This window comes from Pipistrellus hanaki, assembly GCF_964339955.1.
Source record: "Pipistrellus hanaki genome assembly, chromosome: 4".
NCBI lineage: Eukaryota > Metazoa > Chordata > Mammalia > Chiroptera > Vespertilionidae > Pipistrellus > Pipistrellus hanaki.
Genome location: NC_140506.1, coordinates 98,310,379 through 98,452,624, shown reverse-complemented (window position 1 = coordinate 98,452,624; position 142,246 = coordinate 98,310,379). Strand labels below are relative to the sequence as shown.

General features: G+C 50.8%; 2 protein-coding genes and 1 pseudogene across 10 annotated transcripts; 1 reads left to right on the top strand and 2 right to left on the bottom strand.

Annotated features, from left to right (window-relative positions):
* The first annotated feature begins 9,434 nt into the window (after window positions 1-9,434).
* Window positions 9,435-40,441, top strand: SLC5A11 (solute carrier family 5 member 11). Its single transcript, XM_084882802.1, has 16 exons — window positions 9,435-9,537; window positions 11,669-11,822; window positions 14,009-14,080; window positions 19,006-19,110; window positions 20,099-20,158; window positions 22,838-22,942; window positions 24,250-24,355; window positions 26,262-26,342; window positions 28,452-28,657; window positions 33,843-33,978; window positions 35,982-36,089; window positions 36,340-36,490; window positions 38,223-38,391; window positions 38,705-38,920; window positions 39,353-39,506; window positions 40,164-40,441. Exons 2-16 carry the CDS (start codon window positions 11,670-11,672, stop codon window positions 40,373-40,375), a joined length of 2,034 nt encoding a protein of 677 aa, XP_084738928.1. The 5' UTR covers window positions 9,435-9,537; window position 11,669; the 3' UTR covers window positions 40,376-40,441.
* Window positions 40,442-43,319: 2,878 nt separating this feature from the next.
* ARHGAP17 (Rho GTPase activating protein 17) lies at window positions 43,320-126,851 on the bottom strand. 8 transcript variants are annotated; one of them, XR_014794933.1, is made up of 23 exons: window positions 126,639-126,851; window positions 88,893-88,932; window positions 84,816-84,920; window positions 80,407-80,480; window positions 80,117-80,228; window positions 79,619-79,695; window positions 77,766-77,877; window positions 74,185-74,253; window positions 73,949-74,030; window positions 69,946-70,073; window positions 69,063-69,174; window positions 68,356-68,437; window positions 66,216-66,296; window positions 64,344-64,457; window positions 62,276-62,367; window positions 60,103-60,259; window positions 58,417-58,650; window positions 56,377-56,558; window positions 51,280-51,861; window positions 50,245-50,292; window positions 48,425-48,473; window positions 47,489-47,525; window positions 43,320-44,047 (listed from the first exon to the last, which is right to left on the bottom strand). XR_014794933.1 is itself a non-coding variant. In XM_084882711.1 (21 exons), the coding sequence occupies exons 1-20, from the start codon at window positions 126,689-126,691 to the stop codon at window positions 50,246-50,248; spliced, it is 2,535 nt and encodes an 844-aa protein (XP_084738837.1). In that variant the 5' UTR covers window positions 126,692-126,851; the 3' UTR covers window positions 43,320-44,047; window position 50,245. The 8 variants fall into 8 exon arrangements, 6 of the variants coding, with proteins under 6 accessions (XP_084738837.1, XP_084738838.1, XP_084738836.1 ...); XR_014794934.1 differs by lacking the exon at window positions 50,245-50,292; XM_084882711.1 differs by lacking the exons at window positions 47,489-47,525; window positions 48,425-48,473.
* Window positions 126,852-127,386: 535 nt separating this feature from the next.
* On the bottom strand, window positions 127,387-128,979 carry LOC311621771 (F-actin-capping protein subunit beta-like; annotated as a pseudogene). Its single transcript has 3 exons — window positions 128,959-128,979; window positions 128,160-128,845; window positions 127,387-127,446 (listed from the first exon to the last, which is right to left on the bottom strand). The product of its transcript is annotated as an F-actin-capping protein subunit beta-like (transcript).
* Window positions 128,980-142,246: the final 13,267 nt, after the last annotated feature.

Here is a 142,246-nt window from a genome sequence, read left to right as displayed (position 1 = left end):
CCGTCTTTCTGTCTCCGAACCCCCCCTCCCCACCGTCCTTCTGTCTCCGAACCCCCCCTCCCCACCATCCCTCTGTCTCCGAACCCCCCTCCTCCCCACCATCCTTCTGTCTCCGAACCCCTCCTCCCCACCGTCCTGTCTCTGAGCCGCTCGTGCACACGGGCTTCCCGGCCTGTGCCTAATGGACTGGTGATTCTCTCCCGTTAACTGACGTGCAGAGCTCACACACCAGCCTGGAGGCCGTGAGGGAGGGCTCCGCCCCCCACAGTGACAGGCGGGGGGGGGGGGGAGACGGGCCTCTTTGGAGGAGGCACAGCCTGGACCCCCCCCCCCCCCCACCACTACCATGCAGGAGCGGCGGAAGCTGCTCAGACCACAGCCCTCGGGCCTGCGCAGGGCTGGCCACGTCGCTGGAACACACACCTCCTCGCCCCCGGGTGCTCTCACTGATCTTCCCAACAGCCTGACTGACGGGCAGGGACGAGGCAGAGAGGCGAAGTGACTGCCAAGCTGCCCACTCAGCCCTGGGGAGTCAGCTGGAGCCACAGGCCGCTGGCCTCGCTGCGACATCGGCCGGCCCAGGCCAGGCCTCCCCCCGGAGCCCGGCTGCTCCCCCTGCTCTCCCTGACAGTCCTCCAGGGGGCCCCTCCGACGCCCCGGTGCAGGGCCCTGAGAGGGGGCGGATTCGCTGGGGGAGTCCTTGTTCCCGGCGGGTGCTCTGCACTGACCCGCTGCTCCGGGTCCGGGCGCTCCGAGCCCACCTGCCGCCGGGCCTGGCCAGACCCCTGAGGGCCGGCAGCCCGGGCGCCCGGAGAGCTGGGCCTCACAGACAGACACAGCGCACAGTGTCCTCATTTCAAAGCCGGAGCCACGCGTGTTAGTGACGTCCTCACGGAAACCACCCCTGGCCCGAGGACTTCTGCAGAGTGACTCCTCCTGCGATCTGCCAACGGCCCTGGCGGCCGGTTTCTGCCTCAGCTCTGCCCCCCCCCGGGCCACGCAGCCCCCGTGCCCCCCCCCGGGCCACGCAGCCCCCGTGCCCCCCCCCGGGCCACGCAGCCCCCGTGCCCCCCGTGCCACGCAGCACCCGTTCCCCCCCCCCGGGCCACGCAGCCCCCGTTCCCCCCCCCGGGCCACGCAGCCCCTGTGAGGGGGCCCACAGCTGGGAGCGGACAGGCGGGTGAGGACGGGTCCCCTCCTGGTTCCTCCATCTGCCTGAGGCCGCTTGGGGGCGGCGGGGGGGCACCTGGGTCTGTGAGCCCCGCTCCTCCAGGAGCAGGAAGCAAAGAACCCCAAAGGGCGCAGAGAGGCGGTCGCCCGCTGACGGCAGAGGAGGAGGCTGAGCGCCGGGCGGCGGGGCTCCCTCCCGAGGCTCCTGGTCCTGCACCTGCGACTGCGGGCTCCGTCCGCTGCCCCCGAGCGCGCAGCCCCCCCCCCCCCCCCAGTGCACACAGGCTCAGCCTCAGAGACGCTCTCCGCTCGGACCGGTTTGTCAGGAAAGGAGCAGGTGCGGAACAAGGCGCGGGGGAAGGGGCGGGCTCATGGCCCTCTGGGGGTGCCCCCTCCCGGGCTCACCAGTCTGGGAGCCTCAGAAGCCCCCTTTCCAGGGTTAACGGAGGCTTCGCGGTCCTGAGGGACCGCCAGTGAGTCCCTGGCCCTGCGCACGGCCTCAGCCCAGCCCGGAATCGCGCGTCCCCTCGAGGGGGGTCCACCGTCCCCTCGTCCCCTCGGCCTCACACAGCTTGTGGGGGTCCCCCCTAAAGCAGCACCGCGGTCCCCGGCCCCCCGCCCCGTCAGCACTCCGGAGCCTCCCGCACCCGGGACCCTGCCCAGCTGCCCCTACGGACCTGCGAGCGGCCTGGGGAGCCTGAGCGGAGCACCCGGAGTTTCCCTTAGCCTCCTACTGGCCAGGCCTCTTCCTGGCGGCTCCCGCCCTCTGCTCGGAGAGAGAAACATCTGAGAGTGGAACCCTGGGTTGCTGGGCCGCTGGGCCGGGGTGTTAACTTTGAGAGAAGCTTCCAAACGGCCCCCAGCGCTTCCTCCTGCCCTTTGCAGCAGCAGGAGGGGCCAGGGCCGGCGATCCAGAGGCCTCGGAGGTCACAGGCCGGTGCGGCGGCGTATCTGGTCCTCAGGTGCTAACCACGAGGCACTGCACACACTGCTGGACTTCCCGTTTTTCTAGAACGAGCAGTCTCTGGCCTGGGGCCCGTGCTCCCCGGTTTGGAGCTGAGTGGTGGCTGTCCCTGCAGCTGGGACACGTGCTCCCAGCCGGCCACAGCCTGCCTGCCTCACCGGCTGGCCTCCTGTTGGCACCGGGCCTGGGGACACACCCATCGCCCCTGGGCCCCGGACTCAGGACCAGAGCCAGGCTGCGGACCCATTCTGCGGCCTTCCTGGGATCGTGCCTCTGGAGGCAGATCGCAGTGTCAGGCCGTCTGTCCCGCTTCTGTCCATCTGTGCGGCCCATTCTCCCTCCCCGTCCCGGGCAGGCCACTCCCCTGCAGGCCCCCACTCGAGCTGGTGTCAGTTTCATGGCCAGGCTTTGTGCAACCGGCCGCCCTCGTCCGGTGGACACAGCTCCGGTTCAAATCCTGGCCCTGCCGCTTACTGGCCTGGAGCCTGTGGGCGAGTTTTCTCATCGGTGAACTGGGGGTAATAGCACGCTCTGTCTTCCAGGGTGAGCCCTGGACAGAACCTGCGGTCTGCCACGGGCCTGAGACCCTCCGTGCCAGGCCTGCAGCCCAGGCCCAGGCTCAGGCTGTGGCCAGGACTCTGCTCTGGCCGTGGCTGCCTGTGCCACGTGTGCCTGCTGCGGCCACATCTTCAGAGGATGGCACATGGAGGGACATCTGCTGTTTTTCCGTCTTGGATGCTCTGAGTGCCCCGCAAAAGCCTTCCTCTGCCCCGCCTGTCCTGGAGTCTTGGGAAGCACGGGCCGGCCGTGGCCTGGCCACCCTGACAGTTGCTCCGGACTCCGGACGCCCGTCTGCACCGCCTTGGTCTGGGGAGCACAGGACGGGGCTGAACAAAGACGGTCACTGTCACGGCCGCAGAGGCCGGCTGCTCTCCTGGGCCTCCTCTGTCCCCTGCCTCCCCGCCAGCACGGCCCCACCCCCAGCTGCCCTGAGCCCGCCCGTCCCGGAAAGGAGGCGGGCCGGGCCGTGGGAGGGGGTGAGTGAAGCTGGGTGGTGCCTGGTAGGGTCGCCGGAGGAGGAACGCACGAGGCCCAACGTGGTAAAGAATTATAAGTGCATTAGGGCACCGAGACAGGAGGGCTGAGCCCCAGGGGTGGGGCCAGCGGCTTTAACGGACTCTAGGGGGGCTTTTCAGGTGGGGGTCCGGGCGGTCTGGCCTGGAAAGGTCCGGAGGGGAGAGAGAATTGTGGTCTCAGCACTGGGATGTGGTCTCAGCAAGTGGGATGCGGTCGGAGCGAAAGGGGGTGTCGGTTGTGAGTGTCTGACGGCCAGTTCCCAGGGGAGGAGGGATGGATCCAATGATCTGATCAGACCCACGAGGGCCCTTCAGGTGAGGGCCAGGAGGCTGAGGCAGAGCTTGGGGCCTGTCGCCTTCCCGCAGGGCTGGGCCCAGCTCCCCCGTCCCAGAAAGATCATTCTCTTTCCCTAATCTCAGCTGCACTGGAATTTGGAATTTGACCTGCAAGAAAGTCCAGCAGCCGAGGCGGGGCGGGAGGGAGGCCGACCCTGCCCTCCCCAGCTCGGCTGCAGGGAGAGGAGCCCCGGCCCCACCTCACTGCCGGCGCTGCCTCCGAAGCCGCCAGGCCCCAGAGCAGGGGCCGCACCAGAGGAAGGTAAGGCCCCCCCCTCCCCCCATGCTCATTTTGCAAACGGGACAGGGCCCAGAGAGGCAGGAACCCTGCTGCTGAGAGGCCCCGGGCTCGCAGCTCCTCCCCTCAGAGACGGCTCCTCGCCAGCAGGCAGATGTGCTTGGAGGTGGGCACAGCCAGCGGCGCCGGCGGTGGGCCCTTCTCCCACGGCCCGCACTGGCCAGCCCTGAGCCGCAGGTCTGGAGGACACGGGGAGGGCCAGAAGGACAGGGGGCGATCTACGTAACAAGAAGCCCGTGGCTCCTGCAGCGCAGCTGCTGTTGCCTGCAAGCGGAAGGGGTTTCCACCGGCACCTGCTGGGCACGGGTGGCGGGCGGGTCCTGGCCCGGTGCAACGGGCACAGGCACCCTGTGAGGCACGGCCCGCGAATCACAGCGGGAGCCGAGCGCCTTTAAGAAACGGGCCGAGGGCAGAGCGGCTTCGCTGGGACTCACCCGTGACAGCTAACCCGGACACCAGGCTCCAGTGGCTCTCTGGGGGTTCTGGGGGGTGTCCGGGGTCACGATGGGCCAGGGCACGTGGCCAGGCTCTAAAAGCCCCGTGCTGTCGTCTCACAAGCGTTTCCTGAGCGCTGCTGTTAGAGCAAAACTCAGACTCACTGAGACCTCCTGCGGTCTCATCGGCTCCGTCCAGGGGCTGGGGGTGGGGCCGCCCCTCCGGCCGCCAGGTGGGTGCTTCGAGGGGAGGTTTACTTGGAGACCGAGGCCGGGGCGGAGAGGTGAACGATCGGGTTACTTCAGGCCTGGGAAGGCGAGTGGCCTCAGTAGTGCTGACCAGGAATTAATTCCAGGCGGTTCTCAGTTCCGCTCCGGAGAGGCTGGGCCGGCGTGCAGGCGGGCGCTGCTCGGTGTGGAGACGGCTGAGCCCCAGGGACCCACTGAGCTGTTTCTCCTTCTCTCGCCGCTTTGGCGCAGCGGGGACGGCTGTGATAGAGTCGTGCACTCGCCATGCTTGCCTCAGTGGTCATGAGGAGTCATGCTTGCTGTCAGGAGAGATGACTTAAGGGCCACACTCAGATTGAGGCCAAGAGAAGGCTCTTTGGGGTGAATCTGAAGGGTGAGTAGGAGTTCATCAAGCCAAGCGTGTAGGGAACAGCACGTCAGGCGGAGGGAACGGAACAGCAAAGACCCTGAGGTATGAAATGCTGCTCAGGGGGGGAAAGAGGGCCCGTGTGAGAGGGCAGGGCCTCAGCAGAGCAGGCACAGGGTGCTCCGAGCAGGGGAGTGATCTGATCTGGCCTGATGGAGGTTCCGTGTGAGGGTGGACTGGGAGCAGAGTGGGACCAGGAAGGCGCGACGGGAGGTTCCTGCTCGAGCAGCTTAGACAGAAATGAGAGAAGCCGAGGGGGGCGAGTGGATGGATCGGCTGTTCCTCGGAGTGGAACAGGACGCAGGAAGAGTCAAGGACTGTGGGACCGGGACAGGGAAGCAGGCTGCGGGCCTGGGAAGCGGTAGGAGAAGTGGCGCTCGGTGGGATGGGAGGAGAAGCGCCAACAGGCTGGTGTCCAGCTCGGACAGCTCAGTCTGCAGTGCCGGCTGCACCCCCTGAGATGCCACGTTGGCCTTTGGATGGAAGGCGTGGGGCTCCCCAGGTGCTCTGTGACTGCTGGTCTCCCCGGGATTCCTGAGATGAGATCATCTCCGGAGGGACAAGGAGGTGGAGCAGAGAGCATGGGTGACCTCCTGCTGGCTGGCTGGGGACAGCTGCCGCGCCCTGCCCCGCCCATGCCCTTCCCAACGGGCCGGGACAGGGTGGCCTCCGCTCCAACCCAGAGTCCCCAGGATCGTCCCCCCTTCCTTTGTCTGAGGACCAGTCGCCGAGGAGCCCAGAACACCCACTGCTCAGGCTGGCAGAGTACTCCAGGCCCTCCCTCTGCAGTCCCAGGCCCAGCCGCAGCTCCACCCCCCAGAATGGACCGCCCCGGCTAGGCTGCCTCCCTTGCTGGGCATCCCAGACACAAGGTGGTCACCAGCCAGGCGGTGGAGAGGGCAGCCACCTCCACTGGGCACAGGGGATGCTGCAGGGTGAGTGGACTTCCGCCAGGGTCCGCGCACAGGCCGGGCAGCAGCTCAGTGGGAGGCCGGGTTGGAGCCCTGCTTCAGAGCTTCCGGTGACCTTGGCCCAGGCCCGGCTGTGTCCCTGTATCTGTTCCCAGAGGCCGCAGACCTGACCTCTCAGGGGTGCTGTGTGCTTCAAAGGAGACACACACAGCTGGGGGCCGAGTCTTCCTGACCTCTCTGACGTCCATGCTCTTTTTCTAAATGGTTTTATAAGAAGGACAGGGACAGATCAAGTACTTGGACCTAATCATCTTATCTAATAAGGAGGGAATATGCTAATTGACTGCCACGCCCTCAAAGATGGCAGCACCCACAGCCACAAGATGGCAGCGCCCAGTCCCCTCAGCCCCGCTGGGGCGGCAGGCATGTGGCACAGCCGAGCCCGCCCCCCGGCAGTTCCGGCCGCTCTGCATGCCTGCCTCCGGAGTCCCCCAGTCCCCTCAGTCCCCCAGCCCCCCAGGGCTGGCTTGAGGCACAGGCAAGCCTCAGATGGTGGCTGCCCAGCCTCTCAGGGTTTCCCGAGGCTCAGGTAACCAGGGCTGGCTGAGGCTCAGGTAACCAGGGCCAGCTGAGGCTTGCGCTGCCGGCAGTGGCAGCAGCAGAGGTGTGATGGGCGCTTTGCCTTCCCCTGGTGGCGGGGTCACCTCCTGCCCCTGAGGGCTCCCGGTCTGTGAGAGGGGGCAGGCCAGGCTGAGGGACACCCCCCTCCAGGCCTCTAGTGTTATATAATGAGCTTTCAGCAAACCTGTGACACACATAGGATTTTTAGACCATTCATAGATGGGGAAACAGCCTGCGAGTTGTTGGTTCATGATCTCAGAGCGAATACGAGTAAGAGGCAGAGGCAGGACCTGAAGGGGCAGGGCCACTCGCACCTCATCACACTGCCCCGACAGCCATTCCGGGAGAGTGCTGGCCTGAAGTTGGACCTTGTGGTTCGATGGCCACTGTCCCTGCTCAGTGCAGGCCGTCCGAGGCTCTCGTCTCTCTCTGACCCATTTCTGTCCCTGCCTTGGGGTTTATGCCCCTCGGCAGCTGTGCCATGTCCTACCAAACACTGCACGCTGCTGTGTCTCTGAATACATTGAGTACACAGGCGGTTTTATGCTGTAAATCTTGTTCGTTTCTTTTACTTTTGTTATGAAATGTTTCAGAGGCACAAGTTATAAAGGATAGTAAACCCCACAGTGGACACTACACAGGCGTGAATGCTGCCCAGGCCCCGCCCCCTGCCCATGCGGCCGGCTGTGGAAAATTCCCACATCTGCGATGGGGATTATGTAACCGCCGAGGGAAGAGGGTGAGTGGCCCGCAGCTCCCTTTTGTTCTTTGGCCCATCGGTGGCCCAAAGGGAGGGTGTTCTTGCAAACAAAGCCATTGTTATGGAGCCTGTTCTGCAGGACTTGGCCCTCCCATCCCAGGAGCACCCCTGGCAGAACCTGAAGCAGGAGCCCACCCCAGAGCCCCCGCCCCAGTGTGCCCACCCCAGTGTGCCCGCCTGGGGCTGTACGAGGGGCAGAGGCCCTGGTGTCATTGCATCGAGTGGGTCTGGCCACACGTGTAGCCCTGGGCCAGGTCTGCCTTGCTCACCACCTGTCCTCCATGCCTAGCACAGAGCCTGGCACACAGCTGGTGCCTAATGAGTGTTTGTTCACTGAGTCCCCAGGGCTTAGCATGGAGCCTGGCACACAGTGGTGCCTAATGAGTGCTTATGGAAAAGACACAGAGAGAGGGAGCCAAGCACTGCAGGAGCGGAGAGAAGGAGGGAGGGGCCGGAGGGACAAAAGAGACAGACCCGCCGGCATTGGCTGATGTAACGAGCTTCAGCTGGAGGCCCACACCTGCCGCACTGTGGCCTCCAACACGTGGCACTGCAGGCCCGGGCCCAGCTCACGGTCACCTCTTGGGGCCTCGTTTCCCGCCTGCAGGGTGGAGGTGCCATGTGCTCGCTCATGGCTGGCGAGGAGGAGGAGGAGTTGAGAGCACACGTGTGCCAGGTGTTGGATGGCAAGGCCATGGATTTGCTGGGAGCAGGCACTTTGCAGGCGCTCCTGGGAGCTTGCGGCCAGGGCAGAGCATGGGGCTCCGGGGTTTCTCTGGTCTGTGCTCCTATCCCCACGTGGGAGGCAGCCCCACCTCCTGGGACTCAGGAAGGGCCCAGAGCCACCAGCCTCCCCAGCAATGAGTAACTTGTTTATCTGCCCCGCCCCTCCCGGTGCCTGGCAGGCCTTCCGGAGGGGCTGGGGGAGGGGCTGTGGACCGGGAGGGCTGCCCTCCTCACCCTCCCTCCCATTTAGACCTGCTGGCTTCTAGAACGATCTATCTCAAGCCCCAATGAAGCTGATTCCTAAGCCCCTTGTCCTCAGTTCTCCTCGTTGGGAGCAGCAGGTGGACAGTTTGGGAATGCAGGGTCTGAATGCAGGCTCTGAAGACAGGCCCGGATCTGAGGCTGAGCCCCGGGAGCCTCCTCCCAGCCTCAGGGGAGGAGTTCAAAGCCACCCTTGGGGAGGGCCGGGAACTCAAAGATCCCTGAGCCCCCTCAGCTGTTTCTCTGAGGGAACCCAGCCAGGTGCAGCCTGGCGCTGGGTCTTCGGGGGACGCGGGCTGTCAGCGCTATGGCCTGTGTGTGTGTGTGCGGGGGGCGGGGGTGGGGGGCGGGGTGTAGAGGCCAGGGCAGCTGCGAGCATCCTCAGTGCCAGCGCGGAGCACAGCTACCCGGTCCCACGGGCAATAGCGGTGAAGATCAGCAGCGACAAGGACAGGAAACCCCTGCCCAGCAGCCGGCTGCCCTGTTCGCAGCTCCGATCAGGAGCAGGAAACTGCTCCCGGGTCTCCCGTCGCCTTCCCTGCCCTGCGTCACCCGCAGTGACCACAGACCCTCCTGCTTCTAGTCAGGCCTCCCCCTGACCACGCCGCTTCCGGCCCCAGATCCTCCGGTGGAGGCCCCGGCTCAGCCGGGTGCAGTGGCCGGGGCTGCTCCGGCAGAGGCGGGGTGAACGTTTGTGGGACACCCCTTGGTTGTCAGGTGATTTGGGACACTGCTGGCTTCCGTGCACGGAGGCCAGAGAAGGAGCTGCCTGGCGGCCCTCCTGGCGGCCCATCAGACATCCGGTGGCGAGGCTGCTTAGGCCTCTGAGCTGGAGCCCCATCTGGCTTATGCAGTGCTGTCTGTGGGGCATTTTCAATGCAGAAATGTCCACGCCGTCTCAGATCTGTTTCCGGGGCTCTCTCTGCCTTACGCGAGGAGCACGACACTCGTGGCACTGGCTTGGACTTCCCCGTGATGTTTGCAATCGCAAAGCGCGTTCACACATTTAAACATTTGGGGAGACGGCTCTGGTCGTGCTTGTAGACTCGCTCTTCATCCCGCGCTTCTGGAGGACAAGGCTTCTGCGTCTCCTCTCTCTTCAGAGGCCCTGTCCCACATTTGAAAGCACCGACCGCCCGTTGCGTCTTCTGGGGGTGTCAGAGCAGTTTCCGGCGGAAGCAGCATTATTCTGTCATAAACCGTCCTTTTATTTCTCAGACAAGTTTCTCCGAGTCCTCTGGCCCCTCCTGGCAAGTGGTTTGCACCCAAGGCAAGTGTGAGAGTCCTGGACGCTCCGACCTACAGCCAGCCAGTCGGAAGCACAGGTGATGACCTGGACGTGTGTGTGGGGGTGGAGTGGGGGATGGGGGACAGTTTTGTAGATCCAAACCCTTAACCTTAATCCTGTGGGTCTCAGAGCCGTTTTTAAGGGCTAATACAAAATACTTGCTATAAAAACGGGTATGAAAGGATGAGCCCACTGACTTTCTATTTTCCTGTAAATGACACCAAAGGGCTATATAGGTGGTGTCTGACCAGCCTCACTGCCCCCTCCCCTCCCACATAACACTCAGGCAAGCTCCACTCAGGCAAGCGTCCGATGGTTCTTTGAACGGGTCCTGCTCCTCACCACTCACTGTCTGCGGGTGCTGTGGGCTCAGCCCCGAAAGCTCCCCAGCCCTCACCCCTCCCACCCCACCCTGTCCACACAGGACCACCCATTCATCCATCAAAACCCAGGGCAGGTGCTGCATCCCATGGAAAAGCAGGCGTCCTGCCTCCCTCCCTCCACCGTGTGGAGAACAGTGACAGCGCCACGAGGTGCTGAGCACAGCCGTGCAAGCTCCGGGCTCACACATCACAGGCTCATGGCAACCTGGGGATTGGAGTTTAGCGGCTCTGAGAGCCAGGCAGTCATCATTTGCCCGTGACCCACTCACTCACAAGAGCGTTAGGAAGCCAACCACTGGAACAGCTGGTTCGGCTCAGTATTTACAAGTAAGCTGGAAAACTCAGGTTTAGCTTCCCGCGTGGTCGGGTCCCAGGCTGTGCTGCTGGAAGGAAGGAGGGTACATGGGGGCAGGGTCATGGGCCTCGCCCTCGCCCTCGCACCCTCCCTGTACCTACGATCAGAAATGAATAAATTATTTTTAAATAAATAAAAACAGCACAAGTTTATGACCTTATAGTTCTGAAAGTCATGCATTCCCAGTGGGTCTTAAAGGGCCAGACTCCTGTGTGTGCTTTTTCAGCGTCTAGCTGCTGTCCTTGGCTCCAGCTCTATTACTGCACCTTTAAGACCAGCAGCATTGGGCCATGTCCTCCCTGCCCCGTCCTCTCTGACCTCCTCCCCCACGGGGAAGGACCGTGGCTGCAGTCCCTCTCAGAGCATTAGGACACGCTCCCTATTGAAAGGAGAGCTGGTTACCACCTTAATTTCATCTGCAAACCCCATGGCCTTTGTCATGTGACTTATTTTTGTTCATTTTCACCAGAGGACATTTTTCCTAATGATTTTTAGAGAGTGGGAGGGAAGGGGAGGGACATAGAAAGAGAAACATTGATGTGAGAGAGACACTTGATTGGTTGCCTCTTACACGAGCCCGGCCCAGGGCCCAGGGAGAGCCTGCCACCGAGGTACATGTCTTTGAGTGGAATCAAACCCGAGACCCTTGAGTCCTCAGGCTGATGCTCTAACCACTGAGAAAAACAGGCTATGGCCTTTGCCATGTACCTTAACACATTCACAGGTTCAGGGGACTGGGATATAAAGACCTCTGAGGAGACATGATTCTGCCTACCACTTGACAGTGCAGTGCATTGTGAAACAGCTCAGAACAGTGATTCAACACAACAACCTCAGCTCTCCCGCTGAGCTCTGTTCCCTTGGGCAACTTCCCTGCCTTCTCTGGGCCTCAGTTTTGCCATCTGGAAAACGGTAGAACAAAGTGCCCACTTGGCAGATTCGTAAACACTTAGAATAAGGCCTGGCATGCAGTAGGTGTTACATAGGCACTTGCTAAATATATACAATTTTATTGGAACAAGTTTGTAGTGTCTGGCCAAGCGTCTGGCGCCATTGTTGGCCAGGCCTTGACCTGGCTTCCGGTACCTGGGAATCAGAAACCGACTCAGGCATCTGTTTTTCTGTCATTCCTGTCCTGTTTGTTAAGTGGCAGCGGTGGGGAAATCATCTGTACTATTTAAATTGTTTATCCTCCTTTATATTTTGCCGAGTGTGTGATTAAATTGGTGGAAATTAACTATGGATTTGATAAAACTTCACTGTAAACATTTGCTGGGTGAATGAGTGAAGGGCTGGATGGATGAATCTACCCTCAGCTTTCTCTCCTCACACTTCCCTCCACGTGATGGCCGCTCTGGGCTGTCCTACGGAGGCTGGTGAGCTGAGAATGGTGCTGGGCTCCGGGTCTGACGGCATGTGCCCTCCCACAGGATGGAAAGTGTGTTCAGCACCACGGAGAGCGGCCCCGGCAGCCCTGGGCCCACGCCAGATCCCCTGGAGGCCTTTCCCCAGAGGAGCCTGGAGGCCGGCGACATCGCGGTGCTGGCTCTGTACTTCCTCTTCGTCCTGGCCGTGGGACTGTGGGTAAGCCAGCCTGGGGCGGCAGGGAGGGAAGAAACCACAGTCACAACTTTACCTTTTAAAAATGCACTGGAGTTGACTCTGGGTCAGGTGTGAAGTTAGGCACTTCACTTACGTCATCTCATGTAATATGCACAGGTCCTAATGAAGAAGGTGCTGGTACCATGCCCATCTCATAGGGGTGGAAACTGAGGCTCGGAGAACTTCAGTTTCTTATTCTGTTGGGAAGTTAGGAGATCGGGAGTTAAAATCCACATCTTCACTTTGAAGCCCATGCTCTTTTTCTAAAGGGAGTTTTTCTTCAGTCACATGATTCAAAAATAAAAACAACTTTAAAATGAGATACAGTGCCAAGTCTCAGGACTCTCCTTCCCTCCACGGGTAACCACTGTCATTGTTCCTGTAGTAAATTAGTGTAGTCTCTCATGGCTTCTTTATGCAAAATTCAAATAAATATTGTGTACATTTTCCTCCTTTAAAAATAGAAGGCAGCCCTAGCTGGTTTGGCTCAATGGACAGAGCCTTGGCCTGTGCTCCGAAGGGTCCCGGGTTCAATTCTGGTCAAGGGCAGTACCTTGATTGCAGGCTCCTCCCGGCCCAGGCCCTGGTACAGGAGGCAACCGATCGATATGTTTCTCTCACATCGACATTTCTCTCTGTCTTGCCCTCTCTCGTCCACTCTCTCTAAAACTCAATGGAAAAATCTCCTCAGGTGAGGATTAAAAGAAAAAGGTCCATATTTGTCCCATTTCTAGATTTCTGTCTTCAAACTTGCCAACTCTCTCTTCCATCTGATCTGCTCTGTTTTCAGTTGTTCTAATGAATTGTTTATCTCATTTATTGAGTTCTTCAGAACTTTTGATTGTTTTTTTTTCTTGGAAGCTCTTTATTTCTCTTTCAATTTTAAATGTTAGCTTTGCTTGGTAGAGTAATCAAGGTCGTAGGTCCTTGCTTTTCATCACTTTGAATATTCTGTGCCAATCTCCTCTGGCCTGCAAATTTTCTGACACTTATGGGAGTTCCCTTATAGGTAACCAGCTGTCTTTCTCTTGCTGCTTTTAAGATTCTCTCTTTTGGTATTTTAATTATGATGTGTCTGGGCATGGGCCTCTTTGGGTTCACCTCTGTGTTCTCTGGACTTGTATGTCTATTCCTTCACCAGGTTAGGGAGAGTTTCAGCCATTATTTCTTCACAAAGGTCCTTGATCCCTTGCTCTCTCTCTTATCCTTCTGGTACCCCTATGATGTAGATGTTGTTATGCTTTATGTTGGCACAAAGCTCTCTTAAACTGTTCTTTTTTTTTCTTTCTTTTTTTCTTCTTGCTACTCTGATAGGGTGTGTTTTTTTGCTACCTTGTCTTCCAAATTACTTATTTGATCCTCTGCTTCAACCAGCCAACTGTTTATTCTTTCCAGTGTGTTATTACTATTACTGTTATAGGCACAGAGGGGGAGTCTCACTTTGCCACAATACTGACATCATTCTATAGTCTATTTTCATAGGAAGGTTATTCATTCAAGGAATGAAAAGATACCATATCATGCCATCTTCCATCCAGTAAGAATCCTCTCACCAACATTCACACCCAGAAGCTCAGAGAAGTTAAACAACTTACTCAATATCACACAAACTACTCAATGGTCAAAATGTCTGTATTAAATACCATCAATGCTGGGAAGCTTACTTCTAAAGATGGTTTTATGGGCCAGCTAAAAACATGGACTCCAAAATCAAGCTGAGCCAGGCTTGAATTCCTGTCCCTTCTGCTCTCTAGAAATGTGTTACTAGATAACTGACTTCAATTCTGAGCCTCAGTTCCTTACCAAATCCCAACCTCATGGGAGTTAATAAGAATTAAAATGGAGATAATGCTTTGAAATGCTATACACGTGCTAACACAGAATAAATGATACACATTAGGAGCTATCATAGATAAGCCATGGGTATAAAACTCAAATGCCTGAGGATCAGTAGGTTACTATGAATGGGTGAAGCAGGCACTACTAGGGGCTGTAGTGACCTAAAGAGTTTGTCTCCTCTAAAAGTATTCAAGTTAAAATCTTCTTTATGACCATGGGTCAAACAAAATCTGTTGGATGTTTAAATGTGGCCCATTGGACTCACTCTTTCATCTTCAGCCCGGGGACGCCTCTGTTTGTCCTTCTTCCCCTCCCCTTCTTTGTTTCAGTCCACAGTGAAGACCAAGAGAGACACGGTGAAAGGCTACTTCCTCGCTGGAGGGGACATGCTGTGGTGGCCGGTGAGTGAATTTGGTTCAGTTGAAGTCCCTTCTCAAAGAATTTTCAGTGCTGATGTTCTGTCAGGCCTTTGCCTTTTCAGGACTCTTCAGTTACACATTGTGTGGAAGTGCCAGTATAAACTAGCTCCAACCAAAATTTGTTTAACCAAAAAAGAATTGGTCAGCTCACCTGAGGAAAAAAATCTAGAGTTCCAGTTTTGGCTGAGTACAGGGGCTCAAGTGATATCATTAGGGCCTGGTTTTCCCCTCTATTTATTCTTTATATTTCTATATATCTATCATCTAATCTATCTATCTATCTATCTATCTATATCTATCTATATCTATCTATCTATATCTATCTATCTATCTATCTATCTATCTATCTATCTATCTATCTCTACCTACCTACCTACCCACCTATCATCTCTCCTTCTGGATGGGTGCTATTCCCAAACAGACTCGACTTCATGTCAACAAGATGGTGGATGCTGCTGCAGACCTTCCATCTGCCTAAGTTCCAGCCCAGCATGGGACAAGCATCTGCTTCCATGGGAGTCTCCCTGGAAAACATCTCATTTCTGATTATGGCTCATGCCCATCCGCTGCCAGTAACTGTGGCCAGTGTGGTTTGATGTGCTTACTGGCTCAAGCCTGGGCCACACACTCAATGCCTGAGCATATATGATGAGAAACGAGAGGGACTAAAGCCTTCAGGAGATTTGGATGGTATGTTATTTTCAAGTAGATCTAAGGTCATTGTCAAACACACGTGCACACACAAACTCACATCACCCATACACATCACACATATAGACAAGCCTCTACTTAGTAGACCCAGGGAGGGTGATCAGGAATAATACTTTTATGTATGATCCTAAAACAAGGGTTAACCTTTTGAACTAAGAAGAGGGAGAATTTCCCCCATTTGCAGTAAGTTTAAAAAAAAAATGCAGAGTTTAAGATGCAGAGAGAGAATAGGTGTCTGGCCTCTGATCAGAATAGGATTGGAGCTCCTTTAAAACCCATTCCTCGGAGAATCCAAGATGGCTGCTCGGGTAGGCACCTAGCCGCAGCTGCACGCAACAATTTCAATAAAATACAACTAAAATATAAAATGGACATTACCCAGAACTACAGGAAAGTCAACTGACTGGAAATTCTACAACGAGAAGCAAGGAGAAAACCAGAAGGAAGCGCGGAGGAGCTGTAAAAGCCTAAGGTACGGAGACACGCGGCGCGCGCGGAGAGGACGGAGCCGGAGAGGAGGGAGGCCGAGTGCCTGGCTGGCGTTCCCTAGCGGGAAGGAGATAAACACTCCGACTGTGCTGGGCCCCCAACTGCTCTGAACCCCCGTTCTAGGCCAGACCCCGGGGACTCAGGCTCATCCAGAGGGAACTGGGCTGTAAGGCGGAACCCGGGGAAGCGGCGAAAGGAGGTCCCAGAGGCGCGCACACAGCTCGCAGAGAAGGGCCAGCCGGCTGTGCCGTAGGACTGCCCTGGCGGGAAGGAGACAGGCTCCAGACTGCTCTGAACGCCATCTCCAACTCCACTTCCAACTGAACTGAACCCCAGTTTCGGGCCCATTGCGGGAGAGCTTACACTGTTTGGTAGCAGGCGAAAATCGAGGGCACCTTTCTCTCAGAGGTGCTTGCAACAAGTACTGAAGGACCCTGAGTCTCAGGAGTCGCATAGGGCGGGGCTGACGGAAGCCAAGGCTGTAGGCTCCACCCTTAAACCCCGCCCCATCAGGAAAGCTGCCTGCGAAAATGCCTAAACCAAATAGATCACAAACGAAAGAAATGGAGGACAAAAAGCTACTGGATATAGAGTTCAAAACCACACTTATAAGGTTTTTCAAGAGACTCCTAGAAAAGGCCGATAAAATAAATGAGACCTATGAGGATATGAAAAGGACTCAACAAGAAATGATAAGGGATCAACAAGAAATAAAGAATACATTGTCTGAAATAAAAAATATTCTACAGAGTCCTAAAAACAGAAAGGAAGATCGCAAGAATCAAGTCAAAGATTTGGAACATAAAGAGCCAGAAGACACTCCTCTGCAGAAGCTAGAAGGCAAGAGAATCCAGAAAATTGAAGATAATGTAAGAAACCTCTGGGACAACTTCAAACGATCCAACATCAGAATCATGGGGGTCCCAGAAGATGAGAGAGAGCAAGATATCAAAAACATACTGAAAGAAATAGTGACAGAAAACTTCCCCCACCTGGGGAAAGAATTGGACTTACAAGTCCAGGAAGCACACAGAACTCCAAATAAGAGGAATCCAAAGAGGACCACACCAAGACAAATCATAATTAAGATTCCAAGAGCAAAGGACAAAGAGAGAATATTAAAAGCAGCAAGAGCTAAGCAGGTGGTTACCTATAAAGGAGCACCTATACGATTGTCAGCTGATTTCTCAACAGAAACCATGCAGGCCAGACGGGAATGGCAAGAAATATTCAAGGTGATGAATAGCAAGAACCTACAGCCAAAAATACTCTACCCAGCAAAGCTATCACTCAGAATCGAAGGTCAGATAAAGAGCTTCACTAATAAAAAAAAGCTAAAGGAGTTCATCACCACCAAACCAGAATTATATGAATTGCTGAAGGGGGTTCTTTCAGAAGAGAAAGTAAATAAAGATAAAAATTATGAACAACAAATATGTAACTATCAACAAGGGAATCTAAAAACCAAGGAAATTAAAAAAAAAAATCTGATGAACAATATTAACTGTTGAATATAATAGAATCAGAGGTATGGAAGGGGAGTGAACTAATGATACTTGGGGAAAAGGGGAGAGGGGAATGTGGGAAGAGACTGAACATAGACTGTGCACCTATGGATGAGGACAATGGGGAGTGGGGAAAGGACAGAGGGTGGGGTGGGAAGGGGGGGGGAAGGAACACTTGTAATAATATGAACAATAAAAATTTATTTAAAAAAAAAATTAAATAAATAAATAAATAAATAAATATAAAAAAATAAATAAAAATAAAATAAAATACCACAAAGCAAAAAAAAAATAAATAAATAAAAAATAAAAAAAATAAATAAAACCCATTCCTCATAGAGTTGCGGGTATTTTCCTCTTCCTGAAGTTCCCTGGGAGACCCCATTTGCAAGAGCAGCATTTTCCCCAAGACATTTATCAAAAACAATCAGTGGCAACTGTTTAACATTGCAACTGTCTGAGGCAGCAGTTTCGTTGGGGCATACAGTGGACTAATCAAGGCACTTAAAGGGGAAGCCGGAGAATGAGACTGTCCTGGAGTGTTCTGAGAAGCTCTGACACAGTCCTGGGAATACAGAAGGCCATGTGACAGCCAGGGCTGTGCACATGCTCAGAAAGGAACTGAGAAGGTCCTAAGCGCTCATCTCTGGCTCACTTGAAGCTCTGCATGAACAGAAATGAAAACTAGGACAGAAATATCCAGGTTGAGAGTAGAAAGCATACCCTGACATGCACACAAAGTTTTTTGGCAACGCCTGGGAAAGTTATTTGCTTTAGATATGTAAGAAAATCTCTGCCTAGTTACTAACTGGCCACTAAACTAATGGACACATCACAAAGAATGCAGACTTGAAAGAATTCATTCCAGAAAGTCTATAAACAAACAAACAGTAGCAACAACAAAAAATTGCTAAAACAACTCAGGGGAATGAGGAACAATCAAATTTCTAGAGTTGCCACGTGATGTTACATTAAATGTTATGTTTAACAAAAATTATGAGTCCTGCAAAAAAAAATAAGAAAGTATGATCTATATACAGAAAGAAAAGCAGTCCATAGAAAGTTGGACTTACTGACTAAAGACACTAATCCTTCACAAACACTTTTTAAATCAAAGAAGGACTGAAAAATTGGGAACACAGTCTGTGTTCATGGATTTGAAGACTTAGTATTGTTAAGATGGTAATATTTCCCAAACTGCTTGAGAGATTCACCATTCCAGCTGCCTTTTGTTGTTGCAGAAATTGACAAGCAAGTCCGAAAATTTAGGTGGAAATGTAAAGACCCGAAATAGCCAAAACAACCTGGAAAAAGAACAAAGTGAGAGGATTCGTGTCTCCTGATTTCAATATTTACTACAAAACGACAACAATCAGGAAGAAATGTGGTAGTGGCAGAAGGATAGAGCAATAGAATAGAACTGGATGAAAACCAGAAAATCAACAGGAGCCCAGGAGCCTCTCAGACAGTCTGTCTTCTCTCCCTCTTAAACCCTCCCATCCGCCTCCCCCCTGCCCCAGTCCCCATTTATACTCTATTCCCATCTTCACCTCCATCCCTCTGGCTCTTGCTCAGTGCCCACCTGATCATGCCTCTGCCATACCCCTTCCCTCAGCAGAGTGGCAATGATGAGCACATAACTAAACATGCCCCCATCCCCGCTCCCCCCCCCCCCCCCCGGATCACACACGCTCAGTCTAAGGGACCAGTTCCAGATTCCCAGGAGAGAGACTGTCACCAGCCAGCCTGGTGCCCAGGCCTATCTGGTCCAATCAACGGAGACCAGGGATGGGGTCACCAAGTCCAGTCCCGGCCACTTAGAGTTCGACCCGAGGCCGGCTCTCTGCTGTGCTCCTCTGGAAGCAGAGCTGGGATAACACAGGCCTCCTGGTCCTCATGGGGAGCACTTCCTGCAACACCTGGCATCCTCAGCCAGGGATGCGTGCTGTGCGCACAGCCCCGGGAGGCACAACCACACGCAGGCAGCATAGGTCCGCGTGCTCACTGTGCTAACTTACGGGAAGTGGAGGAAGAGTCCTGGGGAAGGAGGAAAAGGTGCCAGATACTCTGGGGAGAGCCCTGCCTTCTGCCCTCTCCTCTGTCCTCTCTAGAGCGGAGGGGGATGGGGGAAGAGAGGAATAGGGGGAGGGGGAAGGTTCCCAGACCTTGTCTCCCGCTTATAACCTGTCCGTCTCCCCACAGGTGGGTGCGTCCTTGTTTGCCAGCAACATAGGAAGTGGACACTTCGTAGGCCTGGCCGGGTCGGGCGCCGCGGCGGGCATCTCCGTGGCTGCCTATGAGTTCAGTGTGAGTACTTTCCGCGGAGCCGGCAGTCCCTCTCGGCCTAGCGTCCTGGGTAGCTCCTGGGCGGCTGTGTGCAGCCTGCACCTTTAACCAGAGCGGTGCCTTCTGCGACATGAACGGGAAGCATCAGGCACCCTGGCCCGCAAAGGTCAGCCTGCCTGCCGGCTGGCCTGGGCCCCCTGTGTGCTGAGGGGGAGCCGTGCGGGGAGCGCGAGGCGGCTGCCTGGTGGCCGGATGCCCGGGGCCGTCACAAAGCCTGTGTGGCCCAGTGGCCGTGGCTGCGGCCGCATTGCCACCCACAGACGCCAGGCACGGGCGCTCTCCTGTGTAGCGGGCTCCAGGTGATGTGCGGAGGCGGTGCCCTCACCGGTGACCTTCACCTTCACACTGAGTCACCTTGAGTGGTACTCTGTGCTCGGGCTCCTTGTTCCGTGGGGTTCAAGGACAGCCTAGAGCCGGCTGCCCCGTGGCATCCTGGCTGCATGGCTTGCCAGCTGTGTGACCCGGGCAAGCCTTAACCTTCGGAGCCTCGGAGCCTCGGGTACAAAATGGGGACAATCACAGCCCCTGCCGCATGGACGCTGGGAGGATGGGGTTAGTGCTTGTAAAAGGGGCGGGTGGGGGGCTGGGTATAGGAAGGGCCATAAGCATCAGCTCAGCCATTTCCTTGTGACCCCCCCTGAGGAATGGGGCTCTCCTAGCGGCCCCTCCTCTTCGGCGCCCGTGCTCCGCGGAGGGGCGGGCGTGCACCTGGATGAAGGAGAAGGCATGAGGTTCAGGGGACACTGTGCTGGCCAACGTTGCTGCCTCCATTTGTCCCACGTCATCCCCACTCCCATTTACACATGGAAGTATGACGCCAGGGAGGGTGAGCCACTCAGCCAGGAAGAGCCGGACGGACGGGAGGCCGAGCAGACAGGTCCCGGGAGGGGGGCGGGAACCCTGGCACCTGGCGGCCGAGCTCACTCCGTGCCCTCCGTGTGCTCCGCAGGGCATCTTCTCTGTGCTGACGCTGGCCTGGATCTTCCTCCCCATCTACATCGCAGGCCAGGTGAGTCCGGCCCCGGGCCCAGGGCACAGGAGGAGGAGGCCTGCACTCCCTCCCTCCCCAGCGCCCTCCCTCTGCACAGGGACGCCCGCTGGGCGGTGCCTGAGCGGCCCCAGTTGGAGGGGGTGATGTGCTGGTGACACAGCTAGGAGCCTGGTCCTCAGGGAGTCTCTGAATGTTCACGGCATAGCACGTTATCCTTTAAACCTAAGAAAAATCCAGTCCAGTGACTTCTTTCTTTGCATGCAAAACTACAATAGTTGAGTAATTTCTGACTGACATGAAATATTATAATTTTTGTTACCAAATAATGCTGCTTTAGGATTTTGAAAAAACAGATTTTGGAGTTTTGGACACTCTTTCTTTTCTTTCTTTTAAAAAAAATATATTTTATTGATTTTTTTACAGAGAGGAAGAGAGAGGGATAGAGAGTAAGATGAGAGAGAAACATCGATCAGTTGCCTCCTGCACACCCCTACTGGGGATGTGCCTGCAACCAAGGTACATGCCCTTGACAGGTATCGAACCTGGGACCTTTCAGTCCGCAGGCCAACGCTCTATCCACTGAGCCAAAATGGTTTCGGCTTTGGACATTATTTCTGATCTTATTGATGCCTTTCTGTCTCTTTCACTGTTTCTGTCTTAGATGTTTAACACACACACAATATCATAGAGTTGTCCATAAAGCAATAGTTGATCTTCACCTTCTATTATGAAAAGTTTGTAAATACACAAAGTAGAAAGAGCTGCTTACTGATGAGACAAATCGTTTGAAAATGTGCCGGAAGCAGTGTGATCTGTGGAAAGGGCAGTCCTCTGGGCACACATGGTCCCAGTGGAGACAACAGGAGCCTGAATGAGAGGCCGTTGGTGGCTGGGCCTGTGCCCGGCTCCTCCCAGCCAGAGTGTCTGGGTGCCGCTCCGGGCGGATCTGCGGGCGCCAGGCCAAAGCTTTAGGAGGCGCTCACTGAGCACCAGCCGTGGGAAGGCGTCAGGACTGGAGAGGCAGCTAGTTCCCAGGCAGGTGGCCAGGCGTCCTCCGCTGCCGGCTGCCGTGCTCTGTGGCAGCAGACGAGGGGGCCACCTGCCGAGTGAGGAAGGAGCTCTGTGGCTGGAGGCTGAGGCCGGGCCTGTTAGTCACCCCCTGGTAGGTGAGCTGCAGCCAGAGGGTGGGTGCACGCACCATCACCGCTCCGTCCTTGTCCCTCCTGCAAGAACAGCTGTCAGCTTGAGGTCCCAGAGGCTAAACGTGACATTTTCAACACTAAGTCGGGGGTTACAGAGGGGAAGAGGAGGTGGACAGGCATGCCAAACCCCAAGAACAGTGCTGCCCCCCAGATGGTGCTCAGCAACATGGCTCAGCCCCTGGGGTGTCCCGCGTGGCTCCGGCCTCCCCCCAGGCATGCGGAGCCTCCCTCGGTGGTGCCTCTGGGCAAAGGGGTCCTCTGATGCCCGTCGCTCTGGAGATCTCGTGGTTTGCTGTCAGAACCCCCAGGTGTTCATGGGGACCTGGCTGAAGGTCACACAGAGCACCTTCCCCAAAGGCCAGCGACACTGAACACCATGGCGAGTGAGTTCCTTTCCTGGTCGGTCAGCTGTTGGGTGAACCCGGGGGCAGCTCACGCTGGTGCCCGCAGGCCTTCAACCCCTGACCAGTGCTTCGCTGACACTCTTTCCTTTTTTCTTAAAGAAAGAATGAGCCGGTTCTGAGCGCAGGGTCTTTGCTGTGCAACAGCAAGTTGCCAGAAAAGAAGAGAAACCAAACAAATTATTATATTATGCATGCGTTTATTTTTGCTGGCTCCCGTACATTTTGAATTGATTTTCCATTTACAGTGCTGATTTGAAATTTTCTTTGTAGATCAATTTATTTAAATAAAAATGTGAGTTGATTGAAAGGGAAACATCTATACTAATAAAAGGGTAATATGCTAATTAACTGGGTTGACCAGCCATCTTTCAGATGTCCGCTCTCCTTCCAGACAAAGCCATGGTGGTAGGGGCTGAGGCAGAGGCAGTTAGGGGCGATCAGGCAGTCAGGGGTGGGCAGTTTGGGGTGAGATTAGGCCTGCAGGGGAGGGCAGATGGAGTCCAGGTCAGACCAGCAGGGAAGGGCAGTTAGGGGTGATTGGGCAGGCAAGCAGAGATAGGGCAATCAGGCAGGCAGGCAGAGAGGTTAGGGGCGATCAGGCTGGCAGGGGGGCAAAGTAGGGGTGATCAGGCAGGCAGGCAGGTGAGTGGTTAGGAGCCAGTCATCCAGATTGTGAGAGGGATGTCTGACTGCCCATGGGATCTGGCCTAAACCGGCAGTCTGACATCCCCTGAGGGGTCCCAGATTGGAGAGGGTGCAGGCTGGGCTGAGGAACCTCCATGCACGAAATTTGTGCACCGGGCCTCTAATTATTAATAATAGAGATGGCAAAAATTTGGATGGGGTACACAGATGCCTCACATTTGGGAAATAAAGTTGGCTACATGTTCCTGCACAGAACCCCAATTCCTCCACTCACCTCTTTGCTTCCATTTTCTCCTCCCTTCTGAGTCCCCCACTGTGACTCCCAAGACCATGTGTGTGCAGCATTTGGGCGGGGGTGGGGGGGGGTGTGGTGGTGAAGGGGGGAGGTGAAGGGCTGGTGCCCTGAGGCCATGGCCAGGTGGGTGGAAGCTGAGCTCTGGCCCCAGGTCACCACGATGCCAGAATACCTCAGGAAACGCTTCGGCGGCAACAGGATCCCCACCCTCCTGGCTGTGCTCTACCTGTTCATCTACATCTTCACCAAGATCTCGGTAAGGTGGGGACCTGGGGGGAGATTGTGGCGGCCCCTGCTGGGTGTCTCCGCCTGAACTTTCTTCTTCCCTCGGGCAAGCTTCAGGGCGACGAGAGGACGTGGGGTGGGGTAGGTGAGCACGGGCAGAGGGTGTCAGGAGAAAAGGTGGGGGAGGACCTCCCCAGCTCCGGCCAAAGCTGCCTTGGCAGCACCTCGGGGCGCAGCGGGGCGACGGGACTTCGATCTTCTCCTGAGATAGACCGTGATCAGCAGAGATCAGCGGTGCTGATGGCCTTGGGCCTGCCCGCCCAGCCCGTGGATGGGCAGAGCTCCTGGAAAGTGGCCAAGAGCGGGGCATGTGCCGCTCAGCCAGCCTGGCTCACGCTGACTCTCCCAGCTGGAGCGGGGACAGCTTGTCCTGTGTGAGGGTGAGCGGGCTGAGGACGCCATTCCGTCCGAACAGTAACGGGCTCCAGCCCGGAAGCCTCCACAGGGGAAGTTATGTCGGAGGAGGATCTGGACAGGGGGATTCACACGCCAAAGCTGGGAGGTGTGGGTGAACAAGACTTGTTCCCAAGGACCCAGAGGACTGGGACCAGGAGGCAAGCGAAGGAAGTGAAGCCAGGCAGCAGGCAAATCGGCGGGCCTGGCATGAAACTAGCTCATTCAAGACCCTGTGGGCCTGGAACCACCGAAGGGCCTTACTGGGGGATGGATGAGGTGACCACGCCCGCATGTGAGTGAACGCACTGTGAGGACGGGTGTACGAAGACCAAGGCAGAAACGGGACCCCGAGGAGGTTGTTGTATTAGCCCAGGGAAGGGGCCTCAAATGTAATTGTCCACAAGGCTCCAGTCTGACCCCAAATCTGGAAGGAGATGGGTGAAGAAATAACAACGTGTGATTCCTCTGTGTTTGCCTGAATCCAGGCTGGTGGAACCTCTGCTTCACACATCTCTCCATCCATCCATTCACTCACCCACACATCCACCCATCCTCCCATTCATCCATCCATCCATCCATCCACCCACACATCTGTTCACCCACACATCCATCCACACATCCATCCTCCCATCCATCCATCCATCCATCCATCCACACATACATTCACCCACACATCCATCCACACATCCATCCTCCCATCCATCCATCCACCCACACATCCATTCACCCACACATCCATCCACACATCCATCCTCCCATCCATCCATCCACCCACACATTCACCCACACATCCATCCATTCACCCACACATCCATCCACCCACACATCCATCCACACATCCATCCTCCCATCCATCCATCCATTCACTTTATGTTTCTACAGGTGGACATGTATGCAGGCGCCATCTTTATTCAGCAGTCTTTGAAACTGGATCTGTACATAGCCATAGTTGGGCTGTTGGCCATCACAGCTCTATACACGATTGCAGGTATGATGGAATAAGGGGTGATGCTGGGAGGGGTGGTGGGCAGGGACTGTGCCACCCCATCTTTTCCCAGCCCATCTTCTAGTCTTCTACTGTATTCAGACCATTTATCCATTAAACTCCACTTCACCCCCAGATACCATGATTGCTCTTGGCTGTAGTCCTAAGGAAGGAGGTTGCCCGATAAGAGAGAGGATTGTAAAATGCAGCACAGCTGCATCAAGCACTTTCCATTCACTCAAGGCCCATTTATTGAGGACGTACAGGTGCTGAGCCTGTGTCTTCACACGCACTGAACAAGGCCGGGCCACAGCCCGCTTTATGCCGGAGCCCGAGGCGGGGCAGCCTCATCTTTGCCCCTCAGACTTCCTTCCTAGACCCACTGGACTCTGACTGGCCTGGAGTTGGTAGTATCTGGTTTTGAATCCTCCCCTCTCTGCCTCTTATTGGGGTAATCGACTTATTCTGTTGTATGTACTAGTGAACAGCACCTCCCGCAGGGCAGACATCGTGCTGGGAGGAGGGTGAAGCAGCGCACAGATAGACAGAGCCTTTGCCCTAGCCGGGAAGGGAGACGTGAATAGGAAACCAGTACACAACGTCCGGTGTGTTGCCCTAACGAACAGGCGCCCAGCAGGAAAGTCAGCGGGTGAGCTGGGAGTGGGGAGGGCTTCTTCATGGAGCGCTGAGCTGAGGCGACAGTTGAACCAGAATTAAGTGAGGATGGAAGGAGCCATGGGGAGGGAGGACAGGCGCAGGGTTCTGACATGAGAGCACGTTTGCCTGTCTGAGGGACAGCAAGGGTGATAAGAAGTGGCTGAGGCTGAGCAAGTGCAGGTCCAAGCTGTGCCCGCCCACAGGCAAGGCAGCGACGCAGAATGAGCCTTGAGGGCTGTGTGCATGGGACACAGCGGGGGCCCCAGCAGAGAAGCCACCAACTCAAATGAAGGCCTCTGCTGCCGGAGAGCTCGGCTGAGGGTCAGCAGAGGAGCATGTGCCTGAGCCCAGGGGAGGGGCAGGGCCGGCCACGGGCGCAGTTCATCTCCTGTCTCCTTGTGGGGGGGTCTGTCTCCCCATTGGGCTGTCAGCTGTGGGGCCCGGCAGCCTGCTGTTTGTCTGCCTCTGTGTCCTGCTGCGTAGAACTAGGTGGGGCTCACAAGATGTCAGCGGTGACCGGATAAAATACTGAGCCCAGTGCCTGGCACATGGTACATGCCCCTAAATCTTGGCATGGAAACGATGGTGGGTTCAGTGTTCTCACCACGCTCCAGCCAGTGAGCCACATGGCAGGGCAGCAGGCACGGGGGCCAGGAGCCAGCAGGTCTCTCCCCCTCGGGGCAGGGCCTGTTGGCGAGGGAGGCGAGTCCCAGAGAACACCACGCCCGGCCTGGGCTTTTATTGCCCAGTGACCTTGCCCACGAGTACATGTGTGTGCCAGACAAGGAAGGAGGGAGTGATAGGGAGTGAAAGGGAAAGACTGCCCTGCCCAGAGCTATTACAAGCATTGTGTTGGTGGCAAAACCAAGATTCTTCTGAGACCAGCCACCATGACCCTGGTCGGGAAGCCTGTTAGGGCTCTGAAGACCGCGCATTCTTTTTCTCATGTTAAAAGCAAAGGCATTCAGAGCGTGGACCACCACTTCCGTGTCACTTGGAAACTGCTGTGTACGGACACTGGCAAACTTAGGGCCTTAAAACAATGGTGATCGTTGCCAGCAAAGTGGAAGTGCAAACGGGAATGTGTGGGGCGGGGGTAGGGGGGTGGGGGGGGAGGGGGGCATCTTTGCAGAGCTAACATGGAGCCATCGTGGCCGCTGGATGGCGACCCGTCAGGTTCCCTCGGTGAGAGTGACTCCTCTCCGCCAGGGTGCCCGCCCTCACTCAGTCCCCGCCCGCCCTCCCTCCCCAGGTGGCCTGGCTGCTGTGATCTACACGGATGCTCTGCAGACTGTGATCATGCTCGTGGGAGCATTCACCCTGATGGGCTACAGTAAGTGGGGTCCCTAGCCACTTGGGGGGAGGCCAGCACTCTCTCAGCAGGGACATCTTCCCTCAGCACTGGGGTCGGCACACCCAGCTGTCAGAGGTCCTGCTGGAGGCAGGTGGCTTAGCAGAAAGAGAACTGTGCTCATCATGAGCACCTGCTGGTTTTATTTAAGTAAAAACTAATAGTGCACCTATATCAATATGGGTGAGTGATTAAATAATAAATAAATAAATAAATAAATAAACAAACAAATAAATAAATAAATGAAAGGGGTATTTTTTCATCATTTCACTCTTAGCCTACCTATGTCTTTATATTCTAAGCAGGTTCCTTGCAGACATCATATACCAGTAGTTGCTTTTTAAATCTAATCTGACAATCTCCACCTTGTGTGTCTTCAGGTTAGTTCCATTCATGTCATTATTGACAGGGTTGCTTAAAATCTACTACCGGCCAGTTGTTTACTTGTTCCATTTGTCCTCTGGCTCCATTTTTCTTCTTTTTAATCCAAGGATATCATTTTGGTTTGCTTTGTTCCATTTTTTTCATTTGTGACATGGTTCTTTATCTCTGCATTTTGGCTGTTCCCCTGTGTTTATTTCTGTGTATTGGGTAGAGCTACTGTGTCTCCTGGAATTGGAAGAGTGGCCTTGTGTGCTAGGTGTCCTGTAACGCCCAGTGGCTCAGCCTCCCCAGTCACCTGAGCTGGGTACTCTAGGTGTGCCCCCTGTTGTAGTTGAGCCTTGATTGCTGTTGGTGTCACTGGGAGGAATGGACCTCCAGGCCAATTGGCTGTGAGGACCAGCTGTGTCTACAGTGGGAGAGCTGCTGTGCAGGAAACACCCCATCGGAGCAGGACTTGCTTCAATGGGGCTTTGGTGCTCACTGAGTCTGCCCCCTGAGTTTGTCGCTTGTGTGTGTGTGGAGTTGCTATCTGCCTTGGTCTGACACTGTCCACCGGGTGCACTGGCTCTAGGGCCTCCCTGGGGGTGCAGTCAGCCACCGTGTGGGGCCACCCGGCAGAGCTACTGAAGTACACATGTTGCTTATTATCAATTATTGACAACACCCACCACCACCACTACCACAGAATAACTTTCAGGGAAATCAAACTTGACAATTTATCAGCACAGTAATTCTTCCCCAGTAGCCATTCCTACCCAAGTGGTAGCACCAATCTCCCGTCTTCCATAAAAAAATAAAAAATAAAAAGCCTTCCAATATGCAATCTGGTGGGAGCCACGTTATTTTGAGGTAACCCTGAACCCTCCCAATTAATGAAAAGCAGCAGATTCGACATGACAGTACTTGGTTCTCTTTAGAGCCGCTCACGCTTATACAGACTCGGTGCCTTGTGGGTAGTGTCTCGACCTGCCAGCCGCATCTGTGAGGTTGGCACCACGTGGCCCCACTAACAGATGAGGAAGCAGCCTCAGAGGCGGAGCCACTAGCTCCAGGTCACAAGTCTGTGCTCCACTCTTGCAACTGAGAGGCGCTGAGAAGTTCCGAGGGGAAAGAATGCTTCCTTAAAGCAAGGTTGCTGAGCCTGGGGCTTGTGAGCAGAATTCAGGGCGTCTGTGAACCTTGGATGGGAAAAACACACACCTCTATTTGATGAATCTATCATTGAAATTTTGCATTTTTCAATTATAAATGGAGGCAAGAAACCATGGCAATATTAGCCATATCCGCCTTTGATACCCTAGATGTTCTTATCCAGGTGTTCTTACAATTGATGCTGATGCATTGAAATCCTGTTTGTGCTCAAGGCGACTTTGAAGCAAAATTGTTATCAGCCCTCCTGCTAGGTTTTTACTACTTCATGGGCAAATAAATAAACTACTAGCTTATAGTAGTTTTTACGGTTTGAGGGTTGCCTTTTCTGCATTTGATTTCCTTTGCAAGCCTGCACATTTTGTGTTATGCATTTAACAATATTATTCTGAAAAGCAACCCATACTCGCTCCCAAAGGCGTTTAGAAAAAGAGGCTGAGACCTTGAGGTGCTGACTTCCCTTGGTAGCTGTCCTCTGAGTGGGGTTTCCCTGTCCCCAAACCCTGCTCCTGCTGGGGTCGCTCTGAGCCCCTGGCGAGCGCTGCCTCTGGTGTGCAGGTTTCGCTGCGGTCGGAGGGCTGGAGGGCCTGGCGGAGAAGTACTTCCTGGCCCTGGCCGCCAACCGGACGGAGAACAGCAGCTGCGGGCTGCCCCGGGAAGACGCCTTCCACATCTTCCGAGACCCGCTGACCTCCGACCTCCCGTGGCCCGGGATCCTCTTTGGAATGACCATGCCGTCCCTCTGGTACTGGTGCACGGACCAGGTACGGGCCTCGCCCTCAGCGCTGTCCTCAGCCTCCTCCGCACTGTCCTCTCGTCTGCCCCTCTCCCCCGCCATCCTTGATCACGCCTCCCTTCTACTGCTCTACACGCTATCTTCTGGCTCTGCTCACATGATGGCCTCGTCTGTTCCTCCCTGCTGGCTGCCTGGGACGGTCCGGCGAGCCAGGGAGAGAAAAGCTTCTCAGGGAGGCTAACACTGGGGCAGGGAATTGTTTGTTCAACACTCAGTGGGCGTCATCTAAGCACCAGGCACTTAGACATCACCAGCCAACACGCCGCAGGCTCTCGGAGCCCATGGAGGGACAGGCAGACGGTAAGCGAGTGATGCGCACGTCACAGGTGGTGAGTGGCATTAACAGGAGCAGAGCAGGGTCCGCGGGCTGAGCATCACTCTTCAGGAGGTCACGCTTCCATTCCGGTCAGGGCACAGGCCCAGGTGCGGGTTTAATCCCCAGGGTGGGGCGTGCAGGAGGCAGCCGATCAATGATTCCCTTTCATCACTGATGTTTCTATTTCTCTCTCTCTCCCTTCTTCTCTGAAATCAATGAAAGTATATATTCTTTAAAAAGCAGAGCAGGGACAGAAGGCTGGGTGTGGGTGAGGAGGGAGATCTGCCTGGGTGAGCTGAGCAGAGGCTGCAGGGAGGAGAGCAGGGCTCCACAGGCTGGGGCGGGAGGAGGTTGGCAGCAGAGGGCACCACAGAGGGCACAGCCGGGCACAGCTGTCAGGCACACACAGCTGGTGTGCGAACACACGGAGGAAAGCCAAGACCACATTGTGTACCACGCACGACTGAAGAGGAAAGGGCACAGGCTGCTTCTCGCACCCACTTGGATGCGCACGAAGGCCCTCCGGTGGGCGAGCCTAACCCAGGAAAGCACAGACATGTGGGCAGAGGGTCCAGACCTGGAAAAGCACAGACATGTGGGCAGAGGGCCCTGACCCAGAAAGCACAGACATGTGGGCAGAGGGTCCTGACCCGGAAAAGCACAGACATGTGGGCAGAGGGCCCTGACCCGGAAAAGCACAGACATGTGGGCAGAGGCGTCTGCGCAGCCACTTTCTCAGGCCTCAAACCCAGGGACTCTGTTGCCGGTTGAAATGTTTTGTTTTCTGTTACATCGACATCAGACCCCAGTACCGTTTAGAGTAGGGGTGTCGAACTCAATCAGAGAAGGGGCCAAAATCTAAAATCCAGCCTAAATCAAGGGCGGAATGGTTTACTGAACAGTCATAAACTGACAATGTCATAAACTGACAGCTGAGTGCAGTGATGACAGCGCGGTGCGAGCCACATTGCAAGGCCTGGCGGGCTGGATTTGGCCCGCGGGCCTTGTGTTTGACACATGTGGTTTAGAGGCTAAATCGCATGGTTGGAGCTGGGGCAGTTTAAGGACGGGAGGCCCTGCTGAGAATGCAGCACAGTCACGCCCGGCTGACCTCCGCGTGAGAGCTGAGCCCACCGCAGCCCGCCGGTGCAGTGCCGCACGCGGCCCCTTTAAGCGGGCTTCCCGAGAGCAGACCCCGAGCCGGGTGCGGCAGCTAACCGTGGGACAGATGAAGTGGGGCTCCCGGAAGTTTGAAAGGGGAGCGTGAGGAGCCGGTCACAGTGCCTGTGCTGCAGGGACAGTGAATGCAGAGCCACTATGAACACTTAGGTGTTACACGGGTTATGGTGCCGCTTGGGTGATGGCTCTGCTCACTTCCACCAGCCTCACCCGCTTCCTGCGAGTCCTCAGGCGTGTGCGCTGCACGCCAGTGTGTACCCCCAGCCACGCCGGCCGCCCTGCTTTGTTCAAGAATCGGAGGCTGATCGAAAGGGCTCCGCCTCCTTCCGAGTGAGTGCCGGGGAGGGCGAGGGGCAGAGACCGGGCCGGAGCCAGGCCCACGATGATGCCGACGGCGCGGTGACTGCACAGCTGCTGTTGAGCGGGGTCAGCAGAGCCCAAAGCCTGGGTCGCTGTGCGACGCCTGGGCCAGCACAGCGTTAGGCTCGTGGGGGAGCAGAGGACAGGCCAGGCGACAGCCATTGCTCAGGACTGCGACCAGCGCGGTCCAGATGGCCCGGGCAGACGTGGAGAAGGCGACTAGCGACGGCTGGACAGGAGTAACAACGCTACTGGCTTATGGACCCTGCACCATCTGCCCACGCGGAGCACTGCCAGCCTGGAGGCTGCGGCCAGGGACACCTCCCGGCGGTGGGTTCTGAGCAGCGCAGCTGCCTGGACACGTGCTCAGCTGTCTCTTAAATTCACAGCTGGAGGCTCTACTTCGAGGATTTGCCCCAGTCCCAGCTCCTCCCTAGAAACGGCTGCTTCCATAGCAGACTGCCCTTAGCTGCGGTGGCCGGGCCGGGACTGCGGCTGCTCCTACGCCCCGGAGCGGGAAGAAGCCCCTGCAGGTGCCGCACCCTCTCGTTTCACACCCGTTCCCAGGGCCTGCGCTCCGGGCCTGCGCTCCGGGCCTGCGCTCCGGGGGCTCGGAGTCCTGAGAAACAACAGCAACAGCGACACCAACTTCTAAACTACCGGGCTCCAGAGGGAGGACACGCAGCAGCCCCCGAACGGGAGCAGTTCTGGGGTGGGGGGGGGGTGATCAAACTGGAATGAGCTCCGGGAGAAGTGGGACACCCGCTAGCTCATGGAGCACAGACTGCAGGCGCTGAAGCGGCTCCAGGAACCTGGCTCGGTCCAGTTCCCTGACCGTTGCCTTCCTTTCCTTTGCTGATCCTCACCCAAGGATATTTTCTATCGATTTTTTTGGAGAGAGTGGAGCGGAAGGAGGAAGGGGAGAGAGAGAGAGAGAGAGAAACATCGATGGGAGAGAGACACATCGATTGGTTGCCTCCCACCTGTGTCCTGACGGGGCCGGGGATCAAGCAACTGAGGTACCTGCCCTTGACCAGGAATCAAACCCATGACCTGGCACGCTGACGGCTGAGCCACACTGGCCAGTGCACCATCCTCTTCCTCCCTCACCGCTGACTTCACCGTCTCCCACCGCGGCCAGCGGGAAGTCCAAGCCCAGCGCTGTGGTGCGGCTCTGACGGGCCAGCGCGGGCGGGGGCGGCCCGGGGCCCGGGATGACGGCAGCTGTGTGACGAGGACATGGGTTTCAGAGGAAGGGGTGGGACAGTAGGAAGTCTCCCACCCTGATGTCCACTATAAAGCCAAGGACAACGGCACAGTTCCCTCCTGCGTGTCCACAGTTCACTCACCTGCGCAGAGAGGCTGGTACCCGCCAGGCCTCTGCCTTCCCGGATGCTCCAGGACCAGCGCCTGCGGGAGCGGAGAGAAAGCTCTGAGCCCGCGGCTGCCCTCTGGAGCTGGAGGGGGACTGAGGGGACCAGGCTCCTCGGCAGAAAACGCTCTGGGGAGAGCCAGGCCCTGTGAGGAGCAGGGAGTCTTTGAGGAGGCGCCAGACAAGCCGTAGACACACAGTGTGCCACAGCCACGAGCCCAGACATCCAATCCTGTCAGCAGCCCTCGCCGGTCCCTCCCTTAACTCCTCCTCCACCCAGCCCTGCGCTGCGCTCTCTCCGTCCTCCTACCTGCTCGTGGCTTCCCGCCCCGTTCTGTGGGCCCCTCCGCCTCCAGGACAGAGGCCACTCAGGAAGAGCAGCCATTCACCTGCCGGCATCCCCCACGCCCGCCGCCTGCTTCGGCCACGGCCGGTGAGCTGTTCCCGCGTCCGCGCTGCGGGTGCCTGGCTGTCCACCTGCTGTCCAAGCTCCGCCTCCCTTCTCTCCTGGGACCTGACTGAACGCCAACAGCATGACCATGACAACAGCCCCGTGGTCTCTGCGAAGACTGCTGAGCACCGCAGGGCAAGCTGCTGTGGCCCCATTCGGCAGATGGAAGACTGAGGGCTCCCGGAGACCCGGGGGTGGGGGGGTCCACACGAGTCTGTCTGCGCTTCTAACCTCTCCATTCATTTGCTCCGACTCACCAACTGGGTGGTCTTCATTCTGGGTTCATCCAGACCCTCCCCAGCTGCATGCCCTCCGCCTGTCGCCAAGCCACTGCCATGGCCGCTCCCGACAGGCCTCCCCCTTGCCCCCCAGAGAGGGAGGCCTGTGCCCGCAGGTGCGGGGGCGGAGGGGGCAGGTGTGCCGGGGCCGGGCGGCTGAGCTGGAGCTGGAGGGCGCTGCTCCCGTGTCCATTCCTCTGGGTCCTTTCCCGGCCAGGGGCTGGTGACTGACGCAGGGCACTGACGCTGTCCCTGTGGGGCCTGAGTTACAGAAGCAGGTCCTCAGTCTGGTGGCCGCTGTGACCAGGGCTGGCTGACGGGTGTCCGGGGCACAGGCGCCTGCCCTGGGGGCCGCAGGCTCAGGCGGTGCCGTGGTTACGGGGTGGACATTGACCTCGGTTATGCTGACGTTTTCTGGCAGTTATGTGACGGGGTCCACGGCCTGGACTCAGTTTCCCCCAAAGAGAGTGCGTGTCTGCACGGTGGAGCCTGAAGCAGGCGGGGTGTGGTGGGTGGGGGCAGATCCACTCAGGATTCTTGGCAGATGTGGTGAGGGTCTTGGTTGTCTGCAGGGAAAAGACAGTTTAGTCTTTATTTCCTTTAACTTACCTGATGGAGAGGTGGGTAACGTCAACAGTAACAATGACTATATGCCGAGCAGACCCTATTCTAAATGGCTAGACTTCCTTGAATTGTCGGAACAGTTCCAATATTCTCCCCATTTTATAGATTGGGAAACTGAGGCAGGAGAGGTGAAAGTGTTTGCCCACGACCACAGGCAGAGAAGGGGGAGAGGTACTCGAACCCCAGCTATCCGTTTGCAATTGGCACCGCTGGACTGAGGGCTCCCATGGTGCCATGGGAACGGCTCCTCCGTCCTCAGCCCTCAGCCTCCTCCCTCCGCTAACTCTGGTCTCAGCGGGGCTGCGGGCGGGGCTGCGGGCGGAGGGGCCTGCTTGGGGGAAGGTCCGGAGCTGTGACTGGCCTGCGGGGGGCGTAGGCGGCCAGGGGTGAGGGCTCCATGGAGAGCTCTACGGGCAGGTCCAAGCCCAGGAGAAGGAGCGGGAGGGCAGGGGGGTCCTGGTTGCCCACTGACCCCAGGGGCTGCGGGGAGGAGAGGCGGAGCCAGGCTGAGCGCACTGCGCTGCGAGGAGGCGCCGCGGGGGGAAGGCCACCAGCCCAGTCCCCCTCTTCCAGGTGATCGTCCAGCGGAGTCTGGCGGCCAAGAACCTGTCCCACGCCAAAGCGGGCTCGCTGATGGCCGCCTACCTGAAGGTGCTGCCCCTCTTCCTCATGGTCTTCCCGGGCATGGCCAGCCGCGTCCTCTTCCCAGGTGAGAGGCCGCGGGGGGGAGGCCGCGGGGGGGGAGGGAGGCCGCGGGGGGGGGGAGGGAGGCCGCGGGGGGGAGGCCGCGGGGGGGGGGAGGCCGCGGGAGGGGAGGCCGCAGGAGGGAGGCCGCAGGAGGGAGGCCGCGGGAGGGGAGGCGGGGGGGGGGGAGGCCGCGGGAGGGGAGGCCGCAGGAGGGAGGCCGCAGGAGGGAGGCCGCGGGAGGGGAGGCGGGGGGAGGGGAGGCCGCGGGAGGGGAGGCGGGGGGGGGGGGAGGCCGCGGGAGGGGAGGCCGCGGGAGGGGAGGCCGCGGGGGGAGGGAGGCCGCGGGGGGGAGGCCGCGGGGGGGGGGGAGGCCGCGGGAGGGGAGGCTGAGGGGAGGGGAGGCCGCGGGGGGGAGGCGGGGGGGGGGGGGAGGCCGCGGGAGGGGAGGCCGCGGGAGGGGAGGCGGGGGGGGGGGGGGAGGCCGCGGGAGGGGAGGCCGCGGGAGGGGAGGCGGGGGGAGGGGAGGCCGAGGAGGGGAGTGGAAGATGAGACAGAGGCCAGTGACCAGGACACAGGCTTTCTTAGAGAAGACCCTGCGGGCTGCCTCCCAGAGGAAGAGAGAGCACGTGTGCAGGGGTGAGGGCCTTCTGAGGGGAGGAAAGGGAAGGAAGGGGCTTCGGGCACTTCGCACGCGCGGACTGGTGGTTCACATGAGGGTTTAGGGCCTTAGGAATCGGGCTTAGGGTTTCTGGCCGGTGCTGATCGGTGGTTCAGTGCACAGTCCACATAAGGGCCTGGTCAGGCGCTCAGGAATGTCCGGCTGCAGGGGGAGTTCACGCCATTCTCCGTCCATCCCCGGGGGGAAGGGAGGGTCTGTCAGAGGCCCCGGGAGGAGAGCCGTGGGGCTGTCTCGGGCCTGTGAAGTGTCCGGAACCTCTACCGGCCCGCTAAGAGCCGTGGCTGGAGGCCCTTCCTGGTGGTGCCGGTGTCTGCCCGGCACTGGCGGGCTCTCCCCACCTCCCAGCGCGGGCACCGCCGAGGGCACCCGGCGAGCGGGAGCCACCGGGGCCTGCACAAACGGGCTGAGCTGGGGTCTGAGGCGGCCCTGCGGCCTCATCGGAGAGCCCGGCCCTCACCTCCTGTCCCCTCCTGTCCGAGCCGAGCCCCTCCCTCACCTCCTGTCCGAGCCGGGGAGGGGGCTGCGGCCCGATGGAACCCTCTGGGAACCTCCCTTAGCAAGAACCCGGGCCTGCAGTGTGTGTGTGTGTGTGTGTGTGTGTGTGTGTGTTGGGGTGTGTGTTGGGGTGTGTGTGTGTGTCGGTGTGTGTGTCGGTGTGTGTGTGTGTGTGTGTGTGTGTGTGTTGGTGGGTGGGCAGGTGCCAGTTTGGAACTTAGTTCCCAACAGGCGCCTTTCTCTCCATGCAGCCTCCACAGCGGCAGCCCTGCCTCAGCACACTCGTCCCTCCAGGGAAGGCGGGGGGCTGCCTGGGGACCAGTTCTGAGGGTGTCAGGGGGAGCTGGTGTGAGTGCCGTGGGGGCTGCCCTCGGCCTGGAGTGCTGGGGGTGCATGTGAGCACGCCGCCCAGGGAAGCACAGCACCCAGAGGGGCAGGACGAGGGGTGAGAGGTCAGAGCCGGCCAGCTGGTGTGCATGGGTCAGTGAGAAACAGCTGCTGACCTACCGGAGCTCCTGGGAAGATGGGGAGAGAAAGTTAAAACACATTTCCACGCGTCCGGCGATGGCGCTCTCCTTGGCACTGGGAGCGCAGGCGCTGTGGGGCCCCGGTGCGGCCGCTGTGCTGGGACCTGAGCCCCGTGGGGGCAGCACTGCCCGCGGCCTGTCAGACCTGCGCCTGCCGGGGCTCCCGGCCATCCTCACCGGAGCCTCGGTCACTGTCCCAACTCCCGGATGAGGAAGCCGAGGCTCAGGCAGGGAGGCAGGAGGGCTGTGCTTGCAAAGCATGTCACGGAGCCAGGAGCTCACGCACCTCCTCCTCCTCCCGGCGCCCTGGCCGTCTCCTCCCAGACCAAGTGGCCTGTGCCGACCCCGAGATCTGCCAGAAGGTCTGCGGCAACCCCTCGGGCTGCTCCGACATCGCGTACCCCAAGCTCGTGCTGGAGCTGCTGCCCACCGGTAACGCCCCTCCCAGCCCCGGAGCCCGGGGGAGGGCACGGGCCGGCCTGCTCGGAGGGAGGGACACGGGGTGGTGGTGGGTGGTGGGAGGGACTGAGCCCCAGAGCCAGGCCCCGATGAAGCCCCCACCCCCCTTCCGCACGGCCCCACCGGAGCGCTGCCTCCTCGGTGAGCCCTGGGCCGGGTCAGAGCGAAGGCAGGGCAGTGAGCGGGGAAGCCCGAGGCCCACAGACCTCCCTTCTGCCCCCAGGGCTCCGAGGGCTCATGATTGCTGTGATGGTGGCCGCGCTCATGTCCTCCCTCACCTCCATCTTTAACAGTGCCAGCACCATCTTCACCATGGACCTCTGGAACCGCCTGCGGCCTCGGGCGTCCGAGAGGGAGCTCATGATTGTGGGCAGGTGAGCTTTTGGGGGGGGGGGGAGGGGGGGGCAGGCCAGGGAGGGAGCTGCCGGTCCTGGGAGGAGCAAGCTGAGCCCACCAGGGGCCACGTCCAGCCAGCAATCACCCAGCTTCAGCCTCCGCTGATGGTGAAACGAGGCACATTAGGACCTCTTCATTCATTCATTCATTCATTCAAAGTGATGTTCGCTCTGGCAGGTAGTTCAGGGGCTAGAGCATTGATCCACACATAGACTGAAGGGTCTCAAGTTTAATTCCTGCTCAAGGGCTCAGATCTGGGTGCAGGTTTGATCCCCACCCCAGTCAGGGCATGGTGATATTCTCTCTCTCTCTCTCTCTCTCTCTCTCTCTCTTCCCCTTCCCCTTCCCCCTTCCACTCTTATGGGAAAAAAATATCCTCAAGTGAGGATTAACAAAAATAACAGATGTTCAATGAGCAGCTACTATGTGCCAGATGCTGGACATAAAGCAACAAAAAGAAACAGCTCGGCTCTGTGTTCATGGAGCAGGTGAAGGCTAAGTAGCCAGGCGATGCAACTCCAACAGTACTATGACTGGGAGCCAGGAGACCGAGGGTTCAGAGGGGTCCCCAGCCTGGCCTGGGACCTGAGGGTGAAAAGCAATGAGCCAGGTAAAGGGAGGCGGGTCCTGGTTGTTCTATGAGGGAGAGGGGTTAGGTTTTTCTACCAAGCCTTCCGAAAGTCCTAAAGACTGATGGAAACAGAAGTGACAGGAATGAATAGCATGCAAATTTTATGTAAAATACATGTAAATAAGCACCGTGGGGGTGTGTGTGGGGAGGTGCATCCTGAGAGCTGGCTCAGCCTCAGGCTGGGGAGAGCTCCTCGGTCTGACACCGAAAGCATGGCTGTGCCGAAGCCGGTGTGGCTCAGCGGTAGAGCGTTGGTCTGCGGAATGAAAGGTCCCAGGTTTGATTCCGGTCAAGGGCATGTACCTTGGTTGCGGGCACATCCCCGGTAGGGGGTGTGCAAGAGGCAGCTGGTCGATGTTTCTCTCTCATCGACGTTTTTAGTTCTCTATCCCTCTCTCCTCCTCCCTGTAAAAAATCAATAAAAAAATAAAATAAAATAAAAAGCATGGCTGTAAGAGAAAACGGTGCAAGCAAGCACAGACCGGGAGGAAATACCTGCACACCATGTCTGATAAGGATTGTAATGCAGGATAACTACCAGACAGGGCTGTCACCTAGGAAACCCAGCGTGACACCACATGCTACATGGAAAACACAGGCTGGAGGCAGGGACATGGGACGTGCGTGCAGGTCACAAGGCCAAGGGCTCAGCATTCACCAGTTTGGCAGTTTGTTAAACAGATGAACATACACTCACACACACCCCAGCGACGGCAGTCCTGGAGATGGGACAGAGTCCGCACGGAGACCTGTCCAGTGTCCTCACGGGGCTTCTGTGAGGAATGGGTGTGCGATGAGGGGAGAACTCCGAAGGCCTGCGCGCGCAGGGAGCCTCTGCCCAGGCGCAGGCCACAGGGCCTTTTCCGTGACGTGTCCGAAGGGCTACCTGCTTGCTTCCTCCGCCCCCTCTCCCACAAGCATGACCTGCACACGCGGGGCTCTCTGCTCGGTGCATGTCCTGGAATGTGACTGTGGTGCCGGCTGCGGGAGTGACTGGATTGCAGCCGCCTCCTAAGGCTATGAAATGGAGAGCCGTGCGGGGAGGCGGGCGGCACTGACGGGGCCTCCGCCCGCTCCAGGCTGTTTGTGCTGCTGCTGGTGCTGGTGTCCATCCTGTGGATCCCGGTGATCCAGGCCAGCCAGGGCGGCCAGCTCTTCATCTACATCCAGTCCATCAGCTCCTACCTGCAGCCGCCCGTGGCCGTGGTCTTCATCATGGGCTGCTTCTGGCGGCGGAGCACCGAGAAGGTGGGTGGCCCGCTGGGCGAGGCCCAGGCCGCCCGCGGAGGGAGAGGGCCTGGAGCGGGGACCTGGGGGGTCGGGACTGGGGTGTCGCTGGGGGGATGAGTTCTGTGGAGGAAGAAACGGGGAGGGTGCTACCTGTCCGTCAAAAACCAGCGGGTTGTGTTCGGATGGACTTGGCGGTGAGCGGGAAGCGGATGGGCAGCGTGTGGAGGGCAGAGGCAGGTCCCTGGAGGCGCGTGGGGGCCCTGCGCTGAGGTCTGAGGCCCGAGCAGCCCCCGCAGCCCAGGGCACTCAGCGGCCTCGCTCTGGTTCGCAGGGCGCCTTTGCCGGGCTGACCGTGGGCCTGCTCCTGGGCCTGGTCCGGCTGGTCCTGGACTTCGCGTACCCGCAGCCGCAGTGTCACCAGCCCGACGAGCGCCCCGCGGTGGTGAAGGACGTGCACTACCTCTACCTCTCCACCATCCTGTCCGCTGTCACCCTGGTCACCATGTCCGCCGTGAGCTGGCTCACGGAGCCGCCCTCCGCGGAGAGGGTACATGGGGTTTCCGGACCCGCGGAGACAGGGGGGGCCCGCCCTTTCCCGCCCTTTCCCGCTGCTTCTATCGGCCCGTGACGGCGGGCAGCTCTGGGGGTTACCATCTCTGAGGGCACTGAGCAAAAGCACAAGCACCTGCCCAGCATCTCCAGCCACGCTCCCCATCCTCCCCGCTCTCCTGCGAACCAGAGGGCCCGTGGCCTGACCGGAGGGGCGGAGGGGCTGGCTGCTGGGCCCCAACCCCCGGGGCGGGCTTGGCAGGAAGCTGGGGCTGGGTGCGGGTCAGAGGCTCTGAGCCTGGGGAGGAGGGGCGTGGAGCAAGGGGCTGGGAGCGGCCCCAGAGGGGCAGGCTGAGCTCGGAGCGAGCTCGGGGCTGGCAGGGCGTGGAGGGAGGGACGACCACCCGTCTCACGGCCCCTCTGCTCCCAGGTCAGCCGCCTGACCTGGTTCACGCGCCATGACCCCGCGGTCCACAAGGAGCAGGTGCCGCCGCCCCCCGCCCTCCCTCCGAAGGGGCCGGCGGAGACCGGCAGCCGTGACCTGCCGCTGGAGGCCCTGCCGGGCAGCGAGGCCGGCCCGCACGGTGAGTGCCCCCTCAGGGCGCCTCGGAGCGGCCGGGGCTTCCTGCTTAAGGGGTCCTGATTCCCACTGGCTGAGGTTTCCCAGAAATCCCCCATTTCCATCTGCTCGAGAAACAGGAAGACCCGGCAGCACTGCCCACACGTGTGCCCGTGGCGTGTCTAGTGCTGTGAGCAGGCGCCCCGAGACCCCATTGCCCTCCAGTTAGCCACGGCCCACCGGCCCCCACCGTCTCCACGACCCTGGGCGGGGCTGTCCCCACGGCCGTTACAACCTACTGATGGCTACGGGCCCATGCCAACCTAGTGTGGGCACAAGGCCACGCGTTTCAAGGAAAACGAGATTCGTTCTGGTGGGAGTGAGGGATCTCCGGACATGCTGACCATGCCAAGGGGCCTGACTCCTGCCCTCCACTGCCGGCTCCAGGGGCAGCTGAGACCTGAGAGTGCTGAAAGGCCTAGACACCCCCTTTTCCAGCGCAGAACAGCTCCCAGAAACAGGGTGCCAAGCACACCTGCCAGGAAAGGTGCCAGGGAAGGTCAGATAGTCCTGATCACAGCGTGTGGGAACGCCCGGCGAGGCCCTGCCCTCCCCCCCTCCCCTCCTCACCCCCCTCTCCCCGGGGACGCGGCCTCCCTGACGCTGGCTCTGGGCTCTGCAGGCGGGGTGCAGAAGCAGAAGTGGCAGTCCCGAGCGGTGAGGGCGCTGCTCTGGCTGTGCGGCATGGACGGCAAGGGCCCGGCGGAGCCCAGCAGCAGCGCGGAGCCCGCCATCGCGTCCCTGGAAGAGCGCCCCCTGGTGAAGGCCCTGCTGGACATCAACCTGGTCCTCTGCATGGGCTGCGGCGTCTTCCTCTGGGGCTACTTTGCTTAGTGTGGGAGCGGGCTGCCTCCCTGGTGTCCGGTGCCCCTGGGAACGGGGGGAATAAAGCTGCGTTTACCTCGAGCCATTTCCCACAGACATTTAGCTCCTTTCTTCTAAAAAGGCATGAAGGCTGGGAGCTGGGAGCCGGAGAGCAGTGTAAAAGCTCCTTGTCTCCAGAAGCTGGTGTTCCCCTTCCTGCCCACGGCCACGTGCCACGGCCACGGCCACGGCCACAGCTGCAGGGAGCCTGGCCCGAGGCCTCCAGCCACAGCAGCCACCCTGACCTCCCCCGCTCCCCGCCGACGTGCGCGGTGGCTGGTGGGCTGCTCTCACTCTGATACTTACTCCCCATGTGGTCTACGCACGCGCCTGGGTTGGTGCCGGAATCGCGCTGGCACAGAATCGGGGAATCCCGTGCCTCCCCCGGTGCCGCTCTGTTTCTCCACCTGATTCCCACACGGACGCTCCCTAAACCTCCAGCCAGGATGGACGAACCTCGCTTTTCCACGCCAATGCAAGCGGCGAGGGCTTTCGACCTGAGGAGCCCCCCTCTCGGTGCGGAGCCCCGATTCCTCTACTCAGGGTCACGAAGGGGCCTGGAGGGGCCGTTTGCCCCACGCACAGCCCAGAGCCATGACCGCCCTGACCCGAGGCCCAGAGCCCGGCTCTCCCCTCTCCTGGGATAGGGGCGGGGGCCGTGCATTCCTGGCCTGATGGTGCCGAGTGGGGCAGACTCTCAAGGGGCCCTGGTTTCCACACTTCAAAGGCACACGGACACGGAAACGGAACCCCAGGCTGCGCAAAAGCTGCTCGCTCGGTAACACCTTGATGCCCTCGACACAAGGGCAGTGGGCTTGCTCGGACCGCGGTCTGTCCACACCTCGCTTTTCCACGCTAATACAAGTGGCAGCTGTGGCCTGGGCAAGGGCCAGCCCTCCTGGGAAAGGGCCCTGCACAAGTGAGGCCACTATGCAGACACCCCCCCCCCATCAGTGAGAGCCTGAGCTGGTGTGGCACGGTGCCAGGGAGGCCGAGGGCCCCTCTCCTGGCCGCAGGGTGGGAGCGGGCGCGGCCCTGGATGGCCGGTCGCACTGAGCTCTGTTGCCGGCCACCGGTTGGGGTCAGACGTGAACTTCAGAGGGAGTTGTCTCCAGGCACGCCCAAGCCACCCCACCTCCCCTAGTCCGCCCCGCCCGGCCTGCCCGCCCCTCGTCTCTTCCTGCTCTCCGGCCACAGGCAGAGGCCCCTCACTGCCCTTCCCAGACCCCGGGCAGGCGCTGAGGCAGGCCCGCCAGCTCCCTCTGCGGGCTCATCGGACTCACCGCCCCCACTCCCAGCCTGGGCAGCACAGGGGCTGCACACAGTGGCCCTGAGCCTGATTGCAATCTCCTCCTCCCTCCGCCTAACGCCCTCCATCGGGCCAACTCCAGCCTCTGCGCACACACTTCCTCCAGGAGGCCCTGCTCCCGGCCCACCAGGCCGGGATCGCACCTCGCTGATGACCTGCCTTCCCTCCGGGAGCTTACGGCCCCGGGCAGCACGCCTGCCCTCACCGCCGCCCAGCACAGTGCGTGGTGCCCGGCTGGATGACCCTCAATCCGAATGTCTTCCGGCTCCGTCTCTCATGTCCACAGCCCACACTCCGCCAGTGTGGCTGTCCCCCCTGCCAGGTTCCAGGGCCCGAGGAACCCCACTATTTCTGCAGTTAGTTCCTCGAGGTCTGAGCTTGAGCTGGTGGCCGAAGGGCTGACCAGCCACCAGCCTCTGGCTTGGGAACCGTGGACTCTGCTGCCCTGTGACCAGCTCTCCCTTTGGGACGGGCCACGGTCAGTCACCAGACTACGCCATGTGCCACCTTAACCTAAGCAACGTGTTCACCGCAGCGTGCCAGCCCCAGCTCTCCTCTCGGGCTCTCCCCTTCCAGCCTGGCCCGCCCAGGCCATGCCCCGCACCGCGGCCACGGGGACAGAACACACACATCGGACTGGCACACCCGTCTCTCACAGCCCTCTGCCCGGGACAACTTCCCAGCCAGGTAGAAGGTTCCAGCTGCTCCCACCGCCCGCCTCTACGCTTCCTCCCCGCCTCTGCCCCTCAGCGGCTGCACCAGCTGTCCCTTCTCTCCCAGCGGAGGCGCCACCTCCCCTCGTGCTGACCCTCTCTCCGCCCTCTGCACACCGCCTCCTGGTGCTTGTTGGCAAGCTCCCTGGCATGGAGGCCACGCGTGTCTGGCAGTGGCTGGTTCTCCAGGTCGGCCCGCGTATGGCAGAGTAAGCCCTCAGTAAGAAAGGTGTCAGACTGGTAAGAGCAAAGGAAGGGCCTCACCCATGGACCATTCACTGAGGGAACGGCCAGGCAGGAAGTCTCTGGGGCACCTGGTGGCCGGTGTCACTGCTGTGACCGGTTCTCTTTTCCTTCAAACATCTCTGGCCAGTGAGACCAGGTGGCCCAGCCAGTGAGACCCAGGTGGCCCAGCCACAGTGAGACCCAGGTGGCCCAGCCACAGTGAGACCAGGTGGCCAGCCACAGTGAGACCAGGTGGCCAGCCACAGTGAGACCCAGGTGGCCCAGCCAGTGAGACCCAGGTGGCCAGCCAGTGAGAGCCAGGTGGCCAGCCACAGTGAGACCAGGTGGCCCAGCCAGTGAGACCCAGGTGGCCCAGCCACAGTGAGACCCAGGTGGCCAGTCAGTGAGACCAGGTGGCCAGCCAGTGAGACCCAGGTGGCCCAGCCACAGTGAGACCAGGTGGCCAGCCACAGTGAGACCAGGTGGCCAGCCAGTGAGACCCAGGTGGGCCAGCCAGTGAGACCCAGGTGGGCCAGCCAGTGAGACCCAGGTGGGCCAGCCAGTGAGACCCAGGTGGCCAGCCACCATTCTTTGGTTAAGTACGTGCGCGCGCACACACACACACACACACACACACACACCAGGTTTCCCTCCAAGAACAATCAAGTTTTCATATAAACCATAGAATATATTTAATTCAAATTAAACATGAAACTAGAATAATGTCGGTCCTTATCAAGTAGCAATTACATTGTTTTTAAAGAACAGTACATTTCTTTCTACATCCTGGCAATCCAACAAGGCACAGTACATCCAGTTGCCGAGGTGGCGGATCCAGCAGCCACCATCGACGCTCACGGTGTGAGGGTTGGGACAGACCGCACTGCACGCCAACGACTCTGCAGCAGGAACGAAGGTCCCGGGAGCGGGAGGCAGTTGCATAGTGAACGGTTGTTAAAGGGACAGTCTGCGCTGCTTCTGATCCACCGATGGCCGCCGGGGCCACACTGACGCCTGAGGAGCGCGGCGAGAGCGCTGCCTCCACGCCAGCTTGCTTGGTCTTGTCTGGCGTGATTTCTTTCCCAAGTGAAGAAAGCCAAGGTCCTCGAGACACAGGTCATTCAGCTTCCGTGGCAGCACTGCTGCTGGCCGTGACAGGCGACGTCCTGCGTGGTCAGGCTCTGCCACGAAAGCTGCTCACTGTCTGTCTGCAGAGATCCGTCCGCCTGCTGCTCCCGCAGGGGGCAGGGCTGCGGGGCTCTCCTCACAGGGCGGTGCTTTCTGTGTCATTGTCCATGTCCAACAAGAGGCGGCCGGGCAGGTCTTTGCTGTCTGAGTCTGAGTGCAGGTCGGGAAAGACGCCGCGAAGCGGTTCTGAGACCCTCGAATTGGCGTCTGGACAAAAACACGAGACGTGGTGTCAGTGCATGGTCACACCGAGAGGCCGCCCAGGGGCTCCGAGGAGAAGCTGACCAGCCCAGGCACACACGTTCCCCTGCTAGAGGCACCAGGAGCCCGGGAAGGTGAGCCAAGCCTCCGAGACCCAGGGGCAGCCGCGTGGCAGAGCCCACTCCCACCTGCCGGCCCTCTGGGAGCAGTGGCAGTCCCGCAGTGCCAGCGCGCCAGCTGGCTTTCTGAGGGAGGAAGGGAACTCTCTCACCAGCGCCTCTGGCACTGCCGGAGGCCTGAGCACACCGGGGCTGCGGGGCTGCGGGAGAGGCACCCGGAGGCCGAGTTTCCTATTGGCAATGCTATGCCCTCCACCTCAGCACAGGAGGCACTTGGGCTGTGGGGCTGTGCCCTGCAGGATGCTCAGCAGCACCCCTGCCTTCTACCCACTGGATGCAGGTGGCACACGGCCCTCCCCCACTGTGACAGCCAGAGATGGCTCTAGTACTGCCAAGTGTACCCCTGGTTGACGATTATTAAGGTAGATCACAAATCTCCTGCAATATTAATTTTCTGTTTGTAAAATGTACAATTCCACTTTTTCATGTCTTATTGTGTTCTAAGACACTCCTTTATCAACATGGCATATGCATGGCCCTCTTCCAGCCACTGCCCCTCACTCCATGCTCACAGACACCTCGACAATCGCAGCCCTCTTCCTAGCGAGGCGATGCGTCTCCATCCACTCACGCACAGACACTTCCTGAGCACCTGCCTTGGCCAGGCACGCCCTGCCTGTGAGGACACAGCAGTGACACAGCCCTAAGGAAGCCCTGGCCGAGCAGGGCCTGACCCGCAGAGGAGATGGGTTCTAGCCAAGGACAGAGCTCCACTAGGGGTCTCAGGGCTGGGGCGAGGGAGTGCTCAGGTTGCTGGGGTTCACTCTGCTGGGGAGAGCTCGTGTGGGGAGCAGGGAGAGCAGGGGAGGGAGAGGGTGTGCTGGGAACTCCCCTGTGCGCTCAGCTGCTGGCTGGCTGTCCTTGCTGAGGGAGCTTCACCAGCTCCGACCCTGCTGGGAGCTGCCCAGGGCGTACTTCCTCCACCGGCTCCTCACCCACAGGCAGGGCTGTGCACTTCTGGGAGGCACCGTTTTTGAGACTGGTTCCTGCCCACCCCTCCCCCGCCATGTCCCTATTGCGCTGAGCTGTGAGATCAGTTTTCCTCCTGGGGTGTCCCTTTCCTCACATGGAATCCTGGGTTGGCAGGCCTGTCCCTCAAGGCTTCCTATGCACCACAACTCAAGAGCAATTTCTAGATTTATGAACCCAGTAAGGTGTCCCGGAGTTCAGGTGCTGAATGCCATTTCAATAGGTCTGATGGCTACTGCAAAACCAACTGGATTGTCAGAATTGCACCCCCAATCTTACAGTCAGGATGGTCTAGTGCACAGAAAAGGGGGTGTCTTGGATTGTCCTCAGCAGAAGAGAAGTCAGCAGGGCAGGGGCTGTGTCTACTTGTCCACTGTGCCTCCAACAGTGCCTGGGTAAAGCAGATGCTCACTAAGTTTTGTGGCTGGCCAGCTGGATGGATGAGTGAACGGATGGAGAAAGAACAAATGAATGGATGAAGACTCATCCAGCCCAACCATCTTTCCAGTCCTCTCTTTCTATGGCCTCAGGTAAAGCAGCAGCCATGCCTCAAAGACAACGCTGGAACAACAAGAGATCCATTGCAAACTTTCCCGAGCCCAACAAGACAGGAACTATGGAAAGAGCATGCCTGTGTTTGCATGCAAACTCAACACCTACCAGGCACAGGTGTCTTCAGAGGACAAATGTGCTTTTTGTCATATATAAACTCGGGATTTGAACTTTCCTGAATGTTTCTAGCTAATCACTGATGAACACACATTACTGTGCTCTCAGAAGTTCCTTTCCTCTCCTCCAGCCTGCACTGTCTGCTTACCGAGGTTGACAGCTATGTCTCTTTCCCCAGCCCGTCTCTCTCACATCCACCATTTCTTCAAAGAAAGCAACACATCCATTTACCCACAAAAGGCCACAACATGTGCAGCGCCACCTTCAGGAGAGGTGGCCTCCGTCACAACGGCTGACAGCGTCAGTGCCTTCCCCAGCCACAGGGCTAAGCACACACCACAGCGCCCACTGAGCCTGGGAGCTCTGGACCACCGTCCACATAGGGAGGGACACCCAGAGTCCCAATCTGAGGTGACAAGGCCAGCGCTGGCCAGGGCTTCGGAGCCAGACTGAGTGGCCCTGAAGCCCATTACATCAGCATAATGCACTCCCTCCTCCCCAAGGGAGTTTGTATGCTCTGTGGTGAGGCCCTTGAGAGAGGTTGAGTCTTAAGCAGTCTGGTTCATTTTAGTAAAAAGGTTATTTTAGAAAATTTTAACATACTTCTAAAACTTTCTGTCTCTGAATTTATATCAGGCACCATTTTTCATTATATGCATTGAGCACAGGTTGCCTGGAGCCAAGTTCATATGGCAGATGTTACATTAACCAAACAAAAACAAAAGGAGGAGCCTCCGCTCAGGCAGCACATGAGGCGTGCACCACTGATGTGGCTCAGACAGCCGTGTCACGTGCACCACTGATGTGGCTCAGACAGCCGTGTCACGTGCACCACTGATGTGGCTCAGACAGCCGTGTCACGTGCACCACTGATGTGGCTCAGACAGCCGTGTCACGTGCACCACTGATGTGGCTCAGACAGCCGTGTCAGGTGCACCACTGATCATGGCTCAGGCAGCCGTGTCACGTGCACCACTGATCATGGCTCAGGCAGCCGTGTCACCTGCACCACTGATCTGGGACTCAGGCAACCACAACCAGGTTCCTTCCTTTCCTGACTATCGTAATCAGGAAGTGGCCCTCCAGGGCAGGACTGGCCCTCTGCACTTGAGGGTATGGTCCCAGAAGACTTCTCTGTCACACCAACACTGTTCATTTTGTGCTGAGATCAGAAACCCACCCTAAAAATCTCCAGGTTATTCTAACAGCCACTTGGACAGGTATCAAACCCAAACCCATTCTTGAATTAACTGCAGGTCCATCATCCCTCCCCAGCGCTCATCCCTCTCCGTAAACGGAGTCTGAGGGACGACTCCTCTTCAGCTTCGAGGCCGGGGAGGCTCTTCCGTCTGCAGCAGCTCTCAGCACCCTCATCCTTTTAGCCAGTCTCACTGGCTCTTCACTGCGACATGACTCTGATATCTACTTATGAACAATAAACTGCAAACAAACACAAACCACTTAAATGTCCAACTATAAGCAATAATACATCTGCTTAATAAAATATGCAGTCACTGAAAAGATGGTTATAAAAACTATATTATAACATAGGAAGGAGTATTTGATGGAAAGTAAAATAAAAATACAAGACCTGTATATGCTAAATAATTATGATCATTTACTTTCTTACCTTTTAGGGGGAAAATGATGTATGGCAAGTCACACATCTAAATTGTTTAATAACAAGAAGGAAAAACAACAGGATATGAATATTGGACTTCTTCAATTGTAGAAGGGAGCAGATTTGTTATTATTTCTAGGCCCCCAATCTGCTTTAATATTTACGCTTATTTTTTAATGCATTATTTTCATGATATAAAAATAGTTTAATTTGAATAAGAGGTCACCGAGAACCAGCAAAGTGTCAAATTTGTAATGACCAGTGTGAGAGCAACCTGTCCCCCCGCCATCGGGCGGACAAGGGGCTCACGCGATCCTCAGGCCCATGAGGTAAGGAGTGTCTCCCATTCCTGGCCTGTTTAATCCACTGCACATGGAGCACCCTGACTCCATCCCTGCATCCGGGTCCTAGCAGGCTGGGCCAGGCAGAGAAATTTTAAAATGCTGACATGACATAACTCTTTTTCCTAGATAAAAGTGATAAAGCTTCCCTTTTTTTGGACCCACTGTGTATTAAGAACTGCAAGTTGTTTTTCTCATTTCATCAAATGCAATCCCTTCACCGGTCATTCTCACAAATGCCACCGCTTTACAGACGACCCCGGCTGTGCTTGCCTGCTATTACATCAGAGGGGCGTGCAGATCCGCATGTCCGACTCCGCATGCACTTCCTGCACCCCAGCCTTCCCGGGACAGAGAAGAGTGGACGGACCCCTGCCACAGTCCCGAGGCCAGCCTGTGACCCTGGCACACACTGTGAACACACCGTACTCAGAGAATTAACAGCAAGCATGAAGGAACAAAGCCAGCTTCCTTTGGTGCATGCACTGTTAGTGGGGTCACAAGCAGGCAGGGTTAGAGTGACTGGTTAGTAACAAGCATTAGTGCACAAACATGATCATGAAGTAGCAAAAATGCTTTGGCCAATCAGGTGCCTTTTCCTTACCATTAAATATTCCAATTTCAGTTCTGACTGATTATGGCAGGTCATACATCTAAATTGTTTAATAAAATGTTTAAGTTAGAACACTGCTAAAATCCACTGCTTTATGAACAGCAAGATGTGAACTCCTGTACTGGTGAAGCTGACATCCCACTGCTGCTTACAGTAACAGTGAAGAGGAGACTCAGATGGCGCCAATGGCCCACCCAGGTGCCGCCCCGAGCGGCCAGAGGCTGCACACACCCAACAGTCTCCCCCAGAGTGTATCTGAGCCCTAGCCTCCGTTCAGCGGCTTAAGATGAGATGCTCTACCAACAGCCTGTCTTCAGAAATGTGTCTGTAACGCTTCCCAGGTGCAAACCCAAGGCCGTGATAAAGGACTGCCTGTCAGAGGAAGCTCCGTGTTCCTTGAAACACCCAATGCTGGTTCACAGCAGCACTACCAACGCCTGTGACTCATAATCTAAACACTGGTCTGTGCGGCTTCTGACCGCAGCCCAGGGACTTTAATACATTAGAAGTTGCTTCTGTAATACAAGATAACTGTGGTGACCTGGCATTTCTTGAGTTAAGAGAATTCACTGCGTAGATTGACTTGTAAACATTTAGCTAATAAGAAGAAAATTACTTTTACTACCAATTTCCACTTATCGGATTATGGATAAGTACAGAGCATTACAATGTTGAAGCAGATCAAAAATAAAAAAAAATAAAACTTCTGGAATAACACAACCCAAGAAACAAAAAGGTATTAAAGAACAGATCCAATTCTGGTTCACAGTCTTGCATCTAAATAAATAAAAAATCTGGGAAATAATAAAAAATATTTTTTAAAGGACTGAAGGGAACCCGCTGGTCTCGAACCATCCTGCGAGCAAGACTGGAGCAAGTGAAGGCTGGAAGGAGCGGCTGAGCTGAGTAAGGGGAGCCCGCCCCTGGGAAACCCCTGCTGGTGAGTCACAAATGCTAGTGCGACAGGCCCAGCCTTAATCAGTCACTCCACTCTGGGACTTCGCCCTGGGCGCCCAGCCTCTGGGCTCCTCTCCAAGGAGTCGAAGGCAGAAGCACTGTTGCCTCCTCCGCCTCTTACAGGGCGGGCTGCTGTTTCCCCATCTGGTTTCTCAGAAAGTCTTCTCAGACCCAAACTGGGAGCAGCCCGGCTAAGCAACCACTGCAGGCTGAGGCGGGGATCCGCTGCAGAGAGCCACTGCTCACCAGAGCCTATGCTATCTACGTGTGGACCCCAAGGCAAGCTTCAGAAGACCTCACGGTGCCTTTTAAAAGCTCACGTGGTTTAAGAAAGCAAATGGAAGCATGCTAGACTGCAAAGGGATTTAGTGTGGGATTTATGGAAGATAATTTTTTTTGGTCCTGAAAATTGAAAACATTAAATTAAGAAGCTCCATGCAGTTACCTTGCACTTAAAATTAAATTTTATAAAATTAAATATTAAAGCTCAAGACACAAGGGACACGTTTCCCATGCTGATTGCACCCGAGCCCTCCTTGACTGGGTGTGACGAGCCAATCACTGCAGGCAAATCATGCCAGGAGCAGATGCTTCTGAAAGGTTTGCCCAAAGATGCAGTCTTAGCATCTTATTTGAGCAGCTCCGACTCGGGCTCTCTGCCCACTGACCTCTGCCTACTGACCTCTGCCCCTTGAACCCAAGCTCTGCGGCTCCCAGAGCCTCTGATAAAACAAGTCCTGTCCCTGCTGCAGAGCGAGCGGCGCGGGCCAGGGCTGCTCCTGGGCTCTAGCTCAAAAGCACACACACAACATGGCTAGACAGGGCAGTGGGGCAAGCTGCTTGGCGCTACCAACCTTAGTCCTGGGAGCCTTCCCCACCTGAGAGGGCGCTAGGGAGGGCATCTATTGGGAAACAACAAACCAGATGTGGCTTTATTTTCCTAAAACAGCAGAGTGGTCATCAGAAAAAAGTTATTAACCATTCAAGTTATACATTCTAGTCCTGAAAAAAGATGTTATTAAGAGATAGACTAGTTGGTTAACCCTCATTATATGGGGTACCAGTGTGGGGTGCCCCATGGCTCATTTCCAGCTGAGAATTTCCTCAGTATGGTTGGGAGCCAGAAATACGTTCAGCTTCCTCTCTAAAAATAGCTCCACTAAAACAACAACGAAGAAAGAAAAAGAAAAAGAAAATAAATAAAAACAACTTCATTGAGAAAAGTTTAAAACTCAGCTGTTATAAAAAATGATTCAAAGCTCCTAATTACCATTCCTAAAAACACATTTAAAGGAAAATCCATTCATCCTACCCTTAAATTAAATAGTAAATCAAAGCACCGTGGTGGAGTTTTGTCTGAAGCCATGACTAAATAAGAAGCTGTGCTGTGGACGGCCGGTGAGGCGGTCCTCGGGCAGCCCACTGAACCGGTGCGTCAGCCGCCAGGGTCCTGAGGACCACGAGGACAGCTTTCCCCTCCCACTCTCCGGTGGCCAAGAACTCCCTTCCCTGAGCATCCAATTCGGCACAAACCACGTGTTTTAAGGTTACTCCCAAGATGCTTCACCATGAACATGAGGCATTCACTGAAAAATGAAGCTCACACTTGCGCAGTCCAGCGCCTGCCACCTGGATTAGGCCACTGTCCTCAGACAAACGTACATGAGGCAGGTCCTGGGCACGCACTGAAACTACCCATCAGGCTCAGCAGACTGCCGGGCTCTGCACCGTGTGCCTCTCCAATGGCTCGGCTGCTCCGGCACAAACAGCGGAGACCACACAGGCACACGGGCGTGGCCCCCACGCAGGCTGGGCCGGGTTTGCGGTTAACCTGCTGTAGACCAGCCTGCGGGACAGGGTACAGAAGCCTGGTGCCAGTTCATACTCACCCGTCACTATTTTGGAGGCGGTAGGCACTGCGCCGGAGAGGCTGCCATCGGCCGCTGGGTGGGCCCCAGGAGGGTGCGGGGGCGGGGGCACGCTGGGTCGGTTCCTGGGCTTTGGTACTGGTCTCGGTCTCGGTAAGGTCCCGGCATGTGGCTGTGCAGTCTCGGGGTGGCCCGCCACAGGGTGCTGGGTGGCCAGCAGGCCCGGGCTCTGCTTAGCTAAGGGCGGAGTGCTGGGGGGGGTGGGCGTCCTGGGGGGGGTGTGTGTGGGCTGCTCCAGGCCCTGCTCCCCCGGCCTGGCCTGTGACTGCGGCGCCTGCGTGGGGGGCTGCGGCGGAGGGTGACTGGGTGCCTGCATAGGAGCCAGGCTGCCTGAGGCTCTCCGGGACCCACCCAGCTGTGAGGTGATGCACGGCTGCCCGGGGGCTGGGCCTGCGTGCGGGACGGGAGGAGACGGGTTTCCAGTGGCTGGCTTCAGTGACAAGCTGGGTGTCTGCTGCGCTGTCCCTGGGGCGCTCTGGCCTGCGGGCTGGCCAGGAGGTGGGTTTCCTGGTTTCGGGGGTGCTGGAGCAGGTTTCTTAACAGCTGCACAAAGAGGGAAACTTTCAGTGAGAACAGCACAGTGACAGCCAATACCCGCTGACCCAAGGACCAAGGGTGGTCCCACTGTTTACGCCACGTTGATGGCACTACTCCTAGGACGGATCAGGTGGCACTTTACCTCTGTGGTCTTCTTCCTCAAGCCCAGAGACCCCATCTCACCAAGAGAAAAGCATGTTACAAATGCAAATTAAGGAACTTCAAAATGCCTGCCTAGCGCCCTCCCAAACTGCCTTGGCCATGAGACCGAGAAAGAGGGGGGAGAGAAAGAGAGAGAGAGAGAGAGAGAGAGAGAAAGAGGGAGGGAGAGAGAGAGAGAGAGGCGCAGGCAGACCACTACGCAGACAGGGTAACTGAGTGCCATGTGCCCTGGGTGGGAGCGAGCCTGGACAGGACATGGCCATGAGTGAAAAACTGGGGGCATCTGAACAAACAGGGACGTTAGTTGGTTTCCAGCCGTGACCAATGGGTAAGACTGGAAGGGCACACCTAGCCCTGTGTTTGCAACTCTTCTGAAAATCTAAAATTATTCCAGAGTACGAAGGCTATTTTTAAGAAGTACATGATACATTTATAGGCCTTTCAAGACCTGTCACAAGTTCAACAAGACTCAGCGGCCGCCCTGCCCACAGGAGGCGCTGCTCTAGCCACTCGGCCCCTGTCGGAGCCTGCACGTGGAGGAGAGCCGGGAGAGGAGAAGCGAGCGAGCTAAGGCGACCCCAGCTCGACTGTCTGCTGCACACAGCACAGACACTGCTCTAAGTTCTCTTCTCCTAGAGGGCTTGACTGTTTTTGTTTTTAAAAGAAATTCTACCAATTCCAGAATCACTTGAGCTCTGCGGTAATTCTAGATAAAAGTAAAACCCCTCTGGCAGACGGCCTCAGAATTACTTCTCTAGGGAGCGCCGAACCACACCCTCCCGCCTGACACCAGCTGAGGTCAGCGGCACTGCGGGGTGGAAACTTGGTACTGAGGAGGGTGGGTGGAAAACGATGGCTGTGGAGTCCTGGTGTGGGGCTGGGAGGGGTGGTGGAAAGGAGAGACATAAGCGTTTTTCAAATTCTGCTGCGATTCCGCCAATCCATCCCCATGGGAGAGGGAAATGACCTTGCATCATTCACCTAACACATCACCAGCACCAAGCCAGGCCCTTTGCATGACCTGTCTCACCAAGTGTCACAAGCTCCCTGCAAGGCAGGCACTGCTGTACCCATTTCGCGGTGGAGAAAACCAAGGCCAAGTGTTTGCAGGAGGTCACACAGCAGTTCAGTGGCAGGACAGAGGCCCACCACCATGTCCTTGGACTCTTTTCCTCTTCCTCGTCCTATAGTGCCTGGCTCCCTGCTCACAGGGCCCAATTCAGGAAGGAAAAGGGACGGGGTTTGCACTGCTCTGCTGTCCTGGAACTTTTGACCCGGAGACTCGGAAGACCCTTTCCCACAGAAACAACCAACCGGCTGACAAAGAAATCTGGAATATTAGCTGTACTTTGCTTGTCACAAGCAACCGAGGAAGAAAAATGTCTGGTTTTCTGTTATAAGCAATATACCTGCAAGTGCAGACGGAGCAGATCATTCCTGACACTTAAGGGTGCTGAAGGAATCAGAGCAGAAGCATGAGATGGCAGACAGGCGACCGGCCCCAGTGCCACGTGGACAGCAGGCTGGGAGAAGGCAGGCCTTGTCTAAGACCTCCTAGAAGATACTGGCAGGCTGGGGACGGGGAGGGGGGGTGGGGCAGAAAGGATCAAACTTCCTGCGAGGAAGCCTGCGGTCAGCATCTGCAGCGAGTAGGAGAGGTAATACCCTAATGTGGCTCAGAAGTAAAGTCTCAATCTGTGCGCAGCACTACCCCCGAATCCAGGTAGAAAAGACAATTTTCCTCAAACATCGGTGGGACACAGATGAAGATGATGGGGCTCAGAAGAGAGGTAGACAGCTTTAGGGAGGACAGAGTGGGGTCTGTGACCAAGCCGAGTACCTAAATTTGTCTCTCTGCTGCAACCTATAAAAAATCCACCTAACATCCGTGTAGTGCTTTAAAAAGACAATGCTTTCATAGGCAGACACATTACCTTAATCCCCAAAATGTTCCCCTTAAGAAAGCATTTTATTTCTACTTTATAATTTGTAAGAATTGAGTTAGGAAAGGTCAAATTGGCAGACTTCAACCAGTCATGTGAAATTAGGCAAAAGCTAGAACTCAAACTTTGAGTCTAAGACCTTTTCCCACTGATCACAAGGGCCTCTTATGAGCAGCATCAACCAATCCATGGGAAACTGTCCAGCTCGCCTGAGCCCATCTGTCCCTTCCAGTGGCCACAGCCATCCCGAGGTGCGGCCTCATCGCTTTGTGGGCATCACTTTGATAGTGTGCCTCCACCATGGCCAGGCCAACCTTCTAAAAACGCTGCTGCTGTGCCCACTCCACTCTGCTCTGAAGGACCCGCTGCTCGGCGGTCCTTCCCTCGGCCTGGCACGAAGGATCCCCACTGCTGCCTGCACGGCCTGCCCCCTCTGCTTTGCACTAGACCTGGGCAGCAGGAGCAGTGTCTCTGCTGTGCCCCATGGGAGTGCAGTTCCCAGTGACATGCATTTACACATGAGCCTCAATAACAGGAGCGCAGCCAGAGAGAGATGGGGGAGGGGGAGGAGAGACAGAGGAGACTCAAGTCAATGAGTGCATGGGAAGTGGGCTGTCGCCGCCCACACACCTCAGTGTGGGCATCCCTCATGCTGGCATCATTTTTGGTTCTCGCTGAACACACTTTTTTAAAATAGCACTCCCCTAAACTCAAGTCAACATCTGAAACTGAGCTCCATTAGGCAGAAGCCTAGACATGGTGGTTTCCCTGAGCCTGCTGCCAGGGCGCTCCGGAGATTCGAGGTCCTGCGCATGCTATCTGTCAGGCGCTGGCCCAAGACCTGGCTCGAGGCAGAGATACGACCTCCCTGTGTGCAGCTCATCTCAGTTCAGTGAGAGGTGTTTATCCACAATATCTGATGTGTACCCAAAAGAACTGAAATCAGCACCTCAAAGACACACACTCCCTGTCCACTGCGGCACCAGTCGCAGTGGCCTCGGTAGCCGCCAGCAGAGGACTGGACAGAGTTGTCTCTCCGTGCAATGGGATACTCAGCTTTATAAAGAAGGGAATTCCGGCGCGGCGCACTCGCCGCGGGTCAGGACCGGGGTCCGGGGCGGAGTGTCCTTCACGCAACGCACGTTCGTGGGGAACCTGGCGCTAAACCACTCGTAGACGATCTGATTCTGGGTCGGGGTTTCGTACATAGCAGAGCAGCTCCCTCGCTGCAATCTATTGAAAGTCAGGCCTCGACCCAAGGGTTTGTTTTATTTATTTATTTTTTAAATAAATAAATAAATAAAGGAAATTCTTCCTTAAATGACAACTTGGATGAAACTTAAGGACCCTATGCTAAATGAAACAAGCCAGTCACAAAAGGCCAAATAGTACATGATTCTGTTTATGAGAAGTCTAACATAGTCAATCAAGTTCACAGAATTGGAGAAGGGAATGGTGGCTGCCAGGGCCTCTGGGGCCAGAGAACTGGGGAGTGACTAGCAACAGGAATACAATTGTTTATTTTATTGATTTGTTACAGAGAGGAAGGGAGAGAGATAGAGAGTTAGAAACATCAATGAGAGAGAAACATCGATTAGCTGCCTCTTGTACACCTCCTACTGGGGATGTGCTTGCAACCAAGGTACATGCCCTTGACCAGAATCGAACCTGGGATCTTTCAGTCCACAGGCTGATGCTCCATCCACTGAGCCAAATCAGGTGGGCAACAGGAAAAAAATTTCAATTACTTAAGAAAACAAATCCTAGAGACTTGCTGTAGCTACTGTTCTGTCACACATCCTGCACACTTAAAGCTATGAGACAGATCTCATATTGTGTTCTTATCACACAAAATTAAACTAAAAAAACACGTGAAGGTGTGAGTCAGAAAATTCTGGAAAAGGAGTGCAGAGCTCTGAAGAGGGAATGAGCTCGGTGTCTGGCCTGCGTGGCTGGCGGGCAGACGTGGTGAATGAAGTGGGAAGGGGTGGCTTGGGGAGGGCTGCAGGAGTTCCAGCCCAGAGCTGACACGACTAGCGGCCTGCTCGGTGCTTTACAGCAATCCCTGGCTGCTGGGAGGGCCCCCGGGGATGCCGATGGGAACAGTCCGACTGCATGCTAATTCGGGCCCAGAAACCTACCCCACCCCGAGGCCAGTGGCTCCCAGGCCTCAGAGGCTGTGGCAGCTCCACACCAGAGCAAGGGCTGAAATGCCAGACTCCTAGAAAACGGGCGTGCTATGGGAGATGACTTTTGTTTGTCTCCCCATTTTTATTTCCCTTTAGTGACTTCTGTTAACAACTGACCTTTCTGCCTGCCGTTTCTGGGGACAGGCACAGCCCGGTCTGCTGGGAAGCCTGGCACCTCCCTGGCTTACATGTCCGAGGCGAGGCACAGAGCAAAGGAGGCCACTTACCTCGCCGCAAAGCATGAGGACTGGAGCCGGTGGAGCTGTGCGCTGGGCTGACAGAGAGCTGGTGGGAGCCGGCAGGGGGCTGCCCCTGCCCCTGCCCCTGGCCACTGGCCACCTGACTGCTGTTTCTTCCCGGGGCCGGCGTGGGTAAGGCTGCAGCTGCAGAGTCCTTGGGTTTGGGAGGACTGAGGGGAGTAGAAGTCCGGTTAGAAGGCAGGCAGGCCGAACCAGAAAAGCTAAGCACACTTAAACACGACGAAGTTTAAATAGTTCACACCGTCCTACAGAGCTAACCTTTATTGGTGCCACACAGGACTCACCGCATCACACTGTCTCCAACCACCGGGCCACTCACACATCATGACAGAGACCGTTCACAGCAACCAGGACATTGCAAATACTTAAATATTTAAAAATGTGGAAGGCTTTCAGACTTCAAAATAATGCGATTTTGACATACGCTATACAAAACTAAGCAAAAGCTATGGCTAAGCACTAAAGCTCTGAAATATAAGGTGCTCAGCTGCCATCACTAGTGTGGCCTCAGGAGAGAACAACTCTGAGAATCAAAGTGACGGGAGTTCAGAGCTGGTGACAGGCTCTCGATGTCCTGGCTCAGAACTTCTCTCTACGCTAAACTTTACAGCTATGTTTTGTTAACATCACCAAAGAGGGCACCGTACACAGAACTCTGAAATGAGGGGTGAGAGAGCAAACTGACGACTGACGTGCCACCTGTCCTGCCGTGCTGAGGACTCACTGTGTCTTAAATAACATATTCAGTCTTGGCTAGACCAATGGAATGCTACAGTAAGTGAAAATGTGAGTTCACTAGTACTATTTTCTAAAAAAAAAAAAAAAATTAAAACAAAACAAATACATTTAAGGAGTGGCAATGACTGGCAAACCAACATGGAGCCCTAGGAAGTTGAAGATATTTTTAACCAAAAAGCGAACTTCCCTGAGTTATGCAAGCAGAAAGGATTCAGGATGCTCAGAGCTTTGAGGCCAGCTCTGAGGAGTTAAGAGTTTCCAATCTCTTAAGCAGCATCAGGCATCACCAGGCACTCCCTCCAAAGAAGATAACGGGAGAGTTCTTCACACAAATCCATCTCCATGTGGGGAAAATTCCCCTGTGGATCAACAGGCCGTCCTTGTTTTATGCCACTTATTTTCCTTTTTATATGACCGTTCGGTGCTTTATAGGCAGCCAAAGTAGAGCAAATGACAAAGAGTCAGCACATGGCTCATCTTTTACAGCTGCTGCCCGGCCTGAACCACCTGAGATGCCACCTGAAGTGGTCCTCTGCCCAGGTCAGTGTGAAGAACGAAATTCATGTGAGTTCAATAACTCTCAAGCTCAAAGGCATTTTTCCTGGAAGTTGCTATGCACTTATAGTCCACTCTAGGTGACTGAGCAAGATAAAGCAACAGAAAAGCCTTTTAAGAAGATCTATCATTATATTTTATACCTTATACTCATGCATCACTCCCTGCAAGTCAGAAAGCTAGGGAGTCACCCGGTGTGCCTGGCACAGCACTGGCACACACTCCTCAGTACTCAGGTAGTCAGTAAGTCTGACTGGATGGGTGGGTGGGTGGATGGGTGGATGGGATGGATGGATGCATGGATGCATGGGTGAATGAATGAACACCAGGAATATTATAACCTTACTTGCTACATTGAAACGTTTACTTTAGCATATTAGATGACAATAAGCAATGGTACACAAACACTGAGTACACATCTAACAGGTAAAGGAGATTTATAATATTGATAGACACCTCCTGGTTTCCAGCTCCCAGCACTGAAGCAGTACGGTAAAGAATGCAAACAAATGTGCATTCTTTTGAAAACAGAAAAGAAAGGAAGCAAGCAATTTACAGTCTTTTTCTCCATCCAGTGCTCACCAGGAGTGAAGGCAAGTATGTTTTACTGCATGCCAGGTGACTCTCGGGGCGTGGATGCTGTGCCTACAGATCAGCACCCGCAGGAAGGCGAGGGCGCCCAGCACCCACTGCCAGCAGAAGCAGCCCCCTTACCTGCTGTCGCCTGGGCTCGGCCCCTGCTCCAGTGCGCCCGCAGAGGAGGGAACAGGCCCACCCCCTGCGCTGCTTTCAGCCCTAGAGCTCTGGGAAGGGGGCTCTGGGCCCGCAGGAGCCAAGGCGCTGCCATCTGTGGGCGGGAGTGGCGGCTGGAAAGCAGGGGATACGTGCTTTCTATTTAGGGTGCCACCCCGCCGGTAGGCCTGGAAGTCCATAAGCTTCACACCAAAGCTACACAGAGAGAAGAAACAGTCAACACACCATGCGAGCCAATAACGGACACAGAAGCCCATTGGTCCACGCGTGTTAAAACCCACACGGTACAGCCACCCAAGTTGCCCGGCATGCAGTGCAGCAACAAGGACCAGGTGGATGGCCATCCCTGTTACCGAGGCAAGCGACTCAACTGGGCCTCCCCCTGCGAGAACCAATGGGCCTGGTACTGACCAGTGTCCTTCTCAATTGGGCAGGAGCAGCTGACGCACGCAGGCAGACCGCAGATGAGTGCGTGACATCACACGAGCCTGTTTAAGTCCACGTTACCACACACAAGCGCATGGTCCTACCGGGGCCTCTCAGCCCTGGGCAGGCAGGGGTGTGTGCAAGAGCAACCAAGAAAGCAGGGCTGGGAACTGCTGTGGGGCTGGACATGGGGACTAGATGGGCAGAGAAAGGCTCACTTTCACTTAAGCCCACTGTGTATAAACGTCAAAAAGATTTATTTTTAGTTCAAAAAATAAGATTCATGGCTCCCTGAGCACGTGTTCCTGGCGGGAGCCTCCCAGGCAGAGGCCTGAGAAGTGCTGACTGTGTGCTAACGGGAACCTGACGTGGAAGTAGCGTTCTGGAACAAATAGATGAAGGCCGTGTGCTATGGTTTGCCATCAGGAAGCATTGCTGCTGTGAGGGAAAACGTCGGCACAGCAAAAGGGGCTTCACAGGGACGAAGAAAGCATTTCCCTTTGCAATGGGTTAAAAAAATCAAAACAAAAAACCAAACCTCACTATAAGACTGGGAAACTAAAATAAGAGCTTGTGTTTTAACGTAATGACTTCAAGTAACTATCACCTGCACGCAAACAGGCCCGCCCTGAGCAGCTCTGCTCCCAGCCCTGCTGGGGGCACAGCGCCTTCCCTCACAGCCCTCCGCGCCCGAGAGCCCTCCACCTGAGCCGGGAGCCTCCACGGAGACGTGCGGCTCCTGCTAAATTCAACACAGACTTCTCTTCCAGAATCGGCCAAGACTGAGGCTTCTCAGCTGAGCATCACTCACTGGCTGGCTTCCAGCGAGGGCCAAGTTATGCCAAAAATATGCCTCTTTTCAACACTAAATCACACACTCACCGTGAGTGGTGGGTTGTTCTCATGCCCACTCTTGGACGTAAGTCCATAATGTTTAACTTTTTTCTTATTCCCTCCATCCCCAGAGTCAAGTACATCTAGGTGACATGTAAGATGCCAGTGCACTGTGGGGGCGACCGAGTAGTAGGTAAAGCGTGAATGCCCACAGCACATGTGGCCTGAGGCTGGGCACCGACTTTCTGGCAGAGCAAGGTCTGCAATGAGCTAGCGCTGCGTGCCGAACCTCTCTGGGCTCTCGAGGCCTGGGCCGCACAGGCCTCCGAGGCAGCACACTGCCGAGGGTTTAACAGCACCCATTCTGAAGCGATGGCTCTCACACACCTCTCCTTCTTCACCAAGTCCCCTTCCATCACCGCCATGCTGGCTGGTCGCTTCCTCTCCAGGGTCCCCGAGTCAGATTCATTTCCAGTGTGGGATGAGTGGTTGGAGTTTGGGGGGGAAACAGGTACGAATGCTTCTGACACATTAAATTCCACCTCTGCAGGAAGAGAAAGGCACAGTGAGCATGAGACGCAGGGGTGGGGTAGGAGGTAGGGGCTGTAAGACACCACTGGATCAGGGGCTTCCTCTTCATCCGTGAGCCTCATGCTTCCTAAGCAGAAGCCCACCCTCCTCGGCTACAGGTCGCTGATGACACCGGGAGGCAAGACGGGACCAGCCGGGGGCATGGCTCAGAACATGTACGACTCTGCTGTCCTTTTTATAAACCACAAATACGAAAAAGGAGCATGGATAACTTATTTGAATAATGAAAAGTGTGAATTATTCAGTCTGACAAAAGAGAAATAAAAGCCAACATGAACTCCATACTGCCTAAAGCAGCTTTCACATGCCTCTTTTTCTCAAAGGAGATCTTGGGCAGAATGCCAAGCAGAACCTCAGTTCTCGAACTTAATTCATTCCAGGAGGCTGCTCGAACGCAGAAGCATTTTTCCTTAGAAATAATGTAAACTGATTAATCCATTCCAACGATTCCCTGTTTTAACCCTTCTTACTTAGTGCCTGTATAATGTACTGTTTAATCTATAAACACTTTAAAAACAAAAAGGAAAGGAAATGTACAGTAAAAAATGAAAATTCAGTAATAAGAAGCAGTAACAAAAGCAAAAAAAACATGAAACTATTCACAGCACACATTTCCTGAGATGCTGACAGTACTGACTCATGCTCGCACATCTCTCCATTTGTCGCCTGAGAGATGTGTGACTGATGACACAGGCATCAGCACGAACAGGCATCGGTTGGGAAGTGGACTGTCTCAGAAGGGAGACATTGAGAACCCAGGTGTGACTGCACTCACTCATTCATTCACTCACCCACCCTACACTCCTCAGGACCCGGAGGGAGGTGTGGGACCTGAAGAAGGTGGTGAGGAAGAGATGAGCGTGGCCCTGGCATCACGGAGCTTACACTCCAGGGGGCCTGAAAGCAGGGCTGCTCCCGGAAAAGTAGGGATGGGAGGTCCAGACTTGGACCAATCTTCCAACACTTGCCCAGCCAGTACCCTCAAAGGGGCCATGGAGTCTAAGATCCCAAGACTGCAGTGCATGTAGTTTACAAACTGATTGCCTACTAGGGGTGGAGAACGTCTGGCTCATGACAGTGTAAGTCCCAAGAAATCATGTAGTCTGGCCCTGCCAAGGCACTAGAGGTGATTGTTAGACCAAATATAGCAAGCTAATTTTTAAGTTAACCTTAGTAACTGTGTATGGCCCACAAATCTATATTTTATATGCAAAGTGTCCCCACGGGATTCGACCGGCGGAATGAAGGAAGGTCCTGGCTGGCAGCCAGAAGGCCCCTATCGGCCCTGATCGCCGGCCAGGCCTAGGGGACCCTACCCGTGCACAAATTTCATGCACCAGGCCTTTAGTGATGTTATAAATAACCAATGGCCCTTGGCAGAGAAAGGCTCCCCACCCCTGGCCTAGAGAATGAAATCCAAATCTTGACAGCCAGAGCAGAAGGGGCCCAGCCAACCTTTCCTGCTTGCTCTGCACTCTGCACAAAGCCAGCCATCTGCCTAGAGAAACAAAAAGCCTGCCTCCAAGAGGAAACCCTTGCCTGTTCAGTGCTGCTTCTTCTATCATGCAACCTGACTCCCTTCCCCAACCTCTGAGTTTGTCAAATCACTGTTCACCCGTCTATCCTTCTCATTTGCCATGTATTATAATTTCTGTTTACGTGGCCTCCTGCAGTGGTCCAAGTTCTTCCAGGGAAGAAAGCAAGTCTTGTCAGCACACATATGGCACCTAATGGGGTATTCAGTATATGCTGAAAATGAGTGGTTGGTGTTAAGTGAAACACAAAATAATGTGGTCACTATGATGTCAAAATACAAATGCAAAGCATCAGTCTGGAAAGAAACATGAAAAAGAGACACCAATTACGCAATCACGAAGGATTGATGCATTTGCTCCTTGAAAAGGGCTTTTCACACTGTCACACTGTTATCGAGTTGCCCCGGCAGCCAGGGAAGCTGAAAGCCAATTACCTCCAGGGAAGAACCAGTCGGCGTGCTGAATGATGGGCTCGATGACCGCGACCACGTGCACGGAGGTGGCGGCTGCCATCTCAGCCAGCGTCCTGCAAGGAAGTGCACAGAGTTCACGCGCTTCCCCGGGCAGCCTGTCGGTTCCCTGGTCTGGCTCAGAGCCATCCCGTGACTTTCAAAGGATGAGATATTGGAGAATGCAACGTTAAATCCACAAGGCCTGGCCTATGTGCGTGTGGGTCCCCCCGACTCAGTCTGCCCTGAGGTAACCGCACGGCTAGGGAGCCTGTGATGGCTGTACTCTCTGCTGGGCTGACACTGGCGGGGGCAGGGCTGTGCTTCCCACGGGGATGGTGCTCCCCATGGTAGTGACTGGTGGGACCCAACATCACACGCAACCATTTCACCTACAACAGAACCAAGGACAGGGATTGTGACCGTGTCCCCGTCATGTCAGAAAATGTGAACCCCATTTGTGAAGGTTGCTATATGTGAACAGGTCCCAAGATGCATGTTCACAAATTGAAAGTGTCTGGAGAGGGATCAGAAGGAAGAATGAGAGAATAGTTACTCTGCTACCCAGCATGTTCCAGGTTGGGGTCAGATCGCCATGAAAGCAAACAGGGTGCAAAGACCCGGTGGCCGGTGAGCGCCTACCATGTGGCAGCGCTTCACCCCGTTTAACTCCATCTTTCAACACGTTGTATCACATCGTGTTAGTTTATTTATCAAAGACGCGGTATTCCGGAGAAGCTGGGAACTGGTCTGGCCGCCCCAAACTGATCTCCTCTCTATTATCACTCTGACCTCCCTTCCCCATGGGAAGAGTATTTTCACCCCAATTTCCAACCAACCCAAAGTTGTAGCTCCTCTCACAGTCCAGCTTAAAAGGCGAGCTCCCCCTGCTTGTCCTCCCCCCGCCCCCCATCTGGATTCGGGTCGCTCGGGCCTCAGGATCCTGTCGCCTAGAGGGGAGCTGCTGTCTGTCCACTGACTCGCAGGGCCTTGGGATATTGTGGCTATTTCTGGAGGAACGCCTTCCCGCTTTGTGAAGTACCATTCGTTTAGGAGCTTTCTGACATACAGAAGTTTCCAGCTGTTATCGAGCCAAATCTATCAATTTTTAAAATTCTTTCTTGCACTGCTTTTATGTTTGAAAAATTATTCTTTTATCTCAAAAGCTAAAAGGTATTTACCTTTATGGCATCACTTTTTATATTTAACTCCTCGGTCTACCTGGATGTATCTGCTGTAAGATATGATGTATGCAGTTAACTTTATATATCTACTAGTTGTCTTCCACTTCACTGCCACCATCAGAGTCAACGCCACTGCTGGTGGTTTCTCCCTGACCTCTCCAGTTCCATCTATGCTTCTCAATGCCAACAAAGCCACCTTCTAAGTGTAATCTGATCGCGTCGTTCCTCTGCTTAGAAATGTGGGTGGCCACCCTCACCGCATGACCCATAAAAGAAGTTTCAAACACCCCAGCAAGAGACGCGAGGCCTCTGGGACCTGGCTCCGGCTTCATTAACCTGTCATAGCTCATGTCCCCTGTGCTCGTTAATAAGAACATGCAACATCATATTCCCTCCCCCCCCCCCCCCAATTAGGGACCTAGCACTTCCATCTTGCAACACCTCTGCTCAGTCAGGACCACTGTAGGGAGCCATTAATCAAGGTTCAGCTCCAGCCACTTCCTGAGCAGAGCTCTCTCTGACCTGTGTCCCTCCAACAAGCACCAGAGCCATCAGGCTTTGTAATGCCTGTGCTATCTGCACACACAGGTGTGCGGGCAGAGCTGATCCCTGTACTGTAGCCACCTATCTGCCCAAATGCCCGACGACAGGGCCGGCTGAGGACTGGGGTGTCCCCCGCCCCCCGCACGGCCAGCTCTGGTTCAGGCAGCTCACAGGAGGGTTCTGAGAATGTCAGCTCAAGGAAAGGTCACCTTCAGAACATGCCCAAGTGCTCCTCAGCTGGAATGTGTGTCCTGAGTTATATGTCTACTCTCCGTCAGGTGGAAAGAAGGCATGAACATAATCCAATATGGGGAAAGGTTACTTACCCTTCATTTCTGGCCCACAACAAGTTAGGGCCTAAGACAATGGCAATGTTGCTGGGGGTCATTTTATTAACGTCGCTGGTCTGAGCAAGCTTTGCGAGGAACTTGATTAAATACCTATGGCACAAAAGATAAGGGGAAAGCATCAACGCTGAACAGGTTGCAGAAATAGCATCTTCCTGCCCACGTGCCCAGGCCCAGAGTGCTCAGGTGCAGCTAACTCAGAATCTAGCTCAGGTTAAACATTTTTTCAGATTTCCTGTGTTCTGCATTTCAGAGAACAGACAATTTTAGGGCTTAGAAGTGGAAAACAGCTCAGAGGTCAACCTCTACTTGCTGTGTATCTCTAATCCATTTCTCCTGTATGCGCTGTCTATTCTACCCCGAAATAAACTGCAGTGTGAGTCACAGTGGGCTCAATATACATGAACATAGGAAAGATAAACTCAGTAACACAAAAACAGGAGCACGTACTAACACAGTAAGACAGAAATGTAGGTAGCTATACTGCTTAAAGGAAGCTGTATTTGAAAATGCTTCGTGTTGTAATTATAAAAAATTTCCAATTTATCATACAAACGTATTCTCTAGCACTATAAAAAATGAAGAACCCAACTATTTATCAATAGAAGGCTAATTAAATACATAACAATAGATTCACACAGCGGAATACTGTGCAGCCATGAAAAACTACCAGGTGCTGATGTGGAAAAATGCCCAAGGTGTACATTAAGCAAAAAGGGCAAGGAAGGAAACGATGCATAGAGTATAAGCTACACTTGGTTTTGAAAAACAGGGGGGCCGTGAGAGAAGAAAACGCATGCACATATGCGTGCGCGTGTCTGCTCACACAGGCACCGACTCTGACAGTCTGGCAGGCTCCATGTGCTCGGCCTCGGGAGAGGAACGAGGAGGCTGAGGGACAGGAGTGAGGAGACTCTTCACTGTACACCTTCTGAACTCTGAGCCATGGGAAGGTACTCCCTAAGCAAAAGACAACTAGTAAACGTTATAAAGAGTAAAACGAAACAAAGGCCAGATCCCAAAGTACCAAGAACCAGGACTGACACGGAACAGGGCGAGAGTACCCGCAACGGCAGCTGGCTGTGCCCGTGCCTGTAAGGACCGCCACAAGCACTGACCTTCTCCGGGGCAAGGCTGAGGCTGGGGCGGAGAGGCTTCTCCTCAGCTTGGCCACAGAGCCCGGGGCTGACAACAGGCTAGGTAACATGCCAGGCACTTCACCAGGGAGGTCTGTGCCATTTGAACCCAGGCCCCTTACAAAATATTCTTTGATTTTAAGCAATTTCATTGCCAACAGCCACGCTTTTTCCTTCTCTCTCCCCTTCTTCAAAGTCACATTTTAAGTGAGATGGAAAATAGAGGTTAAACTCCAGAACTTTATCCTATGGTAAATTTTCTTAGAAACATAGTTATTATATAAAATCGCATACAATGTCCATTTCCTGAGATTTTATTTAATAGGATGATTTAGGTCCTACTTAAAACTATGTAGCATATATGAAAGATATTATGGAAAGTACATCCATTGGTTAATTTTTACCTTTTACCTACTAGGCAATTTAGACTCCAAAACCTACATACAGTCAATCGAACCTTCCACAAGACTTTTGTCCTCAGTGACTGGAGGGGTGAGATGAGTGGGCAGCTTACCCACGAACACCGCTGGGCTTTAGAATGGCCACAGTACCACCCCGTCAGGCTCCCTTCCTCCCAGCACCCCTCAGGGACCCCCAGCTCTCTGAGTGTGCAAGCATGCCTGCATTAAACAGCCTCCCTGCTGGAGATTAACAGATTTCCACTGTCGAGTCACTAGTTTGGTGGCTTTATTTATAGAATGTCAATCATACATACCTAAAGTTAACAAAATTTTGTGGTGGCAACTTCTGACATATTCGCCATAAATCTTGAAGTTTTTTGTCTTGATCCTGCACACTAAGAAAAAATTTTATCCATAACCACAATGAAAATTCATACAGTAACCTGCGTCATATGTTACAAACAGCGATGCCTCCATTGACGGAGAGCAACCAGATTTGGAGTCAAACACCAACAAACGACTGAACTGAGCAGTTCACCGACCTCACCAAGACCCAACCTCCTGATGTGCCAAGCTGAGTAAGGCTGATAGAGCCGTGTGATGGAGTTCCAGGGGTACAACCATGTGCATCCCTAGACCAGTCAATGCCTGGCACGCCGGAGACAGGGCGACACGGAGCCCAGATCTCGCCCTAAACGCGGTGCAGCACAGAGGAGCGGCCATGCCCAGACTCCAGCCCATCGTGCCCTCCTATAGCGTGGATAGGAGGGTTTTATCCACTCTATCCAATCCTGCGCCAAGGCTCCAGGCAGCCAGCCCGCTTCTGCTCTGCAGGTTCAATGTGCAAACTTTGACAGACACAGAAAGGGCCAGCCCAGCCCACAGGGCAGAGTCCACTCGGGCCACCAGTGGGAGACTGTCAGAAGCTATCAGTACGTGCTCCACCACCGAGCCAGTCTGGAGAGCTATGGGCAGAGTTAAGTGAGGTTATACTCGAGGCCAGGTAACGTGTCACTGGGGTGAACCAGTCATTCTCAGGCACAGAATCAATACACCGGGAGACAGGCGCCTTCTTTAAAGCACATTTCCTCACAGGGACGAGTGTGATTCTCAGAACAGAGAACAGTCACGGTTCAGGTCGGGCAGGTGTCCCTGTAAAAGCAAGCCCGGAGCTCTCCCCCGCCTGGCAGAGTGCCAGGCTCCGTTACCCAGTCCCACAGACATGATGCTCACACCAGACTGAGCCCCATGCGGGCTCCAGGGCAACACCCCACTAGGAACTTGCTCTGACTTTAAAATCCTCCCCGTCTACAGGACAAAGTCTCACTCCACTGCAAACCCTGGTGGAAGTGTCAGGGATGGTCTCACCTCCCCTGAACTGTAATGACCAGAGCAAAGGGCTTATTTCTAAGGGCGCGGGTGACAGTGTCTGAGGACGGGGAGGGAGATAGAAGGGGAAGTCTGTTTTCCTTCCTTCAGGGATGAGGAATTAGGCACCTCTAAGAGGAGAGTTTTATCCACTCTATCAACTGAGCTCTGACTGGTTCTACTCAGTGGATAGAGCGTCGGCCTACGGACTGAAGGGTCCCAGGTTCAATTCCGGTCAAGGGCATGTACCTTGGTTGCAGGCACAGAAAGCTGATTGATGTTTCTCTCTTATCGATGTTTCTAACTCTCTATCCCTTCCCCTCCTTTTTGTAAAAAATCAATAACATATATTTAAAAAAAAAAAAAAAAAAAGAGGGACGAGAGACTAGGAGGCAGGCTGGCCAGCAGTGAGAAGTCTCTAGGACTTTTCAAACAATTCTGCTCTGCTTAAACCCAACTGCTCCTCGACAGGTGGTGCTGGGGCTGGAGGGAGGGGACCAAGATGGGAGCAGTCTCCGGGTCACACAGGGCTGGGTCTGATTCCAGCCCTGCCATCTACTTGCTACTGTTTGAGACTTCCCAAGCTTCAGTCTCCTCGTCTGTAAAACGATCACAGCAACATCTGCTATTTAAGTAATTAGCTACAGATTACACGAGGCGACAGGCATTAGATCAGTACAGCACTCTGAACAAAGCACAAGCCCAGTTAGCATGAACTTTTATGACCAATTATGTCAACATGACATTACTGCACAGCTGAGTTCCCACGCAGCTCAAAAGGCACTGGCCAGTACAACACATATCTGCAGTGACAGGACTTTCTTCGATAGACAATCCATAATGTGGGAACCACTGTGTGTCTTCACTCACTAAATGACAATTTACGTCCGCGCCCAAGAGGTGACCTTCCCACACAAGAATCACAATGGGCAGTGTTTCACCTGAACCTTCAGAACGGAGGCGTAGGCCATTTAACAAACGTGCTGTGGCAATGTTCTTCTCTCACCCAGGAGAGCGAGACCATTTACAGCGGGACACACAGCGCTTCACTTCCTCTCACTCTTAACACGCAGGTTCTGACCTTACCTGGCCACTTGCGTCCACTCTTCATATAGATGAAAGGTCATCAGTGGTTCGGGCAGCTCCCGTAGGTAGGATTTCAAAGCACCTGGAAGCAGGAACACTCTCTTTGAGGATACAGAGGGGAGTTGGACCCTCAGGACATATTACTTTGCAAAATGAAATTACCTCAATTATTACTTTCCAACTATATAGAACAAATCATGACTTGGTAGGAGCGGTTAAAGAATAAAATGCCCCTAAAACAATTTCTGTCCCTTGCAACACACAGGGTGGGGCAAAGCAGGTATACAGTTGTTTGTGTGGAAAATAATATAATAATTAAGAAATATTATACAATAAACTGGTGTTTCGCATACTCACACCTGTAAACCTACTTTTCCCACCCTGTATACTGAGAGACCAATGAAAATCCACTCAGCTTTGAGTCATCTTAACAGACAGCACTTCCCCAGCTGAGCACCAGATGGAGGGAAGAGAAGGGGAGAAAATACAAGCACGTCTCCAAAGGCTTGGATTATAAGCCTTTACGTGATAACCAGGAAAAAACCAATCAGGAATACAAAAGGCGGGTATGTGTATCTACTTCTTCCCTTTTGTAGCTTATGCCTAGAAGGAGACCATTTCACCTAAACCTAAAATCAGCACTGGAACCTGGGCGCTCGGTCTGAGACAGCACTCCCCCACACTGGAGGGCACTCCTTGGAGCTCACCTGCTACAGCATGGGGGTCGGAATAGAACTCATCCAGGTGAGAAGTAGAACAGTCTAAGGCAGCTTTCAGTTTCTTTAATCTGGAGGCCCCAGCCGCAATTCGGAAAAGGCCCTAAAGATAATGCAAAGCCATTAGCATCAGGTTCCCGTTGGAAGCCGGCCCTGAGCAGCAGTAAGACCCTGATGGAGGACCCGCAGTGCCACGGCCAGCACGTGTCGCCTGCAGGCGGGTCACACTGCCAACCTAGTAGTCCTTGCCCTGCCCCATTGCTAGAAACCTATTTAAAAACAATATATTATACTTCCACAAGGTGATGCTATAGGTTTTTTAAACTTAGAAATATTTTTTTAAATGGACACCTCGGGGGGAAAATTGTAAGACTGAGCTGCTAGCCTCTCTCACTGCCCTACACAGACTTGAGAGGAAATCCCATGAAGGGTCAATAAGTGAACTATGAGACACTGGGCCAGGCACCTAGTCCAGGTTCCTCAACCGCAGCAGTACTGACATTTGGGCCCGAGGGTCCTGTGCTGTAGGCCGTCCTGTGCATTGTAGGATGGCTAGCAACTCTCTGAGGTTGCTACTCTCTGAAGACAGAGCCAACGCCCCTCCCCGCCCCCGACAATTACAGAGTACCCCCTATACAAACGGGAGCTCTGGTCTCTCAGTGACCGTGCCATTCACCGCCACGAAGCACAGCCAGAGAGCCGTGTGGGACTAACAGAGCGAGCTGCGGGGCGGGCAGCCCCGGCTGTGCTGGGAAACCGCAGCGCCTTCAGCTGCTGTGATGGGGTCACAGGGAGAAAAGGGCCCGCCGTGCCGCACATCCCGATGGGGTGTGTGCAAAGGGCGGAGCAGCTCGGAGCCCGGCCGTGCCCTCACCTCCTCCTTCATGCCCGTCTCCAGCAGCAGCATCACACAGGCTTCGATGGGCAGCGCGATCTCCCGGCCACTCCGCTTCAGGTGTTCCTCCAACGGAGTCCCGAAGGCTGGCTTCTCCGCCCACTTATCTAGAGCAGCAAACCGTCAGTAAGACCTGACAACCCTGCGGCATCCGTGCTGCCCCCTAGGCGCCCACAGGACTGAAGATGGCCAGTGTGACCTGGGCCGCAGAGCCCAGGCCCACAGCGGTGAGGCTGGAAGCCTGCTGGCAGCACACAGGCAACTGTTTATTTCCAGGTCACAGGTTCTGCTTGGAGCACAAAGAGTTGAGGCAGTGTGGCAGAAACACATCCAACAGAGCAGGAGAACAGAAACAAGGCTCCAGCAGGGCTGCAGTGAGCCAGGCGGGCAGCAAGGGGCCTGGCCTGGCCTGTGGGACCCAGCGCTGCCGGAGGCGCGGAGGGACCAGCTGGCAGAAACGCTCCCATGAGGAGCACTTAGCTCTTCCCAGCGACAGGAAGGGCTCCTGTCCTCCTCCCACCGTCAGTGGGCAGTCATTCGCCTCTCAGCCACTTTGCTGCTCGCACTTGGATGGAGCAGTGCCGTGTCCCTGGCGCTCACCCACAGGTAAGAGCAGGTGCAGAGCCCACTGCAGAGCTGCTGTCGGGGAGGAAGAGCGAGCCCCACAAGTCCATGGAGAAAGGTGGGCAGAGGCTGAGGAACGAGGTGATGGAGGGGCAGGGGACAAAATCAGAGAGCAGGCCACTCTCAGAAGTGTCAGGAGCCCCTCGTCTCTGGTCCAGTCCCGGCGAGTAGACCAGTGGACTAACAAAAAAAGCAGCCAGGGGCCTGGCCCTTCTCAGGCACAGAGCTCTGTGATGGCCCCTCAGAGGGATCTCACTGTGAATGCTTTGTCCTTTTTATCTAAAGCGATGATTCTTGATGTGAGCAGAACACGGCCATTGAACCACCCAGGGAGGCTGGGCCAAGGCATCTGTCACCAGAGCCCTGCTGGAACTTTCTAGTAAACACTGTGTCCTAACCCCAGCCTGCTGAAATGTGAGAACCACTGATCTAGAAACAAACTCCTGGGGCAAACTCCACCAAGGTCGGTGGCCTCTCAGACAACACACCTACTATGTGCGCAGCGCTGCACAGGACCCGAGCTCAGAGCCCCCCTCAGAGTGAGAACCATCTAATTGTGAAGAAAGTACAGGACACACATGTGAACACACATCAGCAACGAACAAGACAAGACACATTTGCTGCATCCGGGCAGAAAGAGGGCAGACAAGGGGCACCAGCGTGGTCTCCATGGGGCCAGGAGGGCCCCGCCCCATCCATGCTCTATCAGGGAGGGAGCACAGGGTCTCCCGAAAGGCCGCAGCTGCCCTCGGAGCCACACCATGCTGCCCGCAACAAGCAGACCCTGGTCACCAGACCTTCTGAACTTCCAAGGGAAGCCAGGATGGTACTGGTTTTTTAAAAATGTTTAATGAGGTATGGCAGTTGGCAACTTCTAGTGTAGACCACACGTGAGAGCAATTCCAAGACAGGCTGGCTGCTGGCTTCCGCTGTGGGAGGAAGAGCCTGGGCCTTGGAAAATAAGACTGGAAGTAAACAGACCGGGGAGACGGACTGAAGAGAGACCGGGAGCTTGGGAATCTGCATGTCACTCCACAGCAGGCGTTGCGGAGGGGAATGGGCAGAACCGGCCGCGGGGCGAGAAGGGAAGGAGCTGCTCCCACAGTTCAAGGAGGACTGCCCGAGAGAAGGACAGACAGCTGGTGCGAGAGCGCCGTTGGGACAGTGGTCAGGGACAGCCGCGCAGCACTTCGAGGACTGAGCGCAGGTGAGAGTGGGGGTGGCTAGAAGGGGGGCGCAAGGGGAAAGGATGAGGGAGGGCTAGGGATAGGGAGTAAAACCCAGCCCTGGAAAAGGGGGAGGGGCAGAAATGGACCTAAGAGTGAAAGAAAGCAATCGAGTGAAATGAGGGAAAACTTTAACCAGGAAGAAATGGCCCAAGTCACATAAAGCACCAGGATATGACAATTAAGAGATCACTGTTCTTTCGGAAATCAGTGTTTTGTGTGCGTGTGTGTGTGTGTGTGTGTGTTTTTATTGATTTCAGAGAGGAAGAGAGGGAAATAGAAACATCAATGATGAGAAAGAATCATTGATTGGCTGCCTCCTGCATGCCGCCTACAACCCAGGTACGTGTCCTTGACCAGAATTGAACCCAGGACACTTCAGTCCACAGGCCAACGCTCTAACCACTGAGCAACCCGGCTAGGGCTGCTGTTGTTTTTAACTAGCAGAGTGACTGGGAACAGAAACCAGATGGCGAGTTTGGGAGTGGGAAGGAGGTAAAAAGATGCAGTGGCAGGCGGAGATGAGTCACGCACTCCAAGATCCCACCAGTAGATGGAGAAGGTTAAAGGGGACACTGACCAAAGGCCAGCTGACCGTGAGCGTGAGATCGGGGCACGCAGGGCATGGGGCAGTGGAGTCGGTTTTCCCCGACCTAAGGATACTCGGAGTCTTTCTGAAAACAGAGAAGGAAAAGGAAGAGGGAGACAGCTACAATGAAAGGCTGAGTTAGGCTGGGAGCAGCAGCCTCAGGGAGAGAAAAGATCACATTGCCGTCCCAGTCGTGCCCCCACCAGCGTTCCTTATTCCACCTCAACCCCGTCCCTGCCCGCTCCTCCTCCCTGTGACTTCCTGACATACTTCTCTAGGGAAAATAGGCTTGGGAGAAAAATAAAATGGAAGTTAAAAAACAAACAAAAAAAGGAATGCTAAATAAACCTTTTCTTTTTTGTGCTTGTTTACTACTCGGTCCTCTGCAGGGCCCTGCACACAGTAGGTGTCCCATGAGCACACTCTCTGCGCTCTGCCCGTGCTGTGTGAGGCTGAATGCTCGCCACGGCTGTTGTTCTGTCCTGTGGCTCCCACCTGTCAGGCAGGAACTAGGAAACAGGACCCAGGAGAGCAGGGGCAGCTCGTCTTGTGGAGAATTGGCCAGCCAAGCAGTCACACACCGAGATGGCTAAAGATCAGACTCGGCGGTCATCGGGGCACAGAACTGCCCAATTCAGTCTAGAAACTTGCAGCCACAAAGCACAACCTGCTGGGCCCTCCTAAGAGTTAGTGAAGTGGCACACGCCCCTACCCACACATGTGCTCCCTCTTTCACAATCACAGTGAGCACGCGCAGGACCTGGCTGCACCCTCAGCTCCAGACCCTGATTTTGCCGGGAGAACCTAAGCTCCAAATGTCGGGTCAAACAGTAGAGCAGGACCAGGCACTGCACCTTCTGCCTCAGCCATGTCCACTCATCTCTGCTGGCAAGTACTGATGGCGAGTCAGAGAGAATTAGAACCAAAAGCTTAGTGTTCACTTAAGCCATCAAACAAAACATCCACGCATCCTGGCGGGCGGAATCTGCCATGTGCCAGAAAAGGGCGGCCAGAGTACCAGTGCTGATAAGCACAAGAGCCCATGTCCAGACACGGAGGAGGTCTGAACGGCGTGGCCGCAGTCCTACCACTCGCTCAATTACCAAAAAAGTGCCTGATGGAGCACCACAGACTGGCTTCTAAAATTCCTTTTGCAAATTCCCAACCATTTTCCCTAGGATGTATGCTCATGCAGTCACAGGTCAGAATCAAGCCCATGGGACTAATCACTGAATTGGGAAAAGATCGTCAGAGGCTGGAATGGGTCAAGCCTATACAGAAGAGAAAAACCACCAGGAACTGCTCCCTCACCCCCCAAAGAATCCAGTTCTCTCTTCAACTGAAGATTCCAGAAGATGTTTAATGTCCCATTAGTGTGTTAATGAGGGTTAGGAGAAATTAGAGAATGCAGCAAGGAAAGATGGAACTGTGCTGAGCACTGGGCGCTCGGGCCAGGCGGCACCCGCAGGGAAGGCATGCAGGGGCTGGGCGGGGCGGAGGAGAGGCGCAGAGGAGAGCGGCAGCAGCACGCAGGTTACGTTACCTTGATGGGCTTGCATTTCGGGAAGGGCCTTTTCTAAGACTGCTAATGCTTTTCTATGGTAATCTGCTTGGGCTTCTAATAACTGAGAACAGACCCACATTCAAAAACAAAAGTAATGTTAGCAATGGATGGACACACACACAATGGCTGAGCAAAACTAAAAATAAAATCTTTTGCAAAAACCCTAAAATGACAATTTTTACAACACTACCATTCGGTCAGGGCCAAGGGCTTACCGTGACAAAGAACTTGCTGTACTCCCCCTCCTTGGCCATGAAGCTGTACATGTCTGCTGCCAGCTGGTCCTGGGGAGAGAAGGCACGTCACTGAGAAACAGCCGAAGGAAATGGCACCTAGAATTAACCTCTGGGAGCTCCTCTCACAAACAGGAAGGAAAAGGCCCCGAAGAAGTGTCCATCAGCTGATGGACAACCAGGCGTGGGGACCACAAAAACAAACAAGGAAGCTTATGAGGGATGCACATGGAAAGACCTCCATGGTATGTAGTTAATACACCGTTAAGAAGTGAATAGAGCCCAACTTACGGTATGTTATTACTTTAGTAAAAAGAGAAAAAAAATGTTATATATTTTTTGCTATAATTATATAAAAACTAGAGGCCTGGTGCACGAATTCATGCATGGGTGGGGCCGGCCAGCCCACCTGATTGTGCTGATTAGGCCAGGCCAGCGGGAGGCAGGGTATGAGGGAGGCTGGCCAGCTGGCCGACCCCACCCCCTAGTCGAACTCCCAGTCAAGGGGACAATTTGCATATTAGCCTTTTATTATATAGGATATCTCTAGAAGAAATTAGTAACAGTGGTTACCTGTTGGAGGTGGTGAAAATTAGGCAGGAGGAGGACAAGGATGGAAGAAAAACTTTATTATACATTACTTTATACTTTTGATATTTTTTAAGTAATGTAAGTGATTTACATAAAAATTAAACAGGCCCATCTAGTGTGGCTCAGTGGTTGAGTGTCGACCTATGAACCAGGATGTCATGGGTTCAATTCTCAGTCAGGGCACATGTCTGTGTTGCAGGCTTGGTCCCCAGTGGGAAATATATAGGAGGTTGGTGATGAATGATTCTCTCTCATTGATATTTCTACCTCTCTCCCTCTCCCTTCCTCTCTGTCTAAAATCAATTTTAAAAAGTTTTAAAAAATAAGTAAAAGTTAAACAGTTTTTAAAAAATTGATAGATTAGACAACTGGATACACACACACATCTTCATATACATATATATAATTTTCATATATATATATACATATCAGAATTTCATATATATTTAATGTACTGTTTTCTGTTTTTAGCATCAAGGAGCATAAAATTCACATGAAGGCTCTCATTAAAAAAAAAAAAAAAAAAATCTGCTGGGACCGGTTTGGCTCAGTGGATAGAGCATTGGCCTGCGGACTGAAAGGTCCCGGGTTCGATTCCGGTCAAGGGCATGTACCTTGGTTGTGGGCACATCCCCAGCGGGGGGTGTGCAAGAGGCAGCTGGTCAATGTTTCTCTCTCATCGACATTTCTAACTCTCGGTCCCTCTCAATTCCTCTCTGTGTAAAATCAATAAAATATATTTAAAAAAAAAAAAGTCTGACCATGATAGTAGTAATAGACAACTGGGAATGCAACAAAGTAAATTCATGGATTCCTACCAGACCTACCCTCCCCTGCAAAAAAAAAAAAAAAAAGAGAAAAAGAAAAAGAAAAAGAGTAAGAAGAGAGAGGGAGGAAAAGAAAGGAAGGAGGAAGGGAAGATGAATGGATGTGGGTAGGAAAACCCTGACATGCACAAAAGCTGAATGGGAATGACTTGGTGAGAGTCTGTGCTAATTTTGGTAGCCAAGGTGTTTGAGTCCAGCAGTCATGTGGGACCAGAGGACAGAAAATGAATCCTTGGGCCTGGTGAGGTGAGGTGCATGCATGTCACCCATAAAGATAACATTTCTGAAATGATACTCTCAAGGAAGAGTGGATTAGGAAAAAGTCACTAAGCAGGCATAGACATCATACAACACACCTGTTTGGGATTGGGCTCTGGGTCTGGGACAGTAAAACATCTCCCTGAGATCTCATAAACATATTCCTCCCAGTGATATCAGCAACAATCAAGGCTTAACTACAACAAGACTGTGCACACAGCCTACAAAGAGGTGCACCAAAAGTGTCCCCCTGAGGTAACTGGGGAGGCTGAGCCACTAGGCCCTATAGGACACCTAGCACACAAAACCACTCTATCAACTCAGGGAAGCAGCCAAAATGCAGAGACAAAGAAAAAGTCACAAATGAAAGACATGGAGGAAAGCAAATGATTGGCTATAGAGTTCAAAACCACAATTATAAGGTTTTTCAAGAATTTTCTAGAAAAGGCTGATAAATTTAGTGAGACCCTCAAGGATATAAAAAAGGACCAACTAAAAATTAAGCATACACTGACTGAAATAAAATATAATATTCAGAGATCCAACAGCAGACTAGAGGATTGCAAGAATCAAGTCAAAGATTTGAAATACAAAGAAGCAAAAAACACACAACCAGAAAAGCAAAAAGAAAAATGAATCCAAAAATATGAAGATAGTGCAAGGAGCCTCTGGGACAACTTCAAGCGTACCAACATCTAAATTATGGGGGTGCCAGAAAAAGAGAGAGAGCAAGATATTGAAAACCTATTTGAAGAAATAATAACTGAAAACTTCCCCCACCTGGTGAAAGAAATAGACTTACAAGTCCAGAAAGCACACAGAACCCCAAACAAAAGGAATCCAAAGAGGACCATACCAAGACACATCATAATTAAAATGGCAAGAGCAAAAGACAAAGAGAAAATATTAAAAGCAGCAAGAGAAAAACAGTTAGTCACCTACAAGGGAGCACCCTTTCTATTTCTCAACAGAAACTAGCAGGCCAGAAGGGAGTGGCAAGAAATATTCAAAGTGATGAATAGCAAGAACCTACAACTAAGATTACTCTACCCAGCAAAGCTATCATTGAGAATTGAAGATCAGATAACGAGCTTCACAGATAAGAAAAAGCATCACCACCAAACCAGTATTATATGAAATGCTAAAAGGTTTTTTTTAAGAAGAGGAAGAAGAAAAAGGTAAAGATAAAAATCATGAACATCAAATACATATCTATCAAATTAATCTAAAAATCAAGTGAATAAAAAATCTAATGAACAGAATAAACTGGTGAATATAATAGAATCAGGAGCACAGAAAGGGAGTGGACTGACAATTCTCTGGGGAAAGGGGTGTGGGGGGTGTGGGAAGAGACTGGACAAAAATCATACACCGCCGAAACCGGTTTGGCTCAATGGATAGAGCGTCAGCCTGCGGACTGAAAGGTCCCGGGTTCGATTCCAGTCAAGGGCATGTACCTTGGCTGCGGGCTCATCCCCAGTGGGGGGGGGGGGGGGGCAAGAGGCAACTGATTGATGATTCTCTCTCATCGATGTTTCTAACTCTCTATCCCTCTCTCTTCCTCTCTGTAGAAGTCAATAAAATATATATATTTTTTTAAAAAATCATACACCTATGGATGAGGGAAGTGGGAGGGGGTGATAAGGGGCACAGGGTGGGGTGGGAACCAGGTGGAGAGGAACTATGGGGGGGAAAAAGAGGAACAATGAATAATCTGAATAAAGATTTATTAAAAAATAAAATAAAATAAAAATAAAATAAAATAAAACCACCTTAATATCATTTAAAGTATTTTGATAGAAATTATGTAAAATACTAAATAATTTGCTACCTTTCATCCATCATTTGAAAAACCCAAAAGATTGATGCAAACACATGTTCTCAGACCTTGCACTGTTCTACTTTATTCCCAGCTTCGTCCATCTCTTCCTTCAGGGTGTCTATTTTTGATGGAAGCCCCTGAAAGTTGGTTCCTGAAGATTTGTGAGCCTGGTTCCACCTGCAAGGCACGAGGGTAGATAGGATATGAGAACCAGCTTACACACTCAACCTTACGAACCTCAGGGAGCCAAACTCCATCCCTAAAACTGATTCTGCCTGGGACAGGCGCCAGTACCTAGGACGCCAGCTTCTCTTAAGTTTACCCTCTAAGAATAGAAGGCAAAAGAGTTTCCCACCATGCAGGATCTGTAGTGCTGGGAGTAGCGTTCTGCTCCCGGCAGGACTAACCACATCTTGTCTCGCACAAGCCCCACCGCTGAACCTCAGACCACGAAACCCCTTGCTAGTGTCTAGTCATGGAATTCTTGCCATGAAACACTCTTCCCCTCTTGCCTTGATCTGGAATGTTCCCTGTACCACTGGGCATCAGTGCATTTCTTGTGACCTCTTCCTAGAACTATCCTGGGCTGTGATTACTTGCAGCAAGTAAAAGCCAGAACCCTAGTCATGCACCCTATACCTAGCAAACCATAGCTATGGAAGCATTTTAAGAATTGAAAACACTTATAAGGAATATTCTAAAGACATATCTACAACAAATCTCAAATATAACATGGAATATTTATGTTCCTTTTATAGTAAGTAAAAATTACAAACAAAAAACAGCATTGTGCTACAGCAATATGGGGGTTCAGAGTGGAGTAATAACTGAGTAGTGCATGTGATGGAGCAGTGCTTCTCCCCGCATCCCAAGCAAACAGCAATAGGTGGTGCACGTGACCGCCTACAGCAGCTCAGGAGCAAGGAAGGGAGCACCATTACAACTTTGCTAAGCTGCAGTGACAACACCTAACATGAAGAAACTCAGTAAAGGACAGCTATGTTGCCACGTCTGCCAGACAGAATAATCATATCTACTTCACAGGACTGCAGTGAGAGTTAAGAGCTAACAAGCAGGTGTAGCAAAGCCACGTGGCTTTGTAAATAAAGTTTTACTGGAACACAGCCATGCTCATTCATGTATGGATTGTCCAGGGCTGCCCCTGTGCTACACCAGCAGAGCTGAGCAGATGCAACAGGACCCATCTGAGTTGCAGAGACGAAAACATTTACTACCTGGCACTTTACAGAGGATGTCAACCCATGTGAGAAAAGGCCTGGCGTGGTGGCTGCCTCCCTATTCCCCGCTCTCAGGTCCAAGGAGAAGCCCAGGGAGGTCACTGATACCAACTGCCACTGAGACTGTGGCCAGGCCATGAGCATGAGAATGGCTGTACGACACTAGCCCACAAGCGAGCAGCCCTTGGGGGTTACTTAGTTTTACACCAGTGCCTCCCTTCAGAGCACGGCATTGCCCACAAGCGAGCAGCCCTTGGGGGTTACTTAGTTTTACACCAGTGCCTCCCTTCAGAGCATTACATGAAGGTGATCATAACCACACAGGGGCTCTGACACGCTGGACCCTCAGGAGCTGCTAAAATCTCAGATCTAATTATTCCCACACTCTACTTTGCCAAGAGGGATGCTCTAGAAGTGCCTGCCACTTTGGACACTCATTTCTTTTTTCTTTCCTGTCCCTTTTTGTTACTGGTGCACTAAGACCAGGCTGGTCAAACACCATTCCTCCTGCCAAGCTTGGGAAAATGAGGCCTAAAAGCTGGTGTAAGCATATCAGGTGGATAAACCTGAGCAAAAAGAAACTTCCAACTGTCCATACAACATTCCCTCACCCATGCTGGGGATGGTGGCTGGGATGTGACATGATGCCACCTATTGGTTACTCTTCTAGCTTTCCTTACCTGGCTCTGACTGAGTCCCAGTCTAACACCAACTTGGCAAGCTGTTTCCTCTGTTTCTGGATGTTGGGAATCTCCACCTAGAAAAAAACATGCCTTACACCAATTGGGATGAGCTTTGGGTTTCTTGTTTAACATTTAAAAGTGCAGTATTTATTTACAAACTAGGGGTCTGGTCCAGGAAATTCATGCACGGGTAGGGTCTAAGCCTGGCCGGTGGTCAGGGCTGGCTGGGGCCTTCCTTTGTTCCGTGCCGCCCCCTGGTGGTCAGCACATGTCATAGTGAGCAATAGAACTCCCGGTCTCCCAGTCGAACTCCAGTGGGGACACTTTGCATATTAGCCTTTTATATATATAAATTTCTTTTCTCTTAGGCAAAGGATTATGAACCATCAATTCACTCCCTGAATTTCCAAAAAGAAGTATATGTCAAGACACTGATTATTGTTAAAGTTGCAGACAGAGAACTACTTGCTGCCCAGCCCCCACCAAAGCACCCACCTCTGCTATGGCACACAGGGGGTCCACAATCTCCTTCTCAACAAAGACCTCGTGCTGAGAGAGTTCGAGAGCCAGCTGATTCTCGGCATCTCCACACGTCTCCAGCATCTTCCTAAAAAACAAGACGCCCCAGAACAAACTGGTGTTCACTGAACGAGGCACCGAGTTAGCACAGCCAGTTCTGCCCTCCATATGACGGGAACACACAATGGCTGCCATGGACACACCCACCCATCCACTTCCAATGCCCTGGGGCCCCTGGCTCTCTTTCTCAAAACAGTGCCTCTTACCCCAGGAGAGAGTCCTCTAGCTGTGTCGATGCCTCTTGCATATTCTGAGCGAGAGCTGTCAGAGGGAGCTTTTTCTGGAAGGCAGAAGACATCTTTTCGTTAGCATTGAAACCCATTCTAGGTTACCTGCTTCAAATCATCATTCACTTGTTTCTCCTCCAGACAAACTACATAAGTAAGAGACAGCCTGGGTCTAGTTTCAAAGGTATGAGTGGTGTGACTTAAGCTCTGTGTCAGTTTCCTGTGCCTGGACTATAGAGATGAGAATGGGGCGAGGTCCCAGGGCTGTGGCTGCCCTACAGGGATTCAACACCAAGTACTCAGCACACGTTCAGTCCTCAGTAAATGGCAGCAGCCATGTTGCTGTTGCTGTACTATTATTATTATTAATTGATCAAATGCATACTATGTCCCAGGCACTAGACACAGAGTTACTTTGATTATCACAACAAATAAATGCAGTAAGGTGCTCTATTTCAAAAACTTTTGCTAGAACAAGCATTCTTAAACTGGCTGTTAATTTGGCTGTAATAATAAAGATTTAGCTTTAGTTACATGTCTAAAACTATCTAGCCAAATTTCCAAATAAACTTTTTTAGGGTTTTAAGCACAAAACCACCTCTTTTCCTATCAGATTTGTTCTTCAGCTGAAAATGGCCATAAGAATCACCTGATTAATGTTCTAATTGCACAGCCAAGGAAGCTGGAGGTGGGAGGTGAGGTGGAATGGCCAGGCACCTGGGTGAGGGATGGCAGAGTGGCCTGAGCCCTGGGTGTGGGTTTTCCACCACGGGCTGATAGTTTATCTCAGAAGCCGAGTAAGAGGAGGGGAAGTAACCAGTGGGGTGGCTACATCACTGCAATCTGCTCACAGAAGGGGCTTCCCATGCGGCCTCCCCACTAGAAAGGGCACTCCCAGCAGGGCAGGCTCCCCTCACTAGCGCACTGTGCCTTGACTTCAGCATGCCCCCCTTTCCTGCTTTCACAGGGCTCCACCTGACATGCTCACACATATCTGCTTGTCTCATATAGAGTCTCCCTGGGAGAAGGGGACCAGGGAAACAGGCTGCGAAGGTCTCATTTTATCTTCTTTGGTATATTGTAGATTTGACCATGTAAATGGGTAGCTTGCTGAAATGTAAAAGTAACCACAAGTATGTTTACTTCTCTGCCTTCCTCCCAAGTTATTTTCAAACAAGTAGTAGGCTTCCCTGCCCTACTGCCATCTCCACACTGCTAGACTAGGAAGACCCCTGAAAATGGGGAGCCTGCTTGGTCTCCACAGAAGAAAAGTTGCATACTGTATTTTCCGGCATATAAGACGACCTTTGAAACGAAAAAAAGTCAACCGAAAATCGGGAGCAAAAGACCAAAATTGCACAAAAATTACCTGCAGATCTTGACGGCAAAGTAAGTCTTTTCTTTGAAGTGGGGGGTAGTCTTATACAGCGAATATAGGCCTAAACCTATGATTTAACTGTAAAATTAGGGGATCATCTTATATGCCAGAAAATACGGTATTTCACTCTGCTGCCTTCCAAGGGCATTTCACACAGGTAACCGTGATAATCAAGAGAAATACACTTGGTGCAGCCTTTGGCAGGGAGTCTGTTTATTAAGTATCACTCTGGGTCTCAGTGTCAACAGCCTGTGGCTCCCCTGCCGACCCCAAAGCCACCACAACCCTGTCCCCTGAGCTGCCAACATTAGGACATTCTGCTTATTTGACATGTGAGCTCACTGATGAAGATGCGGTCCACCACCATCCAACTCCTCCAAGGAGAGGCGAGGCCTAGGGCTTCGGTGAAAAAGCCTCAAGTCGTGATCTATAAAAGGCATGCCAACTGCACACAGAGAAGCAATTCCAGATCGATACAGCCCACAATATGAGCTCTGCCCTGTCAATGGCTCGGGCCCTGTCATCCCCCAATTCTTTCCTCTTCACATGTTGGAGCTACTGGTGGGGCTTGCGGGATTTCCTCCTGTCACTCCTAGAGCCCTAGAGACTGCTGCGACTTTCTCCATATTATATGACCTCTTCTGGTCACCCCTGTTCAATCATTTCCATGGTGACGCCTCTTCCCACATGCAGAGTGCAGGCTTCCTCAGAAGCCAGACTCGGGCACTTTTGTTTGAGATTGGGAAAGGAAGCTTAAGGCATTAGGTTTTAACAATGAGGGCCAGGCACCCTTGGCCCTGCTCCCTGGAATATGCCCATCACCTGCCATTCATTTCCCTTCTGTAATGCTAGGATACCACCTCCTCTAGGAAGCCCACCTGACTCTCCCTCTCCTCCTCTGGTGCCCATTCTTGGTCCTTAAATACCCTGTGCATATTTTATTTAGCATGTTGTTTTATAATCATCCATTTGTGTGTATCTCCCCCACTAGGCTGTGGGCACCTTCAGGGTGAAGGCGACCTGTTACTACTCATCCAGCATTTGCATGTGTTATGTCTTATTCCTCCTGTGTCTGCTTTGAGGCCCAGCCCTGCTGTCACATAAACTCACTAGACACAAACAAACATTTATCAAACACCATACTGTGTGGACAATGCATACTGCATGAAGGAAAGGAAGCAGAAACAATGGGACTGATAGGGGAATTTAATCAGATTAGCAAGAGTGTAAGTCAGCTAACAGCTTGGACCTTACCCCGAAAAGGCAGCAGCACGTCCCTGACAGGCGCTGCTGGCACTGGGGCACCTTTAGGTGTAGAGCTGTCCCCTCAGACACTGCAGATGTTGGGCGTTTTGGTTCCCTACCCTCCAAATGCCAATAGTGTACCTCAGTCTCTATGGCAACCAAAAATGTTCCTACACATCTCCAGATATCCCAGGAGTGTAGCCTGGTCCCTGTTGAGAACAGCTAAATGAAGATTTTTTGTGGGTTTTGTTGGTCTCTTTGTTTGAAGGCAGGAGGATGACAGAATCGATCTGTACTTCAGGAAACCAACTCTGGTGATCGGATTGAAAAGAGAGTGACCCGGGCAGGCAAGGCCACTCCGGAGGTGCCTGTGGCAGCCCAGGTCTCACTTTGGGACCAGATGGCAGAGTGGGAGGGGAGGGGAGGAAATCAAACATCCATAGAGAATCGCAAGACATGCTCACTGAGCTGCTCCAGAACACGGAGGGCAAACTGAACTGAAAGGGATGTAAGATAACCCGCAGTTTCTAGCTTGCGGAACCGGGGGACAGAATTTGAGTCAGCAAAGAAGAACTGGTTATGCATGTCAGACAGACAGCGAGGGCAGGGAGCTTTCTACTTGGCTGAAAATGGTTTAGAAGTCCCTGTATACAGACATCAGTGAGAAGCCATGAGACTAGAGGAAGTGGCTGAGAACGAGACTGTGAGACCGAGAAGGACAGACCTCAGGAAACAATATTAAAAGGGCAGGCAGAGCAGAAGTCGTGGCAAGAGAAGGAGTGGCAAGGGCAGCCCCGGGGCATTGGGCTGATTCTGAAGAACGAGACGTGCGCAGGCACTCCTGGGACTGTAGGTGTTTGCAAACTTCCACCCCTGGACATACACACTGCAGAACGCTTGGTGCTATGCAAGAGAGGCATGACCCAGTTGTCAAAATGCCCCACAAGTGTCTGTCGAGAATATAAAAGAAAGTGACACAGGTCATCTGTGTACCAGCTCTTCCTTTTGAGACATCAGGTGACAAAACAACCTAGCAAAAAGAAGGTTTCTCGCCCCAGGAAGACAACCACTGGAAGCCCTGGCCAACATGGCTCAGTGGGTTGGACACTGCCTGGTGCACTGAGCAGTTGCTGGTTTGATTCCCAGTCAGCACACATGCCCGAGTTGTGAGCTCGAATCCCATTAGAGGACGTGCAGAAGGCAGCCAACTGATGTTCCTCTCTCTCTCTCTCTCTCTCAAAAAAGCATATTAAAAAAAAAAAAGACTACCACTGGAAAGAGATGCTTTCTACTCCGGGTGGACACACAGGAGAGCCAGGGGAAGCTGCGAACAGCCAACCGGCAACTAGGAGGAGTGTCCACTAGGGGTCAAGCGGACACTGAGGGGAGAAATGAGAGAAGGAAAGACACTGGGGCTTGTGGCTTCATCACTGAAATGCTAGCTAGGAAGCCAATAAACTCTACTTTCTAGGTGAATTTCAGACAAGCCTTCAGCTTCTGCCATTAAAGGATTCCTAACTGACAGGTCCGTTCTCTAATCAATGACAAATGGCTCAAGTCAAAAGCACTGGAGTGGGCAGGGCTTTCAGCTCAACAATAACTTAAGCTCAAAAGAATGTTGTGGGCGGGCAGGTGTGAGCCAGACGTGAGATGAGGTACAAATCTGCAGGCCAAGCTGCTGGTGTTGCTTGGGGAATCCAGCTGGTCAAAGATGAAGCCCCTCAAAGAGTCAAGAACCGAGAGCGGAGTCGCATCTGCTACTCACGTGTCTCTTGTCGGCGTCCGTGCCATGCTGGCCCTGGAAGCATGCCGTCAGGCGCTTGTGAGAGTGATGGCACATTGACCGCACCGCATCCAGACGCCGTTCGATCTGGCAAACAGAAACAAAGGAGCCATTGCAGGGCTGAAGAACAAACTCAGCCTCTCCTTCGGCGGCGCCTGCACTGGGCAGTGAAGCACCCTGCAGTCAGATTTGTTGGCTCCTGGTAAAAACGCGTGGGCTGTGGGGAACTGTCCTGTGAGTGACAGCATGTGTGGCACCATCTCTGGCCTTTATGCACTGGATGACAGTAGTTGTGACAACCAGACCTGTCTCCAGAAAAATGTCCAATGACCCCTCAGAGAGCAGTCACCTCTGGGTGAGACCTGCTGACCTCCCTCCTTCTGAGGGCTTTAGACCCCCGAGAGGCTGGATCTCAGCCTGCCCAGAAAGAGCAGTGGCAGTGACGTCACACGCCACACACCGGGAACATGCCAGGTCCAACCTCCAGCGCAGACCAGGCCATGGCGGGGAGGGAGAGCCACAGGGCCCTCAGCAGCTCTCCTGCACGTGGCAATGTGGCCGTCCACACACACACAGCAAGCAGAAGACACACAGCAAATGTCCACAATTTAACCTCAGGGTCTGTGTTTTCAAAACTATTCCTATTGGGCTTGGGGTGGGTTTTTGTCTTTGTTTTTGAAATAAGCCTCTAAACAGAATGGCAGCCGGTAGTAAGAAACACTGACTTAGGGGACCCCCGCATCATGATTTGCTTCCCAAAATATTACTGCTGGGATATGGCCATTTATGGCAAAGGAGCTGCTTTTTACAGGAAGGAATGCCAAAAATGTGTATTCTAATGACTCACTAAGAATGAACAGGCCCTTAGGGATGCTTTCTATTTTAAAGAAAAATCAACAAATTCAAGGCAGAATGTACTTTTACCCCAAACATTTTACCCAAGGAGGAGGTTCTGTGCCTCTTCCCCTCAGGCCCTCACGCAGGAGCAGCTTTCGTCCTGAGACAAGCCTGGTGGTCACCAGGGGGGCTGGCAGGCACATTTATATTTAGCAGCAAATGCCACCATCAGCTTCCCCAGAGCTTACAATGGCCAGATTTAAAACATTAGAAAATTAATACACACTCTTCACTGGCCACAAAAGCATGGGGGAAACCACCCAAAAAACTCCATTTCATTTTGACTCCCATTTGCACTAGAATGTACAGTCAGCAGGGACAAGGCTGTGGTCTGTTCTGCTCACTCCATATCCCAGGTACCTGGAGTGCTGTCTGGCACACAATGGAAGGTGCTCACTTACTATCTGTTGAAAGGACACATATCTACTGAGTCCCCATGCAAGGCATTAGAAAAGGAACAGAACATGCGTGGTGGCTCTGCCTCCTGGGAATCACAGTTGCCCAGGAAACAACATGCAAGCAAAATAAGAAGGCAGCCTCTTAATCAGCTCTCACGAAGATCCAGGAAAGGATGCAGGACAGCGATTTTCGACCACTATGCCATGGCAAGAGTTTTTATTTTTTATTTATTTAAAACATATATATATTTTATTGATTTTTTACAGAGAGGAAGAGAGAGGGATAGAGTGTTGGAAACATCGATGAGAGAGAATCATCGATCAGCTGCCTCTTGCACACCCCCTACTGGGGATGTGCCCGCAACCAAGATACATGCCCTTGACCGGAATCGAACCTGGGACCTTTCAGTCCGCAGGCCAATGCTCTATCCACTGAGCCAAACCAGTTTCGGCAAGAATTTTTAAAATATGCAACACCAGGAGCCCTGACCTCTTTTCCCTTAGATCGTCAATGAAAAAAATGACAGCAGCCATCCAGTGTGAATGAATCAAAATTATACCTATTTTTTGTTTTTTTGGTGTGGTGTGTTTTTTTGGTGTGCCACATGACTGTAATTAGCTTATGTGTGCCATGACATGAAAAGGCTGAAAATCGCTGGCATAGGAGGACAGAGCAAGTTAAGGGAAATTTCGCACCAGAAACAAAATCATCACCGGCCGCAACAGTGGGAGCAAAACAACACGCCGCCCCGCAGCAGCACCATGCGCCGCACTCCGCGCTCCGCCCCATGCTCTCCAGGGTAAACTATGAGATGGATACAGCTGTTACCCGCCTTTCACAGAACCGGAAACGGAGGCATGGGGTGGTTAAGTAAATCCCCAGGCAGGGGCAAACCTAGAGTTTGAATCCAGGTAGCGGGGCACCAGACTCCACACCTTTTAAACACTATTCTCCCTCTTTACACTTAAAAACAACAGAAATCAGAAAAACACCTCAGCAGTTATGGTGGACACGGTTATCTGTGTCACAAAATAAGGCGTTCCTAGAATCTGGCAGCCTCCTCAGGCCAGCAGATGTTTGGGCAAGGGGACAAGAGCAGATGGCTGCTGCCTGCACTCCAGGGAAGGGGCCGCTGGCCTCATCTCAGGGCTTCAAGGATTGAGTGAGGCGATGTATGCCACTAGGGTGGGGGTGGGCGAGAGATACTGACATTTATGAAAATGGGTGTGGTTGAGGCTTAACTGGATCAAACAATATTTCTGAATGTCTGAAGATGAGTTAGAAATATATGACAAATAAAACAATGGGAAAATATTAAGACTATCATTCTTTAATAAATATTTGGGGGGGGGGGAGGGTCTTCTAATCCTTAATGAAAACTTCCAGTCCTAAAAAAAAAAAAAAAAGAATAAGAAATGAAACTGTGCTCTTAAAACATTCTGCTGCAGATGGCTGTCATAATTAGGACGTTGCGGCGTGACGTGGTAGAAGCAGCATTTTAAAAAAGCATGCGCCTTCCCTGCACAGGGAGTCGCCAGGGAGCAGGCCTTTGGTCCTCGGGGACGCCCTGGAGCAGACGGGCAGTTCATAGAAATGAGAAGCAAGGAGGCGGGTGAGGAGGCTCTGTCCTTCCTGGAGTGTCTGTATGGGTGGGTGGGGTAGGGTGAAGTGCTATGTATCAAGATCCCGGGCCTTCAACCCAGCCCTAACGTTAGGGAAACCTGCTGAGAGATGGAGGGGAGTGGACCTGGCTCAGGCCCGGGGCAGCAAGCCTCTCCCTACAAAGGAAAGAAAGTTTGAGCTAATGACTTGAGGCCAACCGATTGCCTCATGGTGGTTCTGACATCCAGTCCACTGTCACTGAGACCCTAAGTCCCGCAGGGCCCAACTCAACTCAGGCGGGAAACCAGATTGTAAGAGGGCGCAAGGAGTCAAAACTCTAGGCCCTGGCTGGTTTGGCTCATCTTGCGGACTGATGGGTCCTAGTTTCAATTATGGTGAAGGGCACGTGCCTGGGTTTCGGGCTCAGTCTCCAGTGGGGACGTGCAGGAGGCAGCCGATTGATGATTCTCGCTCATCATCGATGTTTCTCTCTCTCTCTCTCTCCCTTTCTCTTCCTCTTTGAAATCAATAAAAATTATTTTTAAAAAACAACTCTAGGAAGAGCCCTGGCCACATGTGTAGTTCAGTGGTTAGAATGTCTGCCTGCACACCAAAGATCAACGGCACATGCCTGGAATGCAGATTCGTCCCCATCCCCAGGTGGAGTATGTATGGGAGACAAACAAATGGCTGTTTCTCTCTCTCTCCCCCCTCCCTCCCTTCCACTCTAAAAAAATCAATGGGAAAAAAATATCCTCGGGTGAGGATTAACCAAAAACAAACAAATAAAAAACTCCACACAACTCTAAGCTGAAGCCAGTGGGGCCTCTGCTGCAGCTGGCAGGGCCTCTCCCATCAAAGGCATCATCACAGCAGCAAACTGCAGCCCCTCGACCTGCCCAGGACCATGACCAGGCCCACACCCCCACTCCAACACCTGGCGCTAGACAGCAGGGCCAGCCGCATGTGACACACAGCATGACCAGTTTCACATCCCCTTTATCACATGCAACAACGGCCATTCTTTCCTGCTCAAACCATGTGAGCCATGTCATTCTACTTCAGGCTTAAAAAACAATAAGCTTCAGCTTTCACCTATGGATTTTTTTTTTTTAGCATGCCTTTACTTTAAACAGAACATTTTACAAATACGTTAGTTACCTGCAGCAGATCTTCACTGAGGACTTCTGTTTTCTCAGCTCTGTAGGGAAAAATTGAAGTTCAGAGTTAGAGATCCAGAAATGAAAAGCAACTCAGGACAATTAATAATTATTACCCAAGAATTTAAAACAAAACAGGCAGAAATGAATGTAACTAGTGGAGAAATTCTATCAATTTTTATATCAGAAGACAACTTAAGCAAAACCCAAGTTATTGTGTGGTTTTGTTTTTTTTGTGTGTGTGCGCGCGCGCGCGCATGCGCACGCGCTCACTTTTTGTTTTTTTTACTACAATCTAAGTGCCATTTGGACTCCTGACTCAAATAGTGATTTAAGCCAAGCTGTTTAGCAAACCTACCAAATTATCTTGGAAATAACAGGACATTTCTAAGGGAAAGGGAAAAAGTCTGTTGCAGTCCTCAGCACTGGGGAGTGGCAGAGAAAGGGAAGGCGGTGAACCAGGAACTGAGCCTTTGTATGAGATTTACTGCAGAATGGAAGTGCTTATCTTGCCCAGGAACTATTGCAAGAAAAGGAAAAGTCATGAGGCCAGAAAGTGAATGGGACCCACTAAAATGACCCCAAAACATTGCTCGGCCCAGAAGAGCGCCAGTTGCCACCAGTATGGTGGTGCACACCTCCAGCTGACCCATAAAGCCAAGATTGCCACAGAGGTCTCCGATACCCGCTGCCACAGCAGTGCCCATGGACTTGGCTGGCCACGAGAGTGGCTCCCTCACCATTTTCTGCAGGAAACGGAACTCTGACCTGACTCCAGTATCTCCCAGGTCTGGAGGAGCAGGGCCTGCAGCAGGCCAAAATATGCCAGCGAGAACTCACTTGCAGGCAGGGGGCCCAGGAGTGACGCCAGTTAGGAAAGTGGAGGCCAGGGCTCCAGCTGGACATGAGCTCAAGGAACCAGCCTCAAACAGAACTCCAGCAGCCAACTAACGGACAGGCCTGGCACGAGGCCGCCGCAGCTTCCCGCCATGCACCTGCGCCCCAGAGCCTCTCCCTGTCTCTAGCAAAACGCCACCAGGGACTGTGGGACTTTGACAGTGTCTTCTCTGGCCAACACCCTGGGGCCTGCGCCGGGCCCTGTGCACCTGGGCAGAACCTCTGCCACCTCTGCCCTCTGCGAGGAAAGTGTACACACAGGAAACCCCAAACTCCAACAGCACACACTGGACCCCTGAGCAAGGGTGAGGAGAGCAAATACCCCCACAGCCAAAAAGGCAGGTAACTTTTCACTCTCCCCATCCTCACTACTAACAGCCTACTCAACCGGTAACAGTTAACACATACTTTGTATGTAATATGTATTGTATACTGTATTCTTACAATAAAGGCAGAGAAAGAAAATACACTTTTAGTATTTACGACGGTTTAAACAAATCTTTAAATAAATGGGCCTGTGCAGTTCAAGCCCGTGTTGTTTCAGGGTCAGCTGTATTCATAAGTTCAAAAGAAGAGATTCGGAGCAAATAGGCCCTCTTATGAAATGAACTGTTTTATATATTTATTTTTAACATATTTTTATTTATTTCAGAATGACGAAGGGAGAGGGAGAGAGAGATGGAAACATCAATGATGAAGAGAAGCACTGATTGGCTGCAGTCCCCAGATGTGCCCTGACCAGGAATTGAACTGTGACTTCCTGATTCATAGGTTGATGCTCAACCACTGAGCCAGGCCGGCTGGGCTGAAATGAACTTATTTCAAAACTATAACAAAAGAGGAGGGAAGCGTGCATTACAATCCCAGTGTGGGATGTCAGCAGGGGTGTGCTGGGATTCGTGCAGGAGAATCACTGCATGCAACTTTTCCTAGCTCTTTGTTCAGAGGCCTCACACTGGTAATTTGAAAAGAAAAAGAAAAATACAAATAAGCACAAACAATACAAATCAGAGATTTTGTGGGGTAGGAGGGGATTCAGATGTTAAAACATTATGAGCACAGCACTGCAATAGCCCCACACACAAAAAAGCCAAGTATTAACTTCAGAAAAAAAAACCCAAAAAGTCCATCAGAAAGATAATCATAGCACACTACTATGCTCACCTTCAAATATTTGCTATGATAACGAATAGCAATATATCCAAAATTTGTAATGTAATTGTATTGGCAAGGTAAAGGAGCAGAAGCAGAGAGGAAGGTTACACAAAAAGCCTAAACCATCATTTATCATAAGAGGTCAATAAGTTATACCTAAACTTGGTAACTCAAAGGGTTGCAGCTTACACATATTTATAAACATGAATGAGTAAAGGCCGGAATAAACAGATAAAATGTGAAGGGAGTTGCCTCTTTGGTTGGGGAATCTCAACTAGGAGAGTGAGATGTGTGGGGAAGAACCCACTCTACTTGGTGGTAAGCCTTCTATGGTTATGTGACTTTCTAAACTATACAGATACATAGTTTCATTTTTTTTTAATGTTAGTTACATTTTCAAGTAACAAGCTTGATCTGATTTTAAGTGAAGCATAACTGCTTTAAAGCACTGTGTCCAACCGCCAACCTACAGGAGTACAACAGAACACATACCTCAGCGTATCCAAAATATAATACAAGGCAAACCAGCATTATTTTCCCACTAACAAATTAACAACTGGATCCTTTGCTTTAAATTTAGAGGCCTTTTACCTGAAAAGGTATCTGGAAGCTAAAAAATATATGAAAATGTGTACACGCTGTTCAAAAATAAATTTGCACTATGTCTCCTGCCTTTGTGAACACTGTATATTGCATTGATAAAATTAACTTTAGAAAGATTTCCAATGCATCTTCTTAACCAGATTTTAGGGTTTACTGAAATACTCTAAAATTTCCTATAATCAGGAAAGATTACTTTTTCTCCAGCTTTACTGAGGTATAACTGACAAACAAAAGTGTATCTATGTAAAGTATACAATGTCCTGATTTGATTTACACTGTGAAATGATTATCACAAACTCACCTATCACCTCCTACAGTTACCCTTTTTGTTATAGTTGTAAGAATGCTTAGTAAACTTCCAGTATATAATACACTATTATTAGCTGTGGTCACCTTGCTGTACATTAGATCCCAGAACGTATTCATCTTACAACTGAAGGTTTGTATCCTCTGACCAACATCTCCCCGTTTCCCCCACTCCCTAGCTCCTGGCAACTATGACTGTACTCTGTTTCAATGAATTCATTTTTATTTTTATTCCACATGTGAGGTCATACAGAGAGTCTGTGTCTGGCTAATTTCACTTGTATAATGTCCTCCAGGTTCACCATGTTGTCGCAAATGACAGGATTCCTTCTTTCTCGTGGCTGGGCAATATTCCAGTATGTGTGGGTGTTGCATCTTTGTCCTTTCACACAATGGTAGGTCGTTTTCACATCTTGGCTACTGTGAATGCTGCTGCATTGAACATAATAAAAGTGCCGATATCTGAGATACTGATTTTGTTTCCCTCAGATATATACTCAGAACTGAATTGCTGGACCATAAATAAGGTAGTTCTATTTTTAATTTTTTGAGGAGCCTCCATACTGTTTTTCATGGTGATTGTATCAACTGACACCAACAGTGTAAAAGTGCTCTAATTTCTTCATATTTTAACATTTGTTATTTCTTATCTTTTTGATAACAGACATCCTAACAGGTATGAGGTGATATCTCACTGTGGTTTTCCAGAAACCTGTTAGCCATTTATTTATCTTTTTTTGAAAAATATCTGCAATCATGCCCCCTTTGGAAAAATGTCCACAATCATGCCCTGCACAATGGCCAACAACAGACAGCACACACACACCAGTAGTCCCATAAGATTATGATGAAGCTGACAATTCCCATTGCCTGCTGACGCTGTACCATTGCGATGTAGTTGCATAAAGGTTGCAAAAATCAGCAAGGCTGTGGCTGAGATGGCAATGACTGAAACTGGGCGAGGAAGAGGGTGACACAGAAGAGCTCGGAGAGGTGGTCCTGAGGAACTGACTAATGAGGAGTTGTTGGAACTGAACAGGAATACAGCTGAAGAGGAGGCAAGAGAAAAGGAAACTGCAGAAGAAAAAGAACCCCAAGAAAATTCATAGGGAAGGGTTCGGTTCAGCAGATGTTTTTGCAGACCTCAACAAGCTCTTTAAAATGTTTTAAAAACATGCTCAATACTGAAAGGTTTTCATTCATAGAGAGGGAATGTTGCCCTAACCGGTTTGGCTCAGTGGATAGAGTGTTGGCCTGCGGACTCAAAGAATCTCAGGTTTGATTACGGTCAAGGGCATGTACCTTGGTTGAAGGCACATCCCCAGTGGTGGGGGGTGCAGGAGGCAGCTGATCGATGTTTCTCTCTCATCGATGTTTATAACTATCTCTCTCCCTTCCTCTCTATAAAAAAATCAATAAAATATATATATTTTTTTAAATAGAGAGGGAATGTCCATGGTACATTATCTTCTAACAAGCAAATCTATGATGACAAAAATGAAACAAACCAAGCAAAGCACCGTGGACCTACCTCTGGACGGGACACTGCCTGACAAAGAGCCAGGGCAAGCGCTCTGGGAGGCATTCCAGAAGAAGGCATCGTTATCACAGAAGATGACAGCTCCATGCTGCCATCTCAGCCACAGCCTTGCTGATTTTTGCAACCTTTATGCAACTACATCGCAATGGTACAGCGTCAGCAGGCAATGGGAATTGTCAGCTTCATCATAATCTTATGGGACTACTGGTGTGTGTGTGCTGTCTGTTGTTGGCCATTGTGCAGGGCATGATTGTGGACATTTTTCCAAAGGGGGCATGATTGCAGATATTTTTCAAAAAAAGATAAATAAATGGCTAACAGGTTTCTGGAAAACCACAGTGAGATATCACCTCATACCGAAGCCTTCCAGTGGGCAGGAGGTGGAGGTGGAAGAGGTGATCCTGGCCCTGTGTAGGCCTAAGCTAATGTGTGTTTTTGTGTCTTCGGGGTTTTTGTTGTTTGTGGTTTTTAAAAAAATATATTTGTATTAATTTCAGAGAGGAAGAGAGGGGGAGAGATAGAAACATCAACGATAATAGAGAATCACTGATTGACTGCCTCCTACATGCCCGCTTTACCCCCACTGAGGATAGAGACTGCAAGCTAGGCATGTGCTCTGTAAATCAAACCATGATCTCCTGGTTCATAGGTCGATGCTTAGCTACTGAGCCATGCTGGCCTAACAGTGCCACATCCATCACAATCAGAGTTTCCCAAACTTTTGATATGTGTACCCCTTCTATAATTTTCGTAATGCTGAGTACCCCTCGTACTCATGAGAACGTAGAATTAGGCGCAGCTAAGCACGGTGCAGTGCATACCCCCACCAAACTCCGGTGCAACGTGTACCCCCACCAAACTCTTCCCGTACCCCTGGGGTACGCGTGCCACACTTTGGGAAACGCTGCCATTGCCAAGACCAATTTCAAAAGACTTCCCTGTTTTTTTCTGGAGTTTTAGGGTTTCAGGTCTTACATTTTACTCTTTAATCCATCTTGAGTTAATTTTTGTGAGTGGTATAAGGTAGAGTTCAGTTTCATTCTTTTGCATGAAGGTATGTTTTTCCAGCAGCATTTTATTGAAGAGACCGTCCTTTTCCCTATTGCATATTCGTGGTGCCCTTGTCAATAGCTGACCATATCTGGGTGGTTCTATTCTGTCCCAATGGTCTGTCCTATGCCAGCACTGTACTGATGACTACAGCTTCGTGGTGTAGTGTGAAATCAGGAAGTGCGATGCCTTGTCCTTCTTGCTCGGGATTGCTTTGGCTCTTTAGTGTCTTTTGTGCTTCCACATGAATTTTAAGATCATTTTTCTATTTCTGTGAAATATGCCATTGGAATTCAATACAAATGGACTACATATATTGACCCATAATCACTTTGAGTAGCACGGATATTTTAACAATATTGATTCTTCCAATTCATGAATATGAGACATCTAAGAAAGATTACTTTAAAGTGAGAGGTTATGATTCCAGAATGTAATATACAAACCAGGGTGTTTCCCTCCCTCAAATATTTCCCCATTGGCCTGTCCAACTTCACCTTCATTTTAGAGAACCACCACATCCCCACCTCACCCACTACATGGCCCAGTGACCTGTTCCTCCTCATTACTGTCCTGGCCCGAGGCTCAACCCTTTCATGCTGAACTGGGCATCCGTTCACCTTTACCAGAGACATGGAACTCTGACCTAAGGGAAGTCCACAGATTATTCACAACACTGGCCCAGGTGCTCAACCAAAAAGCATGTACATTAGCCAAAGAGTTTGGTTATTATTGAGATGTGTTATCTTTGATATGTTTTTTAATTCATTAGTAAAGCAAGGGAGAACAATATATTGAATTTGTCAAGGCATCTAAAGACCAAAACAATAAAGTGGTAGTCAAAGTTATCCAACTAAAAAAAATAATGTTTTCACCTAGTCAGCATGGCTCAGAGGTTGAGTAAAGATCTAGGAACCAGGAAGTTGTGGCTCAATTCCCGGTGAGGGTATATGCCCGGCTTGGGGACCTGCGGGCTCGATCCCGTGTGAGGTGTGCAGGAGGCAGCCGATCAATGATTTTCTCTCATCATTGATGTTTCTGTCTTTCCCTCTACCTTCCTCTCTGAAATGAATAAAAATATATTTTAAAAATAATAAGAATGCTTGCTACATAGGTTTTAAAGCAGACATTTCACTCACAGACCTACACATTTTATATTGGGTTTTTCTGCTTTGTCAGAGCCTTCTTTGTGTCCAATGTTCTGTGCTTGGAAACACTCCACTTGAATGTTTCCTGTCTGTAACTGGAAAAACAATACAAGCAGGAAGGCAGGTCCCACTCACCATTTTACTCTGGGTGTTGTTTTTTCCTATGCAAGTCACTGGGCGATTTCACTCGTCATTAAATCGCAGCTTAGGTCAGGCAGGATTTTTCATGTATTTATCACTTGTTAGTAAAGCCTAAGATTTCTCCTCATAGTTCTCAAAGCCTAAAAGCAGTACTGTGCTGGCCTTAGTATGTCCGCCTTCCCCTGGGCAGGCTGTGGTAACGTCCCCCCGCAATCTTCTCTGACAGGATGTGACTCTCGGCCCACTCACCTGACCGGGAGCAAACAGGAACATTCCCGATCTGAAGCAGCCCCTCAGAAAATGCTTCAACTAGAAGACAGGGTCAAAGGAAAATTCCCAGTGGGCCTGACAATTTGCATACCAATCTATAGACTAATTTCTAGAGGAGTTTCGGCCACCACTATGCTCAAATGCCAAACGCCACCATTACGAAACATCACTGTTTCTCCCTCTGCATTCAGAACACACGCATTTCCATAAAGCATGGGTTCTGGGAGCCAGGGGAATAGAGGCTCAAGTCCACACCTTCTCGTGCTGTGATCTTCTAAGCAGAGCGTCACTGACCTCCGCCCCACTAGCGGAGTGAGGGCTAAGGTCAGCGGGGCCCCAGAACCTTAGCTTAGCAACTGCCTGACACAACGCATACTTAATATACACCACGTGAGTAAATAAAAAAGTAGATGGCTGTCACACTGATATAATAAGATTTGAAAATATTCTATATTTCAAAACATGTAGCAAGAAGAAAGTTCAATACCACTAGGCAGTATAGCAGCCTCGCAGGCAGGCCTGGTATGTAAGGCCGGTCTGGAAGTGTATTTTCTCTTCCTAGACATTCTGCCTCATGTTCGAGAAGCAGCTGCCAAAACGAGTGGGGGTGGCTGACTCTCACAATCAGAGTCCAAATGTGGAGGCACAGCCCAGTGCTGGTAACAGAGAAATCAGAAATTATGTCTGTCCTCCACCTCCCCATTTTTGGCCCCCATGAGTCCCCTAAATGCTGAGATATTACAATGATTGTTTTCCCTCTGATCCCTACTTATAAACAGACTTCAGGACAAGATCTGAATAAATACCACTGTCTGTGCCAGGCATTAGCAAGACCAAACAATAAGCATTTCAGGCTGCAGCCACACGGCCGTCTGCCACAAGCACTCCGCTCCCTGTTGTAGAGTGACAGCCACAGCCACAAAGAGACAAATGAACTGGTGATGTCCTAATACACTTTATTTAGGGGCACGGGAATTTGAATTCACTCAATTATCATAAGTCATTAAAAATTACTCTTCTTCTGATTTTCCCCGACCATTTAAGAATGCAAACTCCACTCTGAACCACTGCAGCCAGGCTTGCCAAAGACCACAGTAGTACCATCCTCTGACCTGGATACAAGTGGAGCGCGGTTCCCACTGGACGCCATTCCTTTTCAACACTTCCCAACTCTTACGTTGAAAGGGGATTCCTGCGCTGTCCCAACCTGTTTCAGAAGCTGAGAGGCACTGGCTTTTCCAGACTCCACAAAATTGCCTGTTAATCCTTACAGCCACTCTGAGGCCTAAGACAGCTCATCTTCCTGCCACCAGCATACTCTCCACTCAGGAGGCAAACTGGGCCAACAGAACAAACATCCCCGCTCCCAAGACTGCAGCACTGTACGCTGTGGATTACACATCACAGCTCAGAGTTCTGCTGTCTTTTTTACTTACACATTCACTTTGACACACCAATTAATACTTAAAAAAAAAAAAAATGGGACATGGAGGGAAAGTTTAACAAACTGATTTTAAATTCTGACTACCTGAAAATATCTAGCTGCATCTTTCATGAGTAACATAAATTCTAGCCATCTACTGAGGCACCTCAATATGACAAAGGTCAACAGCACATGACCACTTCACGCAGTGAAATTACCGTGGCCAGGCCCACAGCCAGCCAGTGCGTTTCCTGCTGCTGGGAACCAGACTAGGGAGCGCGGTCATCTCCTGATACAGGTGTTTACAAACCCACTGAGCCTTGGCGCCCAGTGGGGAGGCACACGTGGGATTTCATAGTGAGCCGGGGTGACTTTTTCCTGTTTTATCTCAGTAGATTAGCTGTCTTAACTTTCTGGAAAGGAACCTGAAATCCACAGAATTGGACTTTAAACATAAAGGATCCTCTGACAATAAATGAAGCAAATTGTTACACATTCCACAAAGTAGTTTTAAAAGTCTTAAAAGAGTTTGAAGAACTCTAATGAGATAATATGGGAAAAGAAAAAAATTACCCTCAAGCATAACACTGAAAAAGAATGGGGGAGTATTTATCAGAAGGGAAAATGGTCCAATAGAAAATATTTTGATAACATGGGCAAAATACATGTAATAGTTCTATACTTTGAATTATTTCCTTAAATGATGGAATTGTGCCCACATATTGATAGCTTCTCTAAGGTAACAATTATTTTTTATTTTAAACAACAATAACAAAACTCTTATCAACCTACCTGACTGTCCATATTATTATCTGAACTCCAATCAATGCCGAGGATGACCTGCTGTGTGTCAGAATAAGCGGAACTGAGTGTTATCGTTTTCCTACAAGTGTAAGCGTATCCCTGAAGCTTTGTTTGGTCAGTTGGTTTTCCCCCAGCACATGAAGCGGAACCTATGAGGTAACCACGTGTTATCTCAAAGCTCCACCAATAAACTATCCCTGCTTATGGCAAGTCAGAAGGAAACTTCGAGGCCACCAGCACACTGTGGGACTCCCTTCGATGGTCTCTCAAGGAACTTCCAAGTCCCTCTTACCAACCTTGCTCTAGTCATGCTTAGTACCTGCTTGGATCTGGAGGCAGCTGAGTTTGAGATTTCAAAATTTATTTAAGCAAGCAAAAATATGTAAGAAATATATTACAAAGTATCACAATGAGGACAGTAGACACGGAGCTAAGACTGGGAGCACATGGAGGAGGACCGTTTGCTGCCAAGGCCCGGAGGAGCTGAAAAGCCCCACAAGAAAATCTAAAGCGAATTATTAGTGGCCAAAGGCAAGGCTACTGGGCACCAGGGGCTCAGCTCTGGCCGCACAGGGAGGCGCTCTGCATCTTCAGACAGGTTGTGCAGGCTCTCTTCCAACACTTCTTCCTAAGTCACACATAGACTTTATATCTCAAAAGAGTTATTTAGAGAACCAAGATGGCGGCATAGGTGAACACCTGTACTTGCTGCCTTTCACAACCACAAGACTACAACTAAAAGACAAAACAACTATCATCCAGAACTGCAGGAAAACTGGCTGAGTGGAAGTTCTACAATTAAAAGGAAAGAAAAAAGCACACTGAGATGGGTAGTAGGTGCAAAGGTGCAGAGGCGAGTCACAGAACGGGCTGGCAACCAGGTGCACTGTTGTTGTTTTCAATCGGGAGGGAGATACAAGCTCCTAAATGCTCTCAACTCCAGTTCCAGGTGAGACTCTGGGGACCCAAACGCATTCGAGGAGAAACTGGACTGTCTGGCATCAGGCCGGAACGTGAGGATGGCTTTCTCTCAGAGGTGCTCACAGCAATCATTGTTCCTGCGAGCTGCCATGTGGCAGAGACTATTGGGACAGGGTGGAAAGAGGGCCCAGCAGTAAGTGGTGGGCAGCAGCAGACGGTCTGCCGGGTTCCTGTAGAACAGGCCATCCACACCCTTTTCTACTCAAGACCACCTGGAATGTCTCATGTGCATGATTCATGGGTGTCTTGCCTTCATAGGCAGAGAAAGCTGAGTGATAAGAAGCTGAGAGATTCCAGATTCTAAGTTTTATCTTTAGCAAAGATTGAGGAGACTCTGCAGTGGGAGCTAGGGTTAGGCTCTGGAGTTAGACCACGCTTGAGTCCAATGTTGTCGCTTGTTGAACTATAAAGGTGAGTCTGACTCCTCCACTGTAAAATGGAATGGTCCCACTGTAAACCAGTGGCTGTTTAGAACCAACAGTTATCTCATTTATCCCATTTATCTTGTTAAATTGGTCCCTGGTACTCAGTGAGGGAATATGGACATTAGCTATTCTAAGAATGACAACAAATAATCAGCATCAGATTCCAAGCAGCAAGTCATATCTCAGAATGACCTTTCCGCAGGTATTCAAGCAGTTCTAGCTTCTTCTGAAAGAGTTAAGGTAGAGCCGAGGTCACAAAGACAAGAGGCGTGTCAAACTTAGAGCAGGAGCAAGGCAGGCAGCTCACTTAAAACAAAGGGCTGGTTGTGATAAGGCTGCGTGGGCTGGGGGCCACCAAAAATACAGGCACACAATACACAGAAACTCAGAGAACGAGTATGTGGTGAGCTGACAACACCCTGCATCAAAGGATCATGTGTCCCGCGTGGTGTTCGCACTGCCGGCGAGGAGGCTTAAAAAGGCCAGTGCCGGGGTGCTCAGGTGCACTCAGAGAGGGAGGGCCTGCCATTTCAGGATGGACCTGCTCAATATACTTAGATGGCCACTCACTCAGCCAGCACTCGGGGAGCTCTCACGGAATGTCAAGAACTGGGGAAGAAGAAAAGGAGAGCAATGAGCCACAGTCCCATCCTTGGGGAGCGGATGGGAAAGGCAGGGATGTAAACAACCAACTTCTTCAGAGTGCCGGGAGCAGAGACAAGAGCCAGGCACTGTGTGGCCAGGAAGGCTTCACAGGGAAGCAGTCTGAGCAGATCTCAGACAGAGTAAGACAGACATACCCAAAGATCACAGGGCAGGGGATGTGAGGGGGTCCTGCAATGGGGAACAGAATAGGGGTGTGGGACCGGCTGAAAGAAAGGCATTGCCTGCTGAGAACTAGGAGGCAATGGGGGCCATTGACCATTTCTCCGCTATGGAGTGGCAAATCTAAAACTCGGATCTGAACTTCAGAATGGCAGTTCTGGCAGCAGCGTCAGGATGGAGGCAGCAAGAATACGCAGGGGCAGAAGAGTAGGGGGTGCTCTGCAGCTACCCATGGACAGTAAGAACAGACTCACAGCGTGGTCCTGGCCAATAAGGACTTAACCACTATTGTAACAGAAATAGCGTGGCAGAATCACTGGCTATAAACTATCAACTTAAAAAACATTTTCGAAAGTTCAAAAAATTCATAAAATAAGGAGCTCTCTCTGGTCAAAAGATAAATCATAAGACGAAATTTAAGTAGTACTTTGCATTTGTAGATTCTTCTTTTATGAAAGTACTTTCACATATTTTATTTTTCACTCTTATGGAGCAGCTGTTACTACCCCTATTTCCTGGGAATGGAAATTGGGGCAGGCATCCATTAAATAAAATGCAGAGAGCCCTGGTTGCTCTGCTCAGTGGTTAGAGCGTCAGTCCGAGCGCTGAAGGTTCGCAGTTTTGATTCCCAGTCAAGGGCACATTCCTGGGTTGAGGGTTCTCTCCCTACCCCTCGTCAGGGTATGTGAAGAGACAATCAATTGATGTGTCTCTCTCAGATTGAGGTTTCTCTCTTTCTCCCTCTCTCCCTTCTACACACACACACACACACACACACTCACACACACAGTCTTTGGGTCCTCAAAATGAGAACAATTTCAAGATCAATGACCAACCCTGAATCTTTCTTAATTAATTTTCATGCTAGATGCTGGTCCTAGCTCCACTACAAACTAATCTATGATCTAAAATAAATATAGCTCGGCCTTCCAGCACCTCAATTTTATATTTGCATCAACAATCTCACATAACTTTTAAAAGACCACAATAATACAGCAAACAAAAGAATATTTTAAAATCTTTGAAGCTGTGCTTTGCAAATTAGGATTGTATCTCTGTAAACAACGATAAACATTACCTATTCTTTTTTTTGTTGTTGTTGTAAATAGGCCCGGTGCATGAAATTCATGCCCTGGGGAGGGGGGTTGTCCATCAGCCCAGTCTGCACCCTCTCCAATCTGGGATCCCTCTCCCAATCAGGACTGCTGGCTCCCAACCACTCACCTGCCTGCCAACCTGATTGCCTCTAACTGCTTCTGCCTGCCAGCCTGATCACCCCCTAACCAATCCCCTGCCAGCCTAATCAACAACGCCTTCCACGAGCCATCGCAAGTAAGATATGTGGCCCTGTGCGGACAGAGCTCGGGGGCTGTCAAAGAAAGTAAGGGCTCACACTGCCACCCGATTGCCCCCAACTGCCCTCCCCTGCAGGCCTGGTTGCCCCCAACTGCCCTCACCTGCTGGCCTGATTGCCCACAACTGCCCTCACCTGCTGGTCTGATTGCCCACAACTGCCCTCCCCTGCTGGCCATCTTGTGTCCACATGGGGGCCGCCATCTTGTGTGGAGTGATGGTCAATTTGCATATTACCTCTATATTATATAGGATTTTTATTTATTTCAGAGAGGAAGGGAGAAGAAATAGGAACATCAATAGTGAGAATCATCAATGGGTTGCCTCCTGCACGCCCCCTACTGGGGATCAAGTCCGCAACCCAGGGAATGTGCTATTGAGCAGGAATCAAATCTTGACCTCCTGGTTCATAGGTCAACACTCAACCACTGAGGAGCATTACCTATTCTTAAAAAGCATGTAATGCTGAGAAATTGGGTAAGTGTAGACCCTTAGTTTCTACAAGGAATACACGTCACAGACGTAGCCCAGAAAGTTCTATGATTAGGGTGATGCACCAAATTAAGGGAAAACTGGGGTGAGGCTGCTTTAAGGGATGCTGAGTGGACTCTGGGCGGAGAACACCATAAATCTTCACTTGCCCTTTTTTAAAGGTCAAAGAAAAGAGTGTTCCAACACCACAGCTTGGTGGCTGAGGATGCTGCAGATGACTCGAAATAGAAAAATAAACCTTTTTTAAAGGAGCCTTTGACTCAAAAGGACATTGAGAGGAATGAAATAACAGTGCAGCCGCACCACCCATCACCGGGCTCATCCTAAGGCTGCTCTCGGGCACACTTCACCGCTAACCTTTCACACAGTCATTAAAGAAGCATGTGTGGGCTCCCTTCCACGAGCCATCGCAAGTAAGATATGTGGCCCTGTGCGGACAGAGCTCGGGGGCTGTCAAAGAAAGTAAGGGCTCACACTCCCTGCAGTGAGAGCTCGGACAGGATCGCCAGGCCCTCCGGGAGGAGTAGGGTGGTGTCACCAGCATCACAGCTAACATCTACCAAGCTCATACCATGTGCTTGACACTGTTCTAGGTGTTTGCAAGGATAACTTCCTTTAAAGTTCACAATCACTCCATGGGGTGTGTATTATCGTCTCCACATTACAGATGAGAAAATCGAGGCACAGAGAAGTTTAGTGACCTGCCCAAGGTTTCACAGCTAGGCTCTGAATCTGAGCAAGTTTGCTCCAGAGATCCTGTTAACTTCTATGTTCAGGTGCTTTATACATATTAACTCATTTAATCCTGAAGATATCAGGAGACCAACAGCATTATTACACCCACTTTAGAGATGAGAAACCTAGACGTAAAAAAGTTAACTTGCCAAAGGTTAGACATGACAGGAGGGCATCAATGCAGATACCAGAAAAGTTCTCTGAAACAGTGATGGCTTTTGAGATCTAAGAGATAAGTTGAAGTTAGAAGCGTGCAGCTTGGCTAGCAGAAGGGTGCATTAAGGCAGTAGGGAGGGGAAGGTGAGGGAGAGCAGCAGAAGAATGGACACAGGTGATCTACCAGGGGGAGAATCCTTTCCCTTCACCCCACCCCCAGCTCAGGTGCATGGGCCTGCTGAAGTCTGCGAGCAAAGTAAGGGAACTGAGGGCATCCCGGCAGCACTCTGCCCCTTACCATGGGCATCATGCAGTGGTCCTCAACCACAGGGAGTGGCATGGGGCTGAGAAAAACTCTCTTGATGCAGTCACAAGTCCTATTGCAAAGTGTGAGGTAAGGCACAGGGAACTGAGATAAACACACCTGCCAGAGAATGTTTTAATCTTGCCTCAAAGAAACGGAAGCCTGTGGAGAACTGAAGGCACCAAAAGTAACCATGCGACAACATGCTTGGGCTAGAGGATCAGAGTCCACACACAGCCTGGCAGAGCACGGGCACATGGCTCAGTTTTGCACACAGCTGGCGTTCAATGCCAACGTACCTCAGGGGGTGGGGCAAAACAACAGAAAACATGAGGCTTTTTCGAGATAGAATGCAGTCAACACAACTATATCCAAAGAGAGGCAAGATGCTGAAATTATCCTGCATACATAACAGCCATGATGAAATATGTTAAAAGAGCCAGTGAAAAATATGGACAAATTGCAGGAATAGAGGGATTTCAGCAGTTGGGGAAACTGAACAAATTATCCAGACTAAAATACAAAAAGAAAAAAACTGGAACAAAGTATTCAGGATTTGTGGGACAATATCAAAGGGTCTCAGTGGAAGCTCCGTTCTGGAACTTAGTTCGTTCCAGAAGACTGTTCGAAACCGAGCACTTTTTCCTGTTAGAAAAAAAATGTAAATTTAATGAATCCATTTCAGATCCCGAAATGATTCCCTGGTTTTAACCTTTCTTATATACAGTACCTGTCTAATGTACTGTTTAATCTAAAAACAAGTACTTCAAAAATAAAAATATGAAATGGAAATGAAAATTTTAAAGGAAATAAAATGTTTAGTAAAAAATGAAAATTTAGTAATAGTAATAAGCGGTAATAAAAGCAAAAACACATGAAAATATTCACAGCACAATTTCCTGAGATGTTAACAGCAGACTCATGTTCTCGCATTCTCTTCTTTGGTTATCACTTGAGAGAGGCATGAGATCATACAGGCATGAAGAGGTTGTGGAGTTGAGAGGTGAGCTGTTCAAGATGGGAAATGTTCACAAACTGAGCGTGACTGCATATTGTATGTGAATTAGAGAGCCAGAGGGAAGAGAGAGCGAGCACAGACAGGAGAAATATTGGCTGAGAAGATCCCAAAATGAATGAACTCACTGACCCGAGCTCAGAGAATTCTAAGCAGGATAAACACACACACAAAACACACCTAAGATCATGGTCAAACTGCTAAAAAACAAACATAAAATATATATATAAACACTATATATATATATTTTGCCCTAGCCAGCTTGGCTCAGTGGATAGAGTGTCAGCCTGCAGACTGAAGGGTCCCAGGTTCGATTCTGGCCAAGGGCACATGCCTGGGTTGCAGGCTCAATCCCAGTGGAGGGTATGTGGGAGCCAGCCGATCAATGGTTCTCTTTCATCATTGATGTTTCTGTCTCTCTCTCCTTCTCCCTTCCTCTCTGAAATAAAAAAATAATTAAAAAAAAATAAGTTTAAATATATATATATAGCAGATGCCTCCATCTGCTATATATATATTTAAACTTAATTTTTTTTTCCTCTCACATACAAGGGGGCAACAGTAATAATGATGGCTGGCTTGTCCTCAGAGATACAAGACCAGATGACAATGGAATGGCATCTTTAAAGTGCTGAAAGAAAAAATAGCCAATTTATAGTTTTACATCAAATGAAAATATTCCTCAAAAATGAAGGCAAGCCAGGCTGGCATGGCTCAGTGGTTGAGTGTCGACCTATGAACCAGGAGGTCATGGTTCGATTCCCAGTCAGGACACATACCTGGGTTGCAGGCTCGATCCCCAGTAGGGGGCGTGCAGGAGGCAGCTGATCAATGATTCTCTCTCATAACTAATGTCTCTCTTTCTCTCTCCCTTCCTCTCTAAAATCAATTTTAAAAATATTTTTTTTAAAGATGAAGACAAAAGAAAGACATTTTTGGAGACACAAAGCTAAAAAGAATTTCACCCCCTAAGGATCTCACTACAATATCGTGGTGGGGAGCAGGTGGAAAATGGAAAAACCCGAGGCACAGGACATCTATGCAGAACCAGTTTGGGGTGGGGAGACCTCTTAGGGAAGAGTGGCGAATAGCTTTACTTCCCATGCCAACTCTGATTAGTCATGACTGCTGTAGTGCTGGCCAGAAGGCTTGAGACTGCACCCAAGTCCCTGGGAAAGAGAGCCAGACAGACAGACAGACAACGGCAGAGCATGGCAGAAAGATGTCCCAGTCATTCTAACTGTAGACACTTTTTGCCCCACTAAATGTCATTCTTAAATTTCACTATGCAGGCAGATTTGGCACAATAAAGAGTTTGAGATTTTATTGGCTTTCTAGTCAAGTATTAGGATACTCTAGGAGATAAAGGAAAAGTCTGAGCTGCAAGTTTGCTATACAATTGACAGCTAACTATTTTTCAACCTTGGCACTACGTACTGACATTTTGGTCACTCAAGTGATGACCACCAAAAACGTCTAGAGATATTGCCAAATCAAGTGGGGGCCAAAAAAGCACAAAGGTGGCAGACTTTCTGGGTGAAGATCAATGTTAACACAGTGATTTTTAACTTTTTTCATCTCATGGCACATAAACTAATTACTAAAATTCTGTGGCACACCAAAAATATGTTTTGCCAATCTGACCAAAAAAAAAAAATAGGTATAATTTTTATTTATTCACGCTGGACGGACAGCTATGTTGTATAGGTTGTTGTCATTTTTGTTTTTTATTTAACAACCTAAGGGAAAAGAGGTCAGTGCCCCTGACTAAATAGTCTGGTATTGCAGGTTCTAAACATTTGTGTGGCACACGGGTTGAAGATCGCTGACATAATGTATTCATACTAATGGGATGGGAGATTTAGAGCAAGAGAAAGGCTCCTCCTCTGATTCTGTAATGACCTAGTAAACAACTCTTTTTAAAAATATATATATGTGTGTATAAATATATACATATATACACATTATATATATACATTACAGAGAGGAAGGAAGAAGAACAGAGAGTCAAAACATTGATCAGCCGCATCCTGCCCGCAACCAAGGTATATGCCCTTGACTGGAATTGAACCTGGGATCCTTTAGTCCAGGGGTCCTCAAACTTTTTAAAGTGGGGGCCAGATCACGGTCCCTCAGAGAGCTGGAGGGCCGGACTATATGAACTACTAATCCCTACTGTAACACCTTGGCTGCTCTCACTGCCCAAAAAACCTGGCGGGCAGGATCAGACTCCCCTGGGGGCTGCATGTGGCCCGCGGGCCGTAGTTTGAAGACCCCTGCTTTAGTCCATAGGCTGATGCTCCATCCACTGAGCCAAACCAGTTAGGGCGTAAACAACTCTTCTTTGTTTTATAAGTGCTACTAGAGACCTTGTGCACGAAATTCAGGTTGGGGGGAGTAGGGAGAGGAAGGGTGTTCCTCAGCGTAGCCCGCACCCTCAGGGGATGTCTGACTGCCAGTTTAGGTCCGATCCCCATGTTGGACATCCCTCTCACAATCCAGGATGCTGCATGCACCAGTGACCATACTCTCATGCAGGTGAAAGACATCTTTCTGTTGTATGGGCAGCTACAGTTTTTTGCCCTGATAGAAAGTAGTACCTAACATGACCTTCTGAGGCAGTAGTACCATTCACCCCATCTTATGGATGGAAAATCTGAAGCAGAGAGAAGGTAAGTAATTGGCTTTGTCGCACAGCTGTAAGTGTCAGAATCAGGGCTGACCACAAAATGTGCAAGCCAGAGTTCATGCCTGTCATCGCTGCATCATCCTGTACTGTCAGTGTTAGAGTAGCCTTGCCAGGTTTTAATTTTTAAACCTAAGACACTGTTCTCAATGTATAGGGTAGGGTCCCTAGGCCTGGTAGGCGATCAGGGCCAATCTGTGGGGTGACTGGCGGGCGGGGCGATCAAGTGGCCCCCACTGGCACCCGCCTTGGCTGGCAGCCTGGCACCGCCTGCTGGCCAGCCCCACCCCCCATCACTACCTCTGGTCGCCCGCGTCATAGTGACTGGTTGTTCTGCCAGTCATTCAGCTGTTAGGTCGATTTGCATATTAGGGCTTATTATTATAGGATTTCTGATTATGTAAATTTGGGGGAGTCCTATCTCCTGGAAAATGAAAGAACACAGAAACTCGCTTTACGCCCTTCCCAGTCCCCCCTGAAATGTTTTATTAACTGGTGACAGTATTACATAGTTTTGAATTTCCAAGAACTCTGTATTTTTTCTTGGTAGCCTGCTTTTAATTTTGATGCAAAAGAGCCTTTCTGAGGATTTCCTTACATCCTGCTGTCCTACCTTCAACAATAAATTAACAAGGAAAATGGCACTTGCTTTACTCATTCACAGAGCTACTCCTCAATAAGACTTTTTCTGAACGGCTTTCTGCACCACATTTCTTCATTTCCAAGAATTTTTAAGCATACCTTTTCTAGCATTAACTGGATTGTAATGGGGAGAAGAAATAAGCACAGGCATCGGGACCAGACTGCCTCCCATAATGTCCCCAGTTCCTCCCCCATCAGAAACTGTCCTGCATGAACAGCCTCGGGGACTGATGGCACACACCAGTGCAATCCTGTGCTGTCACAGGTGGTTATGCTAGTTGTGCTCCTAAGAACTTATCAAGAATTTCAAACTATGAGATCCATCAATACAGGGGCAGGAGGAGTGGTCGGAAGGGAGCATTTTAAACAGCATAGGAATTTCTACTGCATCACTGGGCAGCCTAGTACTTCATCATATCTGGATGTGGGTCAAACAGAATTCTGGTCTCTTCTTATCATCACAAGTTCTCTTTATTAGCAAGAACACCTCATGCATGCTTATCTCCTTTGCCATCCACAATCCTGAAAGCAGAACAGGAGGATACCCATAAAACTTTGAGTTCAGAATTTGTAGGTACATCTGAGGTAACCCTTGCAGGTGGGTGAAGTGGCTAAGAGGGAGAGCCTGGAGCAATGTGGCTGGGGCTCAAAGCCCAGCCCACCTAAAAGCTGTTTAACTATGAGCAAGTTACTTAACATCTCTGTGCCTCTATTTTCCCACCTGTAAAAATGGAGATATTAGGAATTTCTAATTTATAGAGTCGGAAGGACTAAAAGAGAGAATATATGCAATTTGCTAATTGCTAGAAAGCTCAGAACATGGTTTCTGTTGTTACGACATGGTAGGTGAGAGTATAGACTCTGGAGACAGACTTACTAGCTCTGTGACCTCAGATGTGCCTGTTTCTCACCTGGAAAAAGGGGGCAGGACCGATTTTGCTGGCACCTGGAAGAGCGCTGGCACACAGTAAGCACCCAAATAAAGGTAAGCTGTCATTATGACAACTGTTTTGGGGGCAGGGTCTTTCTGGCAACAGTGAGGAAGATGTGTGGAGGTCAGGGATGCTGAGGAGGGGAACATTAAGAGACCCCTAAGCAGGACACCCAAGTAGGAACGGAGGAGGGCCCACCCACCAAGTGAGAAAGCAGTAAGTGGAGGGGGGACAGAGAGCTATTACGAAGGTACAATGAACAGGAGCACGTGACATGGTATGGGAGAGAGTGAGATCAAAGAGCCTGGAAGGATCACCAAGTTTCCAACTTGAGTAACTGACTAGACAACAGGCTCTTCACCTGGAGAGAAAATCATCAGGATGTGAGGATGAGCCAGAGGTCCGCTCCAGAAATGCTGAGCTGACAGGGTCTGTGGACACTCACTCAGGCAGAGAGGTCCTGGTGGGTGTGGCTGTGCCTCTGAGGCATCACAAAGGCAATGGGGGTGAGCACGCTGTGGGCAGCAACAGGAGGGCACTGGAGGGAAAGGCGGAGCACGCTGTGGGCAGCAGATGGAGGGAGGGCACTGGAGGGAAAGGCGGAGCACGCTGTGGGCAGCAGCAGCAGATGGAGGGAGAGCACTGGAGGGAAAGGCGGAGCACGCTGTGGGCAGCAGCAGGAGGGCACTGGAGGGAAAGGCGGAGCATGCTGTGGGCAGCAGCAGGAGGGAGGGCACTGGAGGGAAAGGCGGAGCATGCTGTGGGCAGCAGCAGGAGGGAGGGCACTGGAGGGACAGGCGGAGCATGCTGTGGGCAGCAGATGAAGGGAGGGCACTGGAGGGAAAGGCAGAGCACGCTGTGGGCAGCAGCAGGAGGGCACTGGAGGGACACGCTGTGGGCAGCAGCAGGAGGGAGGGCACTGGAGGGAAAGGCGGAGCATGCTGTGGGCAGCAGATGAAGGGAAAGGCGGAGCATGCTGTGGGCAGCAGCAGGAGGGAGGGCACTGGAGGGAAAGGCGGAGCATGCTGTGGGCAGCAGCAGGAGGGAGGGCACTGGAGGGACAGGCGGAGCATGCTGTGGGCAGCAGATGAAGGGAGGGCACTGGAGGGAAAGGCAGAGCACGCTGTGGGCAGCAGCAGGAGGGCACTGGAGGGCACTGGAGGGACACGCTGTGGGCAGCAGCAGGAGGGAGGGCACTGGAGGGAAAGGCGGAGCATGCTGTGGGCAGCAGATGAAGGGAGGGCACTGGAGGGAAAGGCAGAGCACGCTGTGGGCAGCAGCAGGAGGGCACTGGAGGGAAAGGCGGAGCATGCTGTGGGCAGCAGATGGAGGGAGGGCACTGGAGGGAAAGGCGGAGCACGCTGTGGGCAGCAGCAGCAGATGGAGGGAGGGCACTGGAGGGAAAGGCGGAGCACGCTGTGGGCAGCAGCAGCAGATGGAGGGAGGGCACTGGAGGGAAAGGCAGAGCACGCTGTGGGCAGCAGCAGACACGGAGTCAGGGAATTCATCAGAGCGCAGGTTCTGCAGAGGTGAGGCTAAAAACCGAAGTGCTGGGAACACCTCCGATGAAGAGCCAAAGCTCTTCTAGGAACATAGGAGGAGTCCCAGGAAGGGCAGGAAGGGCAGAGCGGAGCGTGGTGTCAGTGAAGCAACAAGGACCAGGGACTAACAGGACAGGAAAATGTGAGGAGAATGGCTGTTGGAATCAAGATGCAGGGCATGGATGGAGAGGGAGAAGCAAGGTCCCATGCAGAGAGAAGAAAGCTAAGAAAAAACCTGAGCGTGCTGCACTGAAGCAGAAAGAGCCAGTGGAGGAGGAAGGCTGACAATGAAGGAGAGCGGGGCATTGGCTTCGGGTGGGTGTGGGGGGTGACAAATGGGGCAGCTTCCAGTTTTCCGGGGAAATGAGGAGAGTGGGTGTGCCTGGATAGGGTGGAGTAAGTCTGAGAAAAGTCAAAGTCTGGCAAAAGCAGTTAGGAAAATGGGAGAGGAAACCAGCCAAGGACTGGAAGGCCTAGTAAAAGCCCAGCTGAGCTTGGAGGCTGCAAAATTTTGGCGGCACTAAGCTTCAAAACTGGACGGTCTCTCTGGGCCACACCCTGCGCCCCAGGTACCAGAGTGAGGAAGCCAAACGGATACACAAGTCAGGCCGTGTGCAAACGGGCGGAAGAAGAAGGCCCGCCGGACAGAGTACTGGAAGTGATGTCCAGCAGAGCCTATGCCTGAGGCCCACGGAAGGGGACTGGCTGGACAAAGGGCAGGAGAAACTGTTTGGGAAAGAGAATCTGAAAGGGTCAGAGGTGGTGGATGAGAATTAGGGTTCAGATTTTAGAAGTGTCTTAAGACCCACAGGGAATTTCTCTCCGGAAAGGATGCCATTCCGCCAGCAGTATAGCACACAGCCTGTCTCACCTCTCCCAAGGCAGTAACATATCACTGAACGTTGCCAATTTGGTAAGTGAATAACAATCTCAAGCTTTGTGCTTCTTCAATTGCTTGTGATTTTGAAGACTCATATATTTACTAGTTACCGTTCTTTCATCTGGTCCTTCTCATGATGTTTGAGTAAAGTTATTTAAACAAGAGAGCTTTCTACTTTAAGAATATTAATCCTCTGTTGTGGCCATTCTCAACTGTTTCCAGTTAATTATTCAACATAGTTTTAATGATCAGTTTAATTATTAGGTGGCTAAAACTATAGGCTATCTTTTTAAAAATATTTTTTTATTGATTTCAGAAAGAGATGGAAAGAGAAATAGAAACATCAATGATGAGAATCATTGACGGGCTGCCTCCTGCACGCCCCACACTGGGGATCAAGCCCACAACCAAGGCATGTGCCCTGACTGGGAATCAAACCTGTGACCTCCTGGTTCATAGGTTGATGCTCAACCACTGAGCCACACCGGCCGGGCTATAGGTTATCTTTTATTGCTCATTCTCTGCACTTTTATACCAGAGCATGAAATACTTTCCATATTTTCCTCTATTTATTTTACGGTTGTTGTTGGTTGTTGGTTCGTTTTCAGGAAACTCTTCACCTGTCTGCAATTTCTTTTGGCCTGTAGTGGTGAGGGGATATCTAACCTGACAATTTTCCCGACTCTTCTAATGCCTCCTTATCACACACCAGCTTCTCCCACATGCCAGGCTTGTTCCGTGCGGTGCCAGGAGCTGACTTGCCAGTGTGGAAGCGCAGCCCGGAGATTCAGCCAAGTTCAGAGAGTGAGCTAGCCAACAGCACAGAGAGCTCAACTCCTCAGACCCAGCCCAGCATACCCTTTACTGCACTCCACTGCCCTAAAGCAGTTTCAGGTTTTTTTAAGCCCACATCTGAAAGCTTTAAAAGCACAACTGAACTAACTAATCACCCCCAAGCTGATTGTTAAGGGAAGGTAATTTGTTATGATCACAAAATCTCATCGAAAGCAGATTTCTGCTTTTGGAGGAAGGCTCTCAGACAGACGGCAGTGTGTTTTGGGACAAGCAGAACACACACAGCAGATGTGTGAGTGCACATACAGAGAGCAGTTCACAACCATAGCTAAGCTTCTGCCCACGAACCAGTAGGCTTCTGAGTGGAGCCATACTGGGTTTCCTTTCACCCTGTGCTTGTGCATAGGCCTGGGGATGTGTGTGAAATCCATGAGGTTATGTGCACATGTGGGTGTGGATGATTTCCTAGGGAGAGGGCTGTTAGAACCTCCCTCTAAGTCCACAGCTGCAAGGCTTCCATCCTGAAGACTGCTCTAAGACTCGTGGACTGTATGTAATTAAGTCCACTGCCCAGGACTGCAACCACTTCTTCAGAGCTTGTGCTAACATACTAGCACTGCCATTCCTCTCACATTCCTTCCTCATTCAAGGGCAATGCCATTGTTTTCTCCATACACGTACAGTTGGACCACTACAAATTCAGCACTGCCTTTAAGATCACCTGCCAATTTTATGACTAAAACACAATACAGGCTCAAATATCAGACATGCCAAAAGGTGTGTAGTTCAAAAAAAGTGAGGAAAAATATTTGTGGATTTCCACCGGGAACAATTCAGATTAGGACATTGCATTTTAGCAGGTCAAGCCTTCCTCACCATGTTTCTGGAATGCCCAATGGGGGTGCAGTTGTATGGCCTTTATACAATGCTGCTATAAACAATTCAACAGCCACACCTCATGTTGTGGAGTCTAAGCAAGTAAATAGGGTTGAAAAAGAAATCTCTGAAGAACAGAAAGAAAATGAAGTATAACAAAGGTAATATATATACACAGAAAAGCCAAAGAAGTAACAAAATTACCAACTGCGGCTAATAAGGTAAAGGTATAAAGTAAACAAGTATGTATACAAACATTAGTATCACCCATGTTTACCAGCTAAACTAATTAGGCCCCATTCTCAACAACAATACTTTGAACTCACACAAAAGCACATGTAAGGAGACATGCTGTGCTTTGTTGCAAAAGCATCATCAATTCTCCTCACAGGTTAGTTCACAAATTTACCAGATCATAATTCCTGGGTTTAAGCTATTTTTATATCCTCCGACCTGATCCATACCGGCACCCAATAAATATTTGAATAAATGAGCTCCAAACCAAATTCCTATTTTAATTTTTCAGGAACTAGAAAAGAAGTGGTACCAAAATTCATTTTTATATAAAATAAGAGAGAATAACTGAAAAAGAAAAGTTGAAGGAGACCAGTTCTACCACATTTAAAACACGTTACAGATCATCAGTGTGGTATTGGTGCACAAATGCACACACACCCAAAGTCATACATCCGTGGTAGAAAAAGCCTGACAAAAAGTAGGTACAAGAAATTATGTGTCTAAAAAAGAGGAGGATTGCCTGGCTGGTGTGGCTCAGCCATTCAGCATCAACCCAGAAACCAAAAGGTGATTGTGTGGATTCCTGGTCAGGGTATAGGCTGGGGTTGTGAGCTCGATCCTCTGTAAGGGTCATGCAGGAGGCAGCTGATGGATATTCCTTTCTCATAGATGTTTCTATCTCTTTATCCCTCTTCCTCCCCCTCTCTCTGTAAAATTTAATAAAAATGTATTTTTAAAAAATAAGAGAGATAGTATATTTTCAGAAAACAACTCCGAACCATGTGGATTCCGGTAACAGGGAGGAATTGACAGGACTACTCCAGACATGAAGACAGAAGAGAAGCAGTCCAGCTATGAAAGACGTTGACTTTGCCTTGCCATACCAGCAGTCAGCAGCTGTGCATAACTGCAGGTTGCCCAGGACCAAACCAGAGAGGGTTGGACCTGCATTACCACCATTTGTCCACCATCCAGAACTGAAATATCATTGCTGACATGTACACATAAGAACTGTTTGACATTGAAATTGGGTCTCAAAAGAACTGCTGGCCCAGAAAGGAACTCACTATAGATTGATTCATTTGCTTTTCTGCACACCATTATTGCTTGTCTCATTTCGGTTCTTATAAGTGTATTTCTTGTAGGACATGAGCTCACTCATTTAGTGGAAATGATGAACGACATAGACTGATGAACAAGAACAGACCCAGAGACAAGGAGGCATGGATCAGACTGCTGGACCTCAGAGGGAGTGTAGGGGAAGGTGGGGATAAAGGGGAGAGATCATCCAAAGGACTTGTGTGCATACATATGAGCCTAACCAGTGGTCAAGGACAATAGAGGGGTGGGGACATGGGTGGGGAGGGGTGTGGGATGGGAATGGGGGGATGAGGACAGATATGTGATACCTTAATCAATAAAAAATTTTTAAAAATAAATAAGAGATAAAGAGAAGCATTACAAAATAATGAAAGAGTGAATAACTATTGTGACTTATTTCTAACACCAACCATAACCAGAATCTCCTCAGCTCTTTCCTCTCTTCTTCTCCCCAACACTACGGTGTTGAATTCTTCTCAACCTAATCTGCAATGCCACTGTCTTAGCTTGGGCTGTCAGCACCTCTTCCTCCACCCCTGCAATAGCTTTCTAACGAGGCTCCTGTCACCTTCTCTTCTCTCCCTTTCTCCACAATCCAAACTCCGCCCGCCACCCGAGTTGTCTTCCTAAAGCACCAACTTAATTCTCAACCTTCTGTATATAAGAATACCCCACACCCTAGCCGGTTCAGCTCAGTGGATAGATTGTCGGCCTGTGGACTGAAAGGTCTTCGGTTCGATTCCGGTCAAGGACACATGCCTGGGTTGTGGGCTCGATTCCCCAGTGGAGGGCGTGCATGCGGCAGTTGATCAATGATTCTCTCTCATCATTGATGTTTCCATCTCTCTCCCCCTCCCTCTTTCTCTCTGAAATCAATAAAGAAATATATACAAATTTTTTTTTAAAAAAAGAACCCCCCCAAATTCTATTGCAGTGGTCTTCAAACCATGATCCCCCTCAGAACTGGAACCAAAGATTTTTTAATAATGGTCTTCCACAGATGACAGCAAAAGCCAATCAATTCTGCCTGTTTCCAAAAGTTGTTCACAGTCATGGATGGTCATATATTGAGTCCTGCCATCTTGTGTTATATGGGGAATGTTAATAATCCTAGCACGTCCAATGAATGCAAAAGCAGTGAGAATCGTGAAAGGCTGTAAGAGGAGATGAACAAGTATAAGGAAAATTAAAAGCCACACTGTGAGAAATACTGACTCAGTAAATTTTCAATGTACAACAAAACTGTGTTTTCAGAAAAGGTGGCCATCAGTCTATTTTGGACAAAGAAAACTGAGTATTGGTGGCTTTAAAACCTTTTAAAAATAGTTTTATTGATTTTTAGAAAAAGAAGAAGGGAAAGGGGGAGAGAGAGAAACATTGATGTGACATCAATCGCCCCCTGCCGGGTATTGAGCTCACAGCCCAGGCTTGTGGCCCAACTGGGAATCAGTCAGGCAACCTTTTGGTGCAGAGGATGGAGCCCAACCAACTGAGCCACACAGGTCAGGCGAAACTTTTGTGGTTGTTGTTAATCCTCATCTGAGGATATTTTTCCATTGATTTTAAGAGAGTGGAAAGGAGAGTGAGAGAGAGAGAGAGAAGAAACATTGATGTGAGAGAGACACATCAACTGGTTGCCTCCTGCACACGTCCCGACCAGGGCCAAGGATTAAGCCTGCCCTTGACTGGACTTGAACTCAGAACCCTTCAGTCCACGGGCTATTGATCTATCCACTGAGCCAAACCAGCTAGGGCAGGACAAAACTTTTTAAACCTTTGAAGAACTTACTCCTTCCCTTGAATGGAAATGCACCCAGAAAATGGTGTATTTAAATACCACAGTCTCTGAACTTAAGGACACAAGGTCACTACCTAATGAATTTGAAAATTAGTGTTGGATACTTTTCTGCTGTTAAGAATCAGATACGATTGTCTTTTTCCAATTTTTTGAACAAAAATATTAAGTTAAAAGATGAAATTTCTAGCCGGCACCGGTTTGGCTCAGTGGTAGAGCGTCGGTCTGAGGACTGAAAGGTCCTGGGTTCAATTCCGGTTAAGGGCATGTACCTTGGTTGCGGGCACATCCCCAGTAGGGGGTGTGCAAGAGGCAGCTGGTCGATGATTCTCTCTCATCGATGTTTCTAACTCTCTATCCCTCTCTCTTCCTCTCTGTGAAAAATCAATAAAATATATTTAAAAAAAAAAAAGATGAAATTTCTAGTGTGTTAGGTTTCCCCTATTTTCCTTCCCTCTTGAATTCTCCATCACCCATACGTCTACCTGCCTGTTATCAAGATTGCTCCAGTGGCACATGACAGGAAGCCTTCCCTCACCCCAAGCACATCTGAGATCCCAGGCCTGGGCCCATGCTCCCTGATGTGAGCACGCACCTTGTCTAGGGAAGCAGAAATACTCTGGTGTCTTTCCACAAGGTACAGCTGGGCATGGGTTCAAGTGGCCACTCTAGTCCATGCCTCTAAAAGGATCCAATGACCAGGTGAAATCCAACCTGGTAGGTTTATAGATATTCACACTTGACAGGTGGCAGGTAGCTGATAGTGGCTTAGAAAAAAATTCCGTGCCGTTCTAAATATGTATTTACTCAGTATGTATCTGTATTCATTTGAGCACCTGCCAGGTCTACCATTTATGATTTAAACTCTCTAGAAGGAATAAATTTGACTAACCCATGTGGAAGAACATTGGGAAACTAGAGAAGAAATGCTAATAAAACATTAAAGAAAAGATCAAGTTGACTACTAGACCCAAAGGTAACTCTGATAAGGAAGACACCTAAGAAGAACTGTGTGAAAGGGGAGGAAGGGAGAAACATCTTAGGACTGATTAATCAAAAGTAAGTAGCCAATGCAAATAATAAGCTGTAATTAAGTATAATATCCAGACATAGGAAACAAGTCTTACAACCTAGAGGACTTAGAGGAACTGAACAATGTTTTCATATCACTTGCTGCAAGTAGGCTGTATCAAGAGTAGTTTCTTTTATAAATCACAGGGTCAGATTGTCAAAAGAATCTGCTCGACCTGTGGAAACTGGTATCAAACCTGCACCGGGTCATAAATGTGCTCCCTCAAGATTCCATCACTGCATTCATTAAGTGATGTATCTGAGAACAAAAATATTCAAGACATGGATTTAACATTTCATTATTAATACCTAAGGTTTGTATTAATACCTAAGGTTTGCTAAAATAGGTATAACTGACCCTATTTAAATGTCTGTCTGTATGTCTGCCTCCCATTCAAGTTCCCAGAAATGGGTTATATTTTTAACCCAAGCCCCTAGAATTAGACAGGTTTCCAAAAGATACTTGTTGAACTGAATTGGTAATTGATCAATGAAAGTGACAACTGGACATTATTAATAAACAAATGATACATATCAAGATATCACATGAGAAAATACAAGTAAAGGGGCACGCTCATTCCAACCTTGCTGAAACAGGACCCTCATGCCACCGTGCATGCCATGCTTGGCCGTGGGCATCACCGCTTCACTGTGCATGGGATGATAGTAACTTCCCCCGCCCCCCAACAGCAGAGGCAATCTGACAAAACTCTGACACATAAATACCAACTTCCTACAAATGTAGCAATTCTAAACTCCAGAGATTTCACAAGAAGAAAATCATTTAGAGCAACAATTATCAATGGGTGTGCCACAAGCATTTTTACTAGTCAATACCTATCTACTCGGGCAATACAGTACCTATTTAGTCAGGGGCACTGAACTCTTTTCCCTTAGATTGTCAAATAAAAAAAACGACAAAGCAAACAAAAATGCCATCCAGTATGAATGAATCAAAAATTATACCTACCTTTTGTCAGATTGGCAAAATATGGACTACTAGAGGCCTGGTATACGAAAATTCGTGCGGGGGTAGAGCTGTCCCTCAGCCCTGCCTGAGCCCTTTCACAGTCCAGAGTCCTCAGGGAAGGTTCCCATCACCCTGCCCTTCCGCTGCAGCCGCCTGGCCTCCCTCTGCAAAAGGTGACTGAACAGGTCAATCAAGGGATGGTGCCAGAGGTCCCCCCACCTCCCCGTTCCCTCCCGCTGCCCGCAATCAAGCGCCTTGGCTGGCCTGGCACTGCCTGCTCGCCGGCCCCGCCCCCCACCAACTGGTCATTCCACAGTTCGGTCGATTTGCATATTTATTATATAGGATTCTTTGGTGTGCTGCAGATTTTTAGTAATTAGTTTATGTGCCATGAGATTTTAAAAAGACTGAAAATCACTGATTTAGAGGGGAATGGCTATACTCATTAAAATGGTGACTGGCCATGTCATAACAGGAGGTCTACTAGATGTCCCTCAAAAAGGGAGACAAACCAGTTCAAGCCACAACACCACTCAGGAAGACAACTGTGAGTCCAGGTGGGGAAAAGAAAGAAAATTCAAACTAAAGTAACAGGAAAAAAAAATAAATAAATAAAAAATAAAATAAAAAATAAAGTAACAGGAAAACTGGCTACCACGAGGCAGAGACTGCACCATCAGGAGCAGGCTTGCCAGATCCTGGTGAAACCTGGGGACTAACAGGGGACTGGGCTGGGTGGTGGCATTCGACGCAACAGGGTTGGTGCCAGCAAGCTCTTTCTGGAAAGGGCCAGACAGTAATGGCATGACTCTCTGAGACATACAGTCTGTTACAAATACTCAACTCCGCCGCTGCAGTGCATGGCTGTGTGCCCATGACCTTGTCCACACAACAGGCAATGGGCGGGATTGGGCCTGAAGGCCATAGACTAGGAAAGAAGGGCCAACTCAAGGATGTAGTTCGTGAGCTGAACTTCAGCAGGACATACAAAGTGGACACGTTCAAGATAAAGATCTAGCAATGAAGAGATGCCAGGGCTAGAGGCATAAAGATAAGATTCATCGCTAGGGGTGGCATTGAGGGGCTGAGACCACCCTGGGGAATGATCTGAGAAGGGAGGAGACGCAGGACACTCCCTGCCTGAATCCAGAGCAGACACACAATGCTGCCTGGAGTCACTGTGGCCCTGAAAGGGTCGGACTGTTATAATTCAGCAGTCACCAACCAGTGGTCCGCAGACCACTAGTGCTCCATGAAGTCCGAAAGGCTGGTGACAGCTGCTGTAATCTAACCTCCCTAACTCAAACTTCTCATTTAAAAAAAAAATTTTTCAAGCTTTATTGTTGAAAGTATTACACATGTCCCTTTTTTTCTCCTTCCAGCCAGACCTGACCCACCCTCACCACCCCACCACCGCTCAGGCCTCCACCACCCTATTGTCTGTGTCCATGAGTTATTCATATATGCATTCAAGTTATTTGCCTGATCTCTTTCCACCCACCTCCCACCTCCACCTTTGTGCTGAGAGTAGACAAATTTTTTAAAAAGAGGTTCCTATTTTAACTTGGAGCTTTCATTCCCTTTTCCAAGATAAATAATTTAAGGTTTCAAATTCATAGATTGAAAAAAGAAAACTTCCTACTTGTTTTACAAAACTAAAAAAATAAAAAATAAAAAATATTAATAAACTAGAAAATAAAGCAATTCTAAAGTATCTATTAATTCTTCTATGGTCTATTTTTTAAAATATATTTTTATTGATTTCAGAGAGTATGAGAGAGGGAGAGAGTAGAAACATCAATGATGAGAGAGAATCCTGCACACCCACTTCTGGGGATCAATGATGAGAGAGAATCCTGCACACCCCAATTGTGTCCTCCTGGTTCATAGGTCAACACTCAACCACTGAGTTACACTGGCCAGACTATGGTCTATTTTTATTATGAAATATTTTACACTAATATATATATATATGAGTCCTAGCTGGTTTGGCACAGTGGCTAGAATGTTGGCCCTTGGACTGAATGGTCCCAGGTTGGATTCCAGTCAAGGGCACGTATCTTGGTTGTAGGTTCCCTGGCCCTGGTCAGGGTGTGTGCAGGAGCCAACCAATTGATGTGTATCTCTCACATCAATGTTTCTCTCTCCCTCTCCCTCTCCCTTCCACTCTCTAAAAATCAATAGAAAAATATCCTTAGGTAAGAATTAACAAAATAAAAATAAAAATAAAAATAGCTGAGGAAATCCTTGGGCACAAAATGACACAGCGGTGTAGGTGCCGAATGAAGAATTTACTGAAGTCAGGAGATGGCTTGTGATGTGAGACACTGGAAGGGCTGTCACGGAAGAGAGGAGACTGGTTCACCCTGGCCCCAGAGCAGTGCTCTGGGATTTGCAGGGAGAAATGCATGTTGACTCAGCATCTGAGAATTCCTGCTGCCCCTATGGAGCAGGCTACTCAGGAAGAACTGCATCTTCTCCTAGAGAGGGTCATCTGGTTTCTGTGATCAGGGAGGGGTTGGTAAGGAATGTAACTGGATTAAAACAAGCCAGACAGGGACTAGGGCAAGCTGGATGGCTGGTACCCCAGCCTGAAAGGCCAGTTGCTGGTCGGCTATTGGAGAATGCCAGATATTTCTAGGTCTTCCAGGATTTTAACAGCCCAAAATCCAGGTGTTTGTGTGAAAACTCTCCATTTTTACATATAGGCCAATGACTATAAAAAATGCACCATGCATACTGAATAGGTCAAAAAGAACACAGGTATGCCCAGCAAGCAGCGGTGTGAAACTGTGGTTGAAAATTCTGGAACCTGGAAGGACTAGACCAGGGCTTCTCAATCTCAGCCCTCTTGGCATTTGGGACCTGGTCATTCTGTGTGTGGAGGACAGTCCTATGCATTGTAAGATGTCAGCAGCATCCCTGGCCTCCACCGACTAAATGACAGTAGCAACCCGCCCCCCCCAAAAAAAAAAACAACAACAAAACACCACACAAGTCATGACAATCAAAGGTCTCCAGACCTCGCCTTGGCGAGGGGTGGGGGAAACCATACCTGATAAGAGCCACTGTAGAAACATCAACTCCCGGCCTCCAGGATTTTATAAAAGTGTCACCCAGAACTCAAACAAGTGCTTTTTCAGGTAGGAGCTGCCCATGTGAAGTATGGATTTTTAGCTGCCTCAGAATCAAGAGACTTGGGTTTGAACCACCCCCAGCTCTGTCATTCTCTAGCCAGAAATAAATAACATCACCCCTTAAGAGTTGCTTTAAGAACACAGAAATGCCTTAGTCAGTTTAGCCAGTGGATAGAGTGTCGTCCCATGGAATGAAGGGTCACGGGTTTGATTCCGAGTCAAGAGCACACACCTTGGTTGCAGGTTCAATCCCCAGCCCCAGTCAGAGCACATGCATAAGGCAACCAATCATGTGTCTCTCTCACATTGAGGTTTCTCTCTGTCTCTCCCCTTCCCTTCAACTCTCTCTAAAAATCAATGGAAAAAAATCCTTGGATAAGGATTAACAAAACAAGAAAAACAGAGATGCCCAGCCAATGTGGCTCTCAATGGTTGAGTGTTGACCCATGAGCCAAGTCACAGTTTGATTCCAGGTGAGGGCACATGACCAGGTTACGGGCTCACTCCCCAGTAGGGGTGTGCAGGAGGAAGCCAACAGATTATTATCTCTCATCACTGATGTTTCTCTCTCTCTCTCTCTCTCTCTCTCTCTCTCTCTCTCTCTCTCCCCCTCTCCCTCTCCCTCTCCCTTTCTCTCTCTAAAATCAACAAAAACATGTTGTTTTTTTTAAGTTGATGCTCTCCCTCCAGGGAGCAAACCCATGTCATTCCTTCTCCTTCTTCCCCCACAGGCATATATCCCCTAACTGCTAAGGGACCCATGAGACTTGCAACCAGGGGAGCAGTGGGCAGCAGAGCTCGTACCGGCTAATCCCTGAACCTGGCTCCAAGACCCCTTTTCTCTGACTTCCCAGTGAGCCAAAGCAGCCCAGCCTAGGCTCTCCTGTTGCTTCTATGCCTTCCTTGTTTCACTGTCCTAAATATATTTTTGCTGTGGTCAACAATTCTTGCTTTTTTTTTTTTAAAATCTCTTTCTAAATAAATAAAAGCTAAAAATTAAAAAAATTAAAAGAATACAAGATAATTTATTCAAAGCACCTAGCTCAGCAGTTTAATAAGCAGCAAAGACATTTAGTGATTACTAATCCTTCCCTGTGGAAGAGGCAGCCCAGCATCTGTGGTTGGAAGCACATGGAATCCAGTCAGAAGCTCTGGACGCCCACCTCCCACCCCCCATGTTTGCCTTGGTCACCTAGGAGCTGTGTGGACTTAACAAGGCATTCTTCCTTCTTTATAAAACAGAAATGATCACCTCTGTAGGCGAGGGCCAAGTCAGGTGGTTGGCACAGCACTTAGTAAAATGGTGATTATTCTTATCAGATCTTTTAAAGATTTCTGAAAAGGAAAGAACAGTTCTTTAACAAATTCAAAGAACTTAGAATGTAGTAATAAGTACAGAACACAAAACAATAACAACAAGAATCATTAAGTTCCAAGTCCTTCTAGACAAGCAACTGCCAACTGGTGACCCACAGGCCAAATCTAGCCCTGGATAACTGCTTAGCCCCATACAGTGTCATATTGGTTGTTTAATTTGCATTAAATGCCCCTGATTTTCATTAAAATCCTAATTTCAGGCTTTTCTCAAAACTCCAAAAATTATCATGCCCCTTTGGTGAGACAAGTACCATTCAGCCCCCCTCCCCATCCCCCCCACCCGTCCCCTCTTCCCTGCCAGCCCTCACCTAGCCTAAGTCACTAGTTGATTTTACTGGCCTGGCCCCTCCAGGCATTGGAGCTTGTGACTGGCTTATCTGAAGACAGCTCATCTGGGAAAGCATTCCGGATCTCTGAGACACTCCCTCCCAGAGGCTCACCAGATCATAAACCCCAGTCAGTACGAGTCCTTTTCTCCTTGACACTCCTAGTCCATCACTAGCCGTTCCTCAGGTTCCTTATCCTGGTGTACACCTTCCGGGATTCAGGGCACCGCCTCCCCCAATTACCGCCTTGTCCCCTGGATTACCTACACGAAGCATTTTTAAAAACAAAATACCTACCTTTTTAGCAAGACTACAAAAGATATGACATGGCATCTATTGTTTGCGAGACCAGCATCAGTGCTCCCCAACTCAGTCCATGTGATTCGAGTGGGCCTGACTCCATTCCCATTTCCAGGGAAAGGCACGTGACCAGTCAGAAACATTGGGTGTCATTCCTGGGACTTTGGCCTCGGTGACTGGGAGGAAACTATTCTCTATCCCCCTGGGACCTGAGCTGAGGATGATGGAAGACGGGGATGTCCTTGGGGACCCAGCCTGTCAGAGAGAAGCCCCTGGACCCCACCCAGCCTGTAGCCATATTACTTTTGCATTCTTTGATCACATAGAAGCCAGTTAATTTCCATCTTTACTTGAAGGACATTTAAACTGAATTTTCTTACAAGCAAAAGAGACTTATCAAATAGATGAAATTGAAAAAAATTCTTGAAAATGGAGGGGGGGGCGCGGCTCTGCTCAAACCCCCCTCTCCCCATTTTTGTTGTCTCCCCTCCATCCAATAAGAGCTGGGTTCTGCTCTGTGTGGTAGCATCCCTCTAGCCCAGGGGTCTTCAAACTACGGCCCGCGGGCCACATGCGGCCCGCAGAGGAGTCTGATCCGGCCCGCCAGGTTTTTTGGGCAGTGAGCGCAGCCGAGGTGTTACAGTAGGAATTAGTAGTTCATATAGTCCGGCCCTCCAGCTCTCTGAGGGACCGTGATCTGGCCCCCACTTTAAAAAGTTTGAGGACCCCTGCAGCCTAAGTCACTATACACCATGAGATAAAAGCTTATAATTATTTTTTGCTTCAATTATTTCACAAATCTATCAAGCCCCTTCAGGGCAGAAACTGTATTTTCACTTTTGATTCTTTAATATTTTTCCCAGTGGTACACAGTTTGGGCTAAACAAATGTCTGCTGAATGGATGGTCAGCAAAAGGCAGGTGGACAACAGGAACCATCGTAACTCTTCCTGGGCGGTCCCTGTCATGAGACCACCTCAGAAGCCTGCCCCTGTGATGCACAAACCACCTTCTAAAACAGACTCACCCACCACTGTAAACAAGTTGCATCATGAGAACTCACTCCTTCCAGCCATTACTAATCCTCCCACATGCCCATCCCATGGAATCTCACTGTGGGGTTACACACAAGGTCCTAAGTCTGGGAAGAGAATACTTCACTGCAAGACAACATCTAGAACTCATGAGTTGGAAACCCACACAGTGGGCATGGCAGTCACACATATAACTTCATTCATGGGTTCAGGGGGGTCCTCCTTTGCTGTCTATACTTCATCTTTACCCAAATATACCCAGAATCCTTATGCTGATGGCCACCCACCATCTGCTTCCACAAAATAACAATTCCAGGCTCTCTCCTGCCTTCGTTTTTTCCTCCCTAGCCCTTTATAATTACATAAGTGGGGGGAAATATATATCTAGGAAATCAGCAGCAGTAAAGCAACAGGTTTCCCCGTAAAAAGTTTTGACTTTGGGTGCATAATTGCCACACCCTTAATTGCTCTGTAATAGCTGCAGCTTCTACTGGCATCTAGCAATTAAGATTTTCAAATAGTCAAAGGTCAGGGCCAGAATGGCAGTCCTAGTATGAATCACCATCGCCTCTGTCCAGTTCTCATTTTCCCATACTTGGGCCCACACCACCAGAGCAATCTAGTAAGAACTAGATTGACAGCAGATTAACTATGTGCTGAGTATCTACTATTGATAGGAAGCACAGCAGCCCCTGGAATCAAAAGAGTAAGTCATAGCAAGGCCTCTCAAGGCGTGCCATCTAAGGGAGAACGCGGACAGGAGGCAATTACATTACAGAAAAACAGGTGCTGCGTGGAGTTATGAAAGCACCAGGAGGGAAAGCCAGTCTGTGTTGGAGCATCTGGGAGGGCCTGTTAGGGGCAGGGACTTTACCAGGAGACCCAAAGAACAAATAGGAGGTGGTGGCTATAGGGAAGGTGTGCTGAACAGGCTTCCAGAGAGTTCCAGGCTAACTGGTGAGAAAGCGAGGCCTCAATGGAAACTGAAAGTAGACAAGTGTGGCTGGAATCTACAAGTGTGAAGAGAGAAGCTGCCCCAGCGGAAGCAGGGGCCAGAGACCTTGAGTGGCTCTGCAACTTTAAAAAGCCTCCCAACTTCATTGAAGAGCAAACATCCTTTGCCTGACAGTGGACCAGCCGGCCAAGACAACAACCTGATAAATGTATCTAGACTCTCCCGAAGTACTGATTTCACAGTTAGCCCTCACTACCACTATGTCTACCTCCCCCCGCGTCTACCATTTTCCTACAAACAGAAAAGCAGGCCCATGGAGAGGACAGGGAGTCACTTTGGAAATAGGATAAATGCACACCACGGTAATAGGGTGGGGTGCCAAAAAACTGAGCTACGAACCTAAGCAAAAAGTTGAGGAAATGAAACAGTGAAAAGCAAATTTGGAAAAGTCAAGAGGAAGTAAAAGTATTTTTATACACACAAAAGAAAGAAGTGTCCCCACGTGCTTTGGCCAAACTGAGTCCCCCACCCCCTTTCACTCAACTGTCTTGAGAAAAAAGCGAAAGCTGTGAAAAATTCGCACTTTCATATCTCATCACAGAATGAGCAGGAAATCGGGACAGTCCAGCAACCGCCCTGGAAGACCTTGAAATAGCTGCCCCAGAAAATGCCACGCACGTCAATCACCTGGAGAAGCTCCACAAACCACAAACCATTCCTGTCCCAGCACCTAGTCATCTGCATAGGCTGGGTGTTCTGTCACTTCAGAATAACTGCAATCACCATGGATGGTGTCGGGAGGGGTATCACCTCGTTAGGTTTATAGGTGTGCAGTCACTGTGCTTTAAACCTGGAACTAATAACACTGTATGCCAACTGTAATTGTAAAAGGAAATATAAATGCTTAAGTCAGTAACAGTGCTTCTACGCCAAAAGTTGAGAATTTTAAAGGGTCGATGCTTATCTGGTGTTAAAGCAGAACCAAAGACACACTGGTAAGTATCTGCTTCCAAATCCAAAGTGAGAAAGAAGTCTTATAAAAGGTGTGTTGTTTTTCATTGAGCCACGGCGTTTCCTCCCAGTTCCCAACGTGTGGAAGTCAAGACGGCGGTGCCAGCCTCTGGTGCCCGTTCGCCGGGTTTGGGGACACAGCACCCCGAGTCCCCGAAGGGCGGAGTGAGGCTGGCTCAGCGAGGGGCGGCGGCAGCGACCGGTCCCCGCGGAGGGCCATCGCGCACGGGCAGGGACGGGCTGTCCGGGCGGCCCCCCAGGAGGCTGGGGACGCGTCCCAGGCAGGGCGCCCCCTGGCCCGGCCTCCGGGCAGACCCCGGGGCTGAGAGCCCCTAGCGCCCGAGGGGAGGCGCGGCCCTCCGCAGGCAGCCGCCCCTCGCCCCGCCGCCCCGCGCACTCGCCCCGCCGCCCCGCGCACTCGCCCCGCCGCCCCGCGCACTCGCCCCGCCGCGCACTCGCCTGCCCACGGTCTGGTTGGCCAGCTGCTTCATGCGGTTGAACTGCTTCTTCATGGCGGCGGTGGGGCCCGGGCTCAGCCGGCGGGACGCGGGGCAAGAAGGGCTGCGGCTCCTACATCGCTTCCCGGCAGGCGGCGGCGACTCCCCAGCCTGGGCCCGCCCCCGCGCGTCACTTCCAGCGGCGCCGCCCGCCGGCCAGGACTGCGCCGGAGGCCGGGCAGCCAGGCCTGCGCACCAGCTGCTTCCGCCCGCCCCGCCCCGCCGGAAGCCCGCCCGCCGGAAGTCCAACGTGCCGGAAGTGCGCCGCGTGCAGGGCGCTCCAAGGGTCCCTCACGCCGTCTTGTGTCGCTGTGCAGCCCCCACTGATGGCTTTCCCCTCTCCCCCCAGTTTTTCTTCTGTTTTTCACACCACAATTATAAAATATGTTTGTTTTACATTTTTATACCAATGTATTGTAGCAAAAAGGTGGGAGGAAAAGGGAGGCAGTGTACTTTATGCCTATAAATGGGGTGAGGGCAGAGGCGGAGGCAAATAAAACAACTCGCTCTTTAAGGAAAGAGTTTTGATACCAAAACGTGGTGGGAAGTAGGCCTTGGAGTCTAGAAGGTCGTTAGGTTGTTTTAGCAGCTTCATTCTCAGGAGGCATGGTGCTGTTCGGGTCAGTGATGCAAGTTGTGTAACCTTTCCCTGAAGGAAGAGAGCAGAAAAGTTTCCTAAGAAAGGAATCTGAGTGTATGACATGTCTGGCTTAGCATGATGCAGACATGTAACATTGCTGCTTTCTCTTCAAAGCCTCCAAGAGGTCATTCTGTGGTAGGCAGTTAGACAGACATGAGCAGAGCAAGGACCATGGGCCACGTACAGAAGATCACCAGGGTGGAAGCCCCAGTGCCTAGCAAAGCACAATTGTAGGGTGGGACCTTTGCCCCCAAGCTCCTGTGGTTTGGACCCCTTGACCTTTGGATAACATCTAGGCCTCAGTTGTATTTCAGCTTCAGGCCCAGAAAAGCGGCAAAACCAGACCAGTGACCCCACAGCTGCCCTCAGGACCAGCTGAATTGGACAATGACCCCCCTGCTCTGGCACCAACCAATCAGTGGAGACCTAGACCTGAAAGGACACACCTGGAAAGCGGCTGAATATTCTATTACTATCTTCCCCTGGAAACTTCCCTAAAATATCCACTTTTAAAACCCTTAGGATGGAAGTGCTCTCCCTCCCAAGAACAAGCCTGTGCTTTTCCCTTCCTTTCCCCTATGCCTGCCCCCACACATCACCTTTACCTTCCTCACTTCCAGCTCCAAGGACCCTTCCTTTACCTTTACAACATGTTTCCTAAGCCCATTTCTTCTACAAATTACTTCTCCCTCTGTGATTTCCCTAATAACTGTTCTCTTATAATTTGAGTCTTATCTCTGAATTCTTTCCTAGCTAGAGCTCAAGTACAGAAGTTGCTGAACCCAAGTCTAGTCTGACCCCACGTGGTCAACGCCTGGTACCATTCTGCTGCCTACAACAGTTCTTAAGAGCTTCTTCTTTTGATTTTCTTGCAAAACTGCACATACCTCAGTCCATTTATGATGTCCTTTGTTTTTCCAAAGTAGATCTCATTCATACTTCTGATTTTGTTTTTCACATCCTCTATGAGGTGCCTAATATTGGCCATGTATGGGGAGCATTCACTCACAGTTCTATCTTTATCCCTCTGTCTGGTAAGGCTGTCTCAGAGGTTCTGGTGCCAGAGCCTGATGTGTTGGTAATGGGCGGTTTCTCCTTTACTTTCACCATGTGGATGGAATCCCAGAAGCCTTTGACCTTTGATCCCACCCCATCCTTCTTTATGAGGATCAGTCCAACAAAACCACGGTCCATATCCCAGAGATAGACAGTTGAGATACCACCTTCAAAATACAGGTTACCATAGTAATCAAAGGGCTTGTTGGTTTCCACCTCCAGCTTTCTCGGTGGAGAGAAAACATGGCCTCATGCTCCAAAGGAAGGCCATGCTTGTTGCCCCTTGGTAGCTTACAAAAGTCCCCATCTCTGCGGTAGTCACACAAAAGGTAATCCTTTCCCACCACCTTGTCTCTGGTGATTTTCAGTGGCCAGTCAACAGGAGACAGGAGGACCAGGTACATCAGGTTGCTGAGGTTTTTCTGGATTTGCTGTGGAAGCAAGCACCTCATTAAGTCCAAGGCACTGTCCAGCTGCTGATGACTTATAGTGGCAGTGCCGGCATCTGTGGCTTTCTCCCCACAGCAGAGCCCAGCACCTCCACTTCTCCCAGTGCCCAGGAGTGAACATCCCGGTCAGGGCTCACCTTCTTCCTAGCTGTGGCCATTGGTGGTTTTTATTAAATGTACTGCCAGCGATGCTAATTAATGTCATATAGGCTTCAGGTGGATGGTGTAACTTGGCATCTATGTCACCACCTAACTCCACTTTCCTCCTGTCACCTTGTATTGGATGCTCTTGCCCACTTATTTCCTGCGTGGATATGAAACACATGCTGGCCAAAGGCAACACCAGGGCTGCCATGGCCCCCCACCCCTTCTCTAAAACTCCAGTGCTTCTTGGCTGGCTGACCCCCTCCAGGCAGGACTGTGGGTGAGGAGCTGTTGCCCGTCCTCCCAGGTTACTGCTGGGCAAGCAGACACTTGTCCAATGGCACTCACTGTTGCTCTTAAGATGACTGTGTGTTACTCAGGGAATTTTACCTCAAATTTTTGTTGAAAAAAATATGGTGACATGGGTATCAAGCTTCATGACAAAGTCAAAGGCATTGTGTGTGTGTGTGTGTGTGTGTGTGTGTTTTAATGATTCTTTATAAAAAAATATATATTTTATTGATTTTTTACAGAAAGGAAGGGAGAGGGATAGAGAGCCAGAAACATCGATGAGAGAGACACATCGACCAGCTACCTCCTGCACAGCCCCCACCAGGGATGTGCCCACAACCAAGATACATGCCCTTGACCAGAATCGAACCTGGGACCTTCCAGTCCGCAGGCAACGCCAAACCAGTTCCGGCGGCATTGTGTGTTTTGTAGGAACAGCATTGGAGGTATGCCTCCTGGGCAGCTGTCACTGTGGCGGTGTGGAGGTGGAAGAGGCAGGGCAGCATGAGAACAGTCATAGAGGCACAGGGGCCAGCAGAGGCTCATGAGCTGCATCATCGGACAAGGGCTCTATGTCAGACCCAGGCTAGGCCTCAGCGTACCCAGGTCCCCCCACCACCACCACCTCCCTCCACCCCTGGGCCATTGCCTATCAAGACATCATTGTGATTTACTTCACTGTGATTTAGACCCTTGGGCAGAAGTTCCATGGAAGGGGGTGTTGTTCCATGAATGGGCTGGACGCTTTTGGCAAGAAGACCAGGTCAGTCCTATGACCCACAGTGAAGTCCTCCTGATATGGGGGCTTTGGCTGTGGCTTAGGCCACTCCCCAGGGTTTGTGGCAGTGTGGCTTACTTCACTGGCCACATCCCTAACTTCAAAAAGAGGTGCTAATCAAGGAAATTGAAAAAGACGAAGAGTCTCCTGACTCTAAGAGAAAGGATGCTGAAGCCATAAAAGCGACCTTAAGATCAGAGAATCAGAGACTTGAAATTCTTTGTAGTAATTTAGATCAGAAGTATAAAACATCAGAGCTTCAACTAAAGCAACAAACTGCTGCTTACTGACATCAACAATGACAGAAAGACATAGAAACCAAATTCTGAAAGGAAGACATCATGCTAAAAGGATTGGCTGTTGAAGCTGCAGCCAGCCACTCAGTAAATAGGAAGCTGGCCTGTATCACTTTCATTGGCTTATGGTACCAACCATCTTGCTTCAGCTTACAGGGGAGATGACATGGCCTTGCTGACCTGATTCATCACTACAAGAAAAAACAAACAAACAGGTTGTTCAATGAAGTTCTAAGACTTGAGGCTGAAATGAGCCCTTGGAGGCATTTTATGCAAAGCATGAGGCACAAACAGCTTTGATCACAATGAAACTGATCTGCAAAATAGCATCAAGGAACCTCAACAGAATCAAAATAAGGAAATTGATGACCACCAACTTGAAATGGCCGTACTGCAAAATGTTGACCCACAGAAACTGGCAGAAATAACTCATGGGCACCAAGAAAAAAAATAAGAGACTATAAAGAAATATTGAAGCCCTAGCAAGTTTTGCTCAGTGGGTAGAGCATTGGCCTGTGTACTGAAGGGTACCAGGTTCAATTCCAGTCAAAGACATGTACTTAGGTTGCAGACTCAATCCCCAGCCCTGGTCAAGGTGTATGCAGGAAGTAACCAATCAAAGTGTCTCTCGTCATTGATGCTTCTATCTCCTTCCCTCTTCCTTCCTCTCTTAAATCAATAAAAAACAGTTTTTAAAGGAAGGATTGAAGAACTGGAAGAACCAATATAGCAGAGTGGCAAGCCACAATAGAACAAATAAAAACTCAGTTGTCTGAAAAACACACACCACACAACACATAGAAGCAGAGCAACCTGATAGTTTTCAAGTAAACAAAAGTTTAGAGTCCTAATATAAGAAACAGAAGTGAAAAACATGATTTATCTCAAGCCAAAGCTGAGAGATTACTGAAAGAAATAAAAGAACAAGTATTGGAGATTAGACTTCTAACTGAAAAGAATAGCCCTTTAACTGAACAGATCGATTAGCTGTCCAAAGAGGAGATTGGTAAACTAATTCGGAGTTCCCAGCAAAAGAAATTAGAGCTATAAGGTCTTCACACTAGATTATCTTCAGCTTCCTATATCCAGCAGCAGATGAGAAGACTATGGAAAACAGCAACCTAAAAAGGGAGTACCACACTAATAGATGTCATTGATGCAAAGGTACACACAAAGCTACAAGATGAGAAGAAAAACTGTCTTCTGGATTTGAAAGTGCTGGTCAGTTATGTTTAGAGAAACCATCATTTATCACACATAATTTGAGAAGAAAAAAAATACACATTAAGATCGACACATTAGGGCAGACTGTCAGACTTGACTGACAATTTTGCAAGCATCCAGCATTAGTAACAAGGTTAGAAGTGTTAATGTGAATCAATTTGAAGACCTCCTGCAGGAATGCAATAAATTTAAACAAGTTAAGATTTTGGAAGAGTGGAAAAAACAGTAGCCAATACACAGAAGGAGACAACCCAACTTCAGAATCAACTGCAGGCCAGGGTTTTCACTGACAGTGATAACAATTCTAAACTACAGATGAACTCTACTGACATGGTTCAAAAATTTATTTTTATTTTTATTATTATTATTTTTTTATAAGTTCCTCATTTTTCCCCCTCCACCAGGTTCCCACCCCTCCCTCTGTCCTTTCCCCACCCCCCCCATTGTCCTCATCCATAGGTGCACAGTTTATGTTCAGTCTCTTCCCACACCCCCCACTCCTCTTTTCCCCGAGAATCGTCAGTTCACTCCCTTTCAGTACCTCTGATTCTATTATATTCAACAGTTAATATTGTTCATCAGGTTTTTTAATTCCCTTGGTTTTTAGATTCACTTGTTGATAGTTACATATTTGTTGTTCATAATTTTTAACTTTATTTTCTTCCTCTTCCTTCAGCAATTCATATAATTCTGGTTTGGCAGTGATGAACTCCTTTAGCTGTTTTTTTTGTTTTTTTTGTTTTTTTGTTTTTTTTTTTAATTTGTGAAGCTCTTTATCTGGCCTTCGATTCTGTGATAGCTTTGTTGGGTAGAGTATTTTTGGCTGTAGGTTCTTGCTATTCATCACCTTAAATATTTCTTGCCATTCCTGTCTGGCCTGCATGGTTTCTGTTGAGAAATCAGTTGACAATCGTATGGGTGCTCCTTTATAGGTAACTACCTGCTTTGCTCTTGCTGCTTTTAATATTCTCTTTGTCTTTTGCTCTTGGCATTTTAATTATGATTTGTCTTGGTGTGGTCTTCTTTGGATTCCTTTTGTTTGGAATTCTGTGCGCTTCCTGGCCTTGTAAGTCTAATTCTTTCACCAGGTGGGGGAAGTTTTCTGTCACTATTTCTTTCAGTATGTTTTCGATATCTTGCTCTCTCTCATCTTCTGGGACCCCCATAATTCTGATGTTGGTTCGCTTGAAGTTGTCCCAGAAGTTTCTTACATTATCTTCAACTTTCTGGATTATCTTGTCTTCTTGCTTCTGTGGAGGAGTGTCTTCTGGTTCTTTATGTTCCAAATATTTGACTTGATTCTTGTGATCTTCCCTTCTGTTTTAAGGACTCTGTATAATATTTTTTATTTCAGACAATGTATCTTTATTTCTTGTTGATCCCTTATTATTTCTTGTTGATCCCTTATTAGTTCTTGTTGATCCCTTTTCATCTCCTCGTAGGTCTTATCGACCTTTTCTAGGAAATTCTTGAAAAACCTTATAAGCGTGGTTTTGAACTCTATATTCAGTCTCTTTTTTTCCTCCATTTATTTTGTTTGTGATCTATTTCCTTGTCTCGGCATTTTCACAGCTTCCCTGAGTTGGTAGGGTGGCTTTGAGTGCTAAGGTGTCCTATATGGTTCAGTGAGTCAGCCTCCCAGTTACCTGAGGTGGACAGTCTTGATGTAGCCCTTTGTGGGCTGTGTGTTCAGTCTTGTTGTTAAGCCTTGCTTGTTGTTGGTATCACTAGGAAGCGTTGATCTCCAAGCCAATTGGCTATCTGGTTCAAAATTTTAAAGGAAATGAAACCAAGCTCAAAAACTTAGAGAGGGAATCAGCACAGATTCAGCTCAACATAGGGCAGGTTTGCAATGCCAAGTGTGTTCTTTTAGGTGATCTTGACTTTATTTCACCAGTACCAGGTCTTTTACTTCAGAACCTACAGACTATTTTAAGGCAATTGAGTCTGATAAAATGAGTGAGTCTTCGAAATTACCCCAAGAAGAGAGTTAGAAGAGCTCAGAAAATCAACGCAGGAAAAAGATGCAGTGATTAAAACCATCCAGAAAGGTAACAGGAGATTGTCTGATTCCATTGCTGCCATCTCTGAACAAAAAGAAAACAACATGAACCAACTTATTCAGAAATTAAGCAGGAAAAGAGAAACAAGCTGCTTTCCAAACTTATTAAGGAAAAGGAGCTCTACTCAACACAAAAGGTGATGGGTTACTTTCCTTAAATGTGAATTTCACTCATAAAGTGGGTGAAAATGAAAATTTGAGGCAGCCAGTCACATAGCTAAAGGAGAGGCTATTTAATTTTGAAATGGATATGTGTAAGCTAAAGCAGGAAAATGAAAAAATGTAGAAACAACCAGGGAAAAGGAATAGAAATCAAGCATTATAAGAGACAAATATGCAACTTTCTAAGATGACGAAAGAAAAGGATTTGAAATATGTTGCATTGAAGAAAATGGATCTTGCTTTGGAGCAACTATTGAAAGAAAAAGAACAGGACAAGACCAGGGAATTAAATTGGCTTTTAAATGCAGTTACATCCATGCAGGAAAAGACAGGTGTGTTTCCACAGGAGAGAGATAAAGTCGTGCTGGCACTGAAACAGACACAAATGGAGGATTGTGCCTTACAGAATGAGTCTCAACATTTACTTGACAACGAATTAAACCAGGAACTGGAGAGATGGCTTAAGCATGCTTTAGAATCAGAAAGGTTCGTGTCCACGAAGCTTGGGCTGCAGAAGATAGAGCAGTTAAGCCCAAAGTGAAAGTGGTGGTATTAGAGGAAAAGCTACATTCACCTTCTGGTGCCATGAGCATGCAAGCCATCGGGCCCCATTGCAGGCAGTCACTGCAGGAGAAGCCTGAACCCTCTCAGAGGCAGGGGAAGCAGCATGCTCACACACTAGCCAAGCTGAAGTTGATACTAGATGAATGGAGAGAGAAGGCAGACGGTCTAGAGTAGGGGTGTCGAACTCAATCAGAGAAGGGGCCAAAATCTAAAATCCAGCCTAAATCGCAGGCCGAATGGTTTACTGAACAGTCATAAACTGACAATGTCATAAACTGACAGCGGAGTGCAGTGATGACAGCGCGGTGCGGGCCACATTGCAAGGCCTGGCGGGCTGGATTTGGTCCGCGGGCCTTGTGTTTGACACATGTGGTCTAGAGGGAAAACTGATTTGTTACAAGGATGTCTGCAGAAAGCAAATGCTGGTTTGCATCTGAAAGAAGAACTAACTGAAGAATTAAAAAAAAAAAAAAAAATGAAGTCCAACAGTACCATAGGCTGCATGGATCAGTACCATAGGCTGCATGGATCAGTACTATAGGCTGCATGGATCAGTACTGTGGATCAGTACAGTTTCTCAGTACCATAGGCTCTTTGCTGACCTTGCTGATATCACTCTTTTGAATCTATTTCCCACACTGCTGTGAGGGTAAACTCCCTTACAAGAAGATCTGAAAGTACTTCCCTGATTTAAATTATTTTAGGGGTCCCCATTAGAGTTCTCACGAGAAACCTTTTTAGGGGATACTTTCAAACACCAAACATGAACATTGTGAGGAAGCTCTGGATAATGTAGGAAAGAAATTGATGAACTTACTAAGTAGCACAGAAGGAAAAGTTGTTAGAGTTCTCATGAGAACCTTTTTAGGGGATACTTTCAAACACCAAAATATGAAAATTGTCTTAACCTACCCGGACCTAGAACTGCTGAGTTCGGCATCTTCTTTTAAATGCTATTACTAATGATTTGCCCACATACACACGTTCACTACTGTCACCTGACAACAATGCTTGAATGGGGCTGAAAGACCTTCAAATGCATTAGCTGGTTCTCAAGACAGAGATGAGACAGCACTTTAAAAGCAGCGGCCTTTTGGGAAAAAGTCACATATTGTTTTGCTAAATATATATGTTGAGAGAGAGAGAGAGAGAGAGAGAGAGAGAGAGAGAGAGAGAGAGAGAGAGAGAGAGAGAGAGAAATATGCTAATTAACCAGGACACCATAACGGGTCAATGGACAGGAGGAGGTTGCACCTGCAGCCGAGGGCAGGGCAGTAGGGCCTCCATGCACCTGCGCTGGGGAGAGCCTGATCAGCAGCGGCTGCAGCTGCTTCAAGGGCTGGAAAGGGAGGCAGGGCCGGACTGGCAGCGGCTGTGGGTTCTGCAGGGCCTGGGGAGCAAGGCAGGGCCAGACTGACAACTCAAGGGTGGGTGGCACCACAATTTCAAATCATGTGCTGGGCTCCTAGTGTTTAATAAAAACATAATTAATACTTAAAAGTGTCATCTTTTTAAAAATGCAAAAGAATTCACTAAATTTAGCCCTAGCTGGTTTTGCTCAGCAGATAGAGTGTCAGCCTTTGGACTGAAGGGTCCTGGGTTCGATTCTGGTCAAGGGCACATGCCCAGGTTGAGGGCTCAATCCCCACTAGGGGGTGTACAGGAGGTAGCTGATCAATGATTCTCTCTCATCATTGATGTTTCTATCTCTCTCTCCTTTTTCCTTCCTCTCTGAAATCAATTATATATATAAAATTCACTGACCTAATTGGTTTGGCTCAGTGGATAGAGTGTTGGCCTGTGGACTCAAGGGTCCCAGGTTCGATTCCAGTTAAGCGCATGTACCTTTGTTGCGGGCACATCCCCGGTAGGGGGTGTGCAGGAGGCAGCTGATTGATGTTTCTCTCTCATCGATGCTTCTAACTCTCTTTCCCTCTCCCTTCCTCTCTGTAAAAATCAATTATATATATATATATATATATATATATATATATATATATATATATATATATGAACTCACCAAACTTAAAACAGTTTTTGTGAGAGTGGGTATTGGTGGGATTGGTGGGATTGGTGGGATTGGAGGCTGTGGTCAACAACTAGTTCACATATTGTTTGTAATGATCTAGGTGTTTATGTATACTTTGTGTCATTAAAACATCAAACTTTGGGTTCATCTATTAACATTCAAAAATTACATCAAGTACAGAGGTGTGCACTCCTTGCATAAGAAAAGATGGTGAACAATGCAAAAGTACAAGATGCATAAAATTTAAGAAGGGGAAGTTATTTTTTCCTGGCTAAGTTGCGTGCCTCTTTCCTATTGCTTAGGAAACTCCCTGGTAACCCGAACTCTTTCAGGTCTTTTAGAAATACATGTACATTTGTATAAATGGAAACATTTCATTCTCTGATTTTCTTTAAAAAAAAATCATACACCTTTAGAGAGCTTTCCAAAAGTGAAGGATTCCCATATCCAACCAACTACTACATATTTCTTAATTCCTTCCCTTCTTGTCTGTTTCCACTGCTCTGCTCCATTCCTTCCTGTCCCCTGCATGCTCAGTACCCAGACTCTTTGCTGACCTTGGTGGTTTTGCTCTTTTGAATCTATTTCCCACACTGCTGTGAGAGTGAACTCAGTTAGGAGAAGACCTGAAAGTACTTCCCTGATTTAAATTATTTTAGGGGTCCCCGTTACCAGAAGTCCAACATTTCACCGAATCCCCAAGTCTTGTTTTCACAACCTTACTTCCAATGTCAAGTACACATTGGCCACTCTCCAGTCACATGTGACTTCTTGCAAACCCAAATAATTTTAATCTCATGAGTCTAATCATAGCAGGGCAAAGTGTTTAACTTGCCTCCTCTTCAATGTCGATGGGGAGGAATTTCCACCCTCAAGTTATGGGGACGGCCAAATGCTGAAGAGATAAGCTCGACAGCAGTGTATTGGTCATGTATACTCCTGTCCAGCCCAGGGGAGGACAGCACACACCACACAAGGCCACATGGCAGTTGCACTTGGGAACAGAGTGAACAAGCAGGAGTGTAATAACAAGAAGGTGGGTGAGCCCTGGTTCCTGAAAGAGACGCCCACACAGGAGGACTAATTCAGCGTTTTTCAACCGCTGTTCCGCGGCACACTAGTGTGCCGTGAGATGTTGCCTGGTATGCCGTAGGTGCAGACAAGACAAGAATTTTATAATTTTTCACTATTTTGTTTACTTAATATTTCATAATAAAGTAATTATAAAATATTTTCTTTGTGTTTATTTGATTCCTATTCAAGAGAATTACTTTATATATAGTCAATATAGGCACAGAGTTAAATTTTTTAACATTTTCTAATGGTGGTGTGCCTCGTGATTTTTTTCATAAAACAAGTGTGCCTTTGCCCAAAAAAGGTTGAAAAAACTGGACTAATTTATAAGGTGCAGCATAAATGGGCTTAAGTAAAATTTGATGTTGAAATTTGCACTGAACAGAACATATAAGCCAAACTTATCAGAGCAAAATAGTTACCGTATCTAAATTTATTGAGCTCCCAGGTGTGTTAAGGTCCCTGGGATTTGTTTTAATCAGGCACATAAGATACAAAGCTACAGACACAACCATCATGAGGAAAGAAGCTTATTATACACAGATCCCAAGAAGCAGGAGACACCCATGGAGGGCCACATGGGTCGGACAGGAGGCAGAGGGAGCGAGGGGAAATGTGGGCATGAACCTTGTTGTGTTTTCTATGAAAATCAAACAGGTGAGGCAGGGTGAGCAGCCTTAGGATTGGCTAGTTTGAGTTATTTCAGTGGGCACTGGGGAACAGTGGCCTAGAGAGGAGGCCTGGACTGGTAAGCTGACACCTGGAAGCTATACTCACAGGTGAGCCATTGACTACCTCTAGGAATTTACTAACCCTGGCAGGGGCAATCCCTCCAAGGTAGCAAGGCCTCAGATATCAAAGCATTAAATACAAAAACTAGAAAACATGGTGGCTACACTAGAAAGAACCAAAAGGTGAACGCTCATATTAAGTCTATGCCAACTGGTGCATTTTAGCAGATGTTAAAATTTAATTCAAAACCGATTAATAGCCCTAACCAGTTTGGCTCAGTGGACAGAGCATCGGCCTATGAACTGAAAGGTCTCAGGTTCGATTCTGGTCAGGGGCACATGCCTGGGTTGCAGGCTGGATCCCCAGTTGGGGGGCTTGCAGGATCAATGATTCTCTCTCATCATTGATGTTTCTGGTTCTCCCTCCTTCTCCCTTCCTCTCTGAAATCAATAAAAATATATTAAAACAACAAACAAACAAACAAACAAACAAACAAAAAAACAACACCAATGTAATAAGGCACAAAAGCCAATCAGGAACTTTATCTTCTTGCCATATACATTATTTTAGTAAGTTTTGGACTTCCAATTGGGTCAAATTGTGAACCTCTGTTTAATTAATTTTTGTGTGTGTTCTCCGCCTATATCCAGGTTTCTTCGTACCCTTTTTTGGTTTGTTTATCACTGGATCTAGTGGAGGTGGGGGAGTGTCTCTTTATCCTACTCATATTTGTCACTTACTCACAGAGAGTATCAGGTCAGTATCTTCAGGGTTAGGGCCCTCTCATGGCAATGGTGTGAGGACACTGGGCTTAAATCAGGTTTGAATGATCATCGTCACCGTGCCTCAGGGCTGCCATGGCATTCCCCCATACCCTGGAAGATCAGGGTGCTGTGCCACCGAGGGGCGTGGTGGGAGAGCACAGGCCCACGACGCAGGAGCTGATGGATCAAACTGTCTCATGCTGCAGCCCCACCTTTTCCATGCGTGGACTGCTTCCCTCCCACCTTTTTTCTGCACAAGGCCCCACAGGATAATTTTGGTCTCTAGGTAGAAAGTCACAGTTTTGGTTTCTGTCTCCTCCATCCAACCACATTTGGTGAGACCTTCAGGGTGGTTGTGGGGAAAGGGAACTGGGTGGTGGGCCCCATTGAAGACCATCCTCTTTTTCCAGGGAAATGTCAGTCATCTCCAGTGTTGGAGTCCACAGCCAGTGGGACTATTTTGTCCAGGGCCGGGGTGGGAAGCCCAAGCCCCTTACTCACAAGGTAAGTCTTCTGCCTGCTGGTAAGAAACAAGACTAAGAAAAGCCCAAGTGTGGTGGTGAGGGGTTTTGCATTCGGAGAGACGTTAAATCTCATATGCCCCTCCCCCACTTTTTATTTTTATTTTTTATTCATCAGTGCCTTGGCCATGGACTGCCCTAGGAGTCAAGAGAGCACAAAAACAGCACAGGATACAGGCAAGGTCACTCACTACCTTTTCCTGAATGACAGTGACTCAGGAGGCAACCATGGAGCCATTCTTAAATGCTCCCAGGGTCCTGGCCTCCATTCTTTCCACAAACAGCACAAGGGGTCATCCCCAGGACTATACTGAAAGTGCACTTTCCTAAACACTGTCTGTATTGCTGTCCCAAAGAGCTCATGATGGTCATCAGCTAGACACAATGACCCACACTTACTGAATGGAACTCAAGCACCCATCAATTAAGATGTTGTGCTGTCACTGCCCTCAGGTGGGAGCCTGGGAGACCACCTGTCAGATGGTGGTCACACTGATGGCACCTCTGCATGGTAAATGGGACCACGGACCCCTTCCCTTGCATCAACTGTTACCGGAAAGGGGGCCTGGACCTTGGCAGGTCTGCCTAGAGCTGGTTGGTAGTATGTGGGTTCTTTGTGCAGGAAAAACTTCACAACACAGGTCCAGGTGACTGTGAGGAAACATATATTACATCTGGGGACAGTAAAACAACAAAGAGATTAGCATAGAAGAAGCAACAGGAGAGCCTAGGCTGGAGAAAGGGGGTCTTGGGATCAGGTTCAGGGGTTAGTCTAGGATGAGCTGCTGCTGCCCATCACTCCCCTGGTTGCAGGTCTAGTGGGGTCCCTTAGAGTTTAGGAGATACATGCCTGAGGAGGGGGTGGGGTGGGGGGGTGGAGGAGGAGGGGGAGGAGAAGGAGGAAATGAGGATGTCCAGGAGGAGAACACGAATGGGGTCCTCTGTTTTAAGGTGTCATCTTTTTCTAAAGGAATCTTGGAGATGTCAGAGAGGGTTTCAGCAGAATACTCATCAGTTTTCTAGGTGTGCTTCTCCAGGGCTGTGGTCATCACCGACTGATCAGGGTCAGGGCAGGGGGTCCTCAGTCACCACAGCTATTCCTGTGTTGTCCACCAGTTCTGCCCCTTTTCTGGGGCTGGGGCTGAAATACAAATGAGGCCTACATGTTATCTCTAGGGAGGTGACCTTCTGTATCTGTTGTAAATTGCTCTGCCAATTTGTCCACTGTCTCCATTTTCTATTCTACTTGTCCTGGCTTACTGGCCCATCTCACAGCTCCTTCTCCCACCCTGTGGGAAGACATGAAGCCATCAGTAAGCGGACTGGGAGACCGTGGGAGCCTAGCCAGCTCCTCAACCAAGAGACACCAGTTTTATCTCCCACAGCTTGAGCAAAAATACCTCTCTCTTCCCTTCCATGCCCCGTTTTTCTGTCCTCTGTACTCTATAAGCCTTGTGCTGGGGAAACAATAGCACCTGCCAGCCACTCCTGCTGAGGCCCTTCTGCAGGCCCGATGGGACTTAGTGGTTAACTTTACCAGTGGCAATAAACGTCACCTATTGGCTGCCTCCTGCGTGTGTGTAAGGTCTAATAAACCCACATCTTCACAGCCAGGCCTATTTTTAATTTTGGTGTCCATATGTTTACTGCTAATATATAGAAATGCAACTGACTTTAATGTTTACAGCTTTTGACATAGTGTAATTCAGTACTAGTTCTAGTAATAATTTCTTTTTAATAAACTTCTGTGGTATAAAGCCTGAAATTAAGATTCATTATTAAGAGCTGTCTTGACATCTGGAAAAATCAGGTTTCATAGTTAATGCCCAACCTTTTACTGCTGATATTAATTTTTGGATAGATTTTAAACTCCAGTTTCTCTTTTCTTGATTTTGTCAAAGGATGCTGATTAGTGGCCTTTCTCCAGCTGGGAAATTTTTCACAACTACACAGCAGTCTCATATTTGGAGACTAAGATCTCTTATCAGCCTGAGATCGCTAAGCTTGCTATTTCCAGACTCCACTCCTGTGTCATAAAGTTCTAACCCCTTGACCAGGAGCTTAAATGGAATGAGCTGGCTCTGCCTCCGGGAAGCCTTTGGTGGTGGCCCTCAGTGAAACATTGACCAAAGTCTTCTGAATCACATCTTTTTCTAAATCAAAGGCTCAGCAAAGAACAGAAGTGTATCAGAGTATCTGCCACCTTTGTCTAGTCACCCTAAGCCTCAGCATCCATTCCTGTGGTATCCATAGCTTATTCTACTTGCTGTTGACACTTATTACATCCATGGAATGTGTACACTGCCGATATAGGAGGCTGTGTTTGTTCAGTGGTTTGCATTACCCTCTTGGCGAGGACCACTAAAAGAAATGGAGTAGCCCTAGCCAGTTTGGCTCAGTGAATAGAGCATAAGCAGACTGAAGGGTCCCAGGTTTGATTCCGGTCAAGGGCACAAACCTGGGTTGCAGGTTCCCTGACCCTGCCAGGTGAGCTTGCAGACGGCAACCAATCAATGTATCTCTCTCACCTCGATGTTGCTTTCAGTCTCTACCCTTCCCTTTCACTCTCTCTAAAAATCAGTGGGGGGAAAAAATCCTTAGGTGCTATTTTCTGTTCTTTGCTGATCCTTCGATTTAGAAAAAGATGTGATTTAGAAGACTTTGGTCAGTATTTCACTGAGGGCTGCCACCAAAGGCTTTCTGCAGGCAGAGTCAGCTCATTCCATTTAAATTTCTGGTCCAGGGGTTAGAATTTTATGACACAAAAACAAACAAAACACCCTG

Coding starts and splice junctions, on each gene's coding strand:
- SLC5A11 (XM_084882802.1), top strand. CDS start 11,670: ATGGAAAGTGTGTTCAGCACCACGGAGAGCGGCCCCGGCAGCCCTGGG. Junction 28,658..33,842: donor GGTACTGGTGCACGGACCAG/GTACGGGCCTCG, acceptor CCCCTCTTCCAG/GTGATCGTCCAGCGGAGTCT. Junction 33,979..35,981: donor CAGCCGCGTCCTCTTCCCAG/GTGAGAGGCCGC, acceptor GTCTCCTCCCAG/ACCAAGTGGCCTGTGCCGAC.
- ARHGAP17 (XM_084882710.1), bottom strand. CDS start 126,691: ATGAAGAAGCAGTTCAACCGCATGAAGCAGCTGGCCAACCAGACCGTG. Junction 60,260..62,275: donor CGACTGGTTCTTCCCTGGAG/GTAATTGGCTTT, acceptor CTCTTCCTGCAG/AGGTGGAATTTAATGTGTCA. Junction 51,862..56,376: donor TCCTCATGCTTTGCGGCGAG/GTAAGTGGCCTC, acceptor CTCTTTGTGCAG/CTGTTAAGAAACCTGCTCCA.